Below are 144,179 nucleotides of genomic sequence, written 5' to 3' on the forward strand. Positions count from 1 at the left end.
GTGAGGCAGCCGCCATCAGCCCCCCGGCCTTTTCTTCACAGCCTGTTTCAGGAGGCTGGCCAACTCCTCGGGAAGGTGAGAGAGGAAATTGGGAGGCCGGGGGCTGGAGGGACTTACGCTCCCACTGTACTCTCTTACCCTGGGCTGATGGAAATAGCACTGCTCTGGTCCCCGGAGACCTGGCTGTAGCCCGGGCTGCGCTGCACCTCAGCAGGGTGGCCCCGGGTGAGCCCCGGAGTGCCTTGGAACTGCTCCTCTTCCGCGTGAGAAGGGTGAGCGTTCAGCCGGTCTGTGCACTGCATGGTGCGGTTGTGAGCGACAGGTGAAAGAAAGCGGTGGGGGAGGGGGCGGGGCGGAGTCCAGCGGTTCTCACCTGTCGGCGTGCGTGGGCACCGCCCGTTCAGGAAGGCTGGAGCGAGAGTGTCTGATTCTGAAGATCTGGGGTGGGCCCTGGGAAACTTGCCTTTCTGACAGGTTTCTAACTAATCCTTCAAGGCCCTTTTCAAGTTTCTTTTCTGCAAAGCCTCCCTTAAGTACTGTAGTTTCAGCTGATCTTGCTCCCGAACTTTTAAGCCGGGATGTCCCACAGATGTCCGCACTCCTGTGTGATATCACCGTGGGGAGCACAGCGGCAGCTGCCCGCATGCTCTGTTGGGCAGGAGGCTGGAACCGCATGGTGGCGCAGGGAAGCGGTGTGTGGACGGGGAGGTGGTGGCGTGCACGGTACGACAGGTACTTGTCATCCTCGACTTAGAGACTCGGCTGTATTTTCTGTGTGCTGGGGTTGGCTTTCCAGTGAAATGATGCACTTCCTGCTGACAGCTGCAGTGTCTTTTACTGCTGCATCTTCTCTCATGCTTGGCCTTGAGCACGTCACTCTGTGCACAGGACCGTGTCCTGTTTATTTTGAGGTCTCAGGACAACCACAGTGGTGCCAGGCGATGGCAGTGGCTGCAGATATTCTTTGCTTTAGTCAAATAATAATTGTCAAATACTGGAAAAATGTTCCCCCCAATTTTCGTTCCAGTCACAGTTTCACAGTGGTAAAAACATGATGTACTTTATTTATTTGTTTAAAAGTTTTATTGAAGTGTAGTTGATTTACCATGTTGTTAATTTCTGCTGTACAGCCAAGTGACTCAGTTATACATACATAGATTCTTTGTCATGTTCTTTTCCATGATGGTTTATCACAGGATATTGAATATAATTCCCTGTGCTCTACAGTAGGACCTTGATGTTTATCCATCCTGTATATACTAGTTTGCACAAACACGAAGCTCTTTAAACTTTAATCTGCATTATTAACAGTTTCCCCATCACTTTCTTAAGTCTAGACAATCAACAAGCCAACAAATCAGGCCTTGATTTACAGTTTTTGTCAATTTTTGTGGTCAGAATACTCCCACCCTGGCCAATTTCAAGCTACCAAAGTGGTGCCACTGGATGCAGAGCTGAGGAGAGATGGTGGGTGGCACTACTGTATAATATTCCCACCACGCAGACACAATAGACAGAAATAACCTTACAGCACAAGTAAACTCACAAGGAAGGGATGGGTTTTGCGTATTTATTACCTTTTTAAAAATGTAATTGATTTGACTGGTTCGCGCAATCCCTAAAACTTTAACAACTGGCTCTTGTGTGTTCTCTCCAGCACACCACTGGGTGAATTGGTGTAGATTTGCATAAGTTAGGGCTTTTTTGGTTGCAGTGAATAAAAGCTTAATTTAAACTGGCTTAAACCAAGAGGGTATATTTTGACTCAGAAACCTGAAAGCTTATGGAAGGGGAGGATGGGTCTGGCTTCAGGTCAGATGTCATTAGGATCTCCTGTCTCTCTTTCAGCTTTTCTGTCCTCTATGTGGTGTCAAGATGCCTACTTACAGCTCAGGCCTCATCCTCCGAGATTTTAGTCTGCCAGAGAAGAAGCAAGCATTTGGTCCTACTGGCTCCGTGTTCCATGTTTGTCTCTAAACCAGGCACTGTAGCCAGAGAAGTGTGAGGCTCTCTGCTGTGGACTAAATTGTACCCCACCAAACTCATATGTTAAAGCATGAACCCCCAATGTGATAGTGTTTGGGGATGGGGGACTTGGGGAGGTAGAGTTTGGAGGAGGTGGTGAGGGTGGGGCCCTCATGATGCTAGTGCTCTTAGAAGAAGGGTCCAGAGAGCTTCCCTTTTCTCTCTGCCATGTGGGGACATGGTGAGAAGGTGGCCATCTGCAAGCCAGGAAGAGAGCCCTTACTGGAACCAGACTGACCTGCACCTTGATCTTGGACATTCCAGCCTCCAGAACTGTAAGAAATAAATTCCCATTACTTTGACCACTCAGTCTGTGGTATTTTGTGATGGAGCCCTGAGCTGAGTAAGACACTCCTTGGCCAGGCTCACCCTGGCAGCTGGGGTGGAGTCAGTTTCACCCAAGTTCCTGGACTGAAAGTGGAGAGGGAGTGATTCCTTAGGGGAAATTCCAGATAAAGTTACTAGAAGGGCAATTGGACGCAGGCAGCAAAGCAAAGATCCATCGTAAGACCTCTCTTTGGACAGGAGGAATTGTTTTCTGGCTCAGAGGGTTCAGGTGTCAGGGCACCCTTTCTGGGAATGGGATTGGAGCACTCCTTCTGTGTATAAGGGGGTAAAGAGAGGAGGAAAAGATGGAAAGCTTAGGGCCAGCCACTGTCCATGTAGCTCCATGATTTGGGGCCTTGCCCCCCCGCCCTGGGGAACATGGAAAGAAGTTTCTGGCACAAAAGACTGTTGTGAATTTTGCTCCCTGAGTCCTAGGTTTCAAAGTTTAGTGGCTTGAGTGAGAAGTTTGTACCTGGGAATAGGAGCTCTAAGAAGAAGTATCTTTGCTGGGGAGTATCTTGCTGCCACTAGGAGTATCTAGCTGATACTAGGAGTTTCTAGCTGATACTAGGAGTATCGTGCTGGTACTAGGAGTGTCTTGCTGACGTTTGGTGCGAGTTCTGGACTGGCTACCCCTCACATCACTCCTGAGACCCATTGCCCTTAGCCCGAGAGCAGCCCCTTGCACTTGGTGGATGAAAAATTTTGCAGGTGTCCAGGGAAATGAAGTGCAGGCAGGAGGGCCACAGATCCATATCTCCACCAGAAGATTTTGAAAGAAAAGGAGCCGGGGTGAGCAGTGGGCAGATATGGATGTAGCATTTTATATTTTATATAAACTTCTAAGGCGGTGAGAGGGAGAGGAGCTTTGAGTAGAACCAGATGGTGGTTTATCTGTTCCAGAGTAATGGCTGGTTCCTCAGGGTCAGTCAGGGCCATGGGTACAGGAGAGAACGCCAAGCTTCCTGGCCGGCAGCAGTTCCAAAATTCCCTCTGTCCTCAGGGGTTGACAAGAGACGACCTGGTGTTAGCCCTGCACTTTGGGGTTCGTATGCAATGGAGTGGTGCTGGGAAGAGCCAGCCGCGTGCACGTAGAGTGTGCAGTGCAGTGAGATTGTCCCGTGTATGCCGGGCACTGAGCCAGGTGTTGTCACACACTCATCTTCACTGGATCCCTTCAACTACTCTCAACCATAGTCAGTTTTTCCCATTTACAGAAGAGGACCCCGAGGCTCAGAGCCCACGGTTGGACAGCTAGTAAGTGGCATTGCCACGCCCTAACCCAGGCCTTTCTGGCTTCCATGGCCCCGTTGACTCCCCTCGCAGGAGTGTGAGCTGCAGCTGTAAGCAGGCACTGGTCGGGCCATCTTCACACAGGCAACCGTCCTCTTAGCCGTTCTACAGGGCAGAGTTGTGTCTTGTTTGCAGCCACACCCCTAGTGGCTAAGGTGAAAGCTGAAAAAATACAGATTACGTATAATTTTCTTAATAGCCCTCAGAGTAGCCATTTAAAAGATTCCTACTGCAGAAATGAGGGAACTGAACCTCAGAGTTCAGATATGTTTCCTAAGCTCTCCTAGATTGTTACTCAAACTCGGGTCTGTGTGGATTCAAAGCTGGTGATCTATTATGTGGTGTATCTTCCCCCTTGACCTGCCCTGGGGGGTATTCGGCTCCTGTCCCCACTGGGTTGAGAGTGAGCTGGATGTGGATGGGGACGGGGACAGTAGAGTGGTGGGATTTGCATCAGTCTGGAGTTAAAAGAGGAGCCAAGAGGTAGACCGGTAAGCTGGATGCAGTTGCTCCCCACCTTTTCAGTTAGAATGTCTGCTTATTGCGATTTCTTTCTTTCTTTTTTTTTATACAGCAGATTCTTATTATCTATTTCATACACATATTGGTGTATATATGTCAATCCCAATCTGCCAATTCATCCCACCACCACCCGCCTCCCCCACGCCCCTCGCTTTTCCCTCTTGGTGTCCATATGTTTGTTCTCTACTTCTTCCTTGCAAACCAGTTCATCTGCACCATTTTTCTAGATTCCACATATATGTGTTAATATACAATATTTGTTTTATCTTTTTCTGACTTACTTCACTCTGTATGACAGTCTCGAGGTCCATCCACGTCTCTACAAATGACCCAATTTCTTTCCTTCTTGTGGCTGAGTAATATTCCATTGTATATATGTACCACATCTTCCTTATCCATTCCTCTGTTGATGGGCATGTAGGTTGCTTCCACGACCTGGCTATTGCAAACAGTGCTGCAATGAACATTGGGGTGCATGTGTCTTTTAAAAAAAATTTTATAAATTTATTTATTTATTTCTGGCTGCAGTGGGTCTTTGCTGCTGCGCGCGGGCTTTCTCTAGTTTCAGCCAGCGGGGGCTACTCTTCGTTGTGGTGCGTGGGCTTCTCACCGCGGTGGTTTCTCTTTGTTTCGCAGCACAGGCTCTAGGCGTGCGGGCTTCAGTTGTTGTGGCACGTGGGCTCAGTAGTTGTGGCTCACGGGCTCTAGAGTGCAGGCTCAGTAGTTGTGGCGCATGGGCTTAGTTGCTCCGCGGCATGTGGGATCTTCCCGGACCGGGGCTCGAACCCGTGTCCCCTGCATTGGCAGGTGGATTCTTAACCACTGCACCACCAGGGAAGTCCGCTTGTGTCTTCTTGAATGATGGTTTTCTCTGGGTATATGCCCAGTAGTGGGATTGCTGGGTCATATGGTCATTCTATTTTTAGTTTTTTAAGGAATCTCCATGCTGTTCTCCATAGTGGCTGTATCAATTTACATTCCCACCAACAGTGCAAGAGGGTTCCCTTTTCTCCACACCCTCTCCAGCAATTGTTGTTTTTAGATTTTCTGATGATGCCCATTCTAACTGGTGTGAGGTGATACCTCATTGTAGTTTTGATTTGCATTTCTCTAACAATTAGTGATGTTGAGCAGCTTTTCATGTGCCTCTTGGCCATCTGTATGTCTTCTTTGGAGAAATGTCTATTTAGGTCTTCTGCCCATTTTTTGATTTGGTTGTTTTTGTTTTTTTTAAAAAAATATTGAGCTTCATGAGCTGTTTTTATATTTTGGAGATTATTCCTTTGTCTCTTGATTAGTTTGCAAATACTTTCTCCCATTCTGAGGGTTGTCTTTTTGTCTTGTTTATAGTTTCCTTTGCTGTGCAAAAGCTTTTAAGTTTCATTAGGTCCCATTTGTTTATTTTTGTATTTATCTCCATTACTCTAGGAGGTAGGTCAAAAAAGATCTTGCTGTGATATATGTCAAAGAGTGTTCTTCCTATGTTTTCCTCTAAGAGTTTTATAGTGTCTGGTCTTACCTTTAGGTCTTTAATCCATTTTGAGTTTATTTTTGTGTATGGTGTTAGGGAGTGTTCTAATTTCATTCTTTTACATGTAGCTGTCCAGTTTTCCCAGCACTACTTATTGAAGAAGCTGTCTTTTCTCCATTGTATATTCTTGTGTCCTTTATCAAAAATAAGGTGACCATATGTGCGTGGGTTTATCTCTGTCCTTTCTATCCTGTTCCATTGATCTATATTTCTGTTTTTGTGTCAGTACCATATTGTCTTGATTACCATAGCTTTGTAGTAGTGTCTGAGGTCAGGGAGTCTGATTCCTCCAGCTCTGTTTTTTCCCCTCAAGATTGCTTTGGCTATTCGGGGTCTTTTGTGTCTCCATACAAATTTAAAGCTTTTTTGTTTTAGATCTGTAAAAAATGCCACTGGTAATTTGATAGGGATTGCATTGAATCTGTAGATTACTCTGGGTAGTATAGTCATTTTCACAATATTGATTCTTCCAATCCAGGAACACGGTATATCTCTCTCTGTTTGTGTCGTCTTTGATTTTTTTCATCAGTGTCGTATAGTTTTCTGAGTACAGGTCTTTTACCTGCTTAGGTAGGTTTATTCCTAGGTATTTCATTCTTTTTGTTGCAGTGGTGAATGGGATTGTTTCCTTAATTTCTCTTTCTGATCTTTCATTGTTAGTGTATAAGAATGCAAGAGATTTCTGTGCGTTAATTTTGTATCCTGCAGCTTTACCAGATTCATTGATGAGCTCTAGTAGTTTTCTGGTGGCATCTTTAGGATTATCTGTGTATATAGTATCATGTCATCTACAGACAGTGACAGTTTTGCTTCTTTTCCAATTTATATTCCTTTAATTTCTTTTTCTTCTTTGATTGCCGTGGCTAAGACTTCCCAAATGATGTTGAATAATAGTGGCGAGAGTGGACATCCTTGTCTTGTTCCTAATCTTAGAGGAAAATGCTTTCAGTTTTTCACCCTTCAGAATAATGTTTGCTGTGGATTTGGCATATATGACCTTTATTAGGTTGAGGTAGATTCCCTCTATGCCCACTTTCTGGAGAGTTTTTATCATAAATGGTGTTGAATTTTGTCAAAACCTTTTTCTGCGTCTATTGAGATGATCATATGGTTTTTATTCTTCAATTTGTTAATATGGTTTATCACATTGATTGCTTTGCGTATATTGAAGAATCCTCGCATCCTGGGATAAATCCCATTTGATCATGGTGTATGATCCTTTTAATGGGTTGTTGGATTCTGTCTGATAATATTTTGTTGAGGATTTTTGCATCTATATTCATCAGTGATATTGGTCTGTAATTTTCTTTTTTAGTAGTATCTTTGTCTGGTTTTGGTATCAGGGTGATGGTGGACTCATAGGATGAGTTTGGGAGTGTTCTTTCCTCTGCAATTTTTTGGAAGAGTTTGAGAAGGATGGGTGTTAGCTCTTCTCTAAATGTTTGATAGAATTCGCCTGTGAAGCCATCTGGTCCCAGGCTTTTGTTTGTTGGAAGATTTTTAATCACAGTTTCAATTTCAGTGCTTGTGATTGGTCTGTCATATTTTCTGTTTCTTTCTGGTTCAGTCTTGGAAGGTTGTGCTTTTCTAAGAATTTGTCCATTTCTTCCAAGTTGTCCATTTTGTTGGCATATAGTTGCTTGTAGTAATCTCTCATCAACCTTTGTATTTCTGCAGTGTCAGTTGTTCCTTCTCTTTTTAAATTTCTAATTCTATTGATTTGAGTCTTCTCCCTTTTTTTCTTGATGAGTCTGGCTAATGGTTTATCAATTTTGTTTATCTTCTCAAAGAACCAACTTTTAGTTTTATTGATCTTTGCTATTGTTTCCTTCATTTCTTTTTCATTTATTTCTGATCTGATTTTTATTTTTTTTTCCTTCTGCTAACTTTGGGTTTTTTTGTTGTTGTTGTTCTTCTTTCTCTAATTGCTTTAGGTGTAAAGTTAGGTTGTTTATTTGAGATGTTTCTTGTTTCTTGAGGTAGGATTGTATTGCTATAAACTTCCCTGTGGCAACTGCTTTTGCTGCATCCCATAGGTTTTGGGTCGTCGTGTTTTCATTGTCATTTGTTTCTAGGTATTTTTTAATTTCCTCTTTGATTTCTTCAGTAATCTCTTGGTCATTTAGTAGCATATTGTTTAGCCTCCATGTGTTTTTATTTTTTACAGTTTTTATTTTCCTGTAATTGATATCTAGTCTCAAAGCATTGTGGTCAGAAAAGATACTTGATACGATTTCAATTTTCTTAAATTTACCAAGGCTTGATTTGTGACCCAAGATATGATCTATCCCGGAGAATGTTCCATGACCACTTGAGAAAATAGTGTATTCTGTTGTTTTTTGACGGAATGTCCTATAAATATCAATTTGACGGAATGTCCTATAAATATCAATTAAGTCCATCTTGTTTAATGTGTCATTTAAAGCTTGTGTTTCCTTATTTATTTTCATTTTGGATGATCTGTCCATTGGTGAAAGTGGGGTGTTAAAGTCCCCTACTACTATTGTGTTACTGTCGATTTCACCTTTTTTGGCTGTTAGCATTTGCCTTATGTATTGAGGTGCTCCAATGTTGAGTGCATATATATTTACAATTGTTATATCTTCTTATTGGATTGATCCCTTGATCGTTATGTAGTGTCCTTGTCTCTTGTAACATTCTTTATTTTAAAGTCTATTTTTTTTTTTTTTTTGTGGTATGCAGGCCTCTCACTGTTGTGGCCTCTCTTGTTGCGGAGCACAGGCTCCGGACGCGCAGGCTCAGTGGCCATGGCTACGGGCCCAGCTGCTCCGCGGCATGTGGGTTCTTCCTGGACCACAGCACGAAGCCATGTCCCCTGCATCGGCAGGCAGACTCTCAACCACTGCGCCACCAGGGAAGCCCTGAAGTCTATTTTATCTGATATGAGTATTGCTACTCCAGCTTTCTTTCTTTCTTTTTTTTTTTTTGTGGTACACGGGCCTCTCACTGTTGTGGCCTCTCCCATTGGGGAGCACAAGCTCCGGACGCACAGGCTCGGTGACCATGGCTCACGGGCCCAGCCGCTCCACGGCATGTGGGATCTTCCTGGACTGGGGCATGAACCCGAATTCCCTGCATCGGCAGGCGGACTCTCAACCACTGCGCCACCAGGGAAGCCCTCCAGCTTTCTTTTGATTTCCATTTTCATGGGATATTTTTTTCCATCCCCTCACTTTCAGTCTGTATGTGTCCCTAGGTCTGAAATGGGTCTCTTGTAGACAGTATATATATGGGTCTTGTTTTTGTGTCCATTCAGCCATTCTATGTCTTTTGGTTGGAGCATTTAATCCATTCACATTTAAGGTAGTTATCAATATGTATGTTCTTATTACAATTTTCTCAATTGTATTGGGTTTGTTTTTATAGGTTGTTTTTGTCTCTTGTGTTTCCCCCTTGGAGAAGTTCCTTTAGCATTTGTTGTAGAGCTGGTTTGGTGGTGCTGAATTCTCTTAGCTTTTGCTTGTCTGTAAAGCTTTTGATTTCTCCATCCACTCTGAATGAGATACTTGCTGGGTAGAGTAATCTTTGTTGTAGGTTCTTCCCTTTCATAACTTTAAATATATCATGCCACTCCTTTCTGGTTTGTAGAGTTTCTGCTGAGAAATCCGCTGTTAACCTTTTGGGAGATCCCTTGTATGTTATTTGTCATTTTTTCCTTGTTGCTTTTAATATTTTTTCTTTGTGTTTAATTTTTGATAGTTTGATTAATATGTGTCTTGGTGTGTTTCTCCTTGTGTTTCTCCTGCCTGGGATTCTCTGTGCTTCCTGGACTTGGGTGGCTATTTCCTTTCCCATGTTAGGGAAGTTTCAACTATCATCTCTTCAGATATCTTCTTGGGTCCTTTCTCTCTCTCTTCTCCTTCTGGGACCCCTATAATGTGAATGTTGGTGTGTTTAATGTTGTCCCAGAGGTCTCTTAGGCTGTCTTCATTTCTTTTCATTCTTTTTTCTTTATTCTGTTCCACAGCAGTGAATTCCACCATTCTTTCTTCCAGGTCACTTTTCTGTTCTTCTGCCTCAGTTATTTGGCTATTGATTCCTTCTAGTGTATTATTCATTTCAGTTATTGTATTGTTCATCTCTGTTTGTTGTTCTTTAATTCTTCTAGGTGTTTTTTCTTTAATTCTTCTAGGGTTTTGTTAATCATTTCTTACATCGTCTCAGTCTTTGCCTCCATTCTTTTACCGAGGTCCTGGTTCATCTTCATTATCATTATTCTGAATTCTTTTTCTGGAATAAGAATGTGTCTCCACTTCATTTAGTTGTTTTTCCAAGGTTTTATCTTGTTCCTTCATCTGGTACATAGTCCTCTGCCTCTCCATTTTGTCTACCTTTCTGTGAATGTGGTTTTCATTCCACAGGCTGCAGGATTGTAGTTCTTCTTGCTTCCGCTCGCAATTTCTTTCTTATGATTGTATTTTTTTCCCCAAGTGGAAGGTTTTTATTTATTTATTTATTTTTGCCCTTACAAACATTTTATAAGTAGAAAATATTATTCAGAGGTTTCTTTGGTTTTTAAAACTTAATGTCTAATTTTTTAAAGTTATATACCTACTATATAATTTATAAAGTTATATACCTAGTTTTATCTTAAAGTTCAATTTATAAATTTTATTATATTTATAAGTTTATCAGATTTTGTCAGTTACTTTTAAGGAGGTGTTTGATTAATAATTGGGCCCATTTGTAGACATAAATGCCTCTAAGCTTTTAAAGCTGCATGTATACATTGAATATTTTAAACTCATTTTGATGTCCTTCAGTATCCTAAGAAAATAAACCTTCTAAAATTCTAAGTGACTTTTATAAATTTAATAAAATAAACTTAAATATATGGCGGTCCTTAAGTACACTAACTCTTCCAAAACTGTATATAAACTAAGAAAAATAAGCTTATACAAGTCTAAATCAATTAATCACACATTGAAAATTGGTACTTTCGGTGTAGGTATATTTTATAATAGTTCAAGGAAGTTGTGTTGAATGTTACACGTGCTTATACTACCAAATAGGCACAGATTTTTTCCTTAATGCATAAATATTAATGTTCTAAGTTTGATTCTCTTAAACATTTCTATTCTTGGTTCTAAATCTCCCCAGAGTTAAAAGATGCATACCCACTAAGGAAATAATAATGCCATTCCAAGCAATTTTGGGAGAATTTGGAGATTTTAGCTAGGATCTTAACCTGGATTCTTGCCAGCCCCATCTGTAGCCCACACCAGGAACTTTATAATGCTACGAGCTATTGGTCTTATATATAGGACCGTACAAATTGGTGTGGCCACATGACTACTTACCACTGGCACCTACCCTGTTTGTTTGGGACCTGCAATGTCTGGAGTGTTAAGAATTTACATTCATTTTACTCCACTAAAGCTTTGTCTAGTCATGGAAACCTGCAACCAACTCAGGCTGCTACATGACTTGACTTGATTTCGTTTTCCTTTGTCTAGGATATATTAATTTCTTTTCCATTTAGCTCCAATGAGCTTTGATGTTGATGGAATTCTATCTTTTTTGCATATTCTTCCTGAGCAGGAGGACCACACAACTCACACAGTTATTAAAATGATATCCGATTACATCCTGCAAGTCTCACAGCCTCTAGGGCCAAATGCCTGACAATTTTACAATGGTTTCTATTGTTTCAAAAGATGTTTTAAAAGATAACACTGGTGGAATCTTCAAGATTTGGAAGAAAGAATAAATATTTTGGGAGCACCTGCTAGGAGCCAAGTTACTTTATGTATATTATTTCATTTTTGTCCTCCAACACACCTTTCAATTGTTTATTTTTATCCCCATATTCAAATGAAGAAGGCGGGTTAAGTTTCTAAGGCCATATGGCAAATAAATGGTGAAGCTAAGACTAGCTTTTAGGATTGTTTGCAGAATTCATGATCCTCGATGCTGTTCCCATGGCTTTGAAGGATTTATTACCAGGCTCTCTGAACCATGGGCCCAAACTCCAGAGTTCTTCACTCTGACCACCAAAACTTTCTAGTTCAGTCTGGTCTTTCCAGACCACTGCAGGGCTCCAAAGCAATATCTGTTCCTCTTCCCCTCATGGTCCTTAAGTCACCCCCAAAAAACGGGTTAAGATTTCCAAAGATCTTCATGACATCAGCCCATGGACGGCAAGTCCTAAGATGCCAGTTACAGCCACGGCCATGGGTCCATGTCCCGGGTCCCGAGGGGACAGCCAAGTTCAAGCCTGACCTTGGCTGAAGTCCTAACAGTCCTTCAGCCCCACCCTAGACATCTTGGGCTTCCTTCCCTCTCTGGGAGGCATCCAAACAGTCCTAGAGGTGAATGCTTTTCTTTGCCTTTTTCTCTGTTTGCCCAGATGAGTACTGCTCTCTCTGACAAGCCGTAGTGCAGCTTGGGACTCATACCTTCTTGGGAAAGAGGGTGGGAATTGCGGGGGGACACAGCTCTAGGGGCCGAGCCGGCTTCCTCTGCAGCCCATAGGCCAGCCGACCCTCTTCTTTCCAGTCTGTGAGTGCAGGAAGCACTCATAGACATTCTGTGTCCCCTTTGCTGAGGGTTGGGCCCAGCAGGTGGCATTTGAGTGACACCTGCTGTGGAGCCCAGTGTGGCCCGTGGTGAATGGGAGCCACAAACACCACCACCTTGGGACTGGGAGTAGAAGTCCCTGAATCCCGTCTTGGCTTTGTCATTGATGAGCTGTGTGATTTGGGGGCCGAAGTATAATTTAAGGTGGCCTCTGCCCATTGTTTAGAATTTTTATTTTATTTTAAAAACATTCTTTCTGACTTTTTTAGACATAGGCTTTAAAAAAAACCACAGATCACTCCTGCACATACATAAAAAAGGAAAATATGAGTGAAATAAACAGATTAAAGTGTTCTTAAAATGTCCTCATATTCCTGAATTGCTTTTGGGCTTAGGCATTAAAAACCCCATTTTCCCACACAGTTATCCTGAGTGCGAGGTAAGGATGTGTTGGGAACCTTCGCTGATGGTTGTGGTCTTGGGTGGCCTTGGCCCGTAGTGGCTTGAAGCAGGATTTCGGTTCCCGGCCAGAGATTGAGGACGGGCCGCGGCAGTGAGAGTGCCGAATCCTAGCCACTAGACCAGTGACCAGTGACAAGGCCCTGGCCCTTCGGCTTTGCGGAAATGAATTCCCACAAAGATAGAAAGTAGTGAAACAATTAAAGTGTTTATTAGGAGGAAAAATAGTACGTGTGGGTAGACACATGGGTGGACTCAGAGAGAGTCACGCCCTCGTGGCAGTTTAAATGACGTATATGGGGAATTTCTTCTGTGTTTCCTTTGGCCAATCTTGCTTTGCCTGGTTCTGAGTCCGTATTTGGTTTATCTCAGGGTCCTCCCATGTGTATGCCCATCTCTTAGCCAAGATGGATTCCATCAAAGAGCTTTATGGGTAGGTTGACATCACTCCCCTTTTGACCTCCAAGGAGCTTTTCTATGCATGTATAGTCAGTCAGGAAGCTCTCCTTGACTTCGAGAATGAGAAATATGTGGTCTCTGTCTCTTATCTGGGCAGGGCTCAGCCTCTCCTATCTTCATCTCGGAATATCTGTCCACAGGGGACAAACTGCAGCTGCTCATCCTGGGGTCCATCTGTCTCCTGCCTCAGTTGAAGGTTGATGGTATGGTGACAAGGAAGGCACCCAGGAATGCCCAAATTCTGCCTCACTAATCACACTCCCAGCAAGCCTTCTAAGAGTCCTAAGGCACTACATACCCAGGGAGCAGTGGTTGAACAGGAAGGAATACAAGTACCACTTGGCTGTCAGTCCTGATAACTCTCAGAGCTCTGATCAAAGGTCCTTAGAGCCCAGGTCGTGGGAAGCCTAATGAAGGCCTTTGCTTTGGCTTTAAATCCCAGTTTGGGACCAGCCTGGGAAGTGGGGGTGAATGGGGGAGACTGAGGCCATCTCTAAGGTTTAACTGTCCATTTTGCACCAGGAGATTCTCCCTGAAATCCTTCTGGTTTTCTGGTTTCTGTATCGAAGGGTAGCTCAGAGCACCATATATAGCCACGGGCTCTGGGACCAGGTCCACACTCTGGACTGGCATGGGTGCCAACTGTTGGGCCAGACACAAGAGCTTGAATCTCGGTCACGAGGCCGGGTCACACAGCGGGGAGAAGACACCTGAAAGGGAGTCCGTGGTTCTGAGGAGCTCCATTGTTTTCTGGAAGAGGCAGGCTGGTCAGTGTTAATAGCCACATTCTTCTTGCAGACAAGAGAAGCTTTGGTGGGGTGATTCACTGCCCCTCCCAACCTCGCCTTCCCTTATCACTTCACAGGATGCTGCACAGACAGAAGGTATTTAAACCTGTGGGGCTTGGACCCGTTTTCTCCTCCCTCCTAGATAACCAGTTCTCTTTCATTTTCACTATGGGACTAAGTAGGGAAGTGGGAGGAGGTTGGTATCACTGATGGGAAATGATCCTTTCCCCCAAATCAAGAAAAGGATCAAACTTCATATCCCTAAGTGGCCTTGAGGAAGCTTGGCTAAAGTTTCTTGCTGAATTCCCAGGAAGAGCTGAGAAACTACTTAAGACAAGCATGGGGTGGATCCTAGTCACCTGTGCTTTCCAAGCAAGTAGAGTGGATTGGGACACCCTGTGAAGCCAAGGAGTTATGAGTATGGATGTGTTTCAAAGTGGTTACAACCATGGGTTCGGAGCCACTGAGAGCTGGTTTTGACTTCTGGCCCTGCTGCTTACTCTGTGAGATTGGGCTCTTAGCTCTCTCTACACCTCAGTTCCCGTCTCTAGAAGTGGATGACAACAATGCCCACCTTATGTGTGCAGTGGAGCTCTTAGCCCAGTGCCTGGCTCCCCCTAACAGTCAGTAAATGATAGCTGTTATTATTACCCAGGGCAGGAGGGAGCAGATGACTCGGCACAGAACTAGCCATTTAGCATAGAAATTCCTCTTACAGTCCATTGCCTTCCCTACCGCCCCCCACTCGACCCCAGCACATTCTACTAATGTCTGTAAAATCCTGACACGGTGCAATGTCTTGCCTTAAATGATGTAACGAAGAAGCCACTGCCGGGGGGTGGTGAGATGTAGTGAATGTGTGAAGATGTGGTCCCAAGTCGGGATGAGGGTGAGTTTACTAATTCTTGGGTCACTAGATTATTATGACAGTCCCATCAGCCGGTGAAATGTATCATTGCCATGGTCCAGATTTCTTCTATTTTCTGGATAAAGATGTTAAGTCTCTGGTTTTTAAAGCTCCCCAGCACCTTCCCATCTCTAATTGAAAACAATAATTATGGAATGATGTTTCCAGAAATACCATCAGGAACTGAATGCTGATTTCTGTGTAAGAGCCCATCTGTAAAGGGTGATATTCTGGGACTTTATTAAACTCTTGTCATTAGGATGCTAGCATTAAAGTTATGGGTGGCTGCAAGCAGTTTTAAGGGGAAGGAAAGCAATAAGAAGCCTTTCAGTGCCAAAGAGCAGGTCTTTTCTAGGTCGATAGAGTCCGCTCCTCAGGAGTAGTTCAACCAGCTAAGAATCTGGAAATCCACATTGTGGCCATTCATCACAGTTGAATTCCAACTTATTCCAGAAGTAGTTCAGGCTGAGTGAGAGACTGAGGCACCTTATTTCAAAGTTCTCCCTTCATTGCTCAGCCGAAGAGCCAGACCAAAAGGATTTGAAGCTTCATAAGGAAAAGTTAGACTCCAAGAAAGGGTGAACAGTTAGTTCTTTATCAGGAAGTCACAGAGTGTTGGCTCTGGGAGGAATCTCAGAGATGGGCTACTATCCTGATCCAAAGCATTCATTTTACAGATACAGACTCAGGTGTACACGGGTGGAGTGCTTAAGATCACTCGAGACCAGAGTCCAGATTTCCTGGTTGCTGGTCCTGGTTCCTCTTCTTCCAGAAATCACTGTCACCTGTTTGTGGGTTGCCTGCTGGGTACGAGGGTATGGAGGGTCTAATACACCTCCCCTTACATCATAGTACCGTGTAGTAAGAGAAACAAGCTGTGTTCACACGGAGTAGTAATAGCGTTTGAGGCTTTTGTGATAGGCACCATCAGTGTGATGGGAGTTGAGGCAGAAGAGGAGAGATTTTTTTCATCTCTGATGGGCCAGGGAAGCTGTCAGAGAAGGTGGGATTTCAGGAGGGTCATAAAGAACGTGTGTGATTTTGATAGGAGGAGAGGAAGGCCATTCTAAGTAGGACAAAGACATGTTCAGAGGAGCAAAGTTAGGACAGTAAAAGGAATATTTATGAGTCAGAGACAGTTTGGTTGAAGTGATCATTTTCCTGGAATCACAGGTGTTATAATTGGAAGATATGCCAGAGATCCTGAGACCCAATTTCCTCATTTTACTGGTGAGAGTATTAGGTCCAGAAAGTTAAAGTGGCTTGGCCAAGGTTACATGGCTATGAAGAGCAGACGGGGGGTTACAACCCTGGCCCATGACTTCTTATCCAGTACGTTTCCCACTACACCCTGCTGACCTAGGTCAGTGATAAACAGAGAGACGGAAAGACCACGGAGGACCTCGCAGGAGACACAAGACATTTGTGAATTAAGCACTGAAACCTTTGACTGTTTTTGAACTGGGCAGTTAACCCGTGGTCAGAGTGACGAGCTGGGGGTGGCATGCAGGATGGATGGGAGGGATTGAAAGGAGAGGCAGAGAGAGAGTGACCAGTTAAAGACACCCAGACCTAGACCAGCTATGAGATAACACGAACTGAGGTGGTAGCAGGAGAGAAGATGAAGAGGAGAGGATGACTGTGAGAGAGATTAAGCCATTGGCTATGGGAGAATCAGGGAACGGGAGAGGATGGAGTCAAAGGCCACTCTGCAAGTTCAGGGTCGACCAGTTGTCTATGGAAGAAACCACCTTACACTTTCCCCTTAGTTCTTCACTCACTTATTCATTTTTTTCTTTCAACCAATGTTTTTGAGCCTGTGGAAGGCATTCCATGTTCACCCCAGCCAGCAACCCACTGAACGTGATGCTTTTGTTGTTTTCTTGGGATCTGCCGCCTTGAACTCTTCTTGGTCAGAGTTTTTGGAGAGAACCGAGGCTAAATCAGGAGAACACCTTGGTTATTGAAAAGAAAAGGACCTGATTGTCTGGGAGGGTGTTGAAAAGCCAGCAAGATTTCAAACGCGAGGAGGATCAAAATGTCCTGGGAAGTGGGGAGGCGGTCCCTGTGCACACAGAAGCTCCTGGTCTTAGGGAGAATAAAAAATGCCAGTGTGATGTCAACCAAGGGACTCTTGTGCACTCAATAGCTGCCTATAGGCGTGATGAACACACGTGATCCTGGGGCCAGGCTGGGGTGGCTGTAGGCACGGGCTGCTGCCCCCCTCCCCCAGGAGAGTGGAAGGGCCTTGTGTCCACCGTCAGAATGGGGGCAGGTGGTGAGCGCTCCTTACATCAGAAGGGGACCCCAAGACCACAGCTTTAGAAGACGGAGAGCTGCTGAAGGCAGAGTCTGTGCTTTCCTCCCCGTTCATTCTCTCTCGGCGATTCGCACCCCACCTGATCTTTGGATGCCTTTAATGACTGTGCTTTGTCTTTTTCCCCTCGGCAGTTGTGGCTGTTTTTATCCCGAAGGTTTAGTCTTACCAACTGGACTCTTGAACAAATACGGCAAATAGGTCAAAACACATGGACCAACTAACAGATTGGTTGTAGCTGTATTGAGATGCCTTCTCTCCTGCACCTGGGCCAAGTATAATAGTTCTAGGCAGACTTTGAAATGATTTAACTTATTTAACTTATTTTTATTTCTGTCTCCTAATAATACCAAGTGAAAATAGGGTGGAAGGAGGTCCATAAAATAGGTTGGGGAAACACGGTCAAAGCCTCCAAGTCACATAGCTTCCCATTCACCTTCCAAAATGTGTGATTGCTGTGAATGTCCTCTGGTTGCCTCTTGTACCCTCTGAGGCCAGGGTGGCTTGGGTTTACAGAGACATGCTGTGGAACCCTTGCTCCGCTGCTTTCTAGTGTGTGAATCTGGTAACTTACACTGAGTATCTCTGGACTTTGGTCTTCCTCTGTAACATTGGTACGATTCCCTTCCTCCTGGGAATCCGGTCATCTCTCCGGTCAGTGGTTCCAGGCAGCTGTGGAGCGAGTGATCCTGCAGAGGACTGTGTTTCGTATTTGAGGTGCCCGTCTGCCTTCAGCCTCTTGCTCCTCCAGTGGTGACTTTTTGGGGTTATAGATAATTCCGCAGCACCCTTGTTGCCTCAGTTTCTTGGGAGCTTTGTCATTCCTGTGGATATTAGGAAGTCCAGCTTTGTGACTGCCTTTCCCAACATCAAATTTAACTGGAAATCCTCTATTTGCTAAATCCGGCAATCCTGGCCCCTCTAATCTTCTTAGTGCTCGGTGGCCTGGGGAAGAACGGTCTTTGGGTTCTATAGGAGCGGACCTGATGCCTTCGCAGGGCTTCTGCCTCATCCTGTGTATTGTCCACCCCAGCACGCCCACTCCCCCAGCCTCTTCTTGCCTTGCTGTTCTGTCCGCCAGAGCAGCCGGTGCTTTTCTGTTTGCTGAGTGGCCATTGCCTTTCCCTGGTCCTAGGAGCCATCCCAGCAGGGCAGTTTAGCAAGTCTCTGGCTAAGAGGAGTTGTGGATTAGGATTAGATCTGGGTGAGACCGGCTCAGAGTTTATTTAGGACCTGGTGCTCAGTTCATACTGGTATCTCAGAGTTATTTCCTATGTGGGATGCTGGGATCAGAGAAGATGGATCTCAAATGTGATCATCAGGAAAGAGGTGCCTGTGATGGGGGCTGCCGTGCCTGAGTTCATCCTGAAGGTCAGCTCCCTAGATTCCATAGACAGATGCCCATTTAGACGTGATTATTGGCAGCCCGGGGGTAGGGCAGCGTGTGGTTAGGGGAGTCGTGTCCCGGCAGGAAAGACTCGGTGACTGTGCAAGCTGCAAGCTGAGCCGGGAATGCAACCCAGGTGTCCTGACTCCTCACCCCCTTCCCCGCCCAATGAGAAGGCCCCTTCCCGTCTCCCTGTACCTGGGGTTGGACATGTCGGGAGCTAAGAGAGTGACCTCAGGGCATCCGGTGAGATCTCTCGGCTGCGCTGGTCTGGATGTGGAGAAGTGCTCTCAGAGCTCCGAGGGAAGGGCTTTGCACCCTGGGTTTCTCAGAGGCCGGTGGTGGGAACAGGTCCTTCCCTGGAGGCCAGAAGGAGTTAGTGAACTTTGAGAAGGCTCCAGAGGCCTGGGCAGCAAGGGCCACTGAAGCGTTGAAGGGAAGGGAGAGAATGATTGATGAGGGAAACCTAAATGAGAGAACTTGCTGGCTTGACCTCAGCACCAACTGAGGGGCGTGGGAGAACATTCTGCAAATATTTCAGAGGCATCGATGCCAGAGGCCTCAGTGGCTGAATCTGGATGCAAGGGAAGGGAGGGAGCGTAGGGCTAAGTCTGTCAAGGAAATCTTTCCCAGAGCTGTCGGGAGGCAGGCCTCCTCCTCAGGGACCCCATCTGTGTGGGCATCTCCCCATGGTACAGGGTTTAAGGGCTTGCAGGTTCCAGGATACAGACCACAGGGGCCAGGGAAATAGGCCCAGATCACCTTTCCTGTAGAGAAACTGGGCAGAAAGCATAAAGCAAGACAGGAGGTGGGGCTTCCCTGGTGGTGCAGTGGTTAAGAATCCACCTGCCAATGCAGGGGACACAGGTTCGAGCCCTGGTCTGAGAAGATCCCACATGCCGCGGAGCAAATAAGCCCGTGCGCCACAACTACTGAGCCTGCGCTCTAGATCCCGCGAGCCACAGCTACTGAGCCCATGTGCCACAACTACTGAAAGCCCACGCTCCTAGAGCCCGTGCTCCACAATAAGAAAAGCCACCACAGTGAGAAGGCTGCGCGCTGCAACGAAGAGCAGCCCCTGCTCGCCACAACTAGAGAAAGCCCATGTGCAGCAACAAAGACCCAACGCAGCCAGGAAGTGAGAACAAGGTGGATGGGAGAGCCTTGTCTTTCTCTGTCCTCTTCTAATCGGTTTTCTGGGGACCCATGTTATCTGTGTCAGTCATGGCCTCTTCCTTCTTCCCCTGGGCCCCTCCCTGTACCATCTTCCTAGCCTAAGCCTCCCCCCGCCTTCACAGGCAAGTTCAATGTCCAACTTCTTCAGGAAGCCCATCCCAACCTCAAATACTTTCATTATGCACCCTCCACCCTTGAAGAGCCACAATACTAAAGGTTCTGGGCTTCCCTGGTGGTGCAGTGGATAAGAATCTGCCTGCCAGTGCAGGGGACATGGGTTCAAGCCCTGGTCCGGGAAGATCCCACATGCCACAGAGCAACTAAGCCCGTGCGCCACAACTACTGAAGCCCGCACGCCTAGATCCTGTGCTCCGCAACAAGAGAAGCCACCACAATGAGAAGCCCGTGCACCTCAACGAAGAGCAGCTCCCGCTCGCCGCAACTAGAGAAAGCCCGCGCGCAACAACGAAGACCCAACACAGCCAAAAATAAATAAAAATTTTTAAATAAAGGTTCTGCGATGTCCTCTGGTAAAGAAATATTTTGGAATTTGTTTATCCTAGTAATTCTTCAATCTGTTTGATCACAAAATTCTATTTTTAGGCAACTATATTACATGCTGGCTTAGAGGCTTCCTCCTGGTGAGGAAGTCATGTACATATGACTGGCTCCCTCAGTCACATCCTAAGAGCTTCAGTGGCAAAGACCACATGTGCCGCTTCCTTTGCAACTCGCATAGCACGTATATCAGATCCTAGTGCCCACAACATTTGGGCTTAATTAAAAAGAAGGAGGAACATCAGAAACCAAAGGACAAAACAAATGACAAAACTGGGGAAAATCTGTAATATACCTAGAAAGGAATGATATCTTGAACAGAGAGAAATTTTTGACAATGAGAAAAGCAGTGGATACCGCAATAGAAATGGGAAAGAAATCATGAACATTCAAATCACAGAAGAAGAAATATACAAAACTTACATACATTCAGATAAGTATTTAACCTCATAGTAATAAAATATATGAAATTAAAAAATGAAGTGCCGGGCTTCCCTGGTGGCGCAGTGGTTGGGAGTCCGCCTGCCGATGCGGGGGACGCGGGTTCATGCCCCGGTCCGGGAAGATCCCACGTGCCGCGGAGCAGCTGGGCCCGTGAGCCATGGCTGCTGGGCTTGCGCGTCCGGAGCCTGTGCTCCGCAACGGGAGAGGCCACAATGGTCAGAGGTACGCGTACCGCAAAAAAAAAAAAAAAATGAAGTGCCATCTTATCAATTAAGCTGGCAAAAAAGAAAGAGTTGGGTAGTGAGGATATAGGGAAATAAGCACTCTTTCACACTACTGGCTTTTTAAAAAAACAGTAACTTTTTTAAAAAAGATGTGCTAAAAAATAGTAATTTTCCCATCACAAACCATTTGTCAAAAATGTGTTATTTCTGGCTGTGTAATATTCCATAATATGGAGTGTAAAAATTCATTTAGCTGCCATTTTGACTAGGCATTTAGGTTATTTCTAAGGTTTGTCTGATCTGAGATTATTTCCTTAGCATCAGATTTTAATAATGTGCTAGTTATATACTGCTATGTACCAAATCACCCCAAAACTAACAAAATATTAAATAGTTCAAAACAACAATTATAATGAAATCTGGTTTCTGTGCGTTAAGAGTTTGAACAGGGTACAGTGGGGTAGCTTGTCTCTGTTCCGTGATTTCTGGAACCTCATCTGGAAGCCTGGAGGCCTGGGTCTGGAATCACTCCCATGTCTGGCATTGATGTTTCAATGGGGCTGTCAGCTGGGCCCCCTCCGTGTAGCTTCCTTGTGTGGTCTGGGCTTCCTCACAACATGGTGGTTGGGATCCAAGGGCAAATAAGACGGGTATGGTATTAGTTTCCCCTTGCTGCTGTAACAAGTTACCACAGACTTAGTGGCTCAAACCAACACAAATTTATTCTATTGTTCTGGCAGTCAGAAGTCTGGAATGCCTCTTACCTGTCTGAGGTCAGGGTGTTGACCGGGAGGTGCTGCTTTTGGAGGCTCCAGGAGAGAATTCATTTCCTGGTCTCTTCCGGCATCTCAAGCTGCGTTTCTTGCATTCTCTGGCTTGCGGCCCCTTCCTTCACCTTCAGAGCTGGCCGCAGAGCACTTCGCTTCAGTGTCACATTGCCTTCTTCGTCTTGGTCAAACCTCCCTCTGACTCCCTCATGTAAAGACAGTAGTGACTGCATTCAGGGCCCACCCAGGGAATCCAGGGAAACCTCTCGTCTCAAGATCTTTGACTTAATCACATCCACGGCATCTTGTTTGCCTTACAAGGTAGAATTCACAGAGTGCTGGTTGCCAGAGGCCGGGGTGGGGGGGAAACAGGGAGAGGTTGGTCAAAGGGTACAAACTTTCAATTAGGAGATGAATAAGTGCTGGAGATCTAATATACAGCATATGGTGACTATAGCTACGAATGCTGAGCTGCACACTGGAGATTTCCTAAGAGAATAAGCCTTAAGCGTTCTCACTAACAAAGACACAAAGGGTGATTATGTGAGCTGATGGATATGTTAATGAATCTGATTTTGCTGATCATTGCACAATGAATGTGTATGTCAAATCATCACATTGTGCGCTTTAAATATATTCCAATTTTATTTGTCAGTTCTACCTCAAAAAAGCTGAACAGAAAGGTGGCATTCACGAGTTCGATGGACTAGGATCTGCACAGCACCGTGGGCGCATTTTCAGCCTACTGCAGTGACTGAGGGTTTTCCTTCTCTCTTAGCCGGGTTTACGGGAAGCCACGCAGTGGCATGGTGGGAGCTGCGGGTGGAGCTGGGGTGCTGGGGCAGCCGTGGTGGGCGGCGTGGAATCTGGGTTACTCGTGCCCTCTGGTCGGTCCTGCTCAAGTTCAGTCCCTAAAGTGCCCTTTCTGGTTTAGGGGAATTGTCACTGGGAGCATCAGTGTTGTGACTTGGTAGGTCTGACGGAGCACAGCTTATAATGGGCAGCGCTGAGTGTGTGGTCACTTGGTGTCCTGTGGTCAAGCATCCTGTCTCTCCCAGGGCCCAGTCATATGCTAATGACTGTGCTTGAATGATTTATAAATCCCTGCTGGAGACAGCGTAGACTTACTTCAGAATCCCAAAGGACTGCGTGGTGATTTTCCCACCGAGCTCACTGTAATATCTATTATGCTGCATCTTTTCCCAACGCTGCCACTAGCAACACCACAAGGTGTCTGCCAGATCAAATGGCCCAAGTGTCAAGGCTGTTAGCACCATGGCCTGGACCTGCTGCAGAGAACTTTCCGGCTCTGGACCCCCCTCAAGGCTGGCAGCCTCCCATGTCGTCCAGTATAAGGAGAAGGACAACATTTCTAGGTGTGGAATGTGTTGTGTTAAGAACCCAAGGAAGAGACTTCCCTGGTGGTGCAGTGGTTAAGAATCCGCCTGCCCATGCAGGGGACACGGGTTCGAGCCCTGGTCCGAGAAGATCCCACATGCCGCGGAGCAGCTAAGCCCATGTGCCACTACTACTGAGCCTGCGCTCTAGAGCCCGTGAGCCACAACTGCTGAGCCCATGTGCCACAACTACTGAAGCCCGCGTGCCTAGAGCCCGTGCTCTGCAACAAGAGAAGCCACCACAATGAGAAGCCTGCGCACCTCAACGAAGAAGTAGCCCCCACTCGCCGCAACTAGAGAAAGCCCATGTGCAGCAACAAAGATCCAACACAAAAAAATAATAAATAAATTAATAACACCTTTAAGAAAGAACCCAAGGAAACCTACCAGGCACTGAGCATCCTTCTTTGTGGTGGGGATGCAAAATGCAGCAATGCATCTTTTACTGTGGAAGGATATCCTGGATGCGTCTTACTCTTGTACCCTAAACACTTAATTGAAGTGACTGATCCGTGGATCCTCGTTGGTTTTATAAACCACCCCAGGAGCGCATGTGTCTTCCCTGTGCCTCTCGCCTTGTCATGGGTCAGCGTGATACCCTGTGGGCTGTCTAGGCAGTCAGATCTCTTTGGATTATATTGTGACAGAGGGTGGGCGAGTTCACACAGCCCTGTGGAGAATCTATAAAGGAATATTGTTTTCTGCCGCACACAAGTGCAAACTGTTTCTGATTCTCTTTTTTATTATTTATCTATTTTTTGGCTGCATTGGGTCTTCGTTGCTGTGCGCGGGTTTTCTCTAGTTGCGGCGAGCGGGGGCTACTCTTCATTGCGGCGCGCGGGCTTCTCATTGCGGTGACTTCTTGTTGAGGAGCACGGGCTCTAGGTGCATGGGCTTCAGTAGTTGTGGCACACAGGCTCAGTAGTTGTGGCTCGCGGGCTCTAGAGCGCAGGCTTCAGAGGCTGTGGCGCATGGGCTTAGTTGCTCCGTGGCATGTGGGATCTTCCCGGACCGGGGCTCAAACCCGTGTCCCCTGCACTGGCAGGCAGATTCTTAACCACTGCACCACCAGGGAAGTCCCTGATTCTTTTTTAAAAATTGGAATGGAAAAGAATGCATTTGCAAAAGCAGTGGTCACGTACCCTGAGGTCTTGTTAATCTGCTCCAGCAATAACGTCACTTTGGACACAGCAGCTGAAATGGCTCCTACACATTTCGGCCTGTGGTGGTTTATAGACACTCTCCGTAGCTTGTTGGTTTCTGCAGGGACCAGACTAATGAATTAAATGAAATATTATGGGGATCAAAGACCCAGCATCTTGTAGGTCATTAATGCTGACACTCATCCTGCCGCCCCCCCCCCCCCCCCCCCCGGGACATGATACTTTGGCTGCGATTCAAAGGTTCCCAGTGAGCTTTTCCAACTCTGATAGCTCCTGTCCCGTGAGCCAGGGATCCAGCGTGAGGGTTACTCCATCGGCCAAGTATCCCAGCTCCAGTGATATCCCCGGGGACTGTGCGCAGCAAGTCTGTGGACACAGGGCCTCTGTGAGCTGTACCTCAGCCAGGCCTGCATTTGTGACCTGGCTCCAGAGGCCTCATTCTAACAGGGGAGCCATTATGATGCCTTGGGGTCTCTGGCTATTGGTGTCAACTAGGACCCTCAGTTCAACAGTCCTGGAGAATTCTGGTTCTTTCCTTTCCCTTATATACGATCACCTGAGCAAATGGCAGTAAGGCCCTTTGGGGAACCACAGGGTATGAATTTGCCATGGAGTTGCAGGGTCCTTCCTCCTTCCTCCGGTCAGTGGTTCCAGGCAGCTGTGGAGCGAGTGATCCTGCAGAGGACTGTGTTTCGTATTTGAGGTGCCCGTCTGCCTTCAGCCTCTTGCTCCTCCAGTGGTGACTTTTTGGGGTTATAGATAATTCCGCAGCACCCTTGTTGCCTCGGTTTCTTGGGAGCTTTGTCATTCCTGTGGATATTAGGAAGTGCAGCTTTGTGACTGCCTTTCCCAACATCAAATTTAGCTGGAAATCCTCTATCTGCTAAATCCGGCAATCCTGGCCCCTCTAATCTTCTTAGTGCTCGGTGGCCTGGGGAAGAACGGTCTTTGGGTTCTATAGGAGCGGACCTGACGCCTTCGCAGGGCTTCTGCCTCATCCTGTGTATTGTCCACCCCAGCACGCCCACTCCCCCAGCCTCTTCTTGCCTTGCTGTTCTGTCCGCCAGAGCAGCCGGTGCTTTTCTGTTTGCTGAGTGGCCATTGCCTTTCCCTGGTCCTAGGAGCCATCCCAGCAGCTGTTTGCCCCATTCCCTGTGGTCCTTTCTAGGGTGTGAAATCCATTCATCAGAGAGAGCGCCCTGAAGTCAGTTAGTGTTGGCTTACCTGGTCTTACATCCTGGCCACTTTGTTTATGTTTTGGTCCGTCCCAATGTAGTGATATGAACATACCAATCATCCAATATTCTTTCTTTTTTCCTTTAAAAAAAATTGGGGTATAGTTGATTTACAATATTATACAGTATTATTTTCAGATGCACAGCATAGCGATTAAAATTTTGGTAGCTACATCCTGGCTACTTCGATCTAGTGCCTTCAAGCTCAAGCCCAGGGGTGATCCCATGGGGCTGCTGGCACAGGCAGGCGGACTCTTCCAGTTCCTCCAGTGGATAGTTTCTTGCCTTCCCTCTTGGACACAGCGTATGTACCATGTCTGTGAGAGTCACAGAGCTGAACTTAACTCTAGTTATTGCCCCAGCACCCAGTAGAGAGGAGGGGCTCAGCTTCTCAGGGGGCACCTATTGCCTCGTTGTGGGGAGGAGGGCCCTGGAGTCTGTCGCTGAAGTGCTAGCTGTCTGTAGGGAAGGCTGGACCGTCGCTGCAAGGCCCGAGGCTCTGGAGGGACAGCAAGTCTGCAGGGTCAGCATCTTCCATCAGGACATCCCCGTTTTTGCAGGGTCCCACGTTTTGCCCACGAGGGATCTCCCTTTTGCAGAAGAGACCCACTGGTAGAGTATTGAAATGCTTCTGGAGCTCCGTGTTTCTGGAGCTCTGTGACTCTAACAGACACTGAGCCTGTCACTTAGCTGTGTCTCTTTGTCCACTGCAGGGCACAAGGTCCTCCCTGGGGGCTCCCTCGATGGCCCCCTAGCTCACACACATAGCCATTCAATGTTAGTGGCCCTGGTGTCCCTCCCCTTGCAGGGCAACGCTGTAATGTAGCGGTAATTAGCCAACTCTGCTACCTTTGTAGGCATTATCCTGCCCATATTTAAAAAATGCCACCGCATTCCTCTCTGCTGGGATGTTCCCTAGGGAGCCACTGGCGAAATCTTCAGCGAGTTGAGCCAGACACCAGCTGTCCCTCATCCATCAAAAGGGACGGTGGTGGTGGCGTCCGGTGCCCAATCCTTATCGTTTTCTTCTTGCACCACTCCTGGGGCTACTCGTGTGAGCAGTGTCTTCAGAGAAGCAGATGCCAGTAAAGATGAGAAAAAATGGGGAGGGGCCCGTAGTATCGGTCTGTCCCTGGGTGAAGGTGGAGGAAAGGGGGGAAGGTTGGTGGAAGCATCTCAGTCTGCAGTGAAGTTCTAAGAGAGACCCCAGGGGAGTGTTCAAGCCAAGGTGGCTTGTCAGAGGTGCCCTGGTGTCTTCTAGCTGCTGGCCTGCTGAGAAACCCTGGCGTTTGCTGGGAACAGCCAGAGGGACGTGCGGCCTGAGTGGTGACAGGAGGGGTGGGGTTCAGCCAGTTAGTCTCCTACCACTGGGGACATGAGAGGGGCGTTTCCATGGTTCCCACAGGGACCATGTCCTTATGATCTCTAGACTCCAGGTCAGAGGCTGAATGAGCGCCACCTTCATTATTGTAGAGGTTCTAACAGAGGCTGTTATACCCTTGCCTTGGTCTTTATCCTGAGCTCCCCATGCTATATTGGCCGCTTCCTGAATTTGGTCTGTGCTGTGATTTAATCTGTTATAGGCTATATTTTAATTTGAGAAATTTTACTGGGTAGAGAGACTGGAGATAAGTTGTTTTATTTATATTCTTTCTAAAATCTGAGTGCAAATAGATCAGTTATTTCAAAGTTATTCTCTTTTTATAATATCACGTAGAGCTAAAGAAGTCAACGCATGTTTTCAACATGCTGCCCAAGTTCACACGTTCATTATATATATTTTCAATCTCCAAGTTACTGCTGGATGTAATTTTACCAACTATTTCACCGCCGTCTAACACAAGTTGCCATTTTCTTAGCCTCCACCTGCTGTCCAGTTTAAAAGCCCAATGCCATATATTTTAGCTTTTTGTTGTAGCCGAATCCCATTTCTATGCCAGTAAATATCAATTTCTAGTCATTAAATTATTGTTTCAGTAATAGTCCATAACAAACAATCAACAACATCGTATACAACAATGAGGCCTGATTGAGCTCACGCCTCTCTGAGTTAGCAGACACAGGCTGGACCCTGTTGGGGCAGCTCTACTCCATGGGTCTCTCATCCTTGTGGGACCAGCAGGCCAGCTTGGGAGGTTCTTTCCAAGGTGATGGCAGAAGCACAGGAGGACAAGTTCAATTGTATAAGTGCTTCTTTCCTCCTTGGTTACTTTGCGCTTGCAAACCTCCCATTGGTCAAAAGCCCAGGGGCAAGGATGCATCCTCTGCGCCTGGCGATGAAGAGAGGAGGGAATGTTTCTGAACAATGATCTCTTTGACCACAGGTATTTACTCTATCTTTGTTGCACACCATGTTTCCATTTTATTGTTTGGAGGTCAATTTTGCTTTCAAAGATCTTTGAAGTCAAAGAAATTTAAGTTTTCTTGGAACCAGAAGGCTAATTTTTGTAAACACTTGTGGGGCTACTTTCAAGTCTCTCTGAATAGTCTAAGATTGAAGATAAAGAGGTGGTCTGAGAAGAATGGGGTCCTTGTTGGAATTCCACCCGTGTTCCCTTTGTATCTTAGGACTCCAGGGGAAGCCCTCAAAAACTCCAGAACTCTCCCCAGCCACTGACCCCAGGAACAGATAGACAAGAGCTTTTCTTCTGGTACACGATGACTTTTTTTTTTTTCCCCAGTTATCGTTTATTGACCAGTGACTGTGTCAACTGCTGTGTTAAATGCTTCAAATGTGGTATCTCACAGGATCATCATAGTGCTATGAGGTTGGCATTCTCATTACCCTTATTATATTCTCTTCCGGATGTGTAAGTGATATGCCTTAAATCTCACAGCAAAGTAAAATGGACTTGAACTTGAAAGTTTCTGCTCTGACTCCAAAGTCAGTGCTTCTGACCTTTTCAATCAACACTAACCTTTTTATTTGAATCCTGCTCCTGTCTCCTCTTCCACCAAAACAGAGACATCTCTACTGCCCAAGAGGCTCTTAAGATCCCAACGAAACCAACAGAAACTGCTGGCTCAGAAGAAGTTAACTGTGGACGGCGGTCAGAGGTGTAAATGGTGCGGGGAGGTTAGCCTCGCACTGAGTGTCGCCATGAGAAAGTGCGGCGCTTGCTGAAGGTTGGTTGCCAGGTGCCACTCTGTGCCCTGCTCTGTGTTGAGGAAGCAGCAGTGGCCGCGCGGAGGGGAGGTCACAGCCCCTCCCTGCCAGGCGCTCCCTTTCCTCTCTTCCTAACAGTAAATGCTGCTTCAGGAGGCTCTGCATTGTAGGGCGGGGGCAGGGGGTCAAGGGAGGAGGGGTGGTGAAGGGTTTATTGTCCAGTGAACAAAAGGCCAAGGGACTCCTGTCTGGAAGTTTCGTCTGGGGTCTCAGGCCATCGATACAGAGCAACTCAAGCAGAAGCCGCCCGACCGCCCTGTTCTGGCAACTTGCTCTAAGCTCTCTTCCTCTTTCCTCCATAATCCCTGCCCACTGGGCTGCGCACCGCCCAGCTCAGCATCTCTGGCCGGCCTTCGTCTCGGGAGTGAACGTTCTAGCTCCATCTCCGAGGGAGTTGTCTTCATTTCAGGGTTGGAAGCTCCTCACCTTCAAATTGCACAGTCAGTTTCTCGAGAAGAATGAGATAATGGACCTGAAAGGGCTGTAACGGGAAAAAGGAGAAGAATGAAGAGAAAACCACAGCGTCGCCCCCCTCAAGCCCCATGTCCAGTGTGCATCTAACAGAAAGAGAGAGAGCTGGATTGGCCAGAAAAAGTATAGGTGTTTGGGGGGAAGGGGGCAGGGAGGGAAATTTCTAACTTAGAAGTGGCCCTTCCTGTAGGGACAGATTAACTGGGGACCATGGGAATCTGAGCTTAAGATCCCTGAGAGTTGACAGCAGCTCATGGTAGCAAACCCAGGGCCTCACAGCTTCCTGATATGGAAACTCAGGTACAGAAACATCTCAAAGATTTAGAAGTTTACCTAGATCAACCCTCTCCTGCTCCCCACTTCTCTCTCCAGCTCATGCTTGGTTCTCTTTGACAGCTCAGCTTGTCTTCTGCCCTCTGGTTGGAAACATCCGGTCATGCTAAACTCCCTCTGTTCTGAGACAGAGCTTTCTCCCCTTGGGCAGGTGATGGTGTTTTACCACCACCACCCTTCCTGATCCACTATGCTCTGGAATTGGAGCTAAAGCATTGTGAGCAGGGTTTGGAGGTGAAGGATGTGTTGAGGGTCTGGGAAATCAGGAAGAGAGGATTTACAGCATTTCCCTATGCAGAGAGAGTAAGAGACAGACGAGGCTGGAGAGGTTCTGAGAGGAGGTGCTCGCGGGCTGCGGTCAGCTGGATGTGCTCTGAGTCCCGACTGAGGCGCGAGACCCAGGCATCCCAAGTGCCCTCTTAGCAAACGGCAGCGCCCCAGCAAGAGGCTGAATTTCCCCACCCGAGGGTTTACAAGGTCTTGCCTTGGCTCTGGAACGCAGTAATTCGCAAAGCTCGGAAAGTCAGAAAATAATGGAGTAGCAGGGAGACGAAGAGTGGGGCGGTGTGAGAAAGGGAAAGAGGGAGAAATCCACAAAGACAGGAAGCGACACTGAGGGCCGGAGCGTAACACAAGGAGGGGCGGTGCCTGTGGACAGGCAGGGAGAAGAGCGCAAAGAGCTAGAGGGCAGAGGACAGGGGAAGAGAAACTGAGGGACTGCTAGGCTGCCCAGGGCAGCAGCGGCTGTGACGCAGCCTCGGGGCTTCTGGGCGACCTGACTCCTCCAGCACCGGATCTCCAGGCTGCGGAACCCAGCGGGCAGGGCGGACGGAGGCGGGGGCTGCGTTTGGAGGGCTGTGGACGCTTCTGATCTGTCTGACGCGGTCCCTGAGCACCCCAGGAAAATGGGCGCTGGCTGGGGAAGGGGGGTATGGGCAGAACTGCTGAGCACTGTCGCCACCTGGCCTCCCGCTGCTGTCAGAGAGGCTGACGGGAGTGAAAGGTGGGCCCTCACCGCCGCAGCCGGAGCCTCTCAGCGGCCATCCAGACAGCCCGGAAGCCAGGCAGCGGGCGGTCCCACCAGGGACCTGGGAGGGGAGGGGAGGGGCACAGGTGCACATGTGCAGGTGGCTCCAGCGCTTGCCACGTCTGGATCCACTTATGAGATGAGGGGAGAGACATTCCAGGCTCGCCAGCCCCCCCTTCTTAGGGGTTGGGAAAATAGACTGGGGTGGGCTAGGGGTTACGGACCAGGGTGGCTGGGCATTGGGCCCGGTGTGGGCTTTGTGTTTTCATTTTCGTCAGTGAAACGTGTTTGTGAAAAACCTTTTCTAAACTCTGAAGAGCTATTTGTTATTACCCCGTCCTCACCACAAGCCCTGGGGAACGTGGTCCCCACTTTAAAGAAGAGGAGACAAGGGCAGGGGTGGGCCACAGGGTCACGCAGGGAGACTCCACATCCAGGGCTCTGTCCATCTTGGTGTATTAGCAGTGGCTCTCCCGAAGGCCTGGGATGGTGTTAGTTCTGGAGTTTGCTAGCTGGGGGACTGGGCAGGACGTGGCTTTCACTCTCCTTGGGTGCACAACCTAAAAGTGGAGAGTTATGTTTCGTTTGGTGGACAGTCCGAGGACCTCAAGCCCGAGAGGCAGCATCTCAGATAACGCTGAGATACTGTTCCGAAGAGGCGAGGGGGGAGTCAGGATATATATTAGGAGTTTTTGCAACAAAAGACCAGGTAGTGGGAACATCAAAAGATGACTGTTAATCAAAGAAAACCAGACATCTCAAGTTAATGAAATTGGCACTTTTCTATGGATGGGACGATGCAAAGTCTGGGCTCACTGAAATCATTCCTTTGATGTGCACCTCGGCTGTCTGGGGCCAGCGTCCTGCGTTTTCACATCCTGGGTCACTTCAGGTGCACTGTCGTCAGGGGTGGCTGCAGGAGTTGACTGCTAGATGGTGGGCATCCTGTCCCATACTGAGTTTCCTCAGGGCTCACCTGGGGAGGCCGTAATGTGATGGCTTGATGGCTGCAACATCCTTTGTTTACTGATACGGCAGCAGTATTTTAGTTCACAGAGGTCTGCCCGCATTACCTGTGAAGCTGCATGGACTAAAGGGAAAAAAAACATTCACTCTCTTTGTTTCCCACCCCCAGGGTAAAGCCACCAGCTGCTAAGCATACGTCTAGCATGCGACTTGCCAGGGCTCACATACCTAGGAAGGTACACTCTGGAGCCAGTAAAAAACCAGAGATGGTCTGCCTCTCACAAGAAACCCCGGGCTAGGGGAGAAACAACTGGATACCAGTAGCACATTGCAGGGTGCAGTGGAGGGAACCTGGAGGTCTTCCAGTAATCCCGGACCCTCCCCTGCCCAACACGGCCAGCCTCAGTCAGAACCCAAGGAACTTGGGTTGGTAGGATCCAAATTTAACCGTGCAAGTTTTTATTTTGTGCAAGCGTGTGAAGTTTGCTGCAGGAGGTTGAAACTGAGCAAACTAATTCTGTTTCACAGTCGAGTCGATAGGCCAAGACCAGCACTCGTGGACCCGCAGTAACAGGAGTGCACGTGCACAGAGAGGAAGGAGCAGACACGGGGCTGTGTGAGATCAGAGGAGGGAGGTGGTCCCTCTGGAGAGTGAGAAATCAGGGAAAGCTTCTCGGGAGAGGTGGCAAGCAGGGTGCCATTTCAGATCTACATGGAGCTTCACAGTTTGTAGGACTTTTGCATGCATTACTTTGATATACGATGTTACGGTAACAAATGTTGGTGAAGTGGAGAAACAAGCTATAGCCTGCTGCTGAGAGCATAAATGGAGCATAAATGCATGTAATGTACTAGGAAGCAACCTGACACCATCAGATTTCAAAATTCTAGGAATTTATGCGGCAGACACACTGACACATACGGGCAGATGGGCGTGAACAAGAGACCCACTCTCACAATGTTCGTAGTAGCCAAAGACTGAAAACAACCCAAGTGTTGATCCCTAGAGATCAGACTGTGAATTACAGTACCTCCAAGTGGTGGAACCCTGTGCCGCCATCAGAAAGAATAAGGTAGCTCCGTATGTGTTGTCATGAAAACAACCTCTAAAATGTAATTTTAAGTAGGACATAAAGCAAGACAAAGAGTGGAATGTAGAATATATTCTCATTTGTGTAACAATTGGGCACGTGTTTATGGAGGAACAGGAAACTTCCAAGAGGACACACAAAAAACTGTTAACAGTGGTTATTTCTGGGGAAGTAAGGTGAGGGTCTGGAGTGGGAGATGAACTGTGAAAACATTCTCAGTGATTGTGAAATGGATCGTATAGTTAGAAGGGTACACTGAACGTATGTGCTGTCTGAAAAGTCACTCCAAAACGGAGCAGACTGGACGCATTTTGTGTAATAAATTCTTGTACTCAGAATTTAATAGCATTTGCATATAGTAATATGTTACTTTTCCGGTTTAAAACAGCCTCTGTGAGGCAGGCAAAAGTATCCTTTCCCATCCCAGCTTCTCAGGACTGGCAGGGACTGGGTGCTCGGTGGGAAGGCCTGGCAGTCTGCGGGGGCCGCCAGGGGAGAGGCAGTGCTGATGGCAGGGCGGAGGCTGGAGGAGGTGAGGCAGGAGCCCCGAGCCAGGTGCTGAGCTGGGGTTGCCAGGCCAGGTCTGGAGTTTGCTAGCTTCCGAGGACTGATCCAGGGTTTTGGGGAGTGACACCGTGCAAGACTTCCAAGGAGGAACTAAAATCAAGTTGACATGTACACACTGCTGTATATGAAATAAGTAACCAACAGGACCTACTGCAGAGCACAGGGAACTCTGCTCAGTACTCTGTACTGACCTGTATGGGAAAAGAACTTGAAAAAGAATAGATACGTGTATGTGTACAACTGAATCACTTTGCTGTACACCCGACACTAACACAACATTGTTCATCAACTCTACTCCAATATAAAATAAAAATTAAAAAAAAAAAACCAAACGCTCCGACGGCCAGCAGGTCCATCGGCCAAGCAGAGTAGCCCAGTTGAGGTCGCGGGGAGGGGCTGGTTTTCCCGGCCGGACTCCAAGAGCAGCGAGGGCGGCACCTGCCGACCCTGCGGGAGGCGTCCTGTCCCCGTTTTACAGCCGAGGAGACCGAGTCCCACGGAGAGCAGGTACCTTGCTCGGGGCCACACGGCTGGTACTTGGCAGGCTGTGGGGATCGGACTCCACGTTGCCTGGTTACAAAACCCGTGCAGCCCTCGCTGCGTCCCGTTTCACTCTCCCTTTGTCTGACGCCCCCTAGTGGTCTGGTGGACTTGCCTGCCTCTTACTCTGGGAGCTGGTGACGCTGGCCCCGCCTCCGAGACGGGATGCCGAGGTGGATACACGTGACTCTGGAGGCCCCCGGGCCCTCTGGTCCCTTCACCTGCCCTCCGTCAGTCATGGGGCCTCCCCCGAGCGTGAGGAAACTGCAGGGCAGGGGAGCAGCGTCTGAGAGTGAGTGGAAGCTTCCCCGAGCACGGCCTGTGGCGCGTGTGGGCTTGGGAGTCAGAGCCCTGGGCCTCCCTTTGCTCCTCTCGAACCTCGTGGGCCTCAGAGTGGCGTTGCGCGTGCCCCAGCTTTGCTGGGTGTCTGCATGCAGCTTCTGAGGAACGGAGGGCGCTGATGGCGGTGCTCCCCTCCTGCCTCCATGGATCACATCAGTTTCAGTCTGGCACATCCCACTGATGAGCGCCATTTCCTGATGTCTGACACAGACTCCAGAGCAAGATTTGGCTAGAATCCTAAAAAAAAAAAAAAAAAAAAAGAGAGGAGGAAAGAAAGAAAAAGAAAAAGAGGGAGAGAAAGAGAAACAAAGGAAAGAAAGAAAAAGAAAAGAAAGAAGGAAAGAAGGACGGAAAGAAAGAAGGAAAGAGAGAGAAACAGTAGATGCTGCAGGGTGGCCTGGGTTCTGGACCGTGACCCCTGGATTTGTACAAAGACAGGAGGGATGCCAGCCGTCCTCCGGAGTCTGTAGAACTGGTGAGGGGCGTGGCCATTTTCACAGTCTCGATTCGGCTGTGTGCTGGCTGGGATGGCGGTCGGGTTTGGTCACAGGGCCTTATTTGTTTTGGTGGAGCCACAGGCTGTGATAGAGGCCTGCAGGGCCGCCTTCCTTCTCTGGGAGTTTGGTGGGAAGCACCAACGTAATAATCCTGATTTATATCTCTAGCCAACCCCTAAGCACAGCTCCAGTCCCTGACAGAAGTAATTCTCCCTTGAACAGAAACGGGTGGGAAAAGTGCCAGTTTGTGCCTGTGCTGTACATTCTTCTCCTTGACAGGACGGGGCTCCAGGAATATTTCACCTTCATAATCTTGGCCACAGTCGGGGGTTTGCGAAGCTGTCTAAATCCAGTTTATCAGCAGGAATAAATGCCCTCAGACTTAAAAAGTGGGAAGCTGAACTTGGCTCCGTTGGGCTGATGATTTATGGAGAAGCGGAGAGCTGGGAATGGAGGAGGTGATGGGGGCCTGGGGGAGACAAGGTCCGTGGGGCTCCACTCACAGCCTATAGAAGCAGCGGCGTGTCCTGTAACGAGAGATCGGGTTCCAAGATATATTTCCTCCCATGAAGGATACGGCGTCTGGCACCCGTCACGTGGTGGGGACAGAGGAACTCCGTAGGGACACGGCTGCCTTTGGGGTGCTTGGAGGTGTGGGATGAGCCCGAATTGGGCCCAGGGCTGGGTCTGCGAGAGCTGTGGCCTTGAGGTTGTGCGTCCTGTTCGTGTGGGACCCGCTGCACCTGGGTTCCCTTGTCCTCATCCTCCTGCAGCTCCTGAAACTCCATTCTCTCCATAAATCATCTCAGACTGATGTCCCTATGGAGTGTCCTCTCCCTCCACAAGGACCACTCCAGGACTTCATGTGGCCCAGTCAAATCAATGGTTTTCCTCCTGTACATTTTGCCGTGTGTTCTGTCTCTGTGACATCTGTGAGGTGACCCCTGACTTCGTGCAGGTAGAATCTCAAAGAATAAGCAGTGTGCTTGACACTATGGGATCTGGGGTCAGGCTACCTGGATTGGCATGTCAGCTGTGCTACTTAATAGATGTGTCATTTGGGTGAGTTTTCCCCATGTCTCAGTTTTCTCATCTGTAATATGCGGACAGTAATCGTGCAAGTAAACCCATTATTGGGAGAATGAAATCGAGCCATAACTTAGCTCCGTATCTAGCACGTGGTTTTCGTTCATTACACAGTCTCATCGGAATGATTGGTGATGGAGATGGTGATGACGGTGATGACGGTGATGTTGGTGATGGTGTTGATGGTGATGTGATGGTGATGATAAGACAAGCGTGGCTTTACAGGCACTAAAAAATACTGTGAACAAATGACTGCTTTAAACTGCAGACCTTTTTGCGGGTTCTGTAACTAAGCTGTCTTTTGCTTTTTCGTAGTTTTTGATAATCAGCACTGGAGTCTCCTCTCAGCTCCTCCCTGGGCACAGCACAGTGAAAAGAGCATGAGCTTTGGACTCACACGGGCCCGGAACAGAACTGTGATCATGGATAGTAATCCCTCTGAGCCTCAGTTTCCTCATCTGTGAAATGGGAGCAGTGTGGCAACTTCACACAAGTGTGGGCGGAGGGGTTGAGATGACTCGTACAGCCCGCTGACCACAGCAGAGCATGGTGAGTGCCCACCTACTAGTATCTTTTTCCCTCCCTTGCTGCATAGGTTCTAGGCTCCATCTTTCTAAATCCTCTTTCTCTCTCAAGATTTGTTTGAGACCTGCCTGCTCCATAAATCCTCCCCCAGGTAACTGGACAAATCCCGTGTCCTTAATACATTTACAGCCTCATGTCACTGAGTTGGAGATGCCAGGTCACTTTGACCTGCTGGGCTGGAATGCCATTGCTTTGGGTTTTGTAATCCTGAGGCTGATTCCCTTCGACTCAGAGAACTTGCCCAGAAAATGTAGATGTAACTTGCTTCCCAGCTAGAAGGAAGACTCTTCGAAGGTGGTTTTCTGTCTCACCCGCAATTGTGGATCTTGCTCCTAGCACAAAGCCTGACAAATGGTGGACCCCAGTACGTGATTGTGGGGTGAAGGAAGGAACGCATGATGCTCTAGAGAGGCCGGGAGACCCTTTACGGTTCAGAGAGGCCTCCCTCGCCACTCTGGGGGAAGCTCTTACCCAGCACCAGCTGTGTAGTTATGTCAGAGGGTCTCGGGCCTCCAGTGTGGCTCTGTAAACAAGGGGAAAAAACCAAGAGCTTTCTGATTAGCCTGCTCTGTTTGGATTGGCATCAGGTTTTCAGTTGGAATGAGAGCCTCGGACGTGAATATCAGAGTCATTCCATACGAGAGGAAGGCTTGTTGGCTCAGCCTCCAACTTTGATATGGAGCATATGGGCGTGGGGGTGCGACCTCAAGACAGGAGGGGGGAAGGGCACAGAGGGACCGCTTGCGATTGGAACTTCCCAGGTCCTTCCCCGGTCATTCCCATCGGCTGGGAGTTCTAACTTGCCCAGCAGGGTCAGGGGTCGGGAATAGCAGTTCCTAACCTGGGCTCTGTTGCTAGCTTGCTGTGTGACCTTAGGCCAGTCACTTTACCTCTCTGGGCTTCAGTTTCCCCATCTGTAAAATGACAGGGTAGATTAGATGATCCCTTCTCATTGTTCTGTGACATTTTCTGCAAGTTTGTTACATCCTGACCAGGAAGCACTGACATTTCTGATGTATGTTGAAGAGTTGGGGGAATTGGGAGGAGATACTAAGAAATGGAGATGTAAAACACACCCTGAAATGGAACCCAAGGCTCCTTTGCCCGGTCCTTGGCACTATAACTACCTTCCCCTCTGGTTTTGCCTGTCCTCTACTGGCCCCCAAAGACGAGCCTCATGGGAGACGCCGCAGGTGTGGAGGAAGCGCTGGACGTCCCTTAACCTGCGAGCCTTGCTTTTCTCATCTGTGTGGAGACACTGCTGCCACCTCCTTTACTTGGGGGCGGTGAGGTTGGAGCAAAGGCAAACGCGTGCTGAACCTTGGAACGTGTCAAGCACCACGTAAACATGAGGAGTGGCGATTGTGGCATAGAGCTGGCCCCACTGGGAAGAACAGGGCCAACGTCCCTCTGCAGGCGGCCCCTTTCTTCCTGGAAGATGCTTCAGTGCAAGGGAGGCTTCTACTGCTGTCGGTCAATGGCCTGCCGTGTTCGGTTTTTCCCTGCCCCTTTGAAGCAGAAACGCTGCTGTCTGAGTCTGTATTTCTCTGCACGCTTTCCCACTATTGCAGAAAACGCATTTTCCGTGTGATTTGGCTTACCTGGCTTATCGTGTGTGACAGCATCTCCAGGTCTTAGAAGAAGAGCACTTTCCTCTCAATCCCTGGAGCAGATGCCAGGGACACCTGGGGTCAGGATGATGCTCTCCTTCATGACCTGGGCAGAGTTGGAGGTACAGAGGTAAGGGCGCTGCCCCTGTGTTGTGGTTTCACCACGGGTTAGTTGAGAGGTGGACGGAACCTCAGGTAACATAGCCCAGCTCCCCTCTTGGACCTGAGAGTGAGGGTCTGGCCTGAAGTCATCAATCGGGCTAGTTTAAAAGGCGCAGGGACCAGGACTCAGTCTCTGGACCACTTCTAGTGCTCTTTCTAGGGTACCACATAGATTCCTTTCTTCTTCTTTCACTCACTCCCCATCCCTCCCTTCACCTTTGTCCTTTTGCTCTCTTTTCCGGAGAGTTACGTTTGCTGTAACTCTCAGAGTGGAAAAGTTTTCTGAGTTTCTGGGGCAGGCAGCCTGCTTGGTAGGGTTGGGTGACCCCAAAGCAGCTGGAGAATGTTCTCAGGATGTCACAATCACTGCGGAGCATCCAGGGCACCCGTTCACTACATCAGCTTCTTCCCAGAAATCCTGGACATGCAGCAGCCAGAGGTCCCACCCACAGGCCCCACGGCTGAGGGGTCAGAGACAGGCCCTGTGAACTGGGTTCTGTGGTGCAGGTGCCCCTGTCCCCCGCTCCCTCCCTCACTGACATGGAAGAGGGGCTGGTGTGTGTTGAATGCCTGCAACGCAAGTGTGGGCCAAGGTCTCCCCCCCGCCCGCACCCTTACCCACCCCTGCCATCTAGCCTCCCTTCGGGGCATCCCGTCTACTTGGCAGCCGTCTCCAGGGTCACCCAGATAGCGCCGGCCCAAGTTCAAGAGCCCGTTGCGGCCCAATACCGCGTTGGCTTGTAAGGGGAGCTCACCCTGGGTAGATTTCACCCTCTGGCAACAGCTGACTCTGTGTATTCCCATGAGAACAATTTTCTTCCCCTTGGCACTTGCAACAAGTTCAACCTCAAGGCACGCCCCCCCCCCCGCCGCCCCAACCCCGCCCCGCCCTGCTGCCCCAAACAATAAAAGGCAGGAGAAGGTACAGGGTGGGGAGACCATCTGCTCTAATTGAGCTGTCTGCTGAGCCCACGTTTCCTGGATCTGGGCTGTCTCCGGGCCCAAATGGGCCAGTTTGCAGCTAATGGGAAAGGGAGCTGTTGTATTTCCTAATCACTCTTAGAGATAACTGCTCAGGGCGTGGGGGAGACGCCTCCGCGGGAGACGCTGAGCGGCAGCCCCGTCGCCGTCCTTCCTCCGGGGCCGGGCTGGAGCTGGCTCAGCAGGAACCCCGGCCGGGTTGGGGAGCATCCTGACGACCTCAGCGCTGTGTCTGCGATGTGTGACGTACCCAAACAAACAAGTCAGGATGCAGTGTCCAGGCACAGCCTGGCGCTGGCCTGGAGCCCTCACCTGGGCACAGCTCCGTGTTGTTCTGTTACCTCTACACCCCCAGCCAGTGACTACCCCGGAGAGGGGCGATTGGCTCAGAGCCCCCCCGCACCCGCACGGAGGAGAGGTCTGGAGTGTCACTGCCTTTGGCCTTCCGTGGTCTAGAGTTTCGTGTGAAAAGACAAGTGTGCGGTAGGTGATGCTCTGATTGGACCGGGCCACTCTTTGGTGTTGAGGTCACGTGAGCTCAGGGCGGGCAAGCTGGGCTCGTTTCATCCCGGGACGTGACGGCCTGGGATCCGATCAGGTTTGGGAGGCCGAAGGGAGGGCAAATGTGGAGGCAGCACGAAAGCCAACCTCACTGTCATTTGAGAACACTTTCTTCTCGCCAGCTTGGCGTTCAAGGCCCTCGGCTCTCTCCCTGCTTGTCCTGCCGACCTGGTGTCCTTCTCCTTGTCCTGCCCCCAGAACCTCACCCACGTTCATCATTCCATGAACATTCCCGGGACTCCAGGACGCCTTTGCTGTCACCGTGCATTCTGCTTCCGCTGTCCTTCCCTCATGTCCAAACCACAACCGTAAACTGAGACCTCGGTTCTACTCCATTTCTTCCCCGACTCCTTGTATGTCCCTCTGGGCCATTCCTCTGGACCTCCTTTATCCCGCCGTTGGAGCGCTGAGAACAGTTATGCCTGTTGCTCGTGAAGGCTCCTGTCTCTCTCTAGCTGGGTTGAGCTCCCTGAGAGAGAGAGAGATCTCCTGTTTCCTCATGGCTGTGTCCCCAGCTGGGCTGGCCCAGGGCCCTGTGAGTAGGTGTGAGATAATTGCCGGGGGGGATGAGCCATCCTGAAGCCCGCGCCACCATACGTCTGCATGTAGCACACAGCACATTTACGTAGCGCTCCATAAAGATGGAGTTCCTGCCCTCGGTAGCTCTTAGCCTTCTTGAAGGATAGTTGATTTACCGTGTTTTGTTAATTTTTGCTGTAGAGCTAAGTGATTCAGTTATACATGTGTATAATTCTTTTTTATATTCTTTTCCATTATGTTTTGTCATAGGATATTGAATATAGTTCCCTGTGCTGTACAGGAGGACCTTGTTGTTTATCCATCCTGTATATGCTAGTTTACATCTGCTGACCCCAGATTCCCGGATCTCTTTCTTATTTTCTAGATGAAGAGGCTAAGGTTCCAACAGGTGACTGCCGATAGTCATATAATTAGTTAACGGCACAGTGCGATCTGCTCTCTCTGGTCACCTTTTCTTGTGATTTCTGGAGGAGGCTTTCTGTCAATGCTCCTGGGGTTTCCAGCGGTAGTTCTGGATTCCCCCACCTTGCCTCGTCAGTCTCACCTGCCGCATTCTAGTTTGAAAACCGTGGGAAGCCTGCTCTAGACCACTCTGTACCAAATTCTGGAGGGGAACCAACTTAAATTCAAAACACCACTTGCACTGGAACCCCAGGTCCTTAGGCCCTTGCATAAGCACTGCTGGATTCCTAGCTCTGTCTCCTGGGGCATGACCTTGCAATGGATTTTAGATTGTAGTTGATGGGAAGAAAAAAGAAAATTGAAATTAAAACTAAAGGAGAATAGCCTGTAGAAACATGGGGAGGGCAGATCTGGTAGCTGGGACCCTGGGTTCTAAAAGGAGAAAGGTGTTCTTCCTGTGAGCAAGTCATCTGCAGGCTCCCAATGAGTCTCTTGTAGGGACAGGGACTCCTATGTCCCCAGACTCCCTCCACTAAGAAAAGGAGAAGGTTCTGGACAGGAGCTTTCCCGAGTTGCTGGGCTGATCGAGTTGTGCTCAGGCTCAGGGCTGGTGAACAAGGCATCTGAGAACAACCGGCAAGTCCTCAGAACCTCTTTGGCAACTGGATTTAGGAACCCATTGGGGTGAAGGGGAGAGACGCAAATATTCCCCTTCCTCCCTGACTCAACAGTCTTTATGAGCCTCATTTTCAAGCTCTGAAAAGAAGTGATTTCTGACTGTCTCTTCCTTGTCCAGGGCTCTTTGGAGAAAATAAGACAAACAGGGTTAGAAGGAGGGCAGCCCAGCCAGGTGGGTGTCCCAGCTGGGGATGTGCCCAGGAGGAGCCCGGGCACCGGTCTGTTGGGTGCCCTCGTCCCAGTGGGCCTGGGCCAGCCCAGGTTTTCTCTCCGCCGCCGGAAGGTGATGGGGGAAACGGGAGGCCTGGGGCCGTTCTTGGGTGCTGCCCCAGCCTCTGCTTTCTCCCTTTCCCTGAAAAATGTGTGTTGTATTGTTTGACCGGAGAGAACATCCTTTGAAGAGACTGTGAATCCCAAAGAAAGTCTTTTATTTGCCATCCAGGGACCTTGTTTGAGGGCTCCAGCCACAGGGGTCAGAGCTGGCCAGAGGCCCAAGGGCAGTCTTCCTTGAGTCTCTGATGTGAGCTGTGGCTTCCAGGTGGGGGCCGAGATTTGGATTCGCCCTGTCCCCACGTGGCTTTTGGCTGCAGGGCGCAGGGACTCCTACTGCCAGGAGGAGCTCACTTCCACAGTCCTGCTGGCTCAGGGCCTGATGGCCCCGTCCGAGCAACCGCGGCCTGCGGACCACAGGAATGGTTGGATGTTGTGGTGTGGGCTCTGTTCAATCAGAAGCATCACCGGTGAGAAGAGTTTGGAACATTTCTCCGCTGCACAAGCCCACCTTGAATTTTGCCTTGCCCTACCCACGGTTTCTCAGTCACTAGTGTTTCTTCCCACTCTCTCTGTGCTCAGAAAAGAAACTCTTAGGTCCGTTAGCTACTTGAAGTGGGACAGGATTTCCAGGATACCTGAGGCTCAGAGGTCAGGAGAAGGAATGGAGAAGGAAGTCTTAAGACTTGTGTTACTTTGTACAGTCAGACAGACGTTGAAGAAACTGTCATGTCCTGATTTTTCCAGTTGCCCTGATGCACAAACTCTCTTCTTAATCTTTTTTTTTTTTTTTTTTTTGCTTGCGGTATGTGGGCCTCTCACTGTTGTGGCCTCTCCCGTTGCGGAGCACAGGCTCCGGACGCGCAGGCCTAGTGGCCGTGGCTCACGGGCTTAGTTGCTCCGTGGCATGTGGGATCCTCCCGGACCGGGGCACGAACCCGTGTCTCCTGCATCGGCAGGCGGATTCTCAACCACTGCGCCACCAGGGAAGCCCCATTTTTTTTTTTTTTTTGACTGTGTGTTTACTTCAGGTCCTGGATCCTTTGCCTGGATTTCTTTAGATTGTCTGTGGAAAGCAAAGCCCAGGGAAATTAGTGCTATTATTTCTAAAGCCTGCCATGGACTTCTTTTCTGACCTTAGAGACAGCCGAGAGAGCCTCTCTCCCTACATCTTGAATCCTGCTTTGTGACCCAAGGGGAATCAGATTGGCTACTTTTTCTAAGATCTCTGCATATCAGGAAGAGAAGCAAGTGGGCTAGATTCTGCAGGGCTTCAAAAGGCCAAACCGGGAATAAGGAAACTCAGCTGGGTCCAGAGCTGGCAAGGGTGATGAGCTGTTAGGTGTCATTGGCACCAGGCTAGTTGGAGTCCCTGGAGATTTTCCTGAGGGCATCGTGTCCCCAAATTCCATCTTTAGCCTCATCTGAGAGGGTCTGGCTTGGCAGAATGAGTTTCCAGGAGTGAAATTCCCTCTTCCTTTTTACCCTTCTCCCTTCAACTTAAAACCTTGTCTCTACTCCACTGATCTCTCCAGGTTTTCCATTTTAGAAACAAGGGCCTGTTAAGAATAAGAAAACAAAACGTCTGCTGGTTGTCATGTGTGCTTTCAGAAATAGTGCTCAGCTACCATTTAAGATCTCAAAGTCAGAATTTCCGAGGAAGCATCTGAAGTGGGCTCGAGGAGCGGGGTGACTTGCAGGGGCCTGGTGGCTGTTCGACTCCACACACGGACCACATGTTCCTTGGGTAGTTGGACTGTCTCTTTCTCTGGGTCCCTCTGGCTAGTCTGCAGCTCAGCAGCCCCCAGAGGATACAGAGAAAGATTTGGCCCTTAACTGACCAGAGATTAGCCACCATTAACTGCAGGACAGTTAGGGGTCTGGTGTAGCCCAGAGGTCAAGAGCAAGTGCTGTGTAGCCAGACCCACCTCTACGCTTCCTCGCTGTGTGACCTCGGGCAAGTTATAATGTCTCCAGGCCTCTAAAGCCTCATGCGTGAATAGGGATAATAGTATCTGCCTTATAAGGTTGCTGTAATGATTAAATAACATCGAGGAGATGCTTAGCAGAGTCCTGGCCGGGAGTAAGCACTCAATACATGGCCGCTCTCAGCAGATGTAAATTTACCTGTGGTGATGCTCTTTTCCTGGTGTGTACACACCTCTCAATGTAACGAGCAAGAGCTGGCTTGCTTGTCTGGGTCACCCACCAGGCTGTGAACCTCGTATTCTGTTCAGTGCATTTCCTTGGAACCTAGGAGATGCTCTCTGTTTGTTGAATAAATTAAAAAATGAACCGATTCAGTAGGTTGGGAGAGAGGCAACTCCTAGGGTGAATGTCTAAGTGCTTCTTTGGAGAGGACAGGATAATGTGGCCTGCCGAGACCCCCAGCACCATTTGCTTAGCGTCTCCGGCAGCTGGAGATAATGCCGAGACCAAGAATTCGCCCAGGAATGGGGGTCTCGGGGAGTCTTGTGGTTTCTGTTCTGCCCCTAACTCAGGAAGGCCCTTGCACTGCAGTGCAGACACTCCCAGGCCCCCCATTCCACACCCATCTTGGGGTCACCGTTCACATCAAAGTCCCCGTGGATGGTGCTGGTGGAGCTGTGCCCTGCGTGGCCGAGTGGCTGTGTGTGGCCGCCCTGGAAGCTCCTAGCATGGAGAACAACCTAGATTCCTTGACACTAGGACTTGCCTTCCAAAGGATGATTCACTTTCAGTGACCCGAGAGAAATGAGGGAGGTAGAAAGAATAAAGGCAGTTGCAATAGCTCCTCTGGAGATAGGACTGCAGGGCCCTGGGGTGGCGGGGAGGGCACGGCGAGGGTTCCGTGTCCTGGAGCCGGCTCGCGGGGTCACAAGACCTGACGGAGGGCATCTCTTCCCAACTCCGTGGTGAGAGCACTTACACCACGGAAAGCGGCACACGACAGCTGGTTGTTATATATGCACAGCGCGCCCCTGACTTCGGCTGAAGGCCAAGGAGGTCCGTTAGAGGCAGGAGAGAGGATGGTGAGGAGGGTAGAAGGAGGTCCGGGGTGTGTGTCAGCCTCCTGGGCAAACACCAGTGGGAAAACGGAGTCTCCCTAGCTGGATGCGGTTTGAAAAGAGTTCACGGGCCCAGCCTGCTGAGAACCGTTCTCTCTTCAGTTTGGGCACTGTGATGGCACGGCAGTGCGGCAGTAACTCTTTCTGGGGCCGACCCTGCCTGGACAGATGGGGGATGCCTTGGGCCCGAGGCAACGGGGCTTTCCCAGGAAACAAAGGTGGTGGAGAAAAAGGTGGGAGCAGCCAGTGCTGCAGCAGCCCAGCCCCTGGGTCCACACGGCTGCCCCTGGCCTCCGTGCGGGTCCTGCTTGGTGCCGCCACCTCCCCGTCTAAGTGCTGGGAGCTCTCCCCAGCAAGTAGGACCCACATAATAATCTAAATTTCAGTTTCACTCAGCAGTGTCTGACATGCAGTGGACGCGCTAAGAAGAAAGAAAAAAACCCCTAATATGGATGGATGGAGGGTTTGAGTATGCTCTGAACTGTCTGCTTATGTATATTATCTCACTTATTGGGTTGGCCAAAAGGCCATAAGATGTTATGTTATGGAAAAACCGGAACGAACCTTTTGGCCAACCCAAATTGTAAGCCTAAGAGCCCTGAGAATCGAGCACTGTGATTCTATTCCCATCATAGCAAAGAGGCCCTGAGACACAGGGACCCCCCCCCCCCCCCCCCGCCGCCTGGGAAGGGACAGACCCACGATGCCAGCACAGCCCCTGTTTTTACCTGCTGTGCTGGACACTTGGTTGGGATTTGAACACGTGTAGAGGAGAAAGAGGCAGATACAGTGTGACCTGTGTAACCTGTGCTGTCTCTGATTGGTCCTGGCTCTGAGGCTTCGTTTTATCTGGGGGGGCTCTGGCACCCCCTGGCACAGTCAGGCCCACTGTAACACCCCACTCTTCCCCTGGGAGTTTTAAAAAATGTCCACTGGTTCTGTGCTCTGGCCCCCAGATCTCTTTCTGCCTCTTATCTTCCATTTGTTCATAAAGCCAGCTTATTCCTGGGAAAGGTATACCGTGTGTGTGTGTGTGTGTGTGTGTGTGTGTGTGTGTGTGTGTGTGTGTAATAACAATAAGAAACCCAACTCCTAAGCCACAGGTTTCACTCTGCTGCTTGTTAATTTTAACAAGTCCGCTGGAGGTTTGGGCTGAGAGCTTGCTTTTCTATCAGCCACAGCTTTTCCTCCCCCTGGATTTCCTGTTTGTAGTTTCCGAGGTAAAGAGTGGTGGTAGGGGCAAGCCTGAATCGCCCCAAACTAACAGGAACAGCTCTCAGGACCTGGGCCAAGGGAGCCTCACACTGGACCAACCTCGGTCCTTCAACATAAGCACCTTTTCTAGCACACTGGTTCTGGGCCGGGGCTTGGCTCAGCATGGGAGACACAGCACAGATGCAGACGATCAGGTCTCTGAGAAGCACAGCCTAGTGGTAGGGGTCAGCCATGCCCGAAGGGTTATTACAAAACCGTGCACGGTGCTCCAGCAGTGGCACAGGCTGCGGCTGGAAGGCGAAGCAAAGAGCAGATTCTGGACCTGCGGGCTTCCTGGAGGAAGTCAGATTTGAATTGGCCTTTGAGGGGCAGGCAGGTGCTCTTATTTGTTGTTTTAGTTTTGCCTTGTACAGGCAGGGAGCAGCCCATTGAGTGAAGGCCCAGAGGCGAGCAGTTGTGGAAGCGGTGACCCCCTTGGGGAGATGAGGTGAGAGTGCAGGTGAGGGTGAAGGCAAGGTGAGGAAGTCCCCCGGGAGCCAGGTCGTGGGGACCACATTAGGTCGTATAAGGAGTCTGGGTTTTTTTTTAGGCCAATGATGGTCACTGTGGACTATCATGTGTTGGAGGGACATGACCAGAACTGTGCTCTAGGAGGACACCTGGTAAGTGGTCCTCTGGGTCTGGAGCGGGGGTCGTCACTTAGGAGGCTGTTGGGATGGACACGAGGAGGAGTGAGTACCGAGCAGGTGGAGAGGAGGGGTTGGCTCGGGGGAGGCCAGGAGCTGCTGACGGTCACTCTGAGGTTTTGAACTCAGGTGATGTTGACATTAACAGACAACGGAGATGAGGAACCAAGGAAGGAAGCGGAGGGGGCTTTCTGAGGTTGAGCTCGAGTTCAGTTGGTAAATCACTGAAGCTACGGATGCTGCAGATCCAGCTGCCAGCTACAGATGCGGTCAGGATACTGGCTTTGGCTTTTCTCTGCATGGAGGTGGAGCAGAAATTCTAAAAGAGGAAGATGGTCTTCGAAGGCAACACAGGTGGGGTGATTAGAGGGTGAGGAAGGGAGTCAGGAGAGTTTAGGGCTCCAAAGCCAACGCTAGGAGAGCCTTTGAGAAAGGGTGGAGTCCGTGTGCTAGGGGCTACAGACAGGTAGAGGGGCAAGAGGTGGGAAGACTGCCATTAGGAAGACACTGCTGGCGACCTGGGGAGAGAAGACTCAGGAGGGCGGCAGCCTCAGAAGTCACAGCGTGGAGGCTTGGGTGGGAGCTTCGGAGATGCTGCCTACACAGTATTAATTAATGCATTCATCATAAATCTGCTGAGTGCTTGGTGTGCTCCAGGCACTGAAGGAAGTAGGCACCAGGGCTACAGCAGGGAACAAGCAAGATGGAGACATTTTCTTTCTTCCACAGAGCTTGCAGCTCAATAGAGTAAGCCCCCTTGCATAGGAACCTTCAAGTTGCGAACTTTCAAAGATGTGAACGTGCATTCGCATGTCCAATTAGATAAGTTAGTTCACGTGCCTGGCGTGCATTTTCACGTGCGCGCATCCTCTCCAAGTGGTTGTGCTTTTGTGTACTTTACGGTGCTGTGTAGAGTACAGTAGTACAGTATCTCTATTTCAAGCCCAGGATGTCTGGAAGCAAGCGTAAAAGCAGCGGTGATGTAGCTGGTACTACTGTACTTCTCAAGGTACTGTCCTGTGAGATTAAACATGTTTTCTTTATTTTTCGTGTGTGTTTGTTTGTTTACGCATTATTTGTGTGAAAAGCATCATAAACCTTTTACAGTACAGTACTGTACAGCCGATTGTGTTAGTTGGGTGCCTAGACTAACTTTGTTGGACTTACGAACCAACTGGACTTGCAAGTGCGCTCTCAGAACGGAAGTCGTTTGTATGTAGGGGACTTACTGTAGAGGAAATGAGCATTAAACCTGGAATTACTAAAAGGTTATTTAATTGTATTATGACATCTTAGTCTGAGGATCAGTGAAAGGCTTCTCTGAGCAAGTGCCATGGAAACTGAGACCAAGGCAGAGTTAGTCAGGCAAAAGACGGGCGAGGGAGTGGAGGGAAGGGGAGGAGGGGGCAGAGCGGAAGGCCCAGAGAAGAAAGGAGCTTGGTGAGAGGGAGGGATGTAGGGGAGATCCCTGGGGCTCCCTGAACAGGAGGGTGTGGCTTCCTCTGCAAGTTCGTCAGTGGAGCCAAGATAGATACGAGCGTCTTGAGGGGCAGAGGTCTCCGTGAAGCTGCGGTGGTGATGAGGGAGAGTCAGGCTGGGAGGCGGACCAGAATGGGAGACTCTGCTGCCGGTCTCCAAGGAGCAAACACGGAACTGCCCGTGGAGGGGGCCGCGCGGCGGGGACTTCCTGGGGCCCCCAGGACCCGAAGGCAGCCTCAGGATGACAGCCAGTGAGAAGCTGGGGCCCCGTCATGCGTCTGCAAGGAAACCACCTCCGCCCGCAAGCTAAATGAGTGGCATTGGATTCTTCCCAAGTCGAGCCTCCCGATGAGAATGCAGCCCAGCTGTAGCCTCCACCACCGCCTCCCGGGACCCTGAGCTGAGCCTGAAACCCCGATGCCCGAAGGCTGTGGGGTAATACAAGGGTGTTGTCGTGTATGGCCGGGTGTGTAGTAATTTGCTACCCAGCAATAGAACACTAACGCGCTCGGTATTTTAAGGCTGAAGTGCTGGAGGCCGTGGGCATGGAGTCGTAGAGGACGTGAGAACAAAATGCTGAGAGCGTCGGGAAGGGCTGCCAGCTCTGTGTCTGCGTAGAAGTGCCTCGGAGGAGGGCAGGTGAAGAGAGGATGGAGGGAGAGAGCTAGGCGAGGAGGAAGACAGGACTCTCTGATTCTCAGAGACATTCCTGTATAGACTTACATTATCCTTTCCCTGTTTCCCTTCCATTGAGAGTGTTCTCTGCTCTGAGATGTGCCCTCCTCCCTCCTCACCGTTAGGCTCTTCCCCGGTGACTTAATGTAAGAGGCGGAGCTAACTAGGGCCTGGTTGGGGCAACTCTGATAATCATTTAAAAAATGTTTTTCTTACTTTTCTTTCCTCTGAAAATGTCATTTACGTGAAAGTGAATTAAATATCTCAAGTCTATTTTAAAAAATTTTAAGTTAAAAAATATAATTCACCGGGCTTCTCTGGTGGCGCAGTGGTTGAGAGTCCGCCTGCCGATGCAGGGGACGCGGGTTCGTGCCCCGGTCCGGGAAGATCCCACGTGCCACGGAGCGGCTGGGCTCGTGAGCCATGGCCGCTGAGCCTGCGCGTCCGGAGCCTGTGCTCCGCGGCAGGAGAGGCCACAGCAGTGAGAGGCCCGCATACTGAAAAAAAAAAAAAAAAAATATATATATATAATTCACCCAGAATTCTACCATTTTAACCTATTTACTGATGTTAGTTTTTGGGTGATTTTTTTCCAGCCTCTTGACATGCAAGTTATACCTCTGCACAGCTGTGATCCCAGTTACATATAAAGCTGAAATTATTATTTATATTTTGTGATTGCAAGACTTACACATGCTCCTTAAACACGTACATATAGTGTTGAATTTTCCCTTACCATAGACATTCTTCCATGTTTTTTCATAATTTTTCTCATTATTTTATGGCTAATAGTCTATAGAATTGAAATAATTTACTTTAATATTTGTGGGTTGCTATGGTTGTTAAATTTTATAGATTATGCTTTAAAACCACCTTTATGCAAATCACTTCTTTTTCTTCTTTTGAGAAAAAATTTTAGGATAAACTCTTATAAGTGAAGTTACTGAGTCAAAGGCAATAAACATTTTTATGGCACCAGATGTATATACACCCATCAGAAAAAACCACCTAAAGGTAATTGAAGTACTGCTCTTCCCTGTATCACAGAGTAAGCAGTTATCTGAGATAATTCCCTTAGGACTTAGCCCTGTGACTGGGTAATGATTTAGGAAGGTGACCCTCTTAGGGCCGAGGGGTCTAATTCCCACAGATCACCCATCCATCAACCTACCCCTTCCCTGTATCCACCCGTCTACCCACCCACTTATCCACCTACCCATCCATCCCTCCATCCTTCCACCCCTCCATCCCCAGGAAGCATCCCCTCTTAGCCAGGCACAGTGCTCCCGCTGTTAGTAAGGGAAAGCGATGAGGGTTGCTGCTGCCTTCCATACATGACTCTGTCTGAAGTTTTTCTGACTTCCTTCCCCTTCTCTGGTTTGCCTTTGATGTTCACGTAATCATTCTTTTTGGGTTTAAAAGTTTTGGCAGAAAGAAAACCTTGGCCCATCTTATTTGCCTCCCTCCTCGTCCTTATAAGGACACTTCTGCTCATGTTCCAGACAAGTAGTGAAGATAGAATAGTATTGTTTCCTCCTTAAAAAAAACAGCTCCTGCGTTTCACAGGAAGAGAACGTTAATCCGCGCCGGTGATATGGGCCTTTCCCTGATGCCAGGCCTGCCAAGAAATATGACACAGTAATCTTATCAAAACAAGGCGTATTGTTTTCCACATTGTCAAGAAAATTAAAGGGAGGCCATTAACTCAGTGGTTCTTAGGATTTTGAGATTCTCCCTTTAGGTTTTACACCCCACATACCTTCTGTTTTTCTTAAATTTCACGGTGGTAGGTTGGGCAGTATCTCTGCAGAGCTTTGCAAAGGACTTGAGGAGAAACAGAAGACATGGCCGGTGCAGCCAGACTGGGGGGTGGACCTTCCCTCCCTCCCTGCCCTCCTGCTTCCTCTCGTGCCTCTTTCCCTCATTTCTTCCTTCCCTCCTTTACAGCATTCCTGAGCCGAGCCATAGGAGTGAAATTGCTGACATCAGCGAGTCTCCTGTTCATTCTCAAGCATCTCTGGGCTTCTGTATCTGTGTGTGTAAAGCCCAGCTCTTCCATCATTCAAAGAAGGAAATGATTAGGTTTGTTTCTCCAGAGCCTTCTCCCTCTTCTAGTGACCAGCGAATACTTTTTTTTTTTTTTGCGGTACGCGGGCCTCTCACTCTTGCGGCCTCTCCCGTTGCGGAGCACAGGCTCCGGACGCGCAGGCGCAGCGGCCACGGCTCACGGGCCCAGCCGCTCCCCGGCACGTGGGATCCTCCCGGACCGGGGCACGAACCCGCGTCCCCTGCATCGGCAGGCGGATTCCCAACCGCTGCGCCACCAGGGAAGCCCTTTTTTTTTTTTCAGTGAATACTTTCTGACAGAACCTGCGCTTTGGTTCCTGTCAGTCTTCCCCACAGGAAAATGACTCTGTCTGAAATGAAAGGCATTATGTGTCCAGCGCTGTGTGACCTGCGACGGTCCACGCTAAATGTGTCCATTTTTAACTAGACCCCCGCGTTTCTTTGAAATGATTATTTATCCTCCCCCAACTTCCCTTGTCCATTTGCTCTCCTTCCTCTTGGTGTTTTTCTTCCCTGTTTTTCCTTGCAGCCTAACATTTTCAGTCTTAACCGAGCTCCTGGGTTGTCTGCGTTTAGGTGAAGCCTCTTTGAGGACACTTTTTCCTCCCTTTACTTTTTCTGTAGTTTTTCTCTTGTAGGTAATCCTGGCTTTATGCAGAAGATCAATCAATAAATATGTACTTGGTGTGTATGTGCAGGACACTGGTGGGTGTCTTGGAGGAAAGAAGAAACTTGGTTTCTGTCCACAGGGAGCTTGCAGAGTACTTGGGGAGAGGACCTGGGCAGTAGGAGAGCTTCCTCCCAAATCCCCCAAATAAGCCCAAACCCCAAACCCAACAACCCTACGGTTTGGTGTATTCCTGTGAATACTCCTCTTAACAGCTCTTCCTCCACTGAGCTGTTCCTTCCCTACGTCGGGGTTCTCCTCGAGGGCAGGGGTTCCTCTCTATAGGCCTGCTTAGCTCTGGTCATTCACCCAGAAGAGCCTTTACTGAATGTCTTCTGTTTGTCAGTGCTGTGTTACGCTGGATACTGGTACCCAGCTGCAGGTCAAGCCAGGCAGCTGAGCTGTTACAGGATTTCAGGAGAAGGAAGAGGTCCCTTTGGGTCAGGGTGGACGACAGGGTGGGCATTAAGAACGTGAGCATTGGCTACATGGGCAGAGGGGCCCACAGAGGCTTTCCAGGTGGGAGAAGCAGACCTAACAGGAGCACAGGCGCTGGGCTGTGTTAACGCAGGTCCGGTGGGGAGTGGGTAGGACGGTCTGGTTAACCTGGAAAGTTTCTGCCTGCGGCAGATCAGGTGGGAGAGGACGGCTTTTGTGCTGGGGAGGGGCCGTGGCTGCTCCGACGCCCAGCTTCCCACCTGCTCGAAGGCACTTTCTGTTCCTTCCTGGCCCCTTCCGTCCTTTTTCCTCTGATGGACTGGGGCTGGGTTTCTGCAGGCATACCAGATTGCAAGTTCCAATATCATGTTTGGATACTGTACACGGCTGTGCTCTTAATGAAAACATCTGGCTTACCTCTGCATAAACCTGTCTGCTCTTGAGGGCCCCTGTGCCTCCGTGTTTACAGAAGGCTCTCGGCTGCTTTACATCTTTACAACTCTCAGCTTCAGTTCTCACACAGAGAAGCCCAGTCACCGATATCTCTCAGAGAAAACTCATAAAGTCATGTAATGTCAGGGCTAGATGGGCTTTTAGAGCTCTCGTGACCCCGTTGCACGGATGAAGCAACCAAGACCCACAGAGGGCGGTGGTTGATCCGCGTCCACGCTGCCAACTTGCTTAGTCATCGTTTATGTGCCTCTTGTTCATGTATTTAGTAAAACATTGAAGAAGTGCCTATAAAGGCCACATGCTGAAGCAAATGTGAATAAACCATGTGGAACAGACTTGAGGAACTCACATTCTAGTGGGACAGACTTAGGAAGAGATCGTTACAAACCCATGATAAGTGCTATAATAGCGAAATGAGCAAAGCGGGGAGGAAGGGCTTAGCTTTGTCTTGGCACACCAGGGAAGACATCACGGAAGGGGTGTCTTTATTTTTGTCATTCATTTATTTATTTTTTTTATTGGAGTATAGTTGCTTTACGGAGTTGCGTTAGTTTCTGCTGTACAGCGGAGTGAATCAGCTATACGTGTACATATATCCCCTCTGTTTTGGATTTCCCTCCCATTTAGGTCACCACAGAGCATTGAGTAGAGTTCCCTGTGCTATACAGCAGGTTCTCGTTAGTTACCTGTTTTCGGAAGGGATGTCTTTAGAACTGGGCCTCGAGAGATGAGGAAGGGGTCACCGGGCAGAGATGAAACAAGGACACCCCAGGCAGGGGGGGGAAGAACAATATCAGCCAAAAATCATGGAAGGGGATGGGTTGCCCTGGTCATGATAGGGTGCAGTGTGGCTTGAGGGTGGGAGACACGGCCACCGAGCAAGGTAGGGGTCAGATTGTGAAAGGCTGGTGGGGGGTGTGGTCCTTGCTAAGGCAGCACTGAGCTGGTGAAGGTCTTCCATCAGGACCTGGTGTGATTTGATTTTGTTTTCTTTAGTACAATACCATCTATGATACTGTGGCAGAGGGCATAGAGTGTGAGAGACTGATGGTAGAGAAACGAATCAGAGGATTGATACTTAAAGTCAGTCCTGATGTGGTCCTGACTTTGTTTGGTGGTAACAGGTTTGCAGATGGTGGACCTGATTTGGACGATGTGTCTAAGTGGAAAGGACTGGAGTCGGTAACCAGATGGATCTGGGGGATGAGAAAGAAGGGAGAGAGGAGAGTGGCAGAAGTTTCTAGCTCGATGGGCTGGTCAGGCACGATGGCAGCGTGTCATTAGCTGAAGGGATGCAGAAGGACGGGTGGCTGTGGGTGGGGAGTGAAGGGGAACATGCAGTGACTGAGTTGGTTACATGCTTCCAGGAAGAGAGGGGCCGTGAGGGCTGGAGATTTGGGTCTGACATTTAGATCTGGGTGTTATCGCATCACAAGTAGATGTGTCAGGGCTGTGACCCAACGTGAAATCGACTGATTCCCAGTTCCAAAGTCTAACCCAGTCACCAGGCTGCTCAGCCTCCCTTTCTCTGTCCACGTCCCAGTTCTGGTTTGAATCTGACCGGAGTGAAGGGAGTTGGCTGAATGGCCTCTCTCACTCCAGTCAAGACCAAGGAATCTCGGTTGTGCGTCTTTTCCTTTTCTTCCCACCACCCCGAGTCATTTCCCAGGACTGATGGCACCTCAGGACTCCAGGGGAGGGCCTGTCAGATGGAGTTTATCTATTTAATGAAAAGGACTTAATAATTTGGTTTTGTTTCCCCTGGTTCTTTATTTTTCTTTCTGCCTCCCTCTCCTTCCCTGGGCTTTGCAGGGGAGGGAATGGGTCAGCAGCTTGGCCAAAACATTCTTGAGTATTTAATTCTTCAGCTGTTTTACAAGCCTGCCTGGTTTATGTAGCTAATCTCTCTCGTGCTTGTCCCTAGAGGAGTGTGTGTGTGTGTGTGTGTGTGTGTGTGTGTGTGTGTGTGTGTGTTGGTTGAGGCAGGAGGCGGGGTATCGCCGTGGGGCCCTATTCAGTCAAGAGGACTGAGAGCATCATAAAGTGTGGGGTGCCCGCCTGTGCTTGGCTCTTCTGGCCTCATCTGCTGGGTCCGGGTTTCTGTGCACATATGCTCCTCCCGCCCTCTTGTTCAGTCTGGGGAGCTTGGTGAAGTTGTTTGTTTCAAGGTTTGCCGTGAGGTCTGAAGACTCTGCAGAGATATAGAGAGACCTGACCCCCAGGCTCTGGCTGTCTGTGGGCATCCCTGTGTCCAGAGCCGACAGTGAATAGCCACTTGCTTAGTCACTCCCAGGCCGTCTCTTTGTTCCTCAGAAAGACTCTGACTGCTAAGGAGTTCCTGCTGACCCAAATCTCCCAACTCCCTACTGCCCTTCTTTTGCAAGAACTGTAACCACCTCTCACATGTAGCATGCTCTGAATTCCTGAGTCCAGAGGCAGGCCTCCCAGCCCGCCTATCAAGCTCGTATTAATTGGAGCTTTTATAAAGGGGGCTCCCAATCAAGGAGTGGAGGACATGGTGCGACAGCAGGGGAACGGGCTTGGGAATCAGAAGAATGCAGGTGGTGGTGTGGTGGTGTCTCCACTGTAGCAGGCCTGTTTCTCTCTGGCAGAAAACGAGATGACTCCGTGATTCTGAAGTTTCCCAGATGCCTTGGATTTTATCTTAGGAAAGTATGTACATTCCTGAGGGATGGACATGGGAAGAGAATACTTTTTGATGCTTCTTCTGTGCTGGGTCTTCCGTGAATGCTCATATGCATCATCTCACTAACTGTGACAAATCGTTGAGAAACAGGCATTACTGTTGTTATTATTATTATCATAATTATTACTGTTATTTACATTGTACAGATGAAGAAACTGAGGGTCAGATGATGTGTCCAGGGTGGCTCTGCTAAGAAGTGCAGGGCTGAGCTGGGTTTCTTAGACCCCATGCTGTAGTACTGCATGATTTTTATGGCATTTTCTCCTACACTCACATACCGGATTCCCTCCATAAAAATGTGTGGCCCGGCTAAGTATGATTATCCCCATTTGACAAATGAGGAAACTGTGGCTAAGAAAGGTTAAGTACTTGGCCAGAGCCGCAGGGCTAATTAGGAGTAGAAGCACTCTTAGATCTTGATCTGATTCTTAGGCCAGACTTTTCCTGTCCTACTCTAAGCTGTCTGCTCTTTCTTGTGACTGCTGTACTCAGTCTTATTCCCGGCTCTCGTTTTTTGAAGTCTGAAAAATTCCCCTGTATTAATCGCCAAATTTAAAGCGTAACTTAAAGAGTCCCAGGGAAAACAAATCAATTGAAGTGCTTTCCGTCAAGGCTACAAAATCCACCCCGGAATTAATGGTACAGCTATTGTTTATAAAATGCTAACTTGATTAAAAACATATTTGTTGAGGATTAGCAAGTCTGTAATAGCTATAAATCTCCTTCATGGTGATTAAAGTCTTAAAGTATGTTTCCAATAACAATGCAATTATTATATGATAATTGCCTGAGTAAAATAGAACGAAATGCATCTTTGGTGAGTATAGATTTCAGTCTTTAACACACGGTGAGCCTGGGATTGTGGGGTTGGGACAATAGGAACAACAAAGGTCTCTTTAAAAGAAGAGAGTAGGGCTTCCCTGGTGGCGCAGTGGTTGGGAGTCCGCCTGCCGATGCAGGGGACGCGGGTTCGTGCCCCGGTCTGGGAAGATCCCACGTGCCGCGGAGCGGCTGGGCCCGTGAGCCGTGGCCGCTGAGCCTGCGCGTCCGGAGCCTGTGCTCCGCAACGGGAGAGGCCGCAACAGTGAGAGGCCCGCGTACCGCAAAAAAAAAAAAAAAAAAGAGAGTAAATGGGAATATGAGACAAGTAGGCAAAAGGCCCCCCAGCCTCCTACCCTCTGTGCCCCAGACCTGCCTGGGCCTTGTTGACTTTTCACATAGTGTCCGTGCCAAGTGTTTTCACTGCATTTCCAGATGTACCTAAAGTATTTCCTGGGCGAGAGTCAAGGAGGAAGAAGCAAGGGGGCAGGGTCAGCAGGTTGGGCTGTGCAGCCAGCCCAGTTGGCTTGTCATTCCTTGCCCTGCCCCAGCCAACTCTTTGAGCTGCTGTTGGAATGGTATAAATAAAAGGAATTACATCATAGTATCATTTTGTGGGAGCAAGGTTTAACAACCACCATAGAACTGTTGGGGTTCCAGTGACAGGAGTTTTGCTGTCACTGTGATCTTAGGGCACATTATTTATCATACACTGAAATGGAATCAATGGCATATTAAGCTATTCGACAGATGGCGTTTCCTACACCAGATGTGACCATGTGGTCTTAATCATGTGCTCTCATATGTCAGGTCTTAACATTATTTATTCATTCATTCACCCATTAAACACGTATTTATTGAGTGCTCATTAATTGTCAGGCACTGGTAGGCATTATAAGTGAATATATATGAGGGATAGAATAAGCCACACTCTGCCGATGTGATTTTAGGGTGTGGGGAAAAGTTCTGGACTAAACTGTCCCATTACTTTTTATTTCATTTATTCAACAAATATTTATTGAAATCTTCTTAAATACTAGGAATGAATCTAGATGCCAGGTCTATGGCAGGGAGCAAAACAAATTCTTGTCCTCATTGGACATACCTTCTTGGTGTCTGAAATCAGTTTATAGAGGATATAATGTTCCACTGCACAATAAGGAAGAAGTCTTGAAAAGTTCTTCATATTAGAACGAGAAAAGTAAAACTATCTCGACTTGCAGGTGACATGATCTTGTATATAGATAATCCTAAAATATGTACAAAAAACGATTAGAGCTCATAAAAGAATTCAGCAGAGTTGCAGGATCCAAGATCAAAATACAGATATCCATTATATTTTAATACATTAGCAGTGAATGATCCAAAAATAAAGTTAAGAAAACAATTCCATTGACAGAAGCATCAAAAAATAATGAAATACTTAGGGATAAACTTAACGAAAGCAGAGTAAGACTTGTACATTGAAAACTATGAAACATTATTGAAAGAAATTAAATAGTACCTGAGTAAATGGAGAGATACCTTGCATTTATGGATTGGAAAACTTAATATTGCTAGGATGGCAATAGTTCCCAAATTGGTCTTCAGATTTGATGCAATCCCTATAAAAATCTCAGCTGCCTTTTTTTGTTTGCAGAGATTGACAAGTGCCTAAAATTCATATGTAAATGCAGGAGACCCAGAATAGCCCAGTCTTGCAAAAGAAGAAAAAAGTTGGAATATTCATACTTCTCAATTTCAAAACTTATGACAAAGTTTCAGTGATGAAGATTATATGGTACTGGCATAAAGAGAGATATATAGATCAAAGGAATAGAATTGAGAATCCAGAACTAAACCGTTACATTTATGGTCAGTTGATCAAGACAATTGAATGGGGAATGAATAGTCTTTTCAACAAACAGTGCTGAGGCAGTTGAATATCCACGTGCAAAAGAATGAATTTGGATCCCTACCTCACATTATACACTCACATCATTAACTAAAACTGGATCATAGACCTAAATGTAAGGCCTAAAACTGTAAAACTCTTAGAGAAAACATAGTCATTTTGGATCAGACTATGGTTCCTTATATATGACACCAAAAGCACAAGCAACCAAAGGGATAAAAAAATAAATTGTACTTCATCAAAATTACAAACTTTTGTGTTTCAAAAGTCACAAGAAAGTGAAAGGACAACCCACAGAATGTAGAATATATTTGCAAATCATATATTTAATAAGTATCTGGTGTCCATAATAAAAAAAAAAAACCTTACAACTCAACAATGAAAAAGACAATCAGCCTAATTAAAAAATGAGCAAAGGATTTGAATAGACATTTCCCTAAAGAAGATATATAACAGGCCAATAAGCACAGGAAAAAATGTTCAACATCAATAGTTACTAGGGAAATGGAAATCAAAACCACAATGAGGTATCATTTCACACCCACCAGGGTGGCTGTTAGAAAGGTAATGGACAATTACAAGTGTTGGTGAGGATGTAGAGACAGTGGAACCCTTATATCTTTCTTGTGAGATTGTAAACTGGTGCAGCCACTTTGGGAAACAGTTTGTCAGTTCCTCAAAAAGCTAAACATAGAGTTATCATATAATCCAACAATTCCACTCCTAGGTATATAGCCAAGAGAATTGAAGACATGTATCCACACAAAAATGTGTACACAAATGTTCATATCAGCTTCATTTATAATAGCCCCAAATAGGAACAATTCAAATATTCAAAAATGGATGAATAGATAATAAAATCTGGTATATCCATACAATGAAATATTATTCAGTCGTAAAAAGGAACAAACTACTGATCCATGCTATAACAGGGATAACTTCGACAACAGTATGCTCAGTGACAGAAGCCAGACACAAAAGATCTCTTATTGTGTGATTCCATTTATATGAAATGTCTGGAAAAGGCAAATCCATAGAGACAGAAAGTTAATCAGTGGTTGTTGGGAGTTGGAGGAGGGAGAGATTGAAGAATGACTGCTAATGTTTATGGGTAAGGGATTTCTTTCTGGGGTAATGAAAATATTCTGGAATTAGATTGTTGTTACAGTTGTACAGTTTTGTGAATACACAACCACTGAACTGTATACTCTAAAAGGGTGAATTTTATGATACGTGAATTGTATCTTAATAAAAAGTATGAGAAAAAATTCAAAAGGCTTGAAATGCAAACACTCCTAAGAGAAGCTGTAAATGACTGATTTTTTAATCTATTGCAGTATCTGGTACACAGTAGGTGTTCAACATATATTTGTTGAATAAATGAGTGAAAAATCAGGTTTTTTCCCCTAGGAATCAGGTTTTGATGAGAGAAGAGACACAAGGCAAAGAGCAACTTGAGGGAACTCTTTACAGTACAAAGCAGGGGTGGGTGGGTGTGGCTGGAGAACAGTAGCTAAGACGTTTCACCTTTTCATAATTTCACGTGGCCCTGGGGCTGTCTCTGCTCCTATAGCCTCCCTTCTCTGAGCTGGTTTGGTTTCGCCCCTCCCCTCCCAGGGTATATACCTAGTGCCTGTTACGTAATAGGATCTCAAGGAAGACTTGTTTAATAACCAAATGATTGAAACTTCAGGAGCTTGTTCTAGCCTCCTTGGTCATTTTGGGGAGAGTTGGGGCTTGAGAGAAGTTGGAGTTCTTTGGAGAGAAAGCCAGGTTCATCTTTTGCAGCAGAATCCTCTTACTGGACAGAAAACTAAGCCCTGGCCCCCTGGGCCCTCTGCACAGCTGTGCACAAGGCTTGGAATCCCGTTCCTCATTCCCAGGCGACGTGGCCTGGAGCTAAGCCAGGCCTTTGGAGGGAAGGGATATTCCGGAACAGCAGATCCTGCAGTTATCGGAGGACTTGACCTGACTTCGTGGTGGGGAAAGCCGTGGTGGGTTCAGTCCTTCCTCTTAAGCTGTGCAGCTGAGAGAGTCGGCCGGCAGCTACTGTGAGGGCTTTGCGGACATGTTCATAGTTAGCTGAGGACTGAACTCGGTCAACAGTACACATGGTATACGGATGGCTTCGTACATCTGTGTTGTTAAAAAAAGTATGAACTGTGCAAAACACACATTTATGTGTATGAGAGAAGCGTGTATTCATTTAATGAATACTTCCTTACATACCTTAAAGAATACCATTAAGAAACAAATTCATTAGGATAATGTAAGAAGGACAGGACCAATTTTTCTTCCTGCTCTGTGACTAAGTGTGGGTCTTTGGACACGTGACCTTACCTCTCTGGCTCCCATGTCCTCGTCTGCAGAAATCCAATGTTTCGTTCCTAGCTCTTGAGTCTGCCTTTTTCTGCTTACGTGCCAGAGGTGATAAGGGCAAGGAACACGAAAGCTAAAGCCTTTTAAAAATAATTATTACCAAATAAAATCAACATGAAATGAAGTTCTCTTATAAAATCAGGAGCCAATAATAATAATAGATTTTACTCTGCTGTAAACTAAGCATGCTTGGGGTCAAAAAGTGGGACCCAAGAAAAGCCTTTAACTCAGCTTGGGGAACAGATGAGTCAGTCCCTCTGCCATGAAGCGTTGTATGCAGGGCTGATCTATGTGCCTTTTATTTCTCAAGTTCTAAAATAATGTGATAGTAGCTCGCTCACTTTGAGTGCTTCCTGTATGGCAGGTGTTGTGCTAAACAGTGTGCTGGTTTTATATCATTTAATTTTCATGACAATCTTATGAGGTAGGTGTGATTATTCTCTGCCTTTTACAGATGAAGAAACTGAAGCACAGGAAAGTTTCTTGCTCAAGGTCAACAGATGGTGAATGACAGAGAGAGAGATTTCAAACGCAGGCATCCCTCCCAAAACTATAGAGTAAGATGTAGGCTGAGAGTAGGGTTAGTGGTTTATCATCAAAGGAGGAAGAACCATTTCTTGAACGATATCATGGTTTTGCAAGAGGGTTCCTTTTGGTAAGTAGGATGGCTTGGATGGTGTTGGCTCAGTCCTTGGCATGGGTCACGCGGAGCCTGGGCACAGGACCTAGACCCCGTCCTCTGTGTCCTTCTTAGTTGATGGCAAGCCATAGGGCAGTCTTCAGTGTCTTGGTTTTCTGTGGTAGTCTGCTCCTTGGTTCTGATTCGGTTTCTGGGCATAGAGAAAATAAACAGAGAAGGGAAGAGAAGAATGGAGTCCTTTTAGAGATGGGGCTGGAGGATGTTTCAGGGAGACCACTTAACGCTCCGTCTGTGATTCAGAGACGAAACTAGCCAACAAGTGCCCACTGACATGGGAGAGCAGGCCTGAGGGAAGCAAGGTTGGTCCCACTCTCCATGGCAAGGTTCCCAGACTTTGGTTTATGAGCAGTAAATTCCTCCATGAGGTTTGTCTTTTCATTTTATTAGAGAAAGTTTTCCTCATAAAGTTCTCCCCCAGACCATCAAAACTCCCTCAAACTCTTGGGAACTACATTCCATCTGCATGCCTTGTGGTTTCCTCCCCCCACCCCCCAGTGTATCTTCTTCCCTCTCTTGTTAGTAATTCCACTTCAGTCTCCCTCTCCATCATCTCCATACCAGTTAGCGATCCCAAGAAGCTTTGTCTTTCTAGAGCTGCCATTTTGAAAATGTTGCCTCCTACTCTAGGAACTGCTTCAAGGGAAAGACAGACACTTCTCCACTCAGCCATGAGATGGGAGGGTCACCCAAGGATCTGCATTCCTAGCACAGTGGCTGGCACCTACCGGGCACTACATCTACATGAACTGTTGTCATCATTAAAAATCAGATTGTTTTCCTAAAACCGAGTTGACATTCTCAAATGTTTTCAATCTAGAAGATCTGAGAGTATGTGGGATTGCATGAATCACCACTGAGGAGCTATACAGAAACCGATTTTGTTATTCTTACTCCTGACAGATAGCTCACCACAAAGTGACTTCCTGAAAACCCCACAGAGCGTTAGCAGAGGCCCTGGGAAAAGGACTGGGGACGCCACCTCGGCCCTTGCTACGTCAGGCAGCAAACCCTGCTTTCCTCCGCCAGGACCAGCAGCCCGACGGTTCCCACTGCCAGATACTAGCTTCCCTGCTGAGTCAGGCAGAGTTGGAAAGGCAGATGTGAGCCAAGTGGGGCGCGCTTTGAGTCATACCCTGGGAAATGTGTGTCAGCAGCAGGTGAAAGATGTTAAGTTTCATGTGGGCTGTGCACCAGATGAAAGGTGAGGAGCGCAGGAGCCCTCAGCTTTACCTTCGTGCCCAAACCCACTTTCTGTTACGTGGAGAAATGCACGGCGAGGTTGCAGGATGGAACGCAGAGCGGTCCTGGGGGCCAGGGATTAGGATGCAGGGGGTGGCGGGAGTGCCGACATTAGGGTCCAGCTTCTACCAGTCATGGGACCAGGAGGCCCAAGGAGGCAATACTTGCGCAGCCGTGTGAATGTACTTAATGTCATTGAAATATACACTCGAAAATGACTAAGATGGTACATTTGAAGTTACGTGTTTCTTACCACAATTAAAAAGAACAGGCTGAAAGCATAGAGAGTAAAGTATTAAGCAACATCAACAACAACAACAAAGGCAATACTTTGCCCCCAGTTCTTAGCCTCAAGCAACATAATAGGGAACCAGACAGCTGAACTTGAGGACCGAGGGGGACGGAGTGTGTGCAGGCCACACGCCTGTGCACTTGGATTATTATGGCTCCGTCTGTGCCTCTGACTACTCATCTTGCATCGTCCCTGGGACCTAAGAGGAGGTCTTTCCTCACCAAAAATGCAGGCTCCTCCCAGGCTGAGATTTTCTTCCAGGGCTTCTGCTTAGGACCTAGCTGTCAGCACACAGTAGCTCTCAGACACTTTCCCTGCGCCGCAAAGCTTGGGCAAACATCTGTGCCTTCCTGTTCCTCACTTGAGACAGCCTGATACTTGCAAAGGAACACTGCTAAAAACTAACAGAAATCGATGAGGAAGTAATGACCCAAAGTGCAAACTGCATCAGTAGAAAAGAGGCTCTACTTCACTGAACACATATTCCATATTAGTCAGAAAACGAAGTGCTTGGCGTGTTATTTTTAATCCTTACAGTACTGCGGATGGAAATTACTAGTGTGCTTTTTTAAAGCCAAGGAGACTTCTGCTCAGAGATCTCAGGCACAATAGATTTCCCATCCAAAGGCTTCCGTAGAAACGTCAGAGAGCTTTATCAGATGCCCACGTGCCCATGATAGCCATGTTCTACCCCTGTCTGCAGGCTCGTCTTTAGGCCTGTGTCTGCCTCCCTTAGCTCCTGCCTCTCTGTTCTAAGCTCCTGGGGACGGGGCTTTGCTTGCTCGCTCACTGCTGCATACCCACTGCCAAGAACAGAGCTTGGCGCAGAGTAGGTGTTCATAAATACTCGCCAAATGGAAGAAGGAATGACTGATTTCTCAGTGACTTTGCATTCTCCCGGCACCCAAGGGCTGGTCTCTTTGTCCATCTTGTCCTGCTTTCCAAGGACACACATCAACTTTCATTTGGAACTCATTATTCAGACCTCAGTGACTTCCTTCTTCATATCAGTTTCTAAGTAACCCTGTTAGCTGTCAATTAATTTGAGTTCCATCGAATGGGCAAGTCCTTTCGTAGCCCACGTGACCTTCCTTAACCACCTCCAGAACACCATGGGCTGTATTGTTCACTCAGGGGAATAGTGATGGTGATTCTTATCACAGTGATGATGCATAAATGACATTTATGGAGCAGTTGATACGCTACAGGAATCAGGCTAGGAACTTTCCACGCATCTTCCAATTTAATCCTCATAACACCTTTGACATAATCATCCCCATTTCACAGATGAGAGAAACTGAGACTGGGAGAAACTGAGAGAAGCAGGTTTAGTGAAATGGCCAAGGTCATGCATAGCTCTCTCTGCCTCCAAAACCTTAAACCACTTTATACTTTGCAACCCTAAGTTTTTCTGCCTGTCGTCTCACAAAATACGCTTAGAATAAGCTCCACCTGTTACAGCAGACCTATGGTATCACAATACCCTACAACATCCATACCATCTGCACCATAAAAATCATCCTTTTGCACATAGACTTGGAAGAGTCCACTTGGTTGATGAGATTGTCCCATCCCCCCTCCTTCTGGGATCCTCCACCAACGCTGCGTTTCCTAACCCACTTCCTTCCTTTTTAGAGAACGCAACCCTTCCAGAAAGCCCTCAAGCTGTATAAATTTTGGCTGGGCCCCGTTCAAGATCAGTGTTTTACACTTAATCTGCTTCTAGATGGAGTAATCAGGATCAAGAGGATTTACAAGGAGCGGTTCCCTGGAGCCCCACCTTTCTCTCATGTTTCATCATTTATTTATAGTCTGTGTCTTCTGTGAACTTCAGCCCCATCCTGGGGCCTCCAGTTGTGTGATACTATCGGATGGCCCGTCACTGCTGGAGTGGATGTGCTTAGCAATGAAAAGACGAGGTGGGGGCAGAAGGGAAGTATGGGGCCTGGATGCTCTGGCAGCTCAGTGTGGGCTGGGGCGTTGGTGTGACTTCTCTGGAGCTTGTGGTCAGCTGCTTCTCCACCACTTGCCTTGATTCGATTCTGGTTCTTGGTGGTCAGTTTCCTCGGGATCTCTAGAACCCAAGCCTTACCTTCCTTTGCACCTGGCTGGCTCATCTTTTGCACTGAGTTCAACACTGGAGGTGGAGAGGGAGGTGGGGGGAAGAGGAGAAGTTTCAGTCCCCTGTGAATTCAGTTGGACCAAAAGCATACGGGATTTGAGCACGTCTCCGTATTGCCCCTGGAATGGTTTCAGGTTTTTATCAAACCCAAGCAGCATCCGCTGATGCCCCTTCTCTTCAAGGGCGAACGTTCCATGATTCTGGAGTAAGCAGATCTGTGTTTCCAGATTTGTGCAGGACCCCGTCTTCCTCACCTTGACTGGAGCCTGCACGGTCCTGACTGAGGCTTCCTTTGCAGCCTCTCCCAGGCTCGCATTCGGAGAGGTGGGGCTGCCCGTCCTTCCCTCTTGCTGTCGCTTTGAGATCACTGCCCGCAGGGACTGATTCTTTTCTCCAGAGACTGTTTTCTTTTAAAGTTCATGATGTTCACTTTTTTGTTTGGCTTTCTGTTTGCTGCAAGGAGAACTCTGAATTCTGACTGAAATTCTGCCAGTTAGAAAGATAATTTTGCAAGGTCACTCGAAGTGTTGGGAAAATTGGATACCAGAATTTTTAAGATCCCTGGTCCACCGAGGGATCTTCAGGGCTCTCACAAGATCCAGAGAGAGACCCATATGACAGCCCTTGGGAACTTTCCCTCTTTAAATGCTTCTGTTTATTTATTTATTTTATGTTTAAAATTAGTTAACTAATTTATTTTTGGCTGCGTTGGGTCTTCGTTGCTGTGCGTGGGCTTTCTCTAGTTGCCGCGAGCGGGGGCTACTCTTCGTTGCGGTGCTTGGGCTTCTCGTTGTGGTGGCTTCTCTTGTTGCGGAGCACGGGCTCTAGGCGTTCGGGCTCAGTAGTTGTGGCTCGCGGGCTCTAGAGCGCAGGCTCAGTAGCCGTGGCGCACGGCCTTTGTTGCTCCGCGGCACGTGGGATCTTCCCAGACCAGGGCTTGAACCCGTGTCCCCCGCATCGGCAGGCGGATTCTTAACCACTGCGCCACCAGGGAAGTCCTGCTTCTGTTTATTTTTAATAAAATATTTCCACACATACAGAGATAAAATATAATGTATATAAGATATAAAAGATAATAAATACTCCTGGACCCATCACCCAACTTGAGAAATAGAATGTTGCCAAAATGCTGAAACACCCCCGAGCCCTCCCTTTTGGTTATATTCTCCCTTCAGGGGAATTTTATGTTTACTGCTCTTTTGCTTTTCATTACAGTTTGAAAGCTTATTTAGTAAGATGAGTCTATTTTAGAATTTCGTGTGCATTTGAACTTTGTATGAATAGTATCACATGGGATCATTTTTTGTGTCTTGCGTCCTGCAGATTCATCTGAATTGACGCATGTAGCCATGGTTCATTCATTTTTACAGGCACATATGACTACGTCACACTTTTTTGCCATCCCCCCCCCTCCCCCCGAGTCCCTGTGTATTGGGTTGTTCTCCATTACGCTATTAAAGGTTATACTGCGGTGAATATTCTTGGCTGTGTTTCCTGGGAACATGGGCAGGATTTTCTGCTGGGTCACAGTATGTCTCTGCATGGATCCTCTTCTTACTCAGTGACCTTGTTCCTGGTTGTTTCCCGCAGAGCCTGCGATGCACATGCTGGTGGCGTAGATGTAAACAAAGCACGGGGCCTTCCTTGGGCCACTCCCAGTTTGCTGGAACAGCTAATCCCAGCATTCATGCCGACCACCCCGCTGGAACCCCGACCCAGAGTTCTTGGAGGTCAGCTGGCCACTCTCTACTGGTCATCTTACCCCTTCCCTGCCTCAAAATCACTATCTTTACCTATTCCTTCCCCCTGACCCCTGCCACCTTTTTGGGTCCCAGACAGTCTCTGCTTTCCAAGTCAAATCTTTGACCTGTCCTCCTGATTCTAGCCAGTGGACCAAACCCCCCAACCACTCTTTCGTACATTTTTATTTTCAGTTCACAGTTTTTCCGTAAAATTATTGTAGAATTAGGCTCTTAGTAGACACATTCCAGTCTTAGTTAGGATTGGGCTAGAGACTGGACAGGATGACCCAAGGCAGTTTCTGGACTCACAGTGCGGCTTATCCCATAAACTTCAGTGCCGTCGTCACGTGATCCTAGGCGTGATCTGCCTGCGTACCTGTCTGTCTCTTTCTCTCCTCACTCCCTCCACCTCTCTTTCTCAAACTTGCGTAAACATTGTAAGAACACTAATAAAAACCTTTTCCACCGTGACTCTTGGAGAGCAAGTTGGTGACGTGATACACCATCAGCTCTGAATACTTTCATGTGTATTTTCTGCAAACAAGAGCACTCTTATGCATAAGCAAAACACAGCCGCCAGGGCTTCCCCGGTGGCGCAGTGGTTGAGAGTCCGCCTGCCGATGCAGGGGACGCGGGTTCGTGCCCCGGTCCGGGAAGATCCCACGTGCCGCGGAGCGGCTGGGCCCGTGAGCCGTGGCCGCTGAGCCTGCGCGTCCGGAGCCTGTGCTCCGCAACGGGAGAGACCGCAGCAGTGAGAGGCCCGCCTACCGCAAAAAAAAAAAAAAAAAAAAAAAACCACAGCCGCCCAAACCAGGAAATTGAGTGATACCTCACCACCATTTAACCCTCAGGCGCCATTTGATTTCCTCTTACTGTCCCAGTAAAGTCTCTTATAGCAACAGGATCTGGTCTAGAACCAGTCACTCCTCCTCCCCTCCTTCAGTCTGCAGGAGTGCCTCAGTCATTCCTTGACTTCATGCTCTTGACAGTTTTGAAGATGAGGCCAATTATTTTGCAGAATGTCCCTCAGTTTTGGTTTACTGCTGTTTCCTCACGGTTAAATTTAAGTTATACATCTTTGCTAGGAATTTTCCAGAAGTGATGCTGCGTTCCTCCCATTGTGCTACTAAGGGACATATTATTTAAATGTGTCCCATTGCTGAGGATGTTAATTTTAATCACTAGATTAAGATGGTATCTCTCAGACCTCCTCACTGTAAAGTTGCTTTTCTCCTCTTTGTAATTAATGAATATTTTATGGGAAGTTGCTTTGAGACTCTGTAAATATACTGTTAATCATAAACTTTCAATTTATTCATCAACTTATTTATGTCAGTATGAACTCATGGATTCCTATTTTATTCAATGTATTTTTGATCTGTTGCTATTTATTATCATTATTTATTTTGGTACTAAATTGTCAAGCTGGCTTTTGTGTTCTTGTGACATGTGCCATCATTCTTTGAAAACTGCCTCATTTTCTGGCACGAAAAGTTGTTTCGGGCTCATCTTTTACTTTTTCTATTCTGTCTCAGAATCAGCCATTCTTCTAAGCAATCCTGGATTCTTTTAGTGAAAAATGGTATTTGGAAACCAAATTCTGGGTGTTAGATGACTTTACTGCTCTTGGGGTGTTTCTGCTCCCAGCCCCCTCTCAGAGGCAGGAGCCAGGGAACACACACGTGTTTACGTCTTTGTTTCTCTGTGTATTGAGGACCATGAATTCACATTTATATCTCTGATTCCAGCCCAGAGGGTTCATTCTAGTTTTTTTCCTTTCCATTTTGTTAACTGTGATGGTGAATTTCATGTGTCAACCTGATTGGGCCACAGGGACCTCAGATACTTGCTTAAACATGATTCTGGACGTGTCCATGAGGTGTTTCTGGCTGAGATAAACACTTGAGTTGGTAGGCTGAGTAAAGCCGATTGCCCTCCCCAGTATGGGTGGGTCTGATCCAATCCACTGAAGTCCCGAATAGAACATAAAGTCTGAGTAAGAGAGAATTCACTCCCTCTGCTTGACCATCTTCAGGCTAGGACATTGGTCTTCTTCTGCCTTTGGACTCAGACTTGGGCTGAAACTTACACCGTTAGCTCTCCTTGTTCTCAGGTCTTTGGACCAGAACTACACGATCGGCTCTCCTGGGGCTCCAGCTTGTCGACTACAGATCTCAGGACTTGTCAGCTTCCGTAATTATGTGAGCCAATTCTTTATGATCAATCTTGTTCTCTCTTTGTCTCTCTGTCTACATCTATATTTACATCTCCTACTGTTTCTGTTTCTCTGGTGAATCCAGACTAATACAGTAGCCCAGTGGAAAGCCTGGCTTCCATAATTTCTCAGTATATTTACTTGTTGGATCAGTCATCCTATATGTTAACCATTTCCCGTTACTTCTAGCACCCACCTCCCCCTATATGGAGACTGTCTTCACCTCTCTGAGGCTCTGACAACCTGTGCTGGCTGCCCTTTTGCACACATGGCCTCTTTGCGCATCGTGGGCTCTGAGACCCCTGGAGGGCCCAGGTCACCCTCTTGTGCTGACACCTGGCTCGTGTTGCTGTCCCTTCCCCACTCCTTAAATGCCTACCTTGCTCACCTTCACCAGTAGCTTTAGGACTGAATTATTAGGAAGGTTAGGGAAGGGGAGAGACAGGAAGGGGAGGGAAGAGAAATGGTGGTGAAAATAAAGAGGAGGAGGCGCAGGAAGAGGGGTCTGACTTTTCTTTTAAAATCTAGCTCCTGGGCTTCCCTGGTGGCGCAGTGGTTGAGAATCCGCCTGCCGATGCAGGAGACACGGGTTCGTGCCCCGGTCTGGGAAGATCCCACATGCTGCGGAGCAACTAAGCCCGTGAGCCATGGCCGCTAGGCCTGCGCGTCCGGAGCCTGTGCTCTGCAACGGGAGAGGCCACGACAGTGAGAGGCCCGCGTACCGCAAATAAATAAATAAATAAATAAATAAATAAATAAATAAATAAATAAATAAATAAAATAAAATCTAGCTCCTTCCTTGCCAACTGCTTATTTGCCACTGCCCCCGATGCCTCCTGTAGGTGCTTTAAAATCTACGTATCTGAAGCTGTTCCTATTTTCTCTCTAGTAAAAACCCTTCTCTACTCTTCTCCTCAGCTGATGGGAGTACAAATGGTTTATTCTTTCTGGAGGACAGTTTGGCGATATGGTTCAAAAGGCTTTAAAAAAAATCCTGTATTTTTTTTTTTTTTTTGACTTCAAACTGTACTTTTAGGAATTTATACTAAAGAAATAATTAAAGATGTACAGAGAGATTCAGCTTTAAAAATGTTAATTATAGCTAAAATTGGAGTCGTGCAGAATGTTTTGTATCACGGGAGCAGGTAGAGTAAGTTGTGATAAATCCATAAGGTAGGATCCTATGTAAACAGTATAATAATGCTGAATTACGGTTATCGATGGGGAAAGATGTTCACTGTATGTTGTTACGTGAAAAAAGTATAAAATGGAATGATCCTAATTATAATGAAAATATTAGAAATATATATGTGTAGGTAAAGAAAAAACTTGGAGGGTATATCAAAAGGGAATGTTAACAATCAGATTATGGACGTTTTTGTCAGGTTTTTTTTTTTTCCCCTCAATGGAGTTTCCAGGTTTTTCTTCACCGAATACTTTTATTTATACAATAATCCAAAAGTTACAGAAGGAAAACAACACACAGACTTGTCCTGACTCTACCATCTTCGGTTAATGATACAGCCATTCTTGAAGTCATCAAACCCTTTGGATCATCACGGGTGACTCTGTCTCATTGGTCACAGGGTGCTGTTGATTTTCCTCTCACAGTACTGCTTGAGGTGTCCCTTCCTTTCCTGCCGCCACCTCCCCAGGTCAGACCTCATCACCTCTCGCAGATGGAGTTCCACTCCACCCTGACCCAGGCAGCCAGGTGAGTGGTCCTGGGGTAGTTCTGTGATCACCTTTCTTCCCGCACAGAAATCTCCAGTGGTCCTCTGTGTCCGGAGTAAAGGTTGGATGTCTTAGCTCAGCCTTCCGTGACCTGGTCCCAGCTTGTGTTTCCTCACACTGATTTCATAATTCAGCTCTGTGCTCCAGCAAACATGTTCTAGCTTCCCTTTCCTCAAACATATATTGTGTTTCCCAGCTTCTGTGGTTTGCTCAACCGCTGGCCATTCTGGAATTACCTTTTCCTTCTACCCTTATTTCTACTCATTCTCCAGTGCTCCGCTCACGTCGTCTCTTCTCTGGTGTCTCTCCCCATGGGTGCCCCTGGATGTAATTTCCCTGTCTCCGAACAAGGTTAGCATGTTGTGCTGTTCCCGTTTTATAGCCCGTGTTCAGCACTCTTTGCTTTCTTCAGTTGGGAAAACTGTCCCCCCTAGGGTAGACTTAGTCCACTCCAGAATCTGAGCCTCCTTCCTTGGAATTCCTCAACCCTCCTGTCCATTTCATTCCCTACCTCATGTTGGAGAAAACCAGAAATGGAGATCATAAGACTTGGACTTGGTCTTCTTCCTTGAAATTGTCTGCTTCTCAACTCACTGGACTATAGTTTCCTCCCCTCGAAATGCTCTCAAAATTGACCTGGCAGAGATCATCCTGCTCTCCATTTGCTAAATCCAATAAACTCAAGTATGTCAGGGGCACAGGGACTCTGTAGCTGGACAGAGTAGGGTCGGAGCCCCAACTTCCTCTTTCACTGTCTTGCCTTGTGCAAGTCACGTATGTTCTTCGAGGACCAGTTTCCTCGTCTAGTAAATGGAGGGGAATAATTGTACCTTCTTACTAGGATAGTAGTAAAAATGACACGTGATGCTGTTCAGAGAGTGCTTGGACCTGTGTGTCGGACACTATGAAGTGCTCTGTAGACATTAGCTACTGTTAGGACACCATCGAGTCTAAGCCCCTTGCACTGTCTTCTGCCCGCCCTTCACCCTCATCCCCTCTTGCAGCCCTGCCCTCCTGCCCACCCCACACGCTTTATGCTTCAATGAGAGCAGACTCCCTGGGGCTTCCCAGGCATACGCACTCTGTCCCAGCTCTGATGTTTCGTGTCTGCTTTTTCTTTAACCAGGAATATCCTTCACCCGTTCCTTGTTTACCTGATTGAACTCCTATCCAGCTTTTGAAATCTAATTCACAGGTCATCTCCTAGTGAAACCCTACCCTCCTCTCCTCTGGCAGAGGGAGGATTTCCTCCCTCGCCTGTGCAGTCTTGGTCCCTTGCCTGTGTCTCCATGTTGCGTCACCACGCTGTGCTAAATCTTACTGTCGACGTTGTCACCTCCACAGCCATAGCCTCCTTCGCTCGGTCCCCGTTCCTCTTTGTGTGTGTGCAGTACGTCTTAGACAGTACTATCTGCTGTATGAAAAACATGGAAGGAGGCAGAGCTCAGAAAGAGCGGAGACCGGACTTGAGATCAGGACTTTTTACTCCTAACGCCATTTCCTTCACTGACTTCCCCCAAAGTCACAAGCACATCGAGTCAGTTTTTCAGGTTGTCATCTAATGTCTGATGGCCCTGGATTGACCCTGAGAGTGAGATTTACTGTCTACTATTATAAAAGCTTCAGACCCCAGCCCATCTCAAAGGACTTGTGCAAAGAAGGGACTAAAGTATGTCAGAAACCAGCGGCGAGGTGGAAGGTTCTGAGGGTGAAGGCAGGAGCCTCCAAAGCCCCCATCAAAAACAAAATAAAAACTCTTTCTAAAAGCTCAGGAAAAAGAGAAAGACACACACAAAAAACTGATATTAATGTGATCTCCAGGCTGTGTTTATTGAAACAATCTTAGGTCCATAATCAAAACAATGTTTTTATCATTTCCCCTCCAGGCTGGTCACAAGCTACAAACTGGATCGTTTGACACACATCTCTCGTGCACTTGAAACTCAAATTGAAACTCTGCCATTGTAACTGTGCAAAGAAAAATAACTTTTCAAAGCCCCACATATATATTTTTCTGATTCATCCTTTTGATATTTTACTTGGATCAAAACCCAAATTCACTTGGTTTTCTCCAAGCACACATTTGGGCTACTTCCATCATTGTTCTTGGAAATGATTTGTCCTTTTGACATACTGTGCGTTCGATATACAACCTGTTCGACGCCATCACAGGCCGTGCCAGGGACTCCCTCATGGGGTGTCAGGAGCTTCTCTAAAATATTGTCTTCATGTAGGTTGACCGGCTGCTTAGTTGTGCAGTATTCAGGAAAGTGTGTGTGTGTGTGTGTGTGTGTGTGTGTCAGAGTGAGTGAGTTTGGTGTTTGCTGGGGGAAATGCTGGGTTAGCATGTTTGGAGAATTTCTGTGGCCTGTTGGCTGATATGAATAAATGTCAGAACATGTTTTGGGAAGATATGTGTGTATGTTTTCATTTATCTAAGGGAGGAACCTAAGCAGAGGAGACTGAACGTGGGGAGACATTGTGTCTCCTGGGTGATGTCAGCAGAGGTCGTGTGTTAGGAGAAAATGGAAAGCTCGTCGAAACTGGCAAATTTTGACTGTATGTCTGGGAGGGAGAAGAGTCAGCTTCTTCCGGTGTCGTGGGGTTTTAGCCTGGCAGCTTGTAGGAACGGAGGCAGCCTACCGGGGGCATGGGCAGGAGGATGGAACTAGCTCTGCTCGGGCCTCACGCTCAAGATGCCAACCTCTCTGTTTTCCCAGGCCATCCAGTGGGTGCCCTGCCACCACCCAATAGAACTCAGCTCCTCTAGGTAGCCTAAGCTCTGCTGTACATGCTCCCGAGGCATTTCCCTGCCGCGTAACTGGTTTTTGCCCCTTCCATCCCCTTTACTCTTACGCCTGGTCTCCTCTTCCCTTTGTTCTCCTGTCGTATCTCTCTCTGTTGTTGATCCTGGCTGTCTTCCACTCTTGCAGTCTGTACCACCTGAGTTCACGCCCATCTGACTGTATTTTTGCCCATAGTTTCCCTGTTGCTTCTCACCTCTGCTTGTCTTCAGGCGCTGGCTGCACATCTCCCCTCTGCCCTTCTTTTCTTCTCCCTCAAGCTCTGCATCCGTGCTACCAAATGGGAACCTGGGAAAATCACTGGGCAGGTAAGGAAGACCGCAATAGAAGACTGAAGGGATATAAACGCCACGATAGGCAGGAACTATTAGAATTCCTTGGAAGAATTCAAATTCTTTTCACTTGGGCTGCTCTGAACACACAGTGGGAGAATCAGAGCCAATCAAGTAATGATGCTGCCTCTGGCTCATTGCAGTTCATTTTTAATAAATGTTACAGCTGGATACAATGACCACATGAATTTTAAGGTCCTCCCAGTGCTGAGATTCTATGGTTGGTAGACTATTACAGCTGTAATATTTTTAAATCGTGTATTGTCTACAATCATGGGTGCTGTAATCGTCTAGCCTAATTATGGCTAAAGGCCATCCATTTATGTCCTAGCGACAAGGACCAGCCACGTTCTAAGCTCTGCAGAGTCGTTGGACAGGCATTGCTTTCCTGTCCTCTTGTCACTGCTGCAGCCAGAGCCGGGGAACTCTAGCACACCCAGACCTTTCAGAGAGGCCAGAGACGCTGCTTTCCAATTCCTCCCACAATCTGGGGAGGAGGTGAGATAGCAGTGCTTTCATTCCAGTGTTGCTGTGGCTTCAAAACACCATAAAGCAAACCTAGAATGGCCCTGGCAAAGACTTCAGTGCTGGCCTCGGTATCCTCCCAGTCTTGAAGAAGCCCTGTCAGAATCCTCCAGCTTCTCTACAAAAGTAGGTGGTGTGGACATGGATGTTAGGGCCCCCTTGAGGAGGAACCTCCAGTTCTTGGAGGACATCCTTCCTATGATCTTCCACCAGAATTCAAGTGGCTGTCAGGTAAGGGACCGTATCTTGGCTTGACTGGCACCTGGCCAAGTGTGATGGGGAATTTTATGGGTCACCTTGGCTAGCCCACAGTACCCAGGTATTTGGTCAAACACCAGTCCAGATGCTGGTGTGAAGGTGTTTTTTTTTTTAAAGATGAGATTAACATTTAAATCAGTTGACTTTGAGTAAAGCAGATTATCCTCCATAATGGAAGTGGGCCTCATGCAGTCAGTGGGCCTCATGCAGTCAATTGAAGGCTTAAGAGGAAAGAGACTGAGGTCCCCCGAGGAAGAAGGAATTCTACCTCTAAATGGCCTTTAGACTCGAGATCGTAACCTAACTTTTTTCTGGGTTTCCAGACTGCTGTTTTTGGACTTGCCTGTCTCCACAATCACGTGAGCCAATTCCTGAAAATAAATCTCTCTCTTGCTCTCTCTCTCTCTCTCCAGTTGACCCTCGAACAACATGGATTTGAACTGTGCAGGTTCACTTATGTGCATATTTTTTTCGATAACTACATACTACAGTACTACGTGCTCTGTAGTTGGTTGCATCCATGGATGTGGAACCATAGATACGGAGACTGACTGTAAAGGTGTAGGCGGATTTCTGACTGCGCAGGGGACGGGTACCCTAACCCCTGTGTTGCTCAAGGGTCAGCAGTGTTCATATATACGCATCCTGTTGGTTCTGTTTCTCTAGAGAATCCTGACTAATACACCAGGCGAGCAGAAGGTGCCCTTTATTTCATTGGTTAACGTATCCCCTGCAAGAAGGTCCTTAGAACAACGCCCTGAGTGTCCAGGATTAAATTTGATCCTGACGAATGACTGTGTCTGTGTCCCCGCTTCAGGGTGACCAACCATCTTGGTTCGCCTGGGACGGAGGAGTTTCCTGGGATGTGGACTGTTTAGGGCTAAAACCGGGAAACCTAGGAGTAAATTGGTCAACCTACCCGACTTTCAGAAATCGGGCTGCTGATTTTTCTCTATTCAAGTATCCAAACTTCTGGAGAACATTACAGAGGGCACCTCTGGTGGACTTACTGAGAAACTTAACATCCCCCTAGATCTTGGTTATTGATACAAGAGGTACACAGCGCCTATCACAAACGTGTCATTTCAAGGCTCTGGGGTTGCATCCAGGAACCAGTCAGAGCCTTACATAAACATGTTCTCCTAATGTCCCTGAAGCACTTTAATTATGAGTGTGCCTCCTGCCAGCGAGTGCATTTACACCCTGGCTGTAGAACAGTCCTGAGATTCTCAGCACTGGTTGCCACAAGCTATAGCAGCCCCTGCCCAGGTCCAGTTGTGTGGGCATGGTGCTTGGGAAAGCCACAGCTGTGTATCCATGCGGCCAGGACCTGAACCCTGCCTTATGAAATACTGATGCTTTGCGACTTCCAGTTTTCTGGCAAAATCCCCTGTGACTGTCACAAGCCCTCCAAGTGCCCCTGCGCTAAGGCTTTCATGCCGCAGCCCCTTCTTGTGACTGGCTCCCAAGTGGAATGTCTGTGCCCAAGCCACCCAACAGAATCTATATAGGGTCAAGGTCCTCCCTCTGCTAAACTCCTTTCCTTTGGGGTATGGTTCCTTGGCCCCCTAATCTGTGAGATTGGATAATGGAAGAAGCTGGGCCGTGACGACGTTGATGCCCCCTTGCCTGGTCACCCTGTTCCCCTCCTTTGGGGGACTGAGTCACAGCCTCTCGAAGAGACTAAGGTGTGGGGGGCCCCCATGCCTTCAGGTCCTCACAAGCCAAGCACTTCCATGTGGCATGTGGTTCTTGATGGGAAAAGCTATCTGTTGGGGGTTATTGTGTTTATTTGCCAGACACTAAACTTCGGTGCTCAGAAAAGCCAGAGCCCCACGCACTCTCACCCAGTCATAGCCGCTGGCCAAGAAGCGCTCACTCCCCCAGGCATGGGTATCTGCAGGCAGAAAGCAAACCTCTCAACGGCCTCTATGGCAGGTACTGCGTAGACATCTCCCTCTGTGCAACAGATGTGACAGATGAGGAAATGCGCTCCTAGAGATTACCTGGCGTGTCCGATGTCGTGCAGTTTCCTTCCTCGGACGCCTCACAGCTTAACCAATCACACATACGTGATATACTCCAATCTTGGGTTCATCCCCTGTGAACTCGACATTGGGATGGATGGTGGGATAGGCTGTAAAAAACAGCCACAAACACGCCTCTCCCTGTATGATAGCTCGTGCGCTGTGAGCTTGCTCTTCTCCCATCAGGAAGTGGAAGCGTGCTCTTCCCTCCTGGAATCTGGGCTTGGCCAGCCAGCTTGCTCCGGCTGACGCGACATTGACAAATATGCCGCGAGATGAGGCTTGAACAGCGCTTGTGCATCGGGACTTGCCTTCCCCACCCACTGGAAACCTTCTGCTCTGCCTCGTGCTGAGACGTGAGATGAACCACCAGGAGGGCTGTGACGCCGTCTCAGGCCCCCAGCTCCCAGCTGACCCTACCACTGACTGTAGTTGCATGATTCCGGGAGAAACTGCTCAGCTGAAGCCTACTTAATTATGCGTAGATTTGTGAGCTACTAAATAATTCAGATGGCTTGTTATACAGCAGCAGATGACCGATACGGAAGGCAAAGGAACAGCAAATGCACACCCACACCCCCTCACACCCACACCCACGTTCACACGGCAGATAAGCCCATGCTGAACCAGCGTTATTTTGCACTGCACCAAGCAGAGGACGCTCCCTGCTAAACCTGCAGAGAAGAGCCCGCCTGGACCGCTGGGCCTGCATTCCTGTCTTTCTCTCTCTTGCCACTACTTCCTATTATATTCTTATTTCAGACTCTGTGTTGGGTGGGGTTGGCGGTGGCGGTGGAACTCTACGCCTGGGACTTTCTCCCCTCTACAGGATAGTGAAGCACTAGTTCTCGGGTTCATGCTTCTGCTTTGCAAATTCTAAAACTGCAGATGTTTCAAGAACGCACAGTTGTTCCTCCTTTCCTTCTTTCTGTTGAGCTCAGAGTTCAGTGTCTCCTGCTTTTGCTGTGTGTGTCTGTGTGATCTGTGTGTGTGTGTGTGTTGGGGGGAGAATGGGGATACGGGAGGAAGCATCCTCTAACCCCTCTATGAGTGGAGGGTGGCGTTGATGAGAAAATGTTGAGAAGTGTCCACTCCAAGGTAGGGTTGGTTTGTATGTGAATATGAGGATTAATTTCCTTCCAGATACTAATTCTGCCTTCCTCTCATCTAGTTTACCTGAGAAATTACAAGAGAAATTTGTATTTCTCTTTGGAACATAACGTAGGCCTTATTTCTTATGACCTTAAAAATCCTGTCTGTTTAAACGTTCCATCCAGTGAAAAACAATACCATTTATATGAGGTATAAATGTCCTTTCCCTCCCCAGACTAAGTTTCTCATCATTATTGTATTATGTTTAGGCACTCGTGGAGTGCATTGTAATTTAAAATAAAAGTATCTCAGGTTGTCACTCAGTTTTTCATACTATGTCTTTTAAAAAAAAAGAATGTCAGCAAGATTTGTTTCGATATTTTGGTTGAAACCATCCAGCAAACATCTAGAGCAGGAGATGGTAAACTTTCTGTAAGGGTAAAGGTAGTAAATATCTCAGGCTTCGCTTTCATGTGGTTTTGGTCAGAGCTACTCAACTCTGCTCTTGTAGCACCGAGGCAACTCTGAGGCAACAGTAAATGAATATGCATGGCTGTGTGCCAGTAAGGCTCTATTTCAAAAAGCTGGTGGAGGCTGGATTTGGCTCGGTGGGTCATAGTTTGCTCTAGGACTTGGGCTTTCTGAGCTGTAGGCACACAGTCCTTAGGGTTGTACATCAACCTTCCCAAGACAACTTTGCTTATACGCACTGGGACACTGGTGTTGGACCTTCAGTAGTATCTAATCTCATCCTTTTATTTTACAGGTGAAGCAATAGGGGCTCAAAAAAGGGAAGCAAGATCACCCAGAATTAGGAAACAGAACCCATGCTCCCGACTCTTAGCCAAGAGTACACCAGTTGCTAGGTATCCTTCTTTGAAAACTTCCAGCAAGTTTCTAAGAGCCTTTAACAGTAAGAGCAGCTAACATCTGTATGTCATTTTATGATTTACTACGGTAGGACACGGTATCCTATCTTGTGCGTCAACAGACTGGTCTCATTGACTTAAGTGACTTGCTCATGACTGCAGAGTCAGTAAGTGATAGATCCAGACACAGGCTTGTGCCTTTGGACCCTAAGACTGGTGCTCTTTTTAGCTACATCAAGCATGATTGCCCCGTAGACTCAGTTCTGCAGAGAATGCTCCACTTGCATCGGTCTGACAGGGTGCAGAACCAGTGAAATAGGGAGAAGGTGGTACCTTCCCGTTTAATTGGGAGCTTTGGTCCTGAATGTGCTCCTGAGTAGAGCAGTGGAGGGGATCCTTCTTTGCTCCTGCCTTTGACGATTTGATCCCGAAGTCTGCGCCTGGCTGGTGTGAGATCTTACAGTGATCCCAGCGCTTGAAGTTTAGGATCTCCAGTGTTTCCTGGCACTGCCCCAAGGCATGCAAGAATCTGGAATCCACATCAACTTTTGCTGCATAGGTTCTCGGAGATTAGAGAATGCAAGGCACTTGCTGAATAGTGGTCATTAAGTACAGAATGATTCAGGCACATAAGCCTGGCCCTAGAAATGCTTTCTGCAGCCTGTCTTTTTTTCCTGGGGGGAGGAAGTGGTGAGTTTGTGCGTCCTGGAGGCCAGGTATACCTGGGACAGTACAGGATGCCCAGAGACAAGGCACTACCTGGTTTCTGTCAGTCCCTGCTAACCTCTCTGTGACAACCTGCCAGGGCTGTGGTGCCTGGCAGCCTCCTCCCCATCACATTCCTGAACACTGATGAACCCAGCCCAGCTAAGCCCAGCCTGCCAGGCAACCCGGCACACAGAGCATGGTGAACTGCCTGGAAGAATGCAGGGGCTGTGGCCAAGGCCTGCTTGGGTTTATTATCATTTATTGTGGTGTATTTATTTAATTATATTTGCAATTTCTTCTTTATTTTCCTTCCTTGCTCTTGGATGGCTTATGACAAGACTTTCTGGCATCACATCTAATTATACTACTTTAAAATTCCCCCTTCACTTTCAATCTACTGGCAAATATTTTTCAACAAACTTGATGGGATTAAAACTAAATTGGCCAGATGGCTTCTTTGCACCTAATTTAGCACAGTCCAATGGTGCCAGATTTCCAGGGCACCATTATCCCCTCACTCACTTCCTTGAGCTGCTCAACTGTTCTGCCTTTTATATTTATCAAATCTGGAAGTGGATTTAAGGAAATGCACAGATGTTCCTGAGCTAAGTGGAGCCCTGAGGCTTTAGGGTTTGGCAGAGAATTGCAGTAACGTGCTGGGAGGGGCCCTATGTGGCATGAAAGGTCATCCTTTCATCGTCCAGTTCTGCTCCCTAGAGCCCAGCTAATAAGGGGGGTAAATGGACTAGAACTGTGAGGCTGGACCTGGGTTTCATTTTCTGTCGCTATATGTTCATTGTCTAAATTGGTTAGAGGGTATGAGAATTTTCTGGTTAACGCTTAGATTTGTCCATCTATCCATTATTTCCTAAGTTCCTCTAACATGCCAGACACTGATCTAGAAGCTAGGGTATCATTGTGAGTAAGACTGACAGTTTTGCTCTATCAGAACCTGTGGTTTATTTAGGGAAAAATATTAAATAAAGGTGGTCCAGGTGTTGGTAGAACACTCCTTTTTTCTTGGAACAGGAATCTTTCATAACCCACAAGGAAATTAGGAGTTTGGGACTTATCCATCTTTCTTCTCCACAGGTGTAGGTTCTTCCTTGAATCTTCAATCTCAAATAGTATTCACTAGATGAACACAGGGTTCACTGACTCTTTGTTTCTCAGGCTCCAGCCCATGAATGAGGATGCAGAGGGATCCAATATTGACCAGAGAAATTTGCTGACCTGCCAGTTCCCTCATTAACTGTAATGTTAGGTAAAGATATTACTCTAAGGTAAACATAAGCTTTGAACATCAAGCAACAAAAGACAGCGATCATGAAGAAGTAGGAAGCATATGAGAGGAGTCTTACAATTGCCCCAGCTTACTATCTGGAAAATGTTTTCAGGTCATGATACAGATGAGAGGAACCCAGGCAGGGCAGTTTCTTTCCTAAGTTGAGAAAATGGAGCTGGGAGTTCAGGAAAGCCAAGACAGCTAGGATTATCAGGGAAGATCACCAGAGAGGAGAGACCTGCACGGAGAGGGTGTCCCCTTCAAGTGATCAGCTGAGTACTGATCAGGCCATGCACATGAGAAAATTATCCAAAGTTGGGGGAAGAATCACCTTGAAAGGATTAGGGAAAAACGATAACTGAACATCACATAGGGTTAGAGTATTGCCTGTTTCCCAAATCCATGGTAGAAAATCTCATAATTTAAGGGGCATCAGGAAGGGTTTTAAGAAGAGTCTTCCTCAACAGTGGGGGAAGATTACTCCTACACTAAATGCAGCTCTGGTTTCCACCTAACAAGTTTGAAGCAAGTTCTGAAAGGGTCAAATGTTTCAAGTAACTTAGCCATATTCTAAAATCCAAATTTGGAATATTTATAAAGATACAAAAATATCTAGCACATGACAAGGTAAAATCACAATGTCTGGCATCCATTAGAAAATTACTAGATGCGTAAAGAAACAGGAAAATGAAACCCATAATGAGAAAAAAAATCAATCAACCAAAACTGCCACAGAAGTGACACAGATGATAGAATTAATAGGAAAGGACATCAGAACAGTAATTGTGACTGTATTCTGCATACTCAAAAAGGTGGAGAAAGGATAGAACACATTAAGTAGACACAGAAAAAATATTAAAAAAGACACAAAAACTTCTAGAAGTGAAGGTTGCAGTGTCTGAGATTTAAAAATACACTAGGTGGGATCAAGGACAGATGAAATATTGCGGAAGAAAGATTAGAAACTTAAGGACATAATAATAGAGACTATATAAAATAAAACACAGAAAAATGCTGAAGAAAAAAAAAATAGACCATTAATGAGCTGTGGGGTGACTCAAATGGCCAAATAGCTGCATAATGGAGTCCCTCAAAAAGAGGGTGCATGGTAAAAAAATTGAATAAATAACGACAAAATTTTGTTCAAATTTATGGAAATAACAAATCCACAGATTCAAGAAATTAAAGTATAATATGAAGAAAACTACATGAAAACACGTAATCAGTTGGCTTAAAACCAGTTATAAGAAGAACACTTTAAAGCAGCCAGAGAAAAAAGACACATTGTATGTAATGTGGAACAAATGGAAAACAAATAAATTTAAATTCAATCATATAAATATCAATGGTCTAAATACTTTAATTAAAGGCAGAAAATATCAGCTTGAAACATAAGACATAACTTTATGCTTCTTAGAAGAAAGCCAATTTAAGTGTAAGAACACAAACATATTGCAAGTGAGGGATGGAAAAAGATATACCATGATAATACTAATGACAAGACAGCTGGATTGCTACATTATGATCAGATTAACAAGGATTTCAGAGTAAAGAATATTACTGAGATACATTGGGTCATTTCATAATAATAAAAAGGTCAGTTCAAGAGGACATTATAAATCTAAATGTTTACGCACCTAATAACAGAGCTTCAAAATACATGAAGTAAACACTGATAGGTAGGACTGCTAGATGAAATACACAAATCTAACATTATAGTCAGAAATTTCAACATCCTTCTGTCAATAATTGACAGAACAAGTAGGCAGAATGACTAATTATAAAGAAGACTTGGAAAACACTATCAACCTACTTGACCTTAAAATGTGCATTTATAGAACACTTCATCTAACAAAGCAGAATACATTTCTCTTCAAATGCACATAGAATATTGACCAAGATATGCCATATTCTGGGCCATAAAACAGTCTCAATATATTTTAAAGGATTCAATTCATGCCAAGTAGTTCTCTGAGTATAATTGAATTAAATTGGAAATCAGTAACAGAAAAATTTCTGGAAAATTCCTAAATATTTGGAAACAAAATAACATACATCTAAGTAAGCAATGGGTGAAAATGGAAATAAAAATGAAAATGAAAAATTAATTTAGGGCTTCCCTGTTAGCGCAGTGGTTGGGAGTCTGCCTTCTGATGCAGGGGACACGGGTTTGTGCCGTGGTCCGGGAGGATCCCACATGCCGCGGAGTGGCTGGGCCCATGAGCCATGGCCACTGAGCCTGCGCGTCTGGAGCCTGTGCTCTGTAATGGGAGAGGCCACAACAGTGAGAGGCCCATGTACCGCAAAAAAAAAAAAAAAAAAAAAAAAAAAAAATTAAACTGAATAAAAATAAAAACACAAAACATCAAAACTTGAGGATGCAGCTAAGGCAGTACATTGAGGGGTGTTTATAGCAATAAACACCTATATTGGAAAAGAAGAAAGGTTTTAAATCACTGATGTCAGCTTTCACCCTGAGAAATTAGAAAAAGAAGAGCAAATTAAACCCAGGAGGAAAGGAATAATAAAGATCAGAGTTGAAGTGAATGAAATAAAACCCAGAAAACTATAGAACAAAACCCCCCCCCAAAATTGTTTCTTTGAAATGATCAATAAAATTGATGAAACTCTAGCCAGACTTACTAGTACATAAAAAAAGAAGAATATGCAAATTACCAATATCAGGAATGAGAGAGCTGATAGCACACTGGGTCCTACAGATGTTAGAAGAATAGGGCAATAGTATGAACAGCTTTATGTCAACAAATTAGACAACTCAGATGAAATGGACAAATACCTTGAAAAATATAAATTACCAAAACTCATTCAAGAAAAATGACTTGAATAGCCCTATATCTATTTTTAAATTGAATTTGTAATTAAACACCTTCCACAAAGTACACTACAGGTCCTGAAGTCTTCTTGGGTGACTTCTACCAAACATTTAAAGAAAAATACCAATTATAGACAAACTACTTTAGAAAACTGAAGAGGAGAGAGCACTTCATAACTACTATTATGAGGTATTAGTCTGATGTCAAAACTAGGTAAAACCATTACAAGAAAAAATTATGGACAAACATACATCATGAACTTAGAGGCAAAAATGCTTAATAAAATGTTAGCAAATTCAATCTAACAATAAAGTAAAAAGAAGAATGCCCTACGACCGAGTTGATTTTATCCGAGGAATGAGAAAATTTGATTTAACATTAGAAAATCCATGTTATTAATCCATTAAAAAAAGGAAAAATATATGAGTTTTTCCATAGATGCAGAAAAACATTTGACAAAATTTAATATACATTCATGATAAAAACTCTCAGCAAAGTGGGATTAGAAGAGAACTTTCTCAATCTGATAAAGGCAATCTACAAAAGTCTCTTCGATTAACATTATTCTTAATGTTGAAAGACTCAGTGTTTTCCCTCAAGATCAGGATGTCCATTTCAATTACTTCCATTCAGCATTATATTATAGGTTCTAGCCAGTACAATTAGGCAAGAAAAAAATGAAAGTCACCCAGATTGGAAAGGAAGAAGTAAATTGTCTTTATTTATAGAAGACATGCTTGTCTATGTAGAAAATCCCAGGCCATCTACAAAAAAGCTACTAGAACTAATAAGGGAACTTTGTAAGGTTGCAGGGTATAAGATCAGTGTTTAAAAATCAATTATATTTCTATATGCTAGCAACAATCAAAATTAAAATGAAAATACCATTTACAATTGAATCACAAAATAGAAATGCCTAGGGATAAATTGAACAAAAGATGTGCAAGATGTTTACACTGAAATTACAAAGCAAAGCTGAGACAGAATTAAAGAGGAATTAAATGAAAGCTATATTTTGTTTATGGATTGGAAGACCAAGCATTGTGAAAATGTCAGTTCTTCCCAAATTGATCTATGGATTCAATGCAATCCCGATCAAAATCCCAGAAGGCTTTTTGTGTAGAAAGTTTCAAACTGATTTACAAATTCACTTGGAAAAGCTTTTAAGTTTAATTAGGTGCCATTTGAAAAAAAAAAAAATTCACTTGGACATATAAAGGACCTAGAATAGTAAAAATAAATCTTAAAAAGAACAAATTTGAATTAATCCTTGAACACACTTTGAGACTTACTATAAAGTTAACAATACGGCTTTGAACTCAAGGGATGCAAATAGATCATGGAATGTAATAGAGTCCAGAAATAGATCCTTACATGTATGACATATACAGTCAATAGATTTTAAATTTTATTTATTAACAGACTTTATTTTTAGAGAAGTTTTAGGTTCACAGAAAAATTAAGCAGAAACTACAGAGAATTCTTATATATCCTCATACTACCTTCCCACCCCCAGTTTCCCCTATTATTAACATTTTGCATCAGTGTAGTTAATATGTTATAATTGATTATAACGATATTGATTAAAATAATCCTGATACATTATTATTAACCGAAGTCCATAGTTTACATTAGAGTTTACTCTTGTGTTGCACGTTCTATGGGTTTTGACAAATGCAAAATGTCATATATCCACAATTACAGTATCATACAGAGAAGTTTAACTGCTCTAAGCATCCCTCGTGCTCCACCTATTCATCCCACCCCACGGATCTTTTTATTTGTCTCCATAGTTTTACCTTTTCCAGAATGCCATATAATTTGAATCACAGAAGTATATAGCCTTGTGAGATTGGCTTCTTTCATTACAAATTTGCATTTAAGTTCCTCCATGTCTTTTCCGGCTAGATAGCTCATTTCTTTTTAGTGCTGCCTAACATTGCATTGTACGATGTGCCACGGTTTGTTTATCCATTCACTTACTGAAGGACACCTGGATTGCTTACAGTTTTTGGAAATTATGGATAAAGCTGCTACAAACATTTGTGTGCAGATTTTTGTGTCAATCTGTTTCCAGCTCCTTTGGGCAAATACCAAGGTGTGTGGCTGCTGGATTGCATGGTCAGAGTGTGTTTAGCTTTGTAAGAAATTGCCAAACCATCTTCCAAAGTGACTCTACCATTGTTGGCATCCCCACCAGCAATGAATGAGAGTTCCTGTTGCTCCAGATCCCTTTCCAGCATTTGGTGTTGTCAGTGTTTTGGATTTTTGCTGTTTTAATAGGTTGCGGTGGTATTTCATGGCTATTTTAATTTGCATTTCTTTAATGACATAGGATGCGGAATACCTTTTCTTTCATATGCTTGCTTGCCATCTGTACATCTTCTTTGATGCAGTGTCTGTTCAGGTTTTTTGCTCATTTTTAATTTGGCTTATTCTCTTATTGTTGAGCTTTGAAAGTTGAGTTTTAAGAGTTCTTTGTATGTTTTGAATACTAGTCAATTAGCAGTTATGTGGTTTGCAAGCCGTTTCTCCCAGTCCATCTTGTCTTTTCATTTTCTTCACAGAGACTTTTGCAGAGCGAAGTTTTAAATTTTAATGAAGTCCACAGTTCTTTTAGCTGCAGTCCCTTTATTACGCAGGAGCCCTAATGAGACGGTGGTAATGTGTGGGTGAAGGGGGGAGGGGAAGCATTCTGTGATCACCTGATTATGTCTCAGTCATAATCACGTGACCGTGAGCCTGTACCTCTGGGCAGTGACCTTCATGACTGCTGCTCAGCTTCTCCCTGTGCCCTCTCAGGCAAGACTGGAAAGCTAGAGGAGGCTGGAGTTTGTTTTCCCGTCACCACGTTGACAGCCAGAGGGGCTGGTGTTGGGCATACTGCTTCTCCCAGCTCAGTCATGCTCTGCTGGAATAGTCTCCCTTGAAGGCAGACCTTTGTTAAGGAGAGAGAGAGACCTCTGGGCATGTTAAAAAATGATTACCGCTCTCCAGTTGGAAGTGTGAGGAGATTTTTCTCTGATCTTTGCCCTGAGAACTTCATGGCATTCCTGGAGGGTAAACTGATGAAGCTGTGGGGGGCTTGCCTAAGACTGGGCTCCCAGGAGCTTTTAATCGCTCAAGCTAGACCACAGCTCCCTCTGCAGAAATTAGTTAATTATCCCTTAAGTGTTCCTACTGGGCTCCAGCTAGGGTGTTTGCTCCTGTAAGTTCTGTTTCTCTGTATCCACCTGTCACTGTGATTTGCCCTTTGACCTCAATTCTCTGACAGATCTAAGAGAAGTGGTGGGTTTTCAGTTTGTTAGCATTTTTTCTTGTTGTGAGGATGGGGATGATGACTTCCAAGCCCCTAACGTGTGTGACTGGAAACTGGAAGTTGTCCCTTGATTTTTGACAAAGGTACAAAGGCAGTATTGACAAATAGTAATGGAACAATGGGATATCCATATTTAAAAGAAGAACTCGGATCCATTCTCTGCACTATATGCAAAAATTAACTCAGAGTGCATCATAGAACTTGAACGTAAAACTTAAAACTATGATACATCTAGGAAAAAACTAAGGAGAAAAATCTTCTTAAACTTGGGACAGGCAGATTTCTTAGATACAACATCAAAAGCATGATCCATGAAAGAAAAATTGTTAAAATAGACTTCACCAAAACTAAGTTATTTATGATCTAAAGACACCACTAAGACAGGCAAGCCACAAGGAAAAAGTATTCGCAAAGCACATATCTGTTAAAGGACTAGTACTCAGAATATATAAAATCTCTTTATTAAGAAAATAAACAACCTAATTAAAAAATAGGCAAAAGATTTGGACATGTGCTTCACCAAAGAAGATATATAGCTGGCAGAAAAGCATGTGAAAAGATGTTCAGTGTTGTTTGTTATTAGCGAAATGAAAACACAAATTAAAACTGCAATAAAATACAACTACAGCCCTGTTAGAATGTCTAAAATTTAAGAGCTTGACCATACCAAGTGCAGGTGAGGATATGGAGGGCCTGTATCTTTCATATGCTGTTGGTGGGAATGTAAAACATGCATTCCCTATGGAATGTTTGACAGTTTCTTTAAAAGTGACACAAGTACCGTAGGACTCAGCCATTATCATCCTAGTATTCATTTAAGAGAATTAAAAGCAAAGGCTTTTTACTGAATGTTCGTTGCAACTTTGTTTGTAGTAGCCTAAAACTGGGAGCAACTCAAATGTCCATTAACAGGTAAGTGGATAAGTTGTGGTATATTTGTACAATGGACTACAGTCACCAATAAGGAGGTAATGAAGTATTGATACACCTGCAACAACATGTCAGAATCCCAAAATAGTTATCCTGAGTGGAAGAAGCCAGACAGAAGAGTGTATAGTGTAGGTTTCCATTTATATAAAAGTCTAGAATATATAAACTAATTTATAGTGACAGAAGGCAGATCAGTGGTTGTCTGGGGATGGAATGTCAGGGTGGGGCTGAGGAAACTTTTGGAGTGATTATATATCCATAGACTATATAAGCATATGTCCATATAATATATATTACATATATTTATACACATACACACACATGTATATGTGTGTGTATATATATATATCATTAGCTTGATTATGGTTTGGTTTCATGGGTGTATATATATGTAGAAATTATCAAATTTTTACATTTTAAATCATGCAGTTTATTATGGGTCGATTACCCAAATAAAGCTTTCAAAAAAAAAAACCCCAAAGTAACTAAATGTTGGTGGGAAACTCTTCCCAGATTAGGGAACAGTATTGTGAAGTCCCTGATACAGGAAACAGCTGTGAACAAAGAGGACCACTGACTCTTCTAGTGAAAGGGACCAGTGAGGTCATTTCATCCATCCCCCTGTCCCCATGAAGATAACAAGGGAAAGCTTTCTAAAGACAGGATTCTGTACTACTTTTAAGATATTTTGTTTTTAAAATTACTGAATTTTGATCATGTTTGTATCGGGCCACGTGGTATTCAACAGTATAGCAAAATCCTTCTCCCACAGAGCTCACTTTGCATGGGAGACAGACAAGATGATGGAGTTTATAAAACAGTATGTGATACAGAATGGCACAGATGGGTGCTGTGAAGCAGGGGTGGGGCCTTTGTGAAAGGCCTCCCAGGAAAACAGCAAATGCTGTGCAAATTTGTGTCCCATCCCCGGATGGAGATTGCAGAGCCTCTGGTCATTAGCATCCTGATTGAGAGAAATTCCCCTGTCTAACAAGAATCCCTTCAATATAATTAACATTATTTCTTGTTTTCTCCTAAAAGAGACAGAACTAGCAAATCAGTAGGTTATGAAATACACCTTGCCTACATTGGAGGCATGAAAAATTCATTTGTACATTTAAACTTTTATATAGTCTCTGCCCTCAAGTTGAGATAACTGTAGATTCACATGCAGTTTTAAAGAGCAATACAGAGAGATCCCGGGTACTCTTTGCCCGGTTTCCCCAGTGGTAACATTTTGCAAGGCTAAGGTACAATATCACGATCAGTATATTGATGTTGGTAAAATCCACCAATCTTATTTAGATTTCCCCAGTTTTACATGTACTCGTTTGTGTGTGTGTATTTAGTTCTATGCGATTTTATCGCATATGTCGGTTCTTGTGTCCACTCTCACAGTCCTGATAAAAAACAGCTCCTCATCACAGGGATTCTTTGTTTCCCCCTTTAGAGGGAAACACCACTTTCACTGCCCAGCCCCTACTGTCTCTAACCTATAGTAATCACTGATCTCTTCTCCATCTCTGTAATTTTGTCATTTCAGGAAGGTTATATAAATGGAATCATACCATACATAATTTAAGGGGATTGCCTTGTCTTTACTCAACATAATTCTCTTGAGATCCATCCACACTTTATTGTGTAAAAATAGCTCATTCCTTTTTCTTGCTGAGTAGTATTCCTCAATATGCATGTACCATCATTTGTTTAAACTTTCACCCGCTGAAGGACTTCTGGGCTGTTTCCAGTTGTGGGCTATTACAAGTAAAGCGGCCATGATCATTCATGTGCAGGTTTTTGTGTTTATATACGTTTTCATTTTTATGGGATAAATGCCCAAGGTACAATTGCTGGATTTTATGGTATTGCATGTTTAGTTATATAAGGAACTGCCAAACTGTTTTCCTGCATGGCTGCCACATTTTTTGTTTCCACCAGCAATGAATGGAGAGGTAATTCTGTTTCTCTTCCTATTCACAAGGATTTGATATTGTCACTGTTTTTGTTTTGGCCATTCTGATAGGTATCTGGTGATGTCTCATTGTGGCTTTAATTTATATTAGTGTGTGACTGTGAACAAGATTTAACTACAGAAAGGAAAAACAGAGAGGAGTAACAGGTGTTCAATAAGTAATCTTTTGGTCACTCTGTTCACCCAACTTGAGGAAGGACCTCACAAAGTCCTCCAGGGATAGAATGAAAGAATGTTCTGCGGGGTGCAGAATAAAGAATGCTGCCTGCCAGGTAGGGTTTAACAATACACTTACATGGGCTTCCCTGGTGGTGCAGTGGTTGAGAGTCCGCCTGCCAACGCAGGGGACATGGGTTCGTGCCCCGGTCCGGGAAGATCCCACGTGCCGCGGAGCGGCTGGGGCCGTGAGCCATGGCCGCTGAGCCTGCACGTCCGGAGCCTGTGCTCCGCAACGGGAGAGGCCACAGCGGTGAGAGGACCGCATACTGGAAAAAAAAAAAAACAAAAAACTCAAAAAACCACAAAAACCAATACACTTGCAATGTATACAGGGAGCTTAAGCAGTAAAAACCTGCTTTGAAAGATCTTGAAAATGTATGCACATCAGCATGTTTATGCATCATAATCATTTTCTAAAATAGAGAGGACTTGAACCTTCCAACTTGCAATCTCAGTTCAAAGATAAGCTTTGGACAGCACTGTCCAAGTGTATTCTCCAGAACTCTTGTTCTCAGAGATGCTTATAGATGTTATGGGAAATAGGTGAAAGCCAGTAAAACTGGCTTTGTGAGAAGTTAGAATATGAATAATCATGTGAAACTCTTGTAGGAGCATCTACTATGCAAGAGAATAGGTATACTCAAGCCATGAAATCCCTCTCTTTGAGGAATACACTTCGGTGCTGCAGACCTAGGGAAACGCTTATGCTCTGCAAATGTAATATAAAACCGAGATTGGAAATCAGTCGGCTGTCAGGGGGCAGTTAAGCAGGGTTCTCTGCTCAGGATAATAATGGTAAAAACGCATACCTTTGTATATTATTTCTTAACTTTATTAAACAGCTCCAAGAGCAGGGGTCTGGGCTGTGGTGTGCCAGCAGCCAGGCTCAGGCCTGGGAACCCCTCCCTCTGATGTGAGAGGGGGTGTCTTGGGGAGAAGCCAAGTGAGAAAGCATGGTGGGCTGCCCAGGAGAAGGCTCTGGGCAAAGAGGAAGAAACTGGGTGTGCACCAGTGGGAGAAAGCTACATTTTTCAGTCACGTTTTTCACAGATTCTATCACCTTTCTACTGTTCGACTTCAAAATTGCAACTGTTCTCCATCAGTAAGAACAAAGGTGGGAGGAAGAGCCTGGGGGAAATCCCTTGGCCAGTGAGTGCAGGGGGTCGGGGGTTACATCTCTCTATAGGGATGAGAGCCAGGAGCCTAGGTAGGGACAGAGCCATTAAAGTTGGCCATGTATGAACACGTCCCCTGCTCACCTTGGACCCATTTAAGAGACTGTGTGTGCTCCTGGGTTGGCTCAGACCTCAGGCCCTGATTGTCTCATTTCTCAAGCGGGAAGCAGTCTCAGGACCATTTCTTTGGCTTCTACCCTCTCAGGAGACCGGGCGCTGTGGAGTGACTGGAAATGCAGGCGTACGACATTTCTTTTACTACGGACTGTAACGCCCCATCCCGTGACGTCTGGGCTGTCGGATAGCTGTGCTGGGGCCCGGGAACTCTACCTCGTGGCTTCTGAACAGGCAGGCTTAGTCCAGAAGGCGCGCTGCTGCTCTGCTGCTGGTGAGTCCTTCTCAAAACAGAATGTTTTCTCTGGTATCGCGTGGTGGTTTCAGAATTGGGGGTTGGGAGATAGTTGAGGTGTTACACAGACCACGTGGCTTTCTTTGTGTTCAGAACGAGTTGGGCATCTTTAGAAGGCTGTTCTCGACTCGCCGTCTTTCTAGAGACAAAGTTGTAGGTGCCTCTGAGCAGATACTTCCTAAAGATTCATCCTGCACAGAACTGGTTCCAGAGCTAAGGGACCACAGGAAGAGGAGGTGATAAAGAAGGAGGACGATACTGAGATCTGAATAAGCTTGGAGGAGGCCCACTTCTCTCCCCCTTTCTTCATTACAGAGAGCACTGGGGCTTCTGCGGGGAGGAGCGGTGGGCGATGGTTACCATGGGGATGTGAGGTCACAGCCATCTGTGGACCAAGGGGAAGCATAGGTGGTGGGAGCCTCTCCCAGCCCTTCCCTTACAGCTTGAAGCACACTGTTGCCCCCATACTGGGATTCCAATGCCTAGTTTATTTTCTGGAGCCCCCTGGGACTGGGTGGGGAGTCAGGACTGCTGACCCAGGCCTTGGTCTGTGGCTTCTGTAAGTTTTATTACGTTATTATAGAGTCGGAGACCAATGATCCCGACCCCCTCTGGGATGCAGGAAATTTTTAGAACACAGACAGGACCCAGCAGTTTCCTGGCAGTTGGATGTAACATCTTCCGAAGAGTGGCCTTGCCCCGCTGTGGAACACGCACCAATACCCAGCCTAGAACCCTTTGATTCTCCAGGCACCAGTGGGTAGTGGGTGAGGGTGCCTCCATAGGGGGTCCCTTTTCTCCCTGGGCTGGAGGGCTGGGGGCCGTGCAGGTGGTGAGCAGGAGGCCGATGGAGCCGTGTGGTCCAGTGGCTTGGGCCACCCCATGGTGCAGGGCCTCTGGGAGCCTTCTCAGAACTGTATCTGATTCTTACCCGAGACCTTGGCTGAGAATCCAGAGCTTCTGGGGCTTAGTGAGCCCCCAGTCCATTCTCTGACACAGCCGGTGAGTAGCTTTTCTGGCTTCCTTCTTCCTGGCTGCCAGGAGCTCTGGTAGACTTTTTGCAACAGCTTGCCATTCAGAAGAAAGGAACCGCCCACATTTCTGCATTCTCTGCCATAAATGGGAAAAGATATGACAGAATTTGAATTGCTTTTCTCCCCCGTGGGATAGAGTATTTTACGTTTGATTATTTTCACCCTGCTTCATTCCACAAGGCTTATGAGGTGGCTTCCACAAATGCATCTAAAGGAATGAAAATAAATAATCGAATGAGTCAGGGTGATGGGAAAATATTAATCAAGTGAAGCCATAAATAATTTTATCACCCCAAAGTTCACACTCTGTGGTTTTGTACGTATCCTAGGGTTGGGTCACAAGTTTGTACGTACGGTGAAGGAGGTTAAAGTCCTAAAACACAATTCACTAAAAATTTTAACCAAGGAATAAACCATGCAGTGTTTGAATGCAGAACAGGACACAAGTGGTATATCTAAGAGTAACTTTTTCATTTTTCTTTATTAGTTTTAATATGCTATTTGATGTATACAAAAGGATATTCATAACCTGTACTTAAGTTGTACATTGCAGTAATAGAGTAAGTGTCCATGAACCTGAAGGCTGCTCTCCCTAACGTGTATCTTCCCACGCACCCCCCCTTCCTCCCTTCGTCCTGCTTCTTCCCTCCCGCTAGAGAGAGTCACTATCTTAAAGTTTCTTTACCATTCCTCGGGTTTTTCATTTTGTTTTATCCACAATGCATAAATACAGAAATGATGTTTTGTTTAGTTTTGCTCTTTTTAAGTTTTGTTAAAATAATATACCAATTGAAGTCTTCTGGGATTCTTCCTTTTCCATTCAGTGTTGTTTCCAAGATTCCCTCATGCTGTTGCATGTATGTGTAGTTCCTGCTTTTTTACTGCTTTGTAACCATGCTTTTTGTGACTATACCATGCTTTCTCCATTGCCTGTTGTTGAACCTATCGGTAGCTTCTCGTATTGTGCTCTTACGAACACTCGTGCTGAATCCTTTTGGCAGATGTCTCCTAGTGCATGTATTCCAGACTCTGTCTAGGGTCATATGTGTGAATAGAATTATTGGGTAGACTTCGTACGATAATGCCGAAGTGTTTTCCAAAGCTGTTGTGCCAAGGTACAAACGTGCCAGTAGAGTACGACCTTCCTCAAATCCTTATCCTTTCCGATATTCAACGTTGTTAGACTTATTAATTGTTGTCAATATAGTGGCATGAAAATGATCTCGTGACACTAATTGCCTTGCCTTGACTGGTAAGACAGTTGAATTTCACGTACTGATTTGGTTCATGTTTTTCCTCTTCTGGGGAGTATCTTTTTCTTCTGTATTTTGCATATTCTCTTATTGGGTCTTTTTCTTACTGATTCATATGAATATTTTATGTATCTTGTCTTAGGCCAACTTTTCATTTCCTAGCCAGGCGATTTTGTTTATGACTTCAATTTTTTTTCTATATGCTGATTACTCACAAGTCTAAGTATTCAGCCCGAGACTTCCTTTTAAGCGCCACACCCACGAGCCCAACCGTGTACTCAACATCTTTACTTGAATGTCCCGTAGGATTCCGAGGTTCAACGTGTCCAAAATTGAGCTCATCATCTTTCCACCGTGGCCAGATTCTTCAATTTTGTTTTCTGTCTCAGGAATATCACCACCAACCTCTCAGGTGTCCAAGCCCCAAACTTAAGTGTGGTTTTTGATGTAAGCCTCCCTCATATGCTGTGTTCAGTCCATCAGTTAGGATACTAATTCATAAACATCCCTTGAATCCAGTTTTGTCTCTGAGACCTGAATGCTACTTCTTTATTCAATGATCACAGGAAACCCTACCCCTTGCAGAGCCCTCCTAACTGGGCTGCTGGCCTGTCATCTTGCTTCCCTATAATCCATGCTCTGCAGTGCAGCCAGGAGGTGCCTTTCCAAAGCACGTTATGTGGTCAGGTAACTCCCTGATTAAACAGTTTTCATGGCTTCTGTTTCTTACGAAGGTCCAAGCACAAGAGACTCCTCATCAGGCCCCAGTTCACCTCTTGTTCCTCATCTATGGCCAGATCCTCTGCTTGCCCTGTGCTCAGGTGTACCCAGATGCGGTAGAAACTGTATTAGCTGATAAAATTAACAAACATTGTTGGGTAAAACAGAGAACCATAAAACTGATATATACACGGGATGCATATTTTATTTCAAAACACATAAATATACATTTATTCAGCAATGTTTTGAAATAGGGCCAAGACCTTTTCTTGGAGTGTCAGTAAGTTGATGGGTGTTGAGAGTCATCTTTCCCGCATAAACCACACCAATAATGGATTATTTATGATTTCCAGTTGCAGTCTTTCAAAAAGTGTATCATAGACTTGACACTTGAGAAGCAATGTGAGTGCATAATTCTTCTATCTTTTAAAGACGGTTTTTCCTCCTCAAGCTATTGAAGTTGTTTTACCCATATCTAATTTGATAATATTTTCTTTTTAGGATTCACCTTCATTAAATCTTTTCAAAGCATTCTACTTAGAATAAAAACAGCAACTTGCTTTTCCCAATCATATTTCATGAGTTTACATGGTATTCAATTAAATAACATTAAAGCTGGCATAAACAGCTTTGGGAACAAACACAACTGACCCTTGATAAGCATTTAACTCATCTGGGGGCGCAGAAGTGCACAGGCTTACAACCCTGCACGCGCAGTGTGCTGTAGGCAGCGGTCGGTTTGTTTTACAAAAGAGTTGATATGAGGGAAGGTCGCTTTAGAGAAGGTCTGCTCTATTTGCAGTTCTTTAAATGCTCATCTCCAGGCTTTTGCCTAAGTTGTTTCTTCTGCCTGGGATCCTATTTTCCATTTAAGTTCACTCCTAATTCTTCTTCAAGTGTCAGTGTACTTATCACTCATCTGAGAAGCTTTCTCCGACTCCCTAGGACTTGGATAGAAACCTCTCTATGTGCTACCATGGGTTTCTGTCTTCCTCTCTGAGGTTCCTCAACATTACTCTTTTGTGTTGGGGTCTGTTCCGTGCACTGTAAGGTGTTTCGCATCATCCTTCGCCTCCCCTAGATGCCAACAGCACCCTCCACCAAGCTGTGACAATCAAAGATGTCTTCAGATGTTACCCATGTGCCCTGGGGGGACAGAACTGCCCTGGTAGAGAACCACTGCTCTAGATTATAAATGTTTGTGGAACGAGTGAATGACTTTATTACTTGCCCTGATACAAAATCGAACAGCAACAAAGCAGTCTCTAAATTCAGGAAAGTACTCAGGTGCTCTTTCAGACAATATCTCCATCCTGCAAAATACATTTCAGTGCACTTTTTATTTGGAGCTTTGCTGCCGACCTAGGAAGTTGTTTTTACTGGCTGCAGGAAAATGCGATGATGTTTGGTATATTTTATGTTATTTTTAGCCTGCTTTGCCATCTGCCCAAATCTTAGGTCTTCGTAGTGGGAAAGACATTCTACCGGTCAGCTGAGATCTACAGTACGTTTCCAGGTACATTTTGATCTCCGTGCTCCTGAAGTTTGTGTAGGAATGACTCTGTAAGAAAGGAGGGGTGGGTTAGACGCACGGTTAGCTTAGCAACCCATCCTGTTCAACAGTCTCTCTGTACCGTACCCCTTGCAAACCAGCTCACTAGACCTCTAGGTGGGAATCATTTCCATATTTCCTGGACACTGTCCCACCTATCTATGGGAACTTTACTCATTTGTTTGTCAAGTATTTTTGAGCACCTAATATTTTGAGCTAGACACTGGTTTAAATGCTGACCATCATACGCATGTTATGTGATTTACCTAAAACTAAGTTTAGGTGATAGAGACATTAGTCCATCATTGGACTAAATGCTGGTCAGAATCCTCCGTGTTGTCTAGTTTATGCCTCCCTCGATTTAGGGGAGTGTTGGGAGGTGATTAAGAAGACAAAGAAATGGTTAAAAGGCTGACTGTCTTGCTTGAGGAATTGCCGTGAACACTGAGGTTCTCGCCTGGGGGACATCAGCCACGAGCTGACAGGTCTCATCTAGAAAAGGGGTCCCTCACAGACGCGCGGGTCCAGGCAGCACGGACGTCACGGATGCCTTCCTGACCTGTGTGCTGTCGGCCCCACTGGTGACAGCGGCCCCACCCACTGTCTTTGAGACCCTCCCTTCTGCCCCGCCGTGTTTGTGCTGCACCTGGGCCTGCAGGACCGACCCGCGGGGCTCTCACTGGGAAACCCCTACCTGCTGAACTCTGCTCGGGGAAGATAGGTTTACCTGAACACTCCCAGGAATAACTGTTGTGCTTTGTGGCTTTTACCCTCCTTGAGCTGTTGGAAACACCACGTTTGATGACGAAGCTCCGACGGGCGCATTAGCTTTCTGTTAGCTGACTGCCTGCAGGGGATCAGAGGGAAATTCCTGCAGGGCTCCCTGCTCTGGTCCACCCTGGCTTCATTCTCCATCTCTGATGCTTCCAGCCGTGCAAACATACACGGCGTCACCATGGCGACTCCGGGACAGATACACGCATGTGAAAAGCACATGAAGCAAATCTCTCCTCTGATGCATTGTTAGGAGAGGAGAAAGCCTTTAAAAGCTCTCAGAGCCACCCTGTTGCCCCCTGATTTTCGCACAAGAGCAGCTACCTCACTCGTCAGCATAATATCCTTTCCCTTGTATTTTGCTTTGCTCGCGGAAGTGACCTCAAGCTCAGGGAGATGTCACTCCAGGATGAACAGAGCCTCGGACCCCTAGACCCACCTTAACGCGGTTTGCCCGCTGTTGGATGGGGCTGTGGCCTCCACACTGGACTGTAAGCTCCCTGTTCTCCGGCCAAGCCCTGTCACCTCTGTGAGTGTCTGACGTTGACCCTCCCATCTCTATTCCTACCATGCCCACCTCCTCACATTGGGGTCATGGCTCCCCTTGCTTCTGTCCGCTTTCCTCCCGGCCCCCTGCCATCCTGTGTCCCATCCTGTGGGACAGTCCTTCCAGGGCCATTCCTGAGGGACCTGGTTATGGCCATGTCACACTGGGTTCCGGCTCACGTCGGACCTCTTTTTCCAGGTGAAATCAGGCTTAAGTGAATACAAAGCCATGACAGGGAGAAGGGCTGCAGCCTGAAGAACACACAGCAACAGCGAGATGGGGGTGAAAGTGGGCGGGGGGGGCTCAGTGCGGGGCCCTGGGGGCAGAAGAGGGCTCGGCGCATGCGGCGAGCAAAGGGCAGGGCTTATCTGTCAGCCCCACCACACGGGGTGCGTCCAGAGGGCCGACTCTGATCACTCGCTAATACGTTTTGGGTGCTGTGCGGGGAAGGGATGCTGCCTTCTGCTTCCGCACTAGAGGGTGTTGGATGGTGGCCACTGGCCGATGCCTGTGGTTGGTGCAGCAGGCGAGGCTTTCTTCCCGTGAAATAAATGAGTGTATCTTTCCCTAACGGTGGGGATGAAGAAAGTCGATGACCAGGTGTCTCTTTGGAGAAGGAACGGCAGATCAGAATAGGTCAATTTTCATCAAGTCACCCCTCGGTTCTAGAAGGAGAGTCCACCTACTCTGTCATCAAGCCCCAGGTTCTCTGTCTGGCTTTCAGGATTTGCCTCGATCGGCCTGGCTCAGGCCAACTTTAACTTCACCTTCTCAGCACACCCCTCCCGCTGCGCCAGGCACATTGCCTTTTTAGTTCTTGAAGGCAGCATCCTACTGCCTGCTTCCGTGTCTTGAGTCCTTCCCCAGCTTCCTGAAATCGCTTGCTGGAAAGGCCGAGCTCAGGACCACTGCCTTCACCAGTGTGAGGACAGGTGCACCCTGGGGGTGCTCTCTCCTGCCCTCTGCAGCCCTGGCCCCTATAGTCCGCACACGCGTCTTCCCACGTGGCCTCCTGCGTGTAAGGCCTGTCCTGTGGTAGACGGAGCTCCAGGCTGGAGACTCTTCTGCTTACCAAGCCCCAGGGACAGGGCCAGACTTGTGGGGAGTGCTTTGTTACCACATGCTGAGATTCCGTCGTCTTCAGAAGTTTGCACTGCCCCGATGGCGCGCTCTTGGTTACCTACCCAGTCTGCATTTCCTTCTTCTGCCTTGGTCACAAAACCTGGTGTTACTCCAGTAGCCTTATGCCCAGCTGAAAGGCAACCTTTTCCCAGGCTACTACCCAACTAAGGGTTAAAACGAAAGGGAAGCAAACATTCTGGGGCAGGACTTCCAGGCAAGTTTCTTAAGAGGAGGACGGAGTTAAGTGTTCTGCAAATATTTCTTTTCCCAGTTTGCGGCTTGTCTTTATTTTCTTAACAACGTCTTCCAAAGAGTAAAAGCTTTCAGTTTTGGTGAAGTCCTGGTGGTCACTTTTTTCTTTTATGCTTCACGCTTTTGGTGTCATAGCTAAGAAGTCTGTCTTACCCGTGGCCACAGAGATTTTCTCCTGTATTTTCTTCTAGTATAGTTCTAGTTTTAGCACTTACTTTTAAGCCTCTGGTCCATTTGAGTTAATATTTATATAAGGTGTAAGGTGAGGGTCAAGGTTAATTTTTTTCTCTTTTCATAAGGATGCCCCGTTGTTCTGAGTGCCATGTGTTAAAATGACCCAGGTTTTAATCTAGCATTAGGGGCCTCTGCAGCTGGGCTTCAGGGCGTCCTAGGACCACTTGAACTTGCTTGTGACATGTTGTGAGTACGTGCACATATAACTTAGGAATGGGAGGATAGAAATGGGGCTTTCACCAGGTTCTGGAAGGGATCCCTGACCCCCCAAAGGGTGCAGGTCCCCACTCTCATGTAACCCAGGCTTCTTCACCTCATTGAACGAGGGCAGCCACAGACTAGAAGAAAGGGATGTCAAACACGGCCCGCGAGCCCCTTTGGATTTCCTGGGAAGAAAACAATAAGATCTGTTGGGAGAAAGCCTGTACAAACATACACAAATTGCTCTTAATAATAGTATGAAAGCAGAGGCAGTAAAACCTTGTAAAGTCTGATCCTAGGCATCTTTAAATAACACATAATTCACAGCAGCTGCGTGGTTGTTTCTTCTGGACCACAGTGTTTTAAACGGAAGAACCTCACTGAGCAAGAGTGTTTAAAATGAAACTGTAATTAAGGGGATTCTGTGAACGTGGCCAACATTAATATTCAGAATTCAGAGTTTTGTAATCCCCAAACATAAACCAGCTCTCATCACCGGAGAGCATTGCTCACTGACAGGAATGGTCGTGAGGCTCTGAAAACAGCGGATGCTGAACCCCCGGAGCTGCAGGACACCTGCTGCCCTGGGTCTGAGCAGCAGTGGCCACTCCGCTGAGGGTGAGGATGGGACACGCGTTCCTGACGGGAACGAGAGCTGGGCACTCATCAGCCTTCATTCCCCGGGGCAGCTTCTTGCCCCACATTTTCCAAGATTTTGGTCAGACCACCCATCAGCTGACCTTTCCAGGTCTCTGTTTCCTGGGGAGTGTCCACTGTGACTCAGACCACGACGCTGGGGGCCCCCTGATCCACGGCGGCCACAGCCCCGAGCGCTGGAAGGAATCTTGGATGTTGGCTGCTCTGGCCCTTTAATTTATGGTGAAGAACATTGGTGCCCAGGGAAGTGAAGTCACTTGCCCAAGTTCACAGCTGTAGAGGCAGAACTGGAAGTAGAAGCTGGTGTCCTGACGGCCACGCCAGCCTGCTTTCCACTCTGCGAGGAGGAGAAAAATGGAAAAGCAAACAGGCCACGGAGTCAAACCACAGAGCTGGGTTTGGGTTCTGACGTTTTCCTTGTAACCTGTGTAACTTTGAAAAGTCACTTAACCTTTCTAGTTTGCAGTGTCCTCATTTGAAAACAGATAAGTATTCATCAAATATTGATTAAGCACCCTTCCTGGACCGGCACATGCTGCTTTTGGTCCTGGGTACACAGGGAGGGAGACAGGCCAAGTCCCTTGGCCCGAGACGTGGCCCTTGCACCCTAGAGGGTGTGAAGGGTGGAACAGGGCCTCTCTGAGAAGGTTATTGTCAGCATTAAATGAGGAAGGAGGGTGGGGAGAATTGGGAGATTGGGATTGACATATATACGTATAAAATAGATAACTAATGAGAACCTACTGTATAGCACAGGGAACTCTACTCAGTGCTCTGTGGTGACCTAAACGGGAAGGGAATCTGAAAAATAGGGGATATATGTATACGTATAGCTGATTCACTTTGCCGTACAGCAGAAACTAACACAACTCTGTAAAGCAACTGTGCTCCAGTAAAAATTAATTAAATAAATAAAAATTAAAATTCACTTATAAAAAAAATAAATGAGGTGGTAAATGTGAGTCTCTTAACACAGTTCTTGGCCAAGTAGACATTTAATAAATGGTAGCTATAATTGTTACTATATATTCCAGATATACATACGTATGTACTCACAGTTTCCCAAAAGAGGGCAGACTGCTGGGGTGGCAGGGCCCTGTCTCAATTTCCTGTCCAGGATCAGTGTCTAGGCTCCCCAGGCAGCCTCTGACAGTCTGTTCAGGGACTAGAGTACTGCCTTCACCTACCTTCAGATTCTCAAGTATGGTCCTCACTTCTCTAACAGCCTAGTGATTAATCCAGATACCACCCTTAGCTTCTCAGTGGGGACCGTTCCTGAAAGTCTGTAGGGGCTGGTGACCCTCCTCCAGCCTCCTGTGCCCTGCAGCTGGCATTTCCTCTGTGGCCTATTCAGCTCCTTTGCACTCCTCTGGCCCTGCTTTGGTGCTGGTCTGACCTGCCATCTGGCTCCCTGATCCCTCATGTGGGACAGGTTTGCTCTCTCCTGTCTGGCCCTGTTGTCCTCCCAGGCCTCTCGTAGGTGCAGGTAACGCGATTCCTACCAACAGTCCAGCACCAGCCCTTAGAGCACCAAGTACACTCCTGGCTTCCATCTCATCTAGCAGAACAGCTTTTCTACAACCAAGGGTATAAAGAAAAAGCCACACTGTGACTGGTAGGAAGGGAAGAGAAGTGATCTCGTTGGGACCCACACCCCTGGTGGGCAACCAGAAGAGGAGGCAGCTATCACAAGCTCGGGGATCCTTCCTAAGGAGTAGGGGTTCGAGCCCCACATTGGGCACCCCAGCCCCAGGATCTGGAACTAGGAAGACAAGCCCCCTTGGCTGGTTTTGAAAAACAGTGGGGCTTACTGGAGGGCTGTAGGAATCAAGACCTCACTCTTAAAGACTCACACACAGACTTGCTCACTCCCAGGGAAATGCAAATCGAAACCAAAATGAGATATCATTTCACACTTGTCAGAATGGCTATTGTTAAAAAGATGAAAAATAACAAGTGTTGTTGAGGATGTGGAGAAAAGGGAACCCTCTTGCACTGTTGGTGGGAATGTAAATTGATGCAGCCACTATGGAAAACAGTATGGAGGTTCCTCAAAAAATTAAAAATAGAACTACTACATGATCCAGCAATTCCATTCCTGGGTAATTATCTAAAGAAAACAAAAACACTAATTCAAAAAGATATACACACCAGAATGTTCATAGCAGCAGTATTTACAATAGCCAAGATACTGAAGCAACCAAAGTGCCCATTGACAGGTAAATGGATAAAGAAGGTGTGATCAGCTATAAAAAGGAAAGATAGATGAGCCATAGAAAAGAATGAAATCTTGTTATTTGTGAAAACATGGATAGACCTAGAGGGTATTATGTTAAGTGAAATAAGTCAGACAGAGAAAGACAAATACTATATGACTTCACTTATATGTGGAATCTGAAAAACAAAACAAATGAACCAATATAATAAAACAGAAACAGACTCACAGGTACAAAGAACAAACTGGTGGTTACCACAGGGGAGAGAGGTGTGGGGAGTGGCAAAATAGGTGAAGAGGATTAAGAGGTACAAACTGCCAGTTATAAAGTACATAAGTCACAGGGGTGTGATGTATAGCACAGGGAATATAGTCAATATCTTATATGAACTTTGTATGATGTGTAACCTATAAAAAAAACTGAATCACTATGTTGTACACCTGAAACTAATATAATATTGTAAGTCAACTATACTTTAATAAATTAAAAGAATAAAGGGAAAAAAAGTGAAAAATTCATGAGGGGGTTCAACGGCAGGTTTGAGCATGCAGAAGAACCAATGCGGAAGATAGGATGATTAAAATGATCCAATCTGAGGATCAGAAAGAAATAGGAACAAAGAAAAGTGAACAAAGCATAAAGGATTGGGAACTATCAAGCAGATCAACATAACATTATGGGAGTCCCAGTAGGAGAAGAGAAAGGAACAGAAAGATTATTTGAAGAAATAATGGCTGAAAAGTGTCAAATTTGATGAAAGACGTAAATCTACAAATGCAAGAAGCTCAACTAACTCCAAGTAGGGTAAACTCAGTGACCCACTCTGAGACACATTCTAATAAAATTGTTGAAATTTCAGAAGAGGGAAATTTGAAAGCAGCAAGAGGTAAACAACTCATCATGTACAAGGAATCCTTAATATTGTAGGTTTATTACCCAATTTCTCATCAGAAACTTTGGAGGCAGGATATAGTGGGATGATATATTTAAATTGCTGAAAGAAATCATATTGCAGTTAAGAATCCTGTATCTGACAAAAATGTCCTCCAAAAATGAGATATAAATTAAGATGTTTCTAGATAAGCAAAATCTAAGGGATTTTATTATAACTAGATCTACTAAAGGGAGTTCTTCAGGTTGAAATGAAAGGACACTAGACAACAATTTGAAGCTATAGAAAGAAATAACAGTCTCCTGTAAAGTTAAATACATGGGTGAACATAAAAGCCAGTATTATTGCAATTTTGGTTTTAAACTCCACTTTTAATTTTCTACAACATTTGTAAAGCAAACGTATAAAAAAGAATTACAAACTTATGTTATTAGGCAATGTATACAGATGTAATTTGTGGTGTTACTAACATGAAGTGGGGGGCAGAGCTGTATAGGGTGAGAGTTTTAGTATGCAATTGAAGTTAAGCTGGTACCAATTGAAATTAGATTATTACAATTTTAGGATATTATAAGTAATCCCAGTAATAACCACAATGAAAATATCGATAGAATATACACAAAAAGAAATGAGAAAGGGATCAAAATGTGTCACTACAAAAAATCAACTAAACACAACAGAAAACAATAATGAAGCAAATGAGGGACAGAAAACAAATGGTAAAATGTCAGAAGTAAGTCATTCCTTATTAGTAACTACCTTAAATATAAATAGATTAAACTCCCCAACCAAAAAGGCACAGATTGAAAGAATGGATTAAAACATATGATCTAACTATAGGCTGTCTATAAGAGACTCACTTTACATTTAAAGACACAAGCAGATTGAAAGTGAAAGAATGGAAATAAAATATATTCCATGTGAAGAATCACCAGCAGAGAGCTGGAGTGCCTACATTAATATCAGAAAGAATATACTTTAAATCAAAAACTGTTACAAGAGACAAAGAAAGACAATGTATGCTAATAAAAGCATCAATTTATCAGGAAAATCTAACAATTATAAGCATACATGCACCAAACATCAGATCCCCCAAATATATGAAGCAAACATTGACAGAATTGAAGAGAGAAATGGACAGCTCTACAATAATAGAGATTTCAATACCCCCACTTTCAATAATGGATAAAACTACCAGATGGAAGATCAATAAGGAAATAGAGGATGTGAAGAACACTATAAGCCAATTAGACCTAACATATATAGAACACATCACCCAATAATAGCAGAATACATATTTTCTCAAGTGTACATGGAACATTCTCCACAATAGATCATATGTTAGGTCACAAAACAAGTCTTAATAAAGTGAAAATCTTAATTCATACAAAGTATCTTTTCTGATCACAGTGAACTGAAGCTAAAAATGAATAACAGGAGGAAAATTGGAAAATTCACAAGCATGTAGAAATTAAACAACACAACCTTAAACCATCAATGGGTCAAAGAAGAAATCACAGGGAAATTAGAAAACACCTTGAAACAGGGCTTCCCTGGTGGCGCAGTGGTTGAGAGTCTGCCTGCGGATGCAGGGGACGTGGGTTTGTGCCCCAGTCCGGGAAGATCCCACATGCTGCGGAGCGGCTGGGCCCGTGAGCCATGGCCGCTGAGCCTGTGCGTCCGGAGCCTGTGCTCTGCAACGGGAGAGGCGACAACAGTGAGAGGCCCACATACTGCAAAAAAAAAAAAAAAACAAAAAACCACCTTGAAACAAATGAAATGAAAACACAACAAACAAAACTTCTGGAATACTTTAAAGAGAGTGCTAAGAGGGAAATTATATCTATAAATGCATCCATTAAAAAAGAAATAAGATCTCAAATCAATAACTTAGCTTTATGACTTAAAAAACTAGAAAAAGAGCAATCTAAACCTAAAGTGAGCAGAAGGAAGCAATTGATAAATATTGGAACAGAGATAAATAAAATAGAGCCAAGAAAAACAACAGAGAAATTTAATGAAACCAAGAGTTGTTTCTTTGAAAAGGTCAACAAAGTTGACAAACCTTTAGTTAGACTGACTAAGAACAGAAGAGAGGATACTCAAATAGCTAAAATAGGGAATGAAAGTGGGGCTATTACTACTAACTTTACAGAAATAAAAAAGATTTTAAGAGAATGCTATGAACACTTGTACACCAACAAGTTGGATAATCTAGATGAAATGGACAAATTCCAAGAAACACAATCTACTAACAATGATTCATGAAGAAATATAAAATATGACTAGTAAAGTGATTGAATTCAGTACCCTTTCATGGTAAGAAAAAATACTTCATAAACTAAGAATAGAAGGAAACTTCCTCAAGGTGATAAAGGCCACCTATGAAAAACCAACAGCTAATATACTCAATGGTGAAAGTGATAATTTTTTTAAAAAATCAGGAACAAGACATGAATACCTGCTTTCATCACTTCTACTCAACACAGTATTGGAAGTTAGAGCAATTAGGCAAGAAAAAGAAACAAAAGGCATCTAAATTAGAAAGGAAGACATAGAAGTATTTCTGTTTGCAGGTGGTATGATTTTATATATAGAAAACCCTAAGATTCCACACAGAAAAAACTGTTAGAGCTAATAAACACATTCAACAAACAGTGGGATACAAAATCAAGATACAGAAATTGGTTGCCTTTTTATACACTACCAGTGAGCAATTTGAAAAGGAAATCAGGAAAACAATTCCATTTACAATAGCATCTAAAGTACATAAAATACATAGGAATAAATTTAATTGAGGAAGAAAAAACTTGTAAACTTGAAAATTAAAAACCATTGCTGAAAACAATGAAAGAAGACATAAATAGGTAAAGAGGTAGCCTGTATTCATGAATTGGAAGATGTAATATTGTTCAGATGACAATACTACCCAAAGTGACCTTCAAATTTATGGCAATCCCTATCAAAATCCCAACCATATGTTCTACATAGATAGAAAAATTCATCTGAAAATTCATATGGACTCTCAAGAGACCCCAAGTAGCCAAAACAATCTTGAAAAAAAAGAACAAATTTGGAGGAACATTTAATGGGGAAAGGACAGTTCTCAGTACAACTGGTACGGAGAGAATTAGATATCTACAGGCAAAAGATGAAGTTAGACCCATCCCTAATACCACAGACAAACATTAACCCAAAATAGAATAAAGACCTAAACATAAGAACTGAAACTATAAAGCTATAAAATACAGGGATGGGAGAGAGGGTGATGCAAGAGGGAGGAGATGTGGGAGCAGGTGTGTATGTATAACTGATTTAGTTTGTTGTAGAGGGAAAACTAACACACTATTTTAAAACAATTATACTCCAATAAAGATGTTAAAAAAAAAAATTAAAAAAAATAAATAAATAAATAAAAAAATAAAAAGCTATTCAAAAAAAAAAAAAAGCAAAAAAAAAAAATAAAAAAAAATAAAATACAGGGAAAAACTTCAGGACATTGAATTTGACAATGATTTTTTGGGTGTGACAGCAAAAGCACAGATAACAAAAGAAAAAGAGATAAATTCGATTTCATAAAAACTAACTCTGGGGCATCAAGGGACACTGTCAAGAGAGTGCAAAAGCAGACCACAGAATGGAAGAAAATATTTGGAAATTGTATAGTTGATAAGAGATAATATCTAGAATATATAAAGAGCTCCTACAACTCAACAATGACAGCAAAACACCCAATTCAAATATGGACAAAGGGCTTGAATAGATATTTCTCCAAAGAAGACATACAAAAGGTCAATGAGCACCTGAAAAGATGCTCCACACCACTAACCATTAAGAAAATGCAAACCAAAACCAACAATTAGATTCTATTTCATATTTCTTAGGTTAACTATTGTAAAAAAGGAAAATAAGTGTTGTCGAGGATGTGGAAAGATTTGAACCCTTTTCCATTGCTGGTGGGAATGTAAAATGTTGCAGCTGCTGTGGAAAACTATTCTGTGTTTTCTCAAAAAGTTAAACATAGAATTACCACATGATTCAGAAATTCCACTTCTGTGTCCCCAAAGTTATTGAAAGCAGGGACCCAAACAGATACTTGTTCACCAGTTTTCAATAAAACTTTATCACAGTGGTCAAAAGGCAGCAACAACACAAATATTTATTACCAGTGAATGTGTCATACATGCGCACAGTGGAATTTTCAGCCTTAAAATGGAATGAAATTTTGATACATGGTACAACATGGTTGAACCTAGAAAACGTGCTAAATGAAATAAGCTAGACACAGAGGACAAGTATTGTATGATTCCACTTACATGAGTATTTAGAATAGGCAGATTCATAGAGACAGGAAGTAGAGTAGTAGTTTCAGTTTGGGATGATGAAAAAGCTTTGGAAATGAATAGTGGTGATGGTTGCACAACATCATCAATATTCTTAATCCCCTGAATCGTGCGTTAAAAATGATTAAAATGGTAACTTTTATGTTATGTTTATTTTACCCCCCAAAATAACAAAAGAAACCATTTGCTACTACTTAAAAGACTGCAATCATGTTATATGATGAGTAGATCTATTTTAACTTGTATTTTCCCAGAAACAATTGTTCATACTAAATCATCCATGTTCTTTTGCTTGGTTCTTCTTTATAACCAATGATATCCCAGGTCTTTGCAAGATGGCCAGCTGAGCTTTGTGGTCCATATGTGAGAGGGTTCTCTTATCCCCTCCACCCCTCACTTGTCATATATACAAATCCAACATATTAATATTCACTTAAAAAATTGAGATGTAATTGACCTATAACATGATATTAGTTTCAGATGCACAACATACTGATTCAATATATGAATAGATTGTGAAATGATCACCACCATAAATCTAGTTAACAGCCATCACCACATACAGTTACAGTTTTTTTTTTCTTGTGGTGAGAACTTTTAAGATCTGCTCTCTTAGCAACTTTGAAATGTACAATACATTATTATTAACTACAGTCATTTAAAAACATATGTGTTTATTTAGGTTTTGGAAATTAGATGTAGACAAAGCGCATATATTTATTGTGGTCGTGATTTTTAAATTTTCCTCTCTGAAAAGCTACTTAAATTGATGATTTATTTTATAATCAATGGCATATGTAAATAGGAGAAATATGGTGGTAACCCTAAACTTTAAATGGTGTGTGAAAATCATAAGGAAGTAATCAGTCAAGAGGGAATTAAGTGAAAGAACTTAAGTGAGGGAGACTTCTTGGTGCTAACTTCTGGGGCTGGCTGGAACGTGGCAACACAAAATAAAGAAGGAAGGAAGGTTTACACTTTAAGAGAACAGATGAGTAGAGAGGTATCAAGAAATAAATATGTCAGTCTCCATTCTAAGACCTTTATATATGTATGTTCACCCATAAACCTCATGACAAGCCTAAGAGGTGGATTTTACTATTAACCACACTTCACAGATGAAGAAATTCAGGTACAGAATAAGTAATCCCTGCAAGGTCACATCGCTAGTAATTGACACAGCTACGATTTGAACCCTCTCACCACCACTAGCTCTGCCTGTTCTTGCTCCTGGTGAGAGAGGAATCCTTGAAAAAGGAAATAAGTATTTACTGAACATTTAAAACTATTAGCAAGCGAATTTGTAATGGTTGGACACCATTATATGGTTGAATATTGGCCAAGGAGTGTGTGAGAAAGGACCTTCCTGTAACCGGTGAGTAGGCTGATTCTTGAGGGTGTATTTTGATTTCTGTATGGTGGAAGCACGGTTGGACTTAGACCTGTAGTGGGTGAAGATAGCTCCCCGTGTGTGGGAAAGGGTCTCTCCAGGTGGAGTGAGTCACAGTGTGTTTTGAGTGTGGGGATATGAGAATGGCTTGGATAGGCGGTGGTTACTAGGTAGTCATAGCTAAATGATTAGGTGCTTGCTTTCATGACCTCCATTTTCAAATAAGAAAATTGAGCCTTAGAAAAACAGAGTAACTCTCCCACAGCTGGGACCCCAATACAGGCCTGTCTGACTTGATCCCCTGAGCTCTGAACTAAAGAGTTAGGGAAGCCTGCATCCTCAGCCAGACACATTTCTGGAGCTTTTCTCTAAAAAGCTTGGCAAGCTTTGTTTTATGTTTTTGTAAGGGAGGCGATGTCTTGTTCTTTTATGTGCTGATTAATGCTTCAGAGCCATTCCAAAGGGAGGTCTCCAGGGATACAGGACTTCCTGTGTTACCCACAAACTTGATATGTATATCTTTTATGTCTTCATATAATTGGCTGATAATAATGTTGAATAAGAGATGACCAGAACTGGGCGGCATTTCAGAATAATCTCGAAAGACTGACATTATGGGCCAAAATCAGTAAGATGAAATTCAACTGGGTAAAATGTCCAGGCCTCACTTAAGGTTAAAAGTAAATCATATAAATACAAGGTGGTACAGAACTGGTTTGAAAAAGCTTGGTTGACTGCTCTTAAGATAAGACCGCATTGTGAAATAATGAATCAAAGAGGGTGGATTCTTAGGTGGCATTAGAAGCAGGATTCATATCCAGAGCAGGGGAGATGGTACACCCTTGTCCGTGGTGCCGGTCACGTGGTTTAGGTCCACCTAAAAAATCAGATTAATTCTGCATGAAGAGGGACCCTGATAACCAGAGGACTGCAGTCAAAGGGGAGTGGGATGGTTAAGTGTTGAGGAAACCATGACCAATGAGAAATAATTCAGGATACTTGAGGCAGAGAAGAGCCTCGATAAGAGAAGCCTTTGAGAGCAGCTAAGTTACACATTCTTCACTGGGAGCTCACTAGAAATTCTGAGCATCTCCTGCACCAGCAGGCATAGGTATGGAGAATCCAGGGGTAAGGAAGGGATAGAGAACATCTCGTCTTATTCTAAACAAACACGTCATGCTGCATTTCACCTCTGTTGTGAGCGTCCCGCGTTGTCTTGGGGAGCGCAGTGAGGCGTTCACATCCTAGAATTACAGTGGGAAGTGAGGCCCAGCCCGTGGTGTCCATTTGATGGCCCTGCCCTGACATCCAGATGTCAGGAGGCACTGGATTCCTAAGGGAATTAGTCCGAGGGGTAGACTGTTTAGATGCCTCTGGCTCTCCACGCTAAGACTCTCTGTAAACCGCTATGATCCGAGCCGACCACAGGTAGCTCCGGATACTTAAAGGGAGCTTTCAGAATTGAAGAGTTTCCTTTCTCTTTCAGCAAAGTCTGTTGTCCAGCTGTGAGACTCAAGAAAGTCATCTTTTATACTCATTGCTGAGTAACAGCTTCTTTGTTCCAGTAGATATGATTGATTCTATAAGTGGACAGCTTATAGAGCTCCATCATTTAATGGAAATTAAAAAATACATTTGTTTAGGTATTATTCCTAAATAATAAAGGAGGCAGGTAACGTGTGGTAGGGAAAGAGAGTGGTCATGGAGCTGGAAGACACTAGGGTTTAGACTACAGTGTTGGAGTTGAGCCTACATCTTAGCATTTTTAATAAAGAACTGACGATTTAATGAATAAGAGATAAAGTTTTTCTAGAATCAGTACTTTTGTTGCAAGGATCATTGTATAAATGATTGCAGTGGCGCAATAACCTCGTAGAAGTTTTCCTTAAAAATGCAGAAATGCCTTTCATTTCTCTGTTTCTTACACCTACCCCCAACCAAACTCAAATGCTGGAAAACAGGAAGTACTTGATAAATGTCTGTTGAAAACAGAATATATTTTAAGAACTGAGCTGTTTTGTATAGAATATATGCATACTAGGAATTAAAAGAAGGTAAAAAACAACTATGTCTCAGCTGGGCAAGTCTTTATGAACTTGGGTGGAGGCGTGATGGTGAGGGCTCATGCATGAGTGGTTAAGAGGTCCCTGTCCTTGTTATATCATTGAAACAACCTTTATATTTAGGGGATTTACATGGAAACGTTAGGTTTGTCAAGGAGCTGGATTATTCAGCTCTCCCCATCGGAGTTTAGAAAAAGTTCTCAGTAGTCTGTAAACGCACCTGTACCCATACCTGTCTTCCTTTCCTTCCCTTCAGCCTTGGAGGACAAGGCAGTGCTTTTTCAACCTTTCTGTGTCCTTGGCACACCTTTAAATTAAGAGACTCAAAAAAAAAAAAAAAAAAGTATAATGCCAGCAAACAACTAAGGGAAGTGACTGCATGAGGCAAACAAAGCTTCAGTGTGTACAAAGGAATCCCCAGTTATCGTGCTTTTCATTGTCTTTCTTCAGCACCAGGTTGCTGTTTGAATGTTTACTGCCCCTGCTGAGCTCTCTTACATGGTCTTGAAAAGCTCTAGCGTGTTCCAGGAAACACAGCGCCCTTCTCTTGCACCAGCTTGTCACGGTGCTCCAACTCTCACTTCGTACTTCCAGGAAGCTGTAAGGAGCTCTCAGCCAGCCTTCCAAACCTTCTCACTGGGCATTATGCCGGGGAGATATTGGCGATTACAGTACGGATAAGCAGCAGCGATACAAATAAATCGCCCACACCGATCACAGTGGTGTAGGGCAGGGAGGTGGGGCACACCTTCTTCCGCGCAGGCTAACCCATGGGCTGTGTCCTTGCCTTGTTCCCTCCTGACTCCTTTGCGACTCTGTCCTCTGTCATTTCTTTCTCCTTTATTTTCAACGGCCCCCGCATTTTGACTTGAAATCTCTCCGCCTTCTTCACTCTGTCCTCCCAGCGACTCTCTCTTTTTACTACCTTTTGGGGAAAGTGATCTGTGTTCACAGGCTCACTCAGCACAGCCCATTCATTTTCTTAAGCCCCTGGCCGCCTGGCTTCTGTGTACATTGGACTGCAATTGATCTTCCTTGGTCACTGCCCACCTTCTCACCTGCAGCTCTTTTCTGGACTCTTTCAGTCCTAATTTGCTGGAACTCTCTGCTGCGCCTGCTCACCCCATTGCTCTGGCCTCTGCAAGATCCGTCTTCCCTTGGCTTTTGTGCTCCACGTGTCCGAACACACCTTCCCTTTCCCCCACGAGTCTTCTTTCCTCTGCTTACCCTGTAACTCTTCTCATCCCAGATCAGCTCCTCTTCCTATGCTAATGCTCTCGCCGGGTGATCTTATCCACCCACAGGCTTTTCATCACCGCTTCTGTGTGGATGACTCTCAGGTCTAAATTTCCAGCCCAGACTTCTCTTCTACGCTGCTAATTCAACATATCCGAAGTGGATCCCTTCTTCCTCCTCTGAAATACACCTGGAATTTTCTATCTCACTTGGAGGCAACAAGCGTAAAGTCACGCAAGATAGAAATCTGATGTTATCTTTGACCCTTTCCCCCTCCGATTCAGTTATCAGTTCTCACTGTTTCTCTTTTCTCAGCAGCTCTTGAACAATTTTTTTCTGGTTCATCCTGACAGCCGTAGCTTTATTTCAGACCCTCATCTCTTCTGTCCGCATGGCAGAAACAGCCTCAGCACTGATCCTGCTGTTTCCAGACCTCTCCCTCGCCAGTTCACGCTCCACAAAGCCATGAGATTGATCTCTTGAAACCTAAACCAGGCATATCAGCAACCCCAGTGACTTCTTGGACCACAGGCTCCAACCTGACCTAGAGTCTCTCCATCATCTCCCTCCCCATCTCGTCTCCCACCACTTTGGACCTGACTCCTCCCCCCCCCACCCCCACCAGTGAGCACAGCAGTGCATGTTGTCCTCCCCGTGAAGCTCAGATCTCTCCACCCTAGTCTTCCCTGCCTTTCTCGGCTCCGATCAAAAGTTTGCTCCGGGCCTCCCTGGCCCGCGTACCGCAAAAAAAAAAAAAAAAAGTTTGCTCCTTTCTCCTCCCAATCTCTTCCCCACTAGCTACTCCCAATACAATTCCCAGCCCCTCCTGATGGCCCCTCCTGTGTCCAATGAAGCAGATATTCCCAAGGGCTCAAGAAATTTTGTCTGTAGACAGATATCACTCACCACACTGATTTGCAAACTTTGTTTCTATAACAATAATTATTTTCAAACCGACCAAAGTAACACAATGTACGCAATTCAGAAGGCTTAGAGGAGAACATCATTCACAGTCCCTCTAGTCCTAGAAACTCCATGATCAAAACAGTGAGAGATGGGGGCTTCCCGGGTGGCGCAGCAGTTGAGAGTCCGCCTGCCAGTGCAGGGGACGCGGGTTCCAGCCCTGGTCTGGGAAGATCCCACATGCCGCGGAGCAACTAAGCCCCTGTGCCCCAACTACTGAACCCACGTGCCACAATTACTGAAGCCTGCGTGCCTAGAGCCCGTGCTCCTCAATAAGAGAAGCCCCTGCTCGCTGCAACTAGAGAAAGCCCGCGCGCAGCAACAAAGACCCAACGCGGCCAGAAATAAATAAATAAATAAAATTTTTTAAAAAAAATAGTGCAGTGGACGGTGGTTAGGACTCTGTGCTTTCACTGCCGAGGGTGCAGGTTTGATCCCTGTTTGGGAAGCTAAGATCCTGCAAGCCGTGGGGTGCAGCCAAAAAATAAAAGAAAATATAAAAAATAAGCAGAGATTCTAAGTCTCTGCCAAAAAAAAAAAATTAGCGATAGTGCAGTTACTACTCCAGTCCCCTTTCTGTGTGTGTAGGGGCCTATGGATTTTTATAGAATAGTGGTACCATGCATCTTTCTTTGAAAATATATTGAGCAGTTGAACATGCTCTGAGCACAGGCCCTCCCCTCATTCAGCTACAGTGTAGTTGGAGAGTCAGACATTAATCAAAGAGTCACACAAATGAACACAAAGTCTGGTTCTTTTTATGTAGTTGAAGAGGATGAAGGAGAGGCACATGGAACCTTGAGGGCATAAGATAGAGACACCGACTACTCAGGAGATGAAAACGAATGAGTTAAGATCTAAGAGAAGCTATGCGTTAACCGTCTCGGAAGGGCTGTGTATTGTCGAGCAGTCCGCTACGAATGCTTCTTTTTCTTTCATTTTTGCACTTGATAAACTGCAAGCATTTTTGTGGTTAAAATTCACTTATGACACTGAAGTACTTTGGGCGTAGTATTCAATCATATGGTTATATTGCAGTTTAATAAATTTCCTAACATCAGTATTTAAGTATCCTACTTTTTATTATGAATTATGCTGCAAGGAATATTTTTGCACATATATCTCTGTGTGTGTCTCTGATAATTTCCTAAGGATATTATTTCTACAAGTGGGAGTGCTGTGTCCCAGGGTGTACTTATTAAAGTTTCTGCAATTGACTGCCAAATTGCATTCTGGAAAGGCTCTCCTGATCCACTTCCCTTCCCCCAGCCGTGTGGGGATGCTGACTCGGCGTGTCCCCAGCTCTGGCACTCTTCTTTCCTTCCAGTCTTGACAGAGTTTAATTATTTAAAAAAATGGCATCTCACTGAAGTTTTAATTTTTTTTTAAACGTCTTTATGTCTTTGCTTGCCATCGAGGCTGAACTTTTAAATAGATTTCTGTTTGCGCAAATTTCTTCTGCCAGTTTTCTATTTGTGTCACTATACTGTTTTCAGATTGTCTCAGTATTTTTTTTCTCGTTAGCTCGTTGAAGGCAGAGGCACTTTTGACCCAGTCTGTTCCCTAACACATAGTTGGTACTAATAGGAGGCTGGTTTTTATTTTTATTTTTTTAATTAATTAATTTATTTATTTTTTTTTGCGGTACGCGGGCCTCTCACTGTTGTGGCCTCTCCCGTTGTGGAGCACAGGCTCTGGACGCGCAGGCGCAGCGGCCACGGCTCACGGGCCCAGCCGCTCCGCGGCATGTGGGATCCTCCCGGACCGGGGCACGAACCCGTGTCCCCTGCATCGGCAGGCAGACTCTCAACCACTTGCGCCACCAGGGAAGCCCTAGGAGGCTGTTTTTAAGTGACTGGTTTCTGGGGCTTCGCCAACTACCTGGCCTGAGTGAGGGTGGCAGCAGACAAGGCCGTAGACTTCATCGACTCTCTTAGATAATCACCCTGATGAGAGAACAAGATCTCCCTTCTGAATCACATGATTTGGTGACACATACAAGATTCACTTCTGCCACTGCACAGCCCCAGGTACCTAATCTTAAAGATCCTTTAAATATAAGGAAGAACTGAGCTCCGTGGTCTCACATGTCTCTTCAATATTATCTTCTCCTTAAAACCTCCAGCTCCCAAGAGGTCATAATGAAGCCAAGGAGAAGGGCAGTGGGCAGACACTGGATAGCTGGGCGAGGTTCCAAGCTCAGGATGCTGACATCTCTAGGGCCTATGAAAAATCAGTCTTCAGTGTCTGCGAGGCAAGAATGAGGATGGCGGAAAGGATATACAGGCACACAATATATGGAGTGATTTAAAGATATGTGTGTTTATCCAATAAAAGAAATGATTTCAGGAGTGAGAAAATCTAAAATCTGTCCTCAATTGCAGTTTAAGTATAAAAGCTATAAAAACACAAATTTTTATAACTCAAATTGGATATGACATAATGGGTTAATAAAGGAACGTGATTTACTTTGCATAAGCTACTACTGCTTATAAGTTTATTCATTCATTCGTTCATTCATTTTACAAATATCTTTTAAGTTCCTAACAGGAGCCAGACACTGTGGTAAGTGCTGAAAGCTCAAAGGAGAACAGGACAGCCATTATCTGTCTGGAGATGAGAGAATCAGGAATATCACTGCGTCAGGATCAGGAATTAGCTCTGCTCTGGGGGGCCGTCAGCTCTAGTGTGTAACATGCTGACTTCGCTTGAGAGCCTTCGTTTATCGTAACAGAGGGAGATAAGGGGTTAGAAGAATTTGTAAGAAACACTGTTAATGCCAGTGCTGGTGGTCATTCAATAGTCATAGGAAGAGCAGGCAAAATCTTTTGGGTGAAAGGAAAGTGTAACCAGACACTGGATTTGCTCAGTGGTGTTTTAAGTTTTAAAACTATCCACTTAAAGCTTTATTGTCGAAATGTCTTCATGAAACATATTGAAAAAAAAAACCACTTTGTTATCTTGAGTCTAAAGCTCTCTCACTTTAATTTCCCTTTTTTTTATTGAGTGGGTCCTACTATGATGCCTTATTATAGAAGGCAAGTTTTCCTGGGATGCTACTTTGAACGATGGGACAGCCTGCATTTGAGGTCTGTCTCTTGCTGTGTGTGACCGAGTGTCAAGGAATGCCAATGACCAGAAGCTGCAGGGAAGCAGATTTTGGTTCAACATAAGGAAGAAGAATTTTGTGAAGGAAGAAAACCAGAAAGGATTACCATTTCTTTCAGAATGGTAAGGAGTTGTCTCTGTACTACTAGCAATGATGATGAAGATGAGGACGATAGTGCGGGATTAGCAGGTGCAAACTGCCATGTAGAGAACGGATAAACAACAAGGTCCTAATGTGTAACACCGTGAACTATCTTCAATATCCTGGGATAAACCATAATGGAAAAGAATATATATATATATAACTGAGTCACTTTGCTGTACAGCAGAAATTAACACAACATTGTAAATCAGTTGATTTACTTCAATTTAAAAAAACAGCAAATGAAAAAATCGTACTAAAAAAAAGAGACGAGGACGATAGCAACAGCAATGACATTTCTTGTCCACGTACTACGTTCCCATGTGCTGCGCTACAAATTTTGCGTACATTGTTTCATTTAATCTCAAAAATACCCAAGACGTGTTATGATCCATATACATATATAGATGATAAAAGTGAAGATGAACTAGGCTGAACTACTGACCCAAAGTCACGAAGTTAGAAAGGGACAGCACCAGGCTCTGAACACCTGCTTTGGAGCCCCAGCTCCAAAGCCTCTGTTCTCAGTTATTAGGCTGCTTGGTCAGGTGTTCATCACTGGAGGTGTTCAGGCATAAATTGGACGATTGCATGAATGAAACTATAAGGAGAGGATTCAACCTTCACATGAGAATGGGGGTCACCGGGCTGGGTAACAGCTAAGTCACTAGTTTCTAAACATTTTTGGTAATGGATCCTGTTGAGAATTTGACAACAGTCTGTGGGCTTTCTCCTTAGAAAAATCCATATGTGCACACAGAGGCAAACCGTCACAACACAACGTTCTGGAGAGTGAAGATGCTGATGTATCCCTTGGCACCATCTGTGGGCCCTGGGTAGAAAGTCCTGGATCAAAGGACACTTTTGCTCTGGGACATGCTTTTGAAGGTGAATTTCCCTCCAAGTTCTAACTACAGGTGTGGAGATGGTGCCACCACCATATGGCACTAATAGGAAAAAGCAAAACAAGACACTGAGGTAAAACAGAGGAGCCCTTTTTACACATTGCTCAAAGCAGGCTTTATGTGCCATTGGAAATCTCTCCCTTGGCTGTTACAACTTCAGGTGCATTCTGAATGACTCAGAAATAGAGACACAAACCATATGTAAAGCCTCTCCTCATATTATTATTTATGGGGCACAAGAGCCTGTACCTCCCCAGCAAGCCCCATTGCCCATAAAGGAGGGAAGTAAAGCCTGGGGAGGAGGGGTGAGATCGTAGAGGGAAGTGTCTTGGAAGGAAATATTTTTATGTGTTGTTGATTTCTGGTTCCTGCCTTGCCTCGCAGCGCATGTGTTTCCAATCTGGAATGAGCTCCTGAGCTTAATATCTAGAGAGAGGCCATCAGGCCCAGGGCCCCTCCTCTACTGCTCCACTCCCCGCTCCCCGCCTGCACTCGAGCGGATGGGAGCTCTGGTTCTCTGGGTCTGGAAGACATTGCTCCGCTGGCCCGGGCTCTCCGAGTCTGGCACCCGCCTCAAAAACACATAACGCATGTGTGTGAGCACGTGTGCATCGTATGGGGTTTCATTCTCATTTAAACCTTCTCGTTTGGACGTTTGGATTGCAGAAGTTTCCGTGGGATTATGGATGCATGTTAGGGCCTTCTGGGTCCCCTGGGGAAGGTTACAGTGTTTTTCCTCTCCTCCCACCAGCTCTGCTATTTTAATGCATTGTTACACGCTGAATTGCTTTGGCACCGTCCTCGGAACGGACCTTTCTGCACAGGTTCCTGACAATTTCTGGGTGAGGCTCTGCAGGTAGGCAGGTTTGCAGAGCAGGAGAGAGGCCAGAGGATGTTCAGCAAACACGTTTTTGTGTGGCTGTAGCCCTTGTTTCTGCTCTGCTCTGACTCGGGCCCTCTAACTTGTCTTTGAGCCATTGGTGAAAGCCTCCCAATTCCTTCCTCTGCCTCTACTTTTCTTCTCGTTCAATTCATCCACCCTGCTGGCTGCCCAGCAACATTTGTCTATCGCAAAACATGTCGTAATATAGCTTAAAAGCCAACAGCGCCCCCCTGATATTTTCTTATAAACAGCAAGCACAATAACTTCTACCAGTTGTGGGCTCTTACTCTGTGCCAGACACCTAGCCAAGCTTTTTTCGTGCAGTACTCCCGATATCTTCCAAACCACCTAACCAAGTGGGGCTTACTGTTCCCCCTTCACTGATGAGAAGCTTGAGAGTCTGCACCCGAGGTCACACGGCTGGTGAGCACTGACATTGGGCAGAGTTGTGCTGCTCAGAGCTGTGCAGGGGCGCCAGGTGGCCGGTCAACCTAGCCAGGCCTCTGCTTGCCAAGCCCTTTGCCTCAAGAAGCCCCACTTCTGATTCACTCTGTATTTAGGGGGCAACTTTCATCCTTCAGGTCTTAACCAACTACCTCCTGTGATTGCTGCCTTCTGGGCTAGTCCATTTGTTGCTGGTGCTGGTAGGGCTCCAGAGATAATCAAATAAGGCTCCTAAGCTCAGAAATGCACAGTTCTGTTGGGGAGATGGTACAGCGATGGTGGATGGCCAGTGGATAATTCCACTCCCATGGGCTAAGTGTAAAGGTAGGACTATACACAACGCACTCTGGGAATGCAGAGGAAAGCCATCTGATCCACCTTGGTGGGGGAGCAGAACACCAAGAAGAAGTCCAGGAAGGCTTCCTGGAGGAAAATGATGTCTGAGAAGTTAGTTGTAACAGCCAGGCCCAGTTGGCCAGATGGAGGCGGAGGCAGAGGAGAAGGAGGAATTCCGGTGGTAGGAACCAGGAGCACAGAATGAAAGTGTGATGAACATGTTTTGGAAAACCCCTTTGTGAGTGAATTTGCAGTGGAGAAACTTTAACTCTTAAGGGAAGATTCAGTTAGAGACCTAAGTCAGAGTAAACCTATGAAAGCACTTTACAAAAAATTTCCCATTCAGTGAAATAAGGGCAGGGCTTCCACACAAATTATCCTGATGGCACCTGGTTCCTCCAGCCAGGTCCCAGGGGTGCGGGGAGGCTGGTGTGCTTCAGGGGAAAGAGTTTTGAGGCACCTGGGCTGAGCTGCACATCACTTGGGGGCACGTTTTCTTACACTTCCTCCCAAGCGTCTGTGACTTTCTGTTGTCTTCGCTCTGCTCACTATTTGCTTTGGTGCCAAAGGCCACCCTGTTGCTTGCCCGTCACACCCACCTCTGCTCCAGTTTCACTCCAAGCTCCGCTCGCTAAGGAATTCTAAGGTCCCCTCCACTTCCTTACCCCCAGGGCTTTCAGTGTATGAAATCTACGCTCATTACACATTGTTTCCCTTCTGTTCTTGAACTATTAAAAAATGTATCCAGGGACTTTCCCGGGTGGCGCAGTGTTTAAGAATCCGCCTGCTAATACAGGGGACACGGGTTCCATCCCTGGTCCGGGAAGATCCCACATGCCGCGGAGCAGCTAAGCCCGTGCACCCCAACTACTGAGCCTGCGCTCTAGAGCCCGCCAGCCACAACTACTGAACCCATGTGCCACAACTACTGAAGCCCGGGCACCTAGAGCCCGTGCTCTGCAACAAGAAAAGCCACAGCAATGAGAAGCCTGTGCACGGCAACGAAGAGTAGCCTCCGCTCGCTGCAGCTAGAGAAAGCCCACGCACAGCAACGAAGACCCGAGGCAGCCAAAAATTAAAATTAATTAATTAATTAATTAAAAAAAAAATGTATCCAAAGTGATGCCTGCATAGAGTCAAACACTGTGACAGGGATGAAAATGTGTTTCAAGCTCCACCTTCTCTCATTTATATATAAATTGTGTCGTTTGCAACTCTCAGCTTTTTCATTAGGTATTTACAGTCATGTCTCCAAGTAATGTGCTATTATTTATTGTTGCTGTTTTTTCATTGAAGACATCACGTGTTGGCCTCTTACTCTAGTAGATGAGAATTTTAGTTTTATCACAATCTGCCCCGCAACACATACATATTTTTCCTTCCTATATTCCATAATTCACAATTTTGGTTAAACCAGTACTACACTTCTACAGGATTATGGTTATATAAATATTAATAATTGAGCCACAAACTGTAATAATTACATTCCTTTCTTTTATAAAACTTTTTTTATGGAGTCATTTTTCTTCATTAAAATTTCTGTGAGTCTATCAAAATTATGCCTCCAACTCTTAGAGCATTGTAAAAGCCCTCTCCACAGGATCAGAAGCACCAGGCAGATCATTGGTCTCCCCGCCCCTTTCAGGCCCCTTCCTGTGCCTGCCCCACCTCCTGCTGCTGGGATCTGCACTGGCTCTTCTCCAGGCCTGCTGCCTGGCAGTCCCTGGGTCCTCCTTTCTCCATCTCCACCGTCCTGCTGGCTTCCAACTTAGACCCCCTATTCCCTGAATGTTGCATCTTCTTTCTTGCTTTATTTTCTTCTTCCTCCACTCTTTTTTTGGTGAAGCAGTGGCTTCTTGAGAAGGGCACATGGGCGATAAAGAGTACATGGGAGGTAAAATTTTGAAAACATCTTTATTCTACTCTCCCACTTGACTGAGTTTGACTGGCTTTAGAATTCTGGGTTGGGAACGATTTCTGCACATTCTTTGGAAGGCATTGTTCCATTGTATTTTAGCTTCTGTTGTTGCTCTTGGAAAGTCCAATGCAATTCTGATTCCTGATTCTTTATATGCTAATTTTTTCTCTCCAGAATACGTGTTACTTTTTTTTTTTTTCTCTTTCTAGAGGTTTTTAGGATCTTCTCATTATCTGGCCCTTTCTGAAATTTCACAATAATATGTCTTGTGTGGATTTTTTTTTTCATACTTGGTGGACTCCTTCAGTCTAGAAACTCACTTTGGTTTTGGGAAAATTTCTTGTATTATTTCTTTAATTACTTCCTCCCTTAGATCTTATGTGTTCCCCTCAATTGGAAATTGGATATAGGACTCTCCGGATTTGTCCTCTAATTTCTCACTTTTCCTCTCCTAGCTTCCATTCTTTACTTTTGGTTCTCGGAAATTTCCTGAACTTTAACTTCCTCTCCATCCAATTGCTTTTTTGTATTTTTAATTTTCACTAACACTTTGAATCCTCAAGAGCTCTTTCTGCTTCTCTGAATGTGACTTTCTTCCAGTAGCATCCTGTTCTTGAATGTGGTATCTTCTCATCTGTCTGAGGATGTTAATAGCTTGTTTTGTTAAAAAAAGTGTTGCCTGGAAATAGAGACACAGATGTAGAGAACAAATGTATGGACACCAAGGGGAGAAGTGGTGGTGGGGTGGTGGTGGTGGGATGAACTGGGAGATTGGGATGGACATGTATACACTGATGTGTATAAAATAGATAACTAATATGAACCTGCTGTATAAAAAAATAAATAAAATTAAATTAAAAAAAGTTTCATTGGGATAGCCTCTCCCCTTCAAAAAAAAAAAAAAAAGTGTTGCCTGCTCCCTCCATTGTCTATCTGTCTGTCTCTCTGTGAATACAACTTTTCTGCTTAATTCCTGTCCTCATGTTAGAGGCTTTCATAGAATGTTTAGTGACCTCAGCTGTCTTTGCTTATTTAAGAGTGAGACATTACAAAGCTTTTGGAAGTTCTAGAGTGGGGTCTCAGCTTGATGAGGGGGGAGTTTCATTGTAATTTTTTTTTCTGGGGAAGGAGGAGGGACCCACAGTCTTCGGTATTGTAGGCCTTTTCTTTTATTCAGAGAGGACTCCTCCAGTCTCCTGACTAGAAAGGCACAGGCCTGTCTTGCAGGGTTCTGGTGTGTCAGCAAGCACAAGAGTGGGCGGCCTCCCTGTTCAGTTTGTAGATCTTCATATCATCCCTCTGTTCCCACAGAGCTCACTGGCTCTGCCCTCTGCCATGTGTGGTGTCCCCAAGTCCAGAACCTCCCTGTTGCAATCCTTCCTGCTGGTGTTGGGGAGAGAGTCATATGGTATCTACAGGGTTGGAAAGGGACCGGGGGTGGGTCTAACTCCTCCTAATATAGACTTTCTCTTTTTCTCAACCTCCAAATAACCTCATCCACCAACTTCTGAGCCTTTCTGAGGTTCTGTGTTCCAACTGGGCTCCTTGCTATCTCTCCCTCTGCGGTCACTCACTTTTTGTTTTTTTTTTTGCCCCTCTGGTAGGTCAGTTCCTGTTCATCCATCCACTTCCTATCTTCCAACGTTTTGTTGATGTCTGTCCGCTGCTGTCTTCTCTCTCATTCTCTGTGTCTCCTTATGATTTCATAATTTTACCTTCAGTTTATTAGCATTTTAGAACAGAATATAGGTTAGTGATTGTGTTCATGTTGCCATATCAAAGTAGAAGTTATTTTACCTTCCTTTTCCTTTCCTGATCTTTAATCCCTCTTTTCAAAATTATTTACAATAGTAGAGAATGCAATTTGAATATGTTGGTAGTAAAGAGCTTGTGTTGGGACTTCCCTGGTGGCGCAGTAGTTAAGAATCTGCCTGCCAATGCAGGGGACATGGGTTCGAGCCCTAGTCCGGGAAGATCCCACATGCTGCAGAGCAACTAAGCCCGTGCGCCACAACTACTGAGCCTGCACTCTAGAGCCCATGAGACACAACTACTTAGCCCATGTGCCACAACTACTAATGCCTGTGCTCTGCAACAAGAGGAACCACTGCAGTGAGAAGCCCATGCACAGCAACAAAGAGTAGCCTCTGCTCGCTGCAACTAGAGAAAGCCCACGTGCAGCAACGAAGACCGAACGCAGCCAAAAAAAAAAAAAAAAAGCTTGTGTTTATTGAAGAGTCTGAAAATAGAAAATTTGCATGTTTTAGAATTGTGAGTAAAAGAAAGTTGCCAGTAGGTTTTGGTGTCTGAAATAAGTCCAAGGGCGTAAGAATTCTCAGTCCCCAAAGGAGGCAGTGTGATCTCTTGAAGCACGACACTGGATGGTGGTCAGGAGACTTGAGTTTTTCCAATTTTAATTCTCCCACTAGATAGCTGTGCAACCTTGGGCGGATTCGTTCTCCTCTCTGGGACTCAGTTTCCCCCAGAAGAAGATTCTTCTTGTTCTTTATTACTAAGTGCCTGAGATTGAGCACTCACCTAAGGAAGAGCAGTTGTTGGCAAGGAATCATGCATGAAGGCAAACACCCATAAAAGTGTCCATGTTCCAATGAAGTCCTTACATTTTATTAAGTTTTCTCTATCTATTCTCAAAGAATCTTCTTAATTTAGGGGAAAATTTTTTTCCCCACTGTCTCTGAGATACTCTCCCTGTTCCCTGCAGCTTTGGTGCCAGCTGACTTCCAGGTGAAAGAACCTGCCTTTTCTCAAATCAGAAGACATTCCTAAAAATGGAGTAAGTTCTTTCTCTAGGAAGAATTTCAGTGAATAATGCTCCCCAACCCCCATTTAGTGATACATTTATTTGTGCACTTGGATGTTCAATGCCTGCTTTCTCTGCTAGATCTTAAGTTCCATGAGGGCAGGGACCTGGTGTGTCTTGTTTCTTGCTATACTTGTTGTTCCTTGCCCAGGGCCTGACACATGGTGGGTGATTTAATGAATAAATTGGATAATAACAATTCAGAGAATCTAAAATCACCCATTCCCTAGAGAAAGGGCCTCCTGACACAGCAGGGAATTTAACTGTAGATGTGCTCTTATCTTCAGATGAGGGAAAGTGTGGAAGAGCAATTTTTATGGTGGATGAAGAAGAGAAATAGGGATTTTATTTGAAACCAATGAGGAGTGCTCTGGAGCTTTTGAAGGAATTTGGGGTTAATTCATTCTGTTTGCTCTTGGCCCAGAATATGACCTTTGTATGATTACTGATTTGGGAGTGGTATAAAAAGAATAGAAAGGTTACTGTATCCTTAGTGTATTATATGTATTGTTTTAGTTAATTCTCTCAGCAACACAGTAATGTAGGTATTATTATCCTGATTTTACAGATAAGAAAACTGAAGCACAGAAAATTTATATAAATTGCTCACAAATACAGGTGGTAATGTTAGAGGTAGGTTTTAAACTCAGAGAGTCCAACTTCTTAGCATCTTAAAAAGATTAAAGATAAGGAAGAATTATTATATTTATCCTCATTTTTACTATTTCCAGCACTCTTCATTTGTTTGTGTAGATCCAAATTTCCATTTGGTGTCATATTCTTTCTACCTGAAGAAATTCCTGTCACATTTCTTTTAGTGTAGGACTGGTGGCAATTAACTCTCTCAGCTTTTTTTGTGTGTCTGAAAACATATTTTTTAAAATTCATTTTTGTAAAGTATTTTCACTGAGTATAGAAATCTGGACTGATGTTTTTTCTTTTAGTGCTTTAAAGATGTCTTTTATTGTCTTGTAGCCTGCATGGTTTCTGACTAGAGGTCTGTGATGATTCTTATCTTTATTTCTTTACAGGTAATGTATCCTTTTTCTCTGGCTGCTTTCAAAATTTTCTTTTTATCTTTGGTTTAAAGCAGGTTAACTATGTTATGTCTGTTTGTGAGTGTGTGTATGTATGTGTTTTAATCCTGTTTGTGATTCTTTGAGCTTCTTGGATCTGTGGTTTGTTATCTTTCATTAATTTTGGAAAATTCTTAGCCATTAGTTCTTCAAATATTTCTTCTGTCCTGTTCTCTCCCTTTTACTTCTGGAACTCCAGTTGCACATATGTTAGACCATTTGCTATTGTCTCACAGCTCCTGGAATGCTCTCTTCTGTTGTTTTCTGCTCTTTTTGGGGTCTCCATTTCAACCACTTGGGAGGGGAATTGCCTATTCCTTTGAAGTTCCCCCAAGACCCTTCTCTCTTCTTTCTAAATAAATTTCTTGTCTACCAGAAAGCATATTATCAAACATTACCTCTTCATTTGGTGACAACTGAATTACTCCATTCTGTGTGATGCTGTAACAGGCAATTACATGGATATAGACAGAAACTCTGATTTATCCATGTAGATTTGGTCTACACAACAAGCTGAGAAGCAGGCATAGAGAACCTAAGTAATGTGGCCACGGTCACACAGCTGGTAAGTGGTGAAGTCAGGCTGACTGGGTCCAGAGACCCACGCATATACCCACTGGTTTATGGTGCTTCCCTAAAGTCACTCAGCTAGAATTGTGAGAAACAGACTCAAATGTGTACCTTCCATTTCTAAATACCAAGTGCTTTCCACCACGTTAGACTGGAAAGATCAGTTCGGATGAGGGAGTTGACCTGAAGGAACTCTTGTGCTTTTGGCCTTGGGGGGGTGGGTGTGTAGAAGGATAATGAGATCTGACATGCCTCTTTGGCCCAATTAGACTCTACTCAGTGGGAGCTAATTGCCCAGGAATCTTGTCTTTCTTCCCTTACAGAGATCTCTTGCCAGGACAAAATCTGTTCCCAGCTATTTTCTCAGCCTCAGAACTGAGGTGGAGGGACCACCACTGATGGGAAGTCCCTCTCTGACTTTAGTAGCCCATTTCTGAGGAAGGGCAGAAGGCCACACTACATGTGCAGGGCACCACAATTGTTACCAGCTCCAGAAATTACCCAACTCTAAGAGTGCTGACAAGGGCAGATGGTTCTGCAAGATGGTGCTTTTTAACAGCAGACACGGCTAGGGAAAGCAGCAGCCTATGGAAGCAGCTGTGATGTCTCAGGGGCTCAAGTCACTCCAAGGCATTTCCATGAACAGGAAGCCTAGATCCTCTGGGTGCTGCTGGTCTTTGCAAATGTCGGTAAGCAGTGTTCATGGATTTCTAAACTCCTCAAAGCCCAGGGAATAAATATTAGAAAACGCCACAACAGTTTAGGCAGTGTATGCCTTAGAACGTCAAGCTGGTAAGGGAATGTAGGGAAGCCACTAGGGTGGAGATGGGCTCCAGTGATTTGTTAGCTGTCTAGTCACCTACATCGATGCTCTACTAAGAATATGTGAAGATAAGGTAGATATAAAAATGGATATTTATGATGAAGAAAACAGTGTAATGCACATTAAAATAATCACAGAAATAGTTATCAAGTATTTACTGTAGAAAAGATATGATTCTAACTATTCTGTAGGCTCAAAGATTTTTCAGATATTATCTCTGGCTCCTAGAAGCATGAGCCTAACTGGAGAGAGAAGATGTACACATAAAAAGCTAGCCCTGGGCTTCCCTGGTGGCGCAGTGGTTGAGAGTCCGCCTGCCGATGCAGGGGACGCGGGTTCGTGCCCCGGTCCGGGAAGATCCCACGTGCCGCGGAGCGGCTGGGCCCGTGAGCCATGGCCACTGAGCCTGCGCGTCCGGAGCCTGTGCTCCGCAACGGGAGAAGCCACAACAGTGAGAGGCCCACGTACCACAAAAAAAAAAAAAAAAAAAAAGAAAAAAAAAAAAGGAAAAAGAAAAAGCTAGTCCTGTAGGGACAGCATATGGGAGAGGCAACATGAAATATTTATCCTAATATAGTCATGCTTGGTTTCAAATCTTTTATTTATCCTGTGGTTTTAGCAAACTACCTGAGCCACATTTTCCTTACTTTTAAAGTGGGAATACTGCCATTACCTCATACAACTACTAAGTATTAAATGAGGAAAAACATGTAAAACACCTAGATTGGCCTTAGGCATGTATTCAGACCTTAATGGTTGTTGGATCTAAATGTAATAAGTGGTTGCACTAGTTTGCTAGGGCTGCTGTAACAAGGTGTACAGACTGGGTGGCTTAAACAACAGAAATGTATCTTCTCACTGCTCTGGAGGCCAGAAGTCCAAGGTCAAGGGGTGTTGGCAGTGTTGGTTCCTTCTGAGGGCTGTGAGGAAGACAGGCTCCATGCTTTTCTCTCAGCCTCTTGTGGTTTTCTAGCCATCTTCGGTGTTCCTTAGCTGGTAGACACATCACCCAAATCTCTACCCTCATGTTCACATGGTGTTCTTCCTGTCTGCATGTCTGCGTGTACTTTTTTTTTTTTTTTTTTTGCGGTACGCGGGCCTCTCACCGTTGTGGCCTCTCCCGTTGCGGAGCACAAGCTCCGGATGCGCAGGCTCAGCGGCCACGGCTCACGGGCCCAGCCGCTCCGCGGCACGTGGGATCTTCCCGGACCGGGGCACGAACCCGCGTCCCCTGCATCGGCAGGCGGACTCTCAACCACTGCGCCACCAAGGAAGCCCTGCGTGTACTTTTTACAAGACACCAATCATATTGGATTAGGGGCCCACCCTACTCCAAATATGGCCTCATCTTAACTAATCACATCTGCAACAACCCTTTTTCCAAATGAGGTCACATTCTGAGTTATGTAGGACTTCAGCCTATGAATTTGGTGGTGGGAGTGGCTGTGTGCAATCTAACCCGTAACGGTGGTAAAGGAAGAACATTCTAGAGAAGGCAGAGGAGGTGGAGGTAGATCACTGGTATCCAGGGTGATCAGTGAAACCTTCTTAGATCACGTGGGACTTGACCCAGGACTTGGCAGTTGGCAGGGACTTGGTGGTGGTGAGGCATGGGGGGCATGATACCGGGGGAAAATGTGGTGAGCAAAGATGTAAGGTCGGAAATGTGGAGGTGTGATTGGGTGGATGGGAGAGCATGGGCCACGGAGTACTTTGGAGGCCCTTGACTGCTGAAGTAAGGAGTTGGCACTTCATACTCTTGGCAGGAAAAAGCCTTTGAAAGATTATGACGCATACCACAGAGACAAATCAACAGTCCTAAGAAGACCTGAAAAATGTAAATATTTGCCCCAGTTATTGAAAATGACACTGGAGACCCCTGTTAATAGTGCATTCACTACGAGTTACTTTGCAGTAGTGGATTGGATTGTGTGAACTCTTCCTGTGTCCACTCTGGAGCTCTTTGCATATATGCGGCCCCTTGGCTGTTGGACTTAGGGGTATGGTGTGTAAGCAGATGAGAGCTTGTCTGTGGGCCAAGTGACCTGGTTTATACGGCAGTTGGACCAGATGAATAGAATGTGTAGTGTTCTCAGGGCTGAAGGGAGGACACACGATGGAGAGCTGGCAGGCTGTGTTAATAGGGAAATGCTGGTGAGGAAGGGGGAGCTTCAAGGAAGGGACAGTGGGCTCACTGAATGGAGAGATGGCAGAAGACACAAAGAGCGGTTTTAAGAAGCTCAGGTGTTACAGGCTGCCACGGCTGTTCATCCTCTCTCCATTAGAATCTCAACACCTAGGTCATCCAGGAACCAAAACCTCATGGAAAAGTGAAAAATGTACTCAGTCCATCAATCGTTTGGTCTATAGGATGCCAGCTGATTTCAAGGGAAGCTACTGTTTAATCTCAGTTGTCAGTTGCCATGGCAGCCAACCAGCACCGTCCTAGTGTCTGACACATCTGAGCCGTCACTCAGCGCAACAGCAACATCTGGCACCAAGCAATTCTTGTGGGCAACCCCGCAGTCACCACGGGCTGTGTAGGTTCGGTAATTAACTTGTCAACACTCTCCACTGGTGGCCAGAAATTTCCACTGGTTCTGGAGGGCTTAGTTCAGGGTGTGAGCCATGGTGTGGGAAGATTCTCTTGCCCTGGCTCTTGGAACCAAGCCTGGCACTTCTGTTGGGAGGGTTTTCTGCTTGTCTGTGTACTTTCGGTTATGCAGAGTTCTGCAGTACTATGTTCCTATTACAGAGAGAACCCAAACGCAAAGCACATGTAAGCTGACCAGACCCTTCTAATGTGTAAGTACTTCGATTTTATATGTAACTGGCATGAGACTTATGGTATGTTAAAAATTGCACTGGGTTCTCTGCCCCTGGGTTTCTTTCCCTAAGGTCCCCCACTCACTTGAGAATTGGATACCAAACCTATTTCCTGTCTGTAGCGACCCTTGGCTCTGATTATCCCCCAACATGAGGTAACACATGTAAAACACACTTGTTTGGCACTTGACATATTGCAACCTCTGAATAAATGGTGGATAAAAACAATACTTACCATCACTCCCCAAACAGAGGCTTCCCAAGTCTAGAAATCACCTTGTATTTTGGGTTTCTTATGAACAGTCACATCCAAATGGTAACGCTGATGGCAATTATCAGGGAAGGAAGAGGTGTTGGCTTTTCTGGTGTGGTCAGCCGTCAGGGTATCAGCTTTAATTGGTGATCCAGGAAGGAGGTGTGTGCTTTCCAGATGTGACAGCGATTGGTGGCCCTTCTTGTCTTCTTTCTCAGCTCTAAGTCGTTCGGTAGAAAACTCCAAAGCTAGAAGACATTTGAGGGTAATAGTTGATTGTTCCTAGCTTTACACATTAAATTTTTTCTAGTTAGAGAAATAATCATTCACCTTTTTGTCTGTGGCTTCAGTATTGTTCTGGACACAATGAGACCCAGAGAAGACAGAAGACATGATTCCTGTGATCAGAAATCTATCATTTAGTTAGCTAAAGAAGACATTCAAACCTGAAAACAATAAATAAAGAACCTCAGGAATAGATTTTCAAAACTTTCCAGGTACTACCCAATGCAATCTATAGATTCAATGCAATTCTTATCAAAATATTGGATTGGCCAAAAAGTTCATTCAGGTTTTCTGTAACATCTTATGGAAAAACCCAAATGAACTTTTTTGGCCAGCCCAGTACCTTGCAGAAATAGAAAAATTTATCCCCAAATTCAAATGAAATCTCAAGGGGCCACAAATAGCCAACAAAATCTTGACAAAGAACAAAGGTAAAAGTCTCACCCTTCCTGATTTCAAAACTTACTACAAAGCTGCAGTAATCAACATAACATGGTGTGGGGATAAAGATAGACATATAGACCAATAGAATAGAGAGCCCAGAAATAAACCCCTGCATATATAGTCAAATGATTTTAAACAGAAGTTCCAAAACCATTCAAAGAGGAAAGGACAGTTTGTTTTTTTTTTCAACAAATGGTGCTGGGAAAACTGAATATTCACCACAAAAAAATAAAATTTGACACTTACCTTATGCCATACACACAAATTAACTCGAAGTGGGTAACAAAATCTAAATGTAAGGGCTAAAACTATAAAATTCTTAGAAGAAAACACAGAGAGAAAGCTCACGATACTGGATTTGGCAATGATTTTTGTGGATATGACACCAAAAACACAAGTAACGAAAGAAAAAAAATAGATAAATTGGACTTCATCAAAATTTAAAACTGTGTGCAGCAAAGGACACGGTCAAAAGAGTGAAAAGTCAAGCCACAGAATGGGGGTAAATATTTGCAAATCATATATCTGATAAGGGATTAACATCTAGAATATATAAAGAATTCCTACAACTCAACAACAACAACAAAAACAATGCAATTAAAAAATGGACAAAGGACTTGAATAGACATTTCTCCAAAGAAGATATACAGATAGCCAATAAACACACAAAAACATGCTCAACATCAGTAGCCATTAGGGAAATCCAAATTAAAACCACAATGACACACCACTTCTCACCCATTAGAACAACTGTTATAAAAACAAAACGAAAACAGAAAATAACAAGCCTAGTAAGGTAGTGGAGAAATTGGAACCCTCGTGCATTGCTGGTGAGAATATAAAAGAGTACAGCCACTGTGGAAAACAGTATGGCAGTTCCTCAAAAAGTTAAACATTGAATTATCAGCAATTCCACTCCTGGGTATATACCCAAAAAATTTGAAATCAGGAATTCAAACAGATACATGTACACCAATGTTCACAGTAGCATTATTCACAATAGCAAAAGGTGGAAATGACCCAAATGTCCTTTGACAGATTAGTAAATAAACAAAATACAATGGAATATTATTTAGCCTTTCAAAGGAATGATAATTATGAAACATGATACAGCATGAATGAACCTTAAAGATATTATGCTAAATGAAATAAGCCAGACACGATTCCACTTATATGAAGTACCCAGAGTAGTCAAATTGGTAGAGACAGACATGGTGGTTGCCAGGGGCTAGATGGGTGGAGGATGGGAAGTTCTTGTTTAATGGGTATGGAGTTTCAGTGTCAGGAAGATGAAAGGGTTCTGGAGATGGATGGTGGTGATGTTTGCACAACAACGTGAATGTATTTAATCCCATTGAACTGTACACTTAAAATGGTTCAAATGATTTTATCTTATATTTTACCACAATTTAAAAAAATTCCCAGGGAATCCAGATGAAAAAAATGAGCAGCCTGGGAGAGAATGGAGAAGGATGGCTTCTTGGAGGAGCACGGTCTTCACAGAAGTCGTGACTGCAGATTGGCAGGGGAAGACAGAAGAGCACTTGTCAAAGGCTCAGAGTTGGGTCTGGTTATGGGGAAAAAAACGTTTGCAAACCACATGTCTGATAGGAGTTAATATCCAAAATAAACAGGGAAGTCATACAACTCAACAGCAAAAAAACCCAAATAACCCAATTAAAAAATGGGCAAAGGATCTGATTACTTTTCCAGAGAAGATGTATGAATGGCCGACAGGTACTCTACATGAAAAGAGGCTCAACACCCACTAATAATTAGGGAAATTCAAGTCAAAACCACAGTGAGATACCACCTCATTCTTGTCAGAATGGCTGTTATCCAAAAGACAAAGCGAACAAAAGCTGATGCTCTTGAGAAAAGGGAACCCTCGTGCACTGTTGGTGGGCATGTAAATTGGTGCAGCCACTATGGAGAACAGTGTGGAGGTTCCTCAAAAAATTGAACATAGAGCTACCGTATGATCCAGCAATTCCACTTCTGGGAATGTATCTGAAGAAAACTAAAACACTCTGTCAAAGAGCTTCCTGCGTCCCCGTGTTCCTAGCAGCATTATTTACAATAGCCAAGACATCCACAGACCAGTGCATAAAGGAGTTGTAAGTTATATATCTATATATTTGTGACAACATGGACAGACCTTGAGAGCATTATGCTTAAGTGAGATAAGTCAGAGAGAGAAAGACAAATACTTATGGTCTCACTTACACGTGGAATCGAAAACAACGAAAACAACCAAACTCATAGAAGAAGAGATCCCATTTGTGGTTACCTGGAGTGGGGGAGGGGGAGGAGGGGGAATGGAATGAAAGTGATCAAGAGGCACAAACTTCCAGGTATGAGAGAACTAAGCACTCGGGATGTAACATACAACATGATGAGTATAGTTTTAACACCGCCGTATGGTATATAGGCAAGTTGTTAAGAGGGTAGATCCTAAGGGTTCTCATCCCAGGAAAAGAAATTTTTTTGTATCTGTATGAGATGATGGATGTTAAGTAAACTTACTGTGGTCATCATTGCATGATATTTGCGAGTCAGATCATTATTCTGTACAGCCTAAACTTATACAGTGCTGTATGTCAGCGATATCTCAATAAAACTGGAAAAACCCCAGTAGGATCTGGTTAAGATACATGTGGAGGGTACAAGGAGGCCTGGTCTGGCAGGAGCAGCAGGCAGATCGCGGCTCGCTGGGAGACGAGGCTGGATAAACGTGGGGCGGCAGGGTGGTGTGAATCAGCAGGAGGGCTGCTTGGTGGTGGCTGGCGGAGACCAGGCAGGCACATGCCAGGAAGAGGAAGCATCGCCGCTGTGTTATCAGAGTGGTCCGGCAGAGAAAGAGCAGGAAAAAGGAGACAGGGAGAATGGCCAGGACCCTGCTGAAGCCACCACGCCCAAGGTGTCAGGGTTTGGGCTAGGGGATTGGTAGGCGTGGGAATGAGAGGCCTTGGCAAATCTTTGCAGCCGGGCATGATCCGCACCTTCTCCTCTTGGTCTCCAGTGGTCGTCTGGGCCCTCCACAGTGAAGAGCGGAGGGTCAGACCTTCGAAAATGTGAGTCAGATGTGTCTGAGGGATAGAGAGAGGGTTTATCTGGGGGAATCTCTCCAGATTATGGTCTAGTAGAGGAGCGTTGGATTAGGTGATAACTAGGGCTTGAGTATTAATTTCTCAGTTCATACCATAGCCAGGCACTCTGGAAGGCAAACACAACAGTGACCAAGATGACAGGCATCTGCTCTCACGTGGCTTCCTGCCCTCGGTTTGTGTCATCCCCGTTTCAGTGAGCTTACCTGTGCCAAAGTGCCTGGCTTAATACCTGGTGTAGAGTAGAGGCTTAAAATGACACCTGTTGTTTTCACTACTTCTCATGGTTCTAGGTGTCCCATCAAGTCATCCTTCATCACTTTGTCACTGCTCGTGTGTGCTCTTTGTACACACACCTCTTCCCCGCCCCCCCCCCGCCCCCCGTCTTTCTGGGGGCTGTAAAGCTAATCCCGGATCAGCCACAGGCATGAGCTCGCCAGGCGTGAAGCGGGATTGACGTTGCCTAGCAACTGGGAAAATAGCTCCCGTGGGCCCCACAGGGGCTCCAGAACCTCATCCCCGGGGCACGTGGGGACAGAAGAGCTTCAGGTGAAATAATGATACAAACAAACCAAACTGGTCCCCAAACATCACACGTCAGGCGCCTGACTCTCAGGGGAGTGATGTCATTTACATCCTGCTGAACCACCCTTTCAAGCTCCAACACGTCCCTACAAGGGTCAGATAGGAGGGGTGAGCAGTCAGGGTTGGAAACTCTGTAAACCCTGCGCACAGAGATTCACACACACACACACAGAGCGATGTAGAAATGCACACGCACTTGGCGCTGACTTCCTGTTCCATCCGTCAGCGCTGAGCCAGGGGCGCTGGTTGCATGTCAGAGGCCATCAAGCATCCTGCGTGTTTGGATCAGTGCATGAGGACAAAAGTCACCCAAGTCAGAGATGTTACGCAACCCTGTGTGATGGATGCCCGCTCCCCTTCCTTGTCTTTCTCCATCACACACACTGCACTAGGTGGGAAAGGGCGGCACCCGAAAGACAGAAGGCTGCTGTCGGCCATACCGCGTGCGGAGGCCGCGGGTGTTCAGGAACTAACTCATGTCTGCAGCGTCAGGCAGTCCTGGTTTGCGTGTGGAGGTGCTTCAGGGACTCGTTCCTGCAGAGGGATGATTTTAGGGTAATGAGAGATTTTTCAGCAGGATAGCTATGCTGAAGAATTTTCTGCCAGATCTCTAGGTCAGAGGCAGGAGCAGGGCAAAGTGAGTGACGCCGTGACCCCGTAAGGATTGCTCCGCCCCCCTAACCCCCATCCACGGAAGGCGGCGTGGTTCAAAGCCTAGGAAACAAGGCCTGGAGACGTGAAGTCTCCGCCTGTAGGTGATCGCTCCTCCCACCAGGAGGAGAGTGAGGTTGGCTGGGCTTTCATACTACAGGCTAGTGCAGTGGGCCCTGGGGCAGTTTGGCGGGGAGTGAGTCCCGGGTCTGCCCCTCACTGGCTATGTGGCCCAAGGCCTCCTAAGGACAGTGAGGTTCGCGATGCCTCCTGGGGTGCGTGTGGGAGATACTGAGGGTGTGAGCGTGGTTCAAAGCCCAGACCACGGAGCCCTGGTAACTTTTCCCACTCTGAAGACCTAGCATTTGTGTGAGCTTTCATACTTCCCGATCCACAGCCGCTCACCTCCGTGCCTTTATCTGGTAGAATATCATCGGCTATTCCGTCCCTCAGTCTCTGGCCTTGACTGTTTGACTCTCACTTGATCACTTCCTGTCTTTTGGCAGGTCCTTTACGTCACCATCCCTGCCCCCCACCCACCCACCCATGATTGTTCTGACCCTGTGACCAACTCCTAGCTTGTTAGAAAATTCTCAAGCCCCAAGCCTACATATAACATTTATAAGATAACTTAATATTGGCAGGGTTTTAGAAATTATTAACCCAATGCATATATGCTCAGACTCAGTGCTTTTACTTCTTCAGTCATAATTTGAGTCTTGGGGCTGGGCTAGAGCCAGGGTTTCTGGTTCTGATCTTGTAACATTTTCCTCCTGCAGACCTGAGGTAGGAATTAGGGTGACCCTGAGTGGATTGTGAACCAGAGCTAATCCAGGATGAATCTGAAATGAAAAGGGGTCTGTAGAAGTGATCATCTCCCCATTCTTACTTCCAGTTCACTCTGAATTTCACTCCAGTTTGGCTTTACCCTCACCACCATATTGAAATGGCTTTTGCTAAAGTCAGTAATATGTGCTGTGTCTAATGGGCATCAGTAAATTTTTTGGACAGTTGTATATTTTAATACAAACTTATATCTATTCAAAATATAATGTATGTCTAATGATTCAAAGTTCCAGTGGCTGAGATTATCACAAGCATTAGAAAGAGAACGCATACTTCGTAACAAACGTGAGCTTGGGCACAATTTTACATAGACTATTTTACCTTCGGGAAATCCAGAATCTCTAGAAATTATTAACATTGTAAAGAGGTTGATTTTTATAAGTGTTTCCCCTCAACTTTGGCTAAATGTACCCACATTAAAATACTGACATTGTCTTTGATCCTGAAGCAGAAGTGTATAGTGTATAGACTTGCTTCAAACCTTACTCAAGAATGATATTTATGCAAAGCTCTCAGTGAGATATACACTCATATATGTCAGGAAGATAGCATTCTGAATTTTCACATTCCCAGGTAATGTTAACCAGGCTAAAAAATAAGCAGAAGCAATGCTATTATATATGTCCTTTTGCTGGGAAATTTGTCAAGTAATGGGGTCACATTCAGGAAATAATCCTCAAAAATATAAATTCTTCTACAAAATTTCTCTAAGTAAGCCTCTTTCAAATTCTTCAGTTGACAGCAGTACTTAAAACTCTTTTAACTGTAAACTCGTAGCTTGCAATGTTTCGATTTTTTCCTGAATCTTGAACATGCCTAAGTGCCATTAAATATATTATCTCCTGTTTCTTCTTAAAGAACTAATGTTCTCAAAAGGATCATTATCATTGTCCTCATCTGATTCAGAACTGAGTCCTTTAGCTCTTTGGTTCTGGGGCGAGAGTTGCCTGGATGCCGCGCTCGACCACCTTTGTAGGAGACATGTCTTCTTCCACGTCTGATCCCCCTCCGGGGTCCCCTCCGAGTAACGTTGCAGGAAGGCCGCTGTGTTCTAGTCTTAAAGGTGTCTGTTAGGGGCCTGCCTCTAGATGATGCTGAGCCTCCACTTTGAGCGGAAGCATCTAGATCAGTGCTGGGTTTACCAGTTTATTATAAAGGACACAACGTGGGAACAGCCGAATGACACGGAAGAGATGCGTAGGGCAAGTTGGGGAGGAGTTTCCACACCCCAGCCTGTCCACGTGCCCCAGCCTGGAGGCTCCATGCCACTCGTTTCCCCTTCTTTGTCCACGTGGGGCTTTCACACCACTGACTGCTCCCTCCTGGGACACTCTGTTGCCTTCTGTGACACCACACGCTCTGGTTGGCTTCCTGCTTCTCTGGCCATTTGTTCTCTGTCCCCTTCTGCCCAGTCTCTAATCTTAGAATTTCTCAGGTCTTGATCTGAGACCACTTTTTCTTCTCATTTACTTCCCTCTGGGAGATCTCACCCACATCCATGGATTCAAATACCATCCATAGGAAGATGACTCCCAAACTTATGTCTGTAGGTCAGACTGCTCTGCTGAGCTCTGCGCCCGCACAGGCGGCTCCGGTCCATTCTGCCTTCTACCCAAGTCCATGCACATCTGTCTCTCCTCCGCCCCATCCTGTGTCCACACTCCCTGTCCTCAGGTGGATGAGTGTGACGGCTCTGAGAGGACTGTCCACCTCCACCCCCACGTCCTTTGCACTCAGCCGCTAAAGTGATTATTTATAAATGCAAACCAGACTCTATCGTTTGCCTGTGGAACACTCTTCAGTGGTTCATCATTATTCCTAGAATATTCCAATATTCGTCAAAAATTTTTTTTAATTAAAAAAAATGTTGGGCTTCCCTGGTGGCGCAGTGGTTGAGAGTCCGCCTGCCGATGCAGGGCACACGGGTTCGTGCCCCGGTCCGGGAAGATCCCACGTGCTGCGGAGCGGCTGGGCCTGTGAACCATGGCCGCTGAGCCTGCGCGTCCGGAGCCTGTGCTCTGCAACGGGAGAGGCCACAACAGTGAGAGGCCTGCGTACCGCAAAAACAAACAAACAAAAAAAATGTTTGTCCATGCTGCATGACTTGCGGGATCTTAGTTCCCCAACCAGGGATCAAACCCAAGCCCTCGGCTTTAAAAGCCCAGAGTCCTAACCACCGCACCGCCAGAGTATTCCCAAATATTCTTTTTCTTTTTTTGTGTGTGCTAGGCGGGCCTCTCACTGCTGTGGCCTCTCCCGTTGCGGAGCACAGGCTCCGGACGCGCAGGCTCGGCGGCCACGGCTCACGGGCCCCGCCGCTCCGCGGCACGTGGGATCTTCCCGGACCGGGGCACGAACCCGCGCCCCCCGCATCGGCAGGCGGACTCTCAACCACCGCGCCACCAGGGAAGCCCTGCAATATTCTTAACGTGGCCTCTTAGGTCTTGAATGAGCCCCCTCCCGGTCATGTCTTCAGGCCTCTGGCTTTCTTTCGGGTTCTTGAATTTACCATGTTTCTATCCATCTCGGAGCCTTGTCACATCCACTCCCTCGTCAGTGTGCCCCTTTTGTACGCTTGTGTGGTGACATGGATTTTTCCTTCGTGGCTCTTATCACAACTGGCACTAAATATTTGTGAAATTATTTGTTTGTTGTCTGTTCCTCCCACCGAAATGCCCCTTAAAGCCAGACACGTGTCTCTTTTGTTCAGCTGTTCATCGGTAATGCTGAGCAGAGTTTTTTTACTCGGTAAATACTTCTTGAAGCACCGAATAAACCAGTGAGGGGATGAGGGGTTGGGAGGACCCTGGCATCCGGCTTTTGCCTGAACCTCAGAGTGGTTGTTCGGGTTGGTGCCTCTGGATAGAAGTGAAGCCTGTCTTTCCTCCAGATGTGGCCCGTAGACTTCACAGGGGGGACCGTCTGTATTAAGGTCTTTGGGCATCCCTGAGGACAGCACTGTGCATGCATAAGCTTGGGGGCAACTCCGTGAGCCTACAGGGTGTCCAGCTTGGTTCCATGGTGAGGGAGGGAGATTGTGTCATTGCTTCACTTTGACAAGTAATGAATTGGTAGCGTGATGCTGTGAAAAGAGCAGAATTCAGGCTCAAGCAACAAATAAACTTGAGTCTGAATCCCAATTCACCAGCCTATTATCTTGTGAAATCAGACAAGTTATTTAGCTTCTCCAAGCCTCCTGGTTGGGTACCTGTATCATTGGGTTGTTGTGAGAATTAAATGCCACAATCCGTGCTACGTGCTCAGGTCAGGGTCTGGCACATAGAACTGGTTAAATGTTGCTGTTGTTGTGCTCTATCGTCAGTGGTCCCAATTCTCTAATAGCAAACGATTATTAGATAACGATTAATCATAACGATTTGGCCTTGGCTGGGGTGTTTCCTCGAACTGTAAGAGTGTCATCTTTTTTTGGACCAGATGACCTCTGTAGTCTCTCCAGCTTTAAGATTCAGTGATTCAGGGAGCTTTGAGGACTCATGCATTCTGGAACTCTTTGAAACACTTCCATGGGAGGGGTAAGGGTCATTTCTCTTTGCAACCATGCTCAGTTAGTTGGATTGTCCTGGAAGATACGCAGGAATGACACACGGGGCGGGCGGGGGGGGGAGAGTCCCAGACACTCTGGCTCGGTCCTGCCTGGAACCTGGTACTTGTGGGTGGGACTAGAGACAGATGTGTCATGGCAGCCACATCGTGAACATCTTACTGGGAATGATGGCAGGAGAGGAACCAGAGAAGCAGGATGACCTGAACTTATTTTCTTGGAAAGAAGATTTTGTTGGCAAAACTCCTGCTTTGCCTCATACATAGGCAGACAGGCTAACGGAGCAGGAGGAATGGGGTTTGAACCACTCCCTTGCTGCTGGCCAAGCCCAAGAACATCATCTCTAAGACGATGGACCTTGGCTCCAACTCACACTTGCCTTCTTCAGAGGTCCTGGCCGTCCTTCTGTCCCTTTGGTGATCTGCCATTAATCTGATGCATGTGGACTCTGAATCCATTTGGATGCAATACGTGGGAGGAAAAGAAAAGAACGCAGAAAAGGACAGACTTTAAGTGGGAAGAGATGGGGGGGTGAAGGTTGGAGGTATCCCTGTGTAACAGGTAGGATTCTGTCCGGTGGGGTGACAGAAAACCCCAAGTTAACAGTGGTTTAGGCAAGATGAACGTTTATTTGTCCCACGTACGAATGTCAGGAGGCGGATTGTGGTGCGCTGTGGCTCCACAATGCTCAGGACCAGACTCCTTCTGTGTCCTTCTTCTGCCACCTTCAGCATGCACTTTCCAACCTGTGGTCCAGGCTGCTCGCACATTTGCATTCTAGGCAGCTGGGAAAGGAAAGAGGGAAGAGGAGAGGGGGAGGGCACATGCCTTCTCTTTAACGGCACCTCCCAGACATTGAACTCATTGCTTCAACTTATATCCCGCTGGCCAATACTTAGTCACATGGCCTCATGCAGCCACAGAAAGGCTGGGGGATGTGGCTTTTTTCTGAATGGCCACATGCTGGCCTACCTTTTGTAAGGTTCTGTTACTGAGGAGGAAGGTGAGAACAGCCTGAAACCAAGAACGACCCCTGTAGAGTGATGTCATAAGAACAGTCCCAGTCAGCCTCGGGTGTTGGCTCTGGAGCCAGGCAGCCAGACCTGCCTGGAATCTTAATTCTACAGATGCTAGCTGTGCAACGCTGGCCCATTTCTGAATCTCACTGAGCATCAGTCTTCTCTGCTGTAAGTCACACTAATACTAACTACTTCAGAGAATTATCACCAGCATTAATCACGGTGATGTTTGTTAATTGCCTGGTATCCTTCCCGGCAGGCAGTTGGAGTTTACGATCAAGGTTAATGATGACCCTGTGTGTTTTGGATGGGGATACTCCCCAGGGATGTCCTTTTCCTTTGGGCCAACTGGAAATGAGATTTGTAGCTGGCTGTCATCCTTCTTGTGACCATGACCCACACCCTTCAGAAAGGCCATCATTTTCTCTTTAGATAGATCAAATCTCTTGCTTGGCTTTGGAGTTCCCCTGGAAGCCAAGATCTCCGGACAGAATGGAGCCCTGACGTTTCAAAAGTCATAGCTTACAAGAAGAAAACATCAGTGAATTTCCTCTTTAAGAGTGCTTCATTCCCTCAAACATGCATTTAATTTATGCTTAATAAAGCAAGTGTTTAATAACTGCTTATTAAAACATATTTGTGGCTTGTGGTGTACCTCCATTTCCATCTTCTCCTCCCCCTACGACCTAGTGGTCAATGTTTGTACTTCTCCAAAAAGATTTTTATTAATGACTATTCATTGCAGGAAAAGAACATGCCAAAGGCTACTCCTTCCACCTCTGTCCCAGTGGTGAGCATACCCCAGCCCGTGCCCCTAAATTGCAAGGCATATGGTGAACTTGGATATCTGCTGGCTGGCTCTCTCTTACGGGCTGTGCATCTGGCCCAGGTGCCGTGCCTGCAGCTGGACTGAGGCAGGGCTGGGCTCTGTATGTTTCCTTTGCACACACCAGCAGTGTCACGTGTGAGTTCTGATCAAATTGAAGGATAATTGAATGATACTTGACATTTCTGCAGAGTTTCGCAATTCATAGAACATTTTCCTATGTCAGTATAAATAATAAGGACAATACCCACCATTTATTGAATATGTACTCTAAGTATTTCATATACATTATCTCTAAATTTTACCATCCATCATGATGGGCATTATTTTATACCAGTTTTACAGATTAGTAAACTGAGGCTCAGAGAGTAGAGATGGCTTAACAAGGACGCAAGCTCAAAGGAGGCAATTCTCAAAAGAGGCAAACTTGGGGTTCAAATGATTTTCCTGATTCCACGATACTTTCTTACCTCTTAAGGGAGCAAAGTAGAAGAGAGAAGGAAAGGACAGACTGGGGCCATATAAGTGCTACCTGGAAGGAAACATTTTAGAACCACAGCCGAAGAGTCCCTGCAGAAAGTTTCTACGTGTTCCAAACAGCCCAGGAGCCACTCATTCTTTTGCTGTCTCCCAGCCTCCTTTTGAGCTGGGGTGAGCAGGGCAGCTGTCTCTGATGGTTACTAGCTAGGAAGGCTGGAGAGAGAGAGATGCTGTTTTCAGACAGGACAGCTGAAGCTCAACACCACTGGCGGGTGGTCACATCAGGAGGAGCTGGCGGGACACCTGATTATTAATAACAATAACGCCATTTGTCTCCTGTTTCATGTTACAGTTTCCTTGGCCTCTTTCATTCTCCAATTGTTTCTCTTATGGTGAGATTCATACTTCTTAAACATCCATACATATGCTTTTTCCTGTAATTTTTATAAAACAGTTTCAAAATGCATTAGCAATATTACTAGTAACATAAAAACTACTGAGTAGCATTTAATATTTCTGTTATCATTTAGATGTGCTGTGCAGTTGGGCTATTTTGTGTTTTTGATGTTCAGTTTTATGGCTTGTTTTCTTTTCCTGATTGCTTTAATTGTATTGTTTTTATATCTAAAGCACTTACTTATTTTTTAAATTTAATTTTTATTTTATATTGGAGTAGAGTTGATTTACAATGTTGTGTTACTTTCAGGTGTACAGCTAAGTGATTCAGTTATGCATATACATATATCCAACGTTTACTTATTTGAAGTACAAAATACTGAAAAACATGTGCTCAGAAGATTTCACTCTCATCCATAACTTCTGCAGCCAGTTTTCTTCAGGGAACGATTTTCACTCGTGACTGGACTCTTCTTCCAATTATTTTTGCAAATATGTGTGTGTATGTATATAAGTGTGTTTTTCACAGATACTTATCTATTGAAAAGAAGATATTCTTATTTTTTTCCTCATTAAGATAACACAGAATGTTTAATTGTTAAATCAGACTTAACGTGGATCCAGGTCTTATACCCAGTTCCAGTTTATATATGATACAAAGACATAGGCAAGAGCCACATTCCAGCCAAGCGGCCTTCCTTGGAAGAGGTGCCGGACCATCCATCTCTCTGCAGTGCCTTTTCTCTCTTGCAGGAGGATGTGTTCTGCTTCATGTTTAACAGGCAAAGATTCAGCAACGAACATGGAATGTTGCTGCTTTGGCGGAGAACCGTGCAGGGTTCCCGCATGAAGGTTAGCTCATTTCCAACACCGAGGGTAGAGGGTGTGTTTCTGGAAACTTCAGTGATGCCATGTGATCACTGTTTGGTCAGTGCCGTTTGGAGCACTAGGTGCTCAGCCCTGGGTTAAGAGCTTTACAAACCCTGTCTCATTAAATTCTCACAAAAAGAAGTCTTTTTGGCTTCTTGTGAAGTCAACGTATGATCAGTTTTACAAATGAGGAAAATGAGGCTTCGAGGTTAATGCCCGAGGATGCACAGCTGATTAGCGATAGACCCAGGATTTGCCTCTAGTTAGATTCCGCTGAGCAATGTAACTACTATATTAAATGCAAATAAAGTACTTATCACAGTGAAATACTTAGTAAAGAGCTGAGGGCCTGGAACATAGCAAGTGCTCAGTTACTGGTAATTATTTTCTAAGCAACAGAGTTTTGAGCTCACTGGGGGCAGGGATGGACCATTGCATATATATGTATTTTTTCGTCTCCACGTATACAATGCAGGACCAGACCGTAAATGCTTAACAGTCGCTGACCGACAGTGGCTTCAGAAGTAGGACCATCAGCGGAGAAGGAACAATGTCACTTGAGTTCAGTGCTAGCTCAAGGCATGCAATGTGGACATGTTTGGTGACAGTTGATGCTCGCCTTTCCCAGAGGAGCCCAGCCTGCTGGGTTAGAGTCTCAGGCTCTCCTGGGGGTGAGAGAGCCTGGGAAAAGCCTCTAGAAGGAACAAGAAGGTCATTGCCAGCTGTGAAAGTTCTAGGATTTGGTTTCCAAAGAAAAGGGAGAGAAAATGGGCTAGCTGAGTTTTCAGATCTCAGTGCATCCAAAGGGACTTTCCTAATTCTTACAACCAGCCATTAACTGGTGAGTCAAGTATGCGGTCAGGAAGCAGGGGAGAGGCCAGTGTTTAACACCCTTTTGGGGGGAAGTGTCCAAAAATCATTCTGGCGTAATTCACTCTCCATCTTTGTAGGAAAAACTAGGGGCACTCAAAGGAACATTGCATGTTCGGGCCAGTGTTTTCCAGCCTGGTGAGCAGCTCTCCCCCAGTCACAGTGGCCATCCGCTCCCTGTGGTGCCTCCCTCATCCCGGGAGGCTCGGTCCAGGTCCACCCCCCAGCCATCCGGTCCATCAGCCTGTATTGTGTTTGGTCCGCTCTTCAGCTGAGGGGCCCCCTCAGGAGCCATGATTAGCTCCCCACTAGGGCAAACTCCATTTTTGTCCAGTCTGGGGACAGTGGGTCAAGCCAGAAAGCTTGGGTAACCTTGAAGCATCTGCAAGGGCGCCACCCCAGCCCAGCTCCGGGACACCCGCGAGGTCCACCTGGAAAGGACTGATGGGCCTTTGTGAACAGGCCTCCCCGTCTTCATATGCTGACAGCTAGAGGGAGTTCAAAAGATTTCTTTGGGGTTTCTTTTGGGGTGGGTTTGAAAGCTCCCCTCTCTTGCTCTGTTTTTCTTTTTAGACAGCTTTGCACAAGGGGCGAGTCTCCTGCCAGAAGGCCTCGTCATGCCCCTCTTTGGGGACTGAATTTATCCGCTCAGCTGTCCCTTGTAAATTTGTTCCTGTGTGAGATTTTTCCCAAACCATTCATTCCTCCGCTTAGCTCAAGCATCTGGAATGCAGAAAAAAAAATACATTTTTTCTTTTTCTTTTCTTTTCTTTTTTTTTTTCTTCTTTCAAGAATGTGCGTTTTGTGTGCTGGAGGGGCTGGGCTGAAGAGAAGACAAAACAAACCTGCGCCCCGATGCCCATACACACACGGGTGTATGTGGAGGCGTGGGGGCTGCTCTGGGTTGGTGGGTGGCACAGGCCCTTGAGGCCCGCGAGGAGGTGTCTGCAACGTGGGCCTCAGGTCCCCAACCTGGGCCGGCCGGCCAGAGAAACACCTCACTGGGTGTTTCCATGGCAACATCACAGTTTAACTGGAATGGAAAGCCTCGTGCTTTAGAGCCAGGAGCGGCTCTCCAGCTGCACGTGTGCACCAGGCCGGTCCGCGGGGAGGAGGAGGGTGTTGGAACTTTTACTTTATTTTTCCTTGAGTGATTATGGTCTCTGAGGCAGGTGAGGGCTGTGGAAGGGCTGGAGGTGACATATGTGCTTGAAGAATTTGGGTTGCCTTGGGGACAGTGAGAATTTTCCTGCAAGGCACGATCTCTGGGGAGACCCTGCGTCTGGAGTAAACAGAGAAAGGCGTGCTGGCGTGAGCAGCTGGCCTGCCGGCCTCTGCACCCCCTGCATGTTTCTCCTCCCGGGGTACCCCAGCCCCTGGGGATGGTTGAAAAGTTATCAGCAATGGCAGAAGAGTCAGGACAGGAGTTTGCCCCATTTCCTGGAAAGGACCCCAGTGCCTTGGAGCAAAGAGGGTCTGCAGTGAGCATTAAGCACAGGAGGTTAGAGGTCCAGGCTGCGTGCTTCTCCGGCCGCAGGCAGATGGACACCTGTGCCCCAGTTCTGGGTTCCTGTCCATGCGCACAGCATTTTGTGAGGGCTTCTGTCGAGAACAGCTGCACGGGAGCACAGAGGTCCCTACCCCACCCAGAATCTCAGTTTTCCCTTATGGGCTGGCAGACACGTTTTAGAATCAATGAGCCTACTCTTGTCTTTTTTTCTGCCTATAGAATATATGTGCCTTTTGGATGCAGGCGCCACTTATATCCCTACAGCACAGGGTAAGATTGGGGAGCTTGCAGCGCTGTGCTGATTTTTCTCACATTCCCAAGGGCCTGCCACCAGTCTGGGAGGCTGAGCTAATTTGCATGGTTATGGTTTTAGGGAGGGATCCCTTCTTCTGTTGTGTGCTTGGAGACCCCCCTCCCCTTTATCTGCAGCTGGGTTGATGGGGCTCAGATGA

The sequence above is a fragment of the Kogia breviceps genome, chromosome 7, assembly GCF_026419965.1.
Source record: "Kogia breviceps isolate mKogBre1 chromosome 7, mKogBre1 haplotype 1, whole genome shotgun sequence".
Lineage (NCBI taxonomy): Eukaryota > Metazoa > Chordata > Mammalia > Artiodactyla > Physeteridae > Kogia > Kogia breviceps.